Here is a 139,954-nt window from a genome sequence, read left to right as displayed (position 1 = left end):
ATGGAAAATGGGATGGATTTTTAGGTCCATTGGCAATGTAAGCTGCACTGCAGCTTTTCCAATAAGTTTCTTGATTGGGAAAGGTCCCAAGAACAGAGGTCCAAGCTTTTTGCTAGGGATCTTCAGTCTCAAGTTTTTTGTTGAGAGCCAAACGAGGTCCCCGATAGTATACTGTGGAGAAGGTCTTCTACGAAGATCAAGAACAGAGGTCCAAGCTTTTTGCTAGGGATCTTCAGTCTCAAGTTTTTTGTTGAGAGCCAAACGAGGTCCCCGATAGTATACTGTGGAGAAGGTCTTCTACGAAGATCATAGTACTTCTTTTGTTGACTGTGAGCGTGTGCAATGGTAGTATTTAGTAAACCCAGAGAATCCTTTATTTGGGTAAGATAGTCTGAGGCTACTGGGTTATTTGAAGGAAGGATGCGTGGAGGGAGAATAGAGGGATGGAACCCATAGTTCAAGTAGAACGGACTCTGCTTGGTTGTACTGTGAGTTGCGTTGTTGTAGGCAAATTCTGCCAGGGGGAGAAGATCCAACCAATCATCCTGTTGGTAAGAAGTGTAACAACGTAAATACTGCTCGATGCATTGGTTGACTCTTTCAGTCTGTCCGTTGGTCTGCGGATGGTAAGGAGAAGTGAGCTTCCGCTCAATCCGTAGTATGTGACATAGTTCTTGCCAGAATTTAGAAATAAATTGGGATCCACGGTCAGACAGAAGAGTTTTTGGGATACCATGTAATCTGAAGACATGTTTCATCAGGAGTTCTGCCGTTTGTTTGGACGAAGGTAGTCTGCGAATAGCAATGAAATGTGCCATCTTTGTCAGATGGTCCACTGACACCAAGATGGTATTAAATCCTTTGGAAGGAGGCAATTCTACGATGAAGTCCAATGACAAAACCTCCCATGGAGTTTGGGGTATTGGTAGACTGCATAGTAGACCGGATGGTCTCGTAGTGTCAATTTTGGACCTGGCACAGACATTGCATGTAGAGACAAATATTTGTATAGATGTTTTCATGTCAGGCCACCAGAATTGTCGAGAAATCAAATTGAAAGTCTTTGTCATACCCATATGTCCTGCCATAGGCACATCATGCGATAATTCCAAGATCTTGGTGCGTAGGGTAGGTGGTATGTAAAGTTTGTCGTTGTAGTAGAGGAAGCCTTCTGCATCAGTATTTAGTTGTGGTGGGGGTGAATCCAAACTTATACCATGCAGAACCTCTTCCTTTAAGGAACGGACAACTCCAATAATGCGTTTGTGAGGTATTATAGGAACGGAAGGGATTTCAAAGTAGTTTTCTTCAGTTAGTCGTGATAGTGCATCCGCCTTTTTGTTCTTATCTGCAGGTGTGTAGGTCACTAGGAAGTTAAACCTTAGAAAGAATAGTGACCATTGTACCTGTCGATGCGAGAGAGTTTTGCTAGTCTGAAGATATTGGAGGTTTTTATGGTCCGTGTATATAATTATTGGTAATTGGGTGCCTTGGAGTAAATGTCGCCAATTCTCCAGAGCCAATTTTATAGCAAGCAGTTCCTTTTCACCCACGGGGTAATTTATCTCGGGACTGCTCAGGCATTTAGAAAAAAAAGCGACTGGATGAAGTGGTGAAGTGTGGGTAGGTCGTTGGGAGAGTATTGCTCCTACTGCCATGTTTGACGCATCTACCTCCAGAATGTATTGGAGGGATGGGTCTGGATGGCGTAATATGGGAGCGGAAGTAAACCTTGTCTTTAACAAGTGGAAAGCCTTATTTGCTTCTTCTGACCATTTAAATGGTATTTTTATGCTAGTGAGCTGTGTGAGGGGTCTCACAATAGCAGAAAAGTTTTTTATGAACTTCCTGTAGAAATTTGAAAATCCCAGGAATCGCTGTAGCGCCTTGCGTGTAGTTGGTGTAGGCCAATCCTGAATGCAGGATATTTTACTCATGTCCATCTCGATTCCTGTTTTGGATATGATGTAGCCTAGAAAGAGTACCTCATCTTTATGGAACAAGCATTTCTTCAGCTTCACATAAAGATTATGTGCAAGCAATCTCGATAATACAAGTCTTACATGTCTTATGTGTTCAGACAGGGTCCGTGAATATATAAGTATATCGTCCAGATATACCACAACACAGACATCTAGTATGTCTTTAAAAATATCTTTTATAAATCGTTGGAAAACTGCAGGGGCATTGCATAGGCCGAATGGCATCACAAGATATTCGAACAATCCGTATCTAGTTCTGAATGCAGTCTTCCACTCGTGTCCATCACGGATTCGAATGAGATTGTATGCTCCTTTCAGGTCAAATTTTGAAAAATAGGTAGCTCCACGCACCTGCTCAATGAGCTCAGGGATAAGCGGTAGAGGATAGCGATCTTTTATTGTGATGGCATTCAATTTCCTGTAGTCGATGATAGGTCTGAGACTTGAATCTTTATTGCGAACAAAAAAGAGTCCTGCTGCTGTAGAAGAAGTGGAAGGTCTAATAAAACCTTTTTCCAAGTTCTCATCCAAATAGGTTTTGAGATGGGCAAGTTCATCCTGTGAAAGAGGATAAACATGACCGAACGGCAATTTGCTATTTGGGAGTAGATCAATGCTACAATCATAGTCTCGATGAGGAGGTAATGTTTGAGCATTTTTCTCAAGAAAAACCTCAGAAAGATCCTGATAACATAGTGGTGCAATCTCATCTGTCACCACAGACAGAATCTTCCCGGAAAACGGGAGGTTACACGTATCCTCGCAATAACAAGAGGGGAAGGTCAAGGACCGTTTCTTCCAATCTATGGTTGGTTGGTGTGTGTGTAACCAGGGAAGTCCCAACACAATGGGAAAGTGGGGTGAAGGTATTAAATCGAAGGTAGAAGTCTCCCTATGAGACTCGTTAATAGTGACTAGAAGTGCTTGTGTCTGATCGGTGATCGGACCAGAGGATAACGGAACACCGGTAATAAGACTTACTGAGACAGGTTTGAGTTTAGAAATAATAGGAATTTTATTTAAAGCAGCAAAACATATATCCATATAATTTCCACAAGATCCTGTGTCAATCATGGCCTTAGTAGTAATCCTGTTCTGGTCCCACTGTAATGTCAAAAAAACAGAAATGTAGGGGTTAGTGAATGAAGTTGTCAATCCTCCTAGGGAGACGTGAACACTCACCCTTCTTTTTGTTGACTAGGGGACAGACGTTTATCTTGTGATCCGGGGATGCACAGTACAAGCAGAGATTTTCATTTCGTCTTTTGGCTTTTTCCATAGTTGATAGCGGTGGGCGTATGGTTCCTATCTCCATAGGAACGGGGTCAACGGCCAGACTCCGAGAGGAAACGGATAATGGCATTCCCATCTTTTCAGCCTTTCTTTCTCGTAGTCTTCTATCTATGGTAATACTGAGTTGTATTAGTGCATCCAGGGTTTTTGGCAGATCCGCTCGGGCGAGCTCGTCCTTAACGGCTTCTGATAGGCCAAGCCTAAATTGGGTTTTCAGAGATGCATCATTCCATTCTGAATCAAGGGTCCATCTCTTGAACTCTGCGACAAAGTCTTCTACAGGCCTCCTTCCTTGTTTCAAGGATCTTAACTGAAGATCAGCAGTACTCTGCCTATTGGGGTCATCATATAGGCTAGTGAGCTCTGCCAGGAACAAGGCATAGGAGTTGAGAAGCTGGTCGTTTTTCTCAAAAAGAGAATCTGCCCAGGCTCGAGGATCGTTTGATAGGTAAGAAATAATAGTACAAACCTTAATGTGATCAGTAAGGTAGGTACGAGGTTTTAGCAAAAAAAGTAACTCACATGCGTTTTTAAATTCGCAAAATTTTTTGCGATCGCCTGTAAATACCAAAGGGGGATTTATCTTGGGTTCAGGGGACTGAGCAGAGGTAAGTTGTGTCAGTCTAATTACCTGCTGCGACAGAGCCTGATTGTCTTCTTTTAATTCAGCAAGTGCGTGTATTAACGCAGATACTTGCTGTTTTAATTGTGTCACCTGAGTGGTTATTTCTGCTGAATCCATTTTTTGGTTCATTCAATCTGTAACGCTTCTGCGTTTCTTATATGGTGTGGATTTTCAGCTGCAGAAATAGTTCCACGTCAGTAGTCATGTAAGAGATATGCTGAGATACCATTCCCAACCTCAATGACTCATCATGTGTGGAAGGTCTTATTTCAGCCAGTAAATACACACAATTAGCAAGCTGGTTCCTAGTGTGACTTTATGTATGTGGTAACACAATGATGAGGGTTTGAGGGATAGGTTGAGTGAAGGTGGTAGGTGATAGACACTTGAAGGTGAGACAGTAGCAGATGGATGCAGGAAGGTTTAGCAGTCATGTATGGTAGCAGATGACAGAGTAGCAGGTGGACATACAAGAGTGATCAACCCAGTGCAGGAAAGTAGCAGTAGCCTCAAGAGCTAGCAATCTAGTTATGTAGATGTGATAAACAGTCTTTACTATGCAGAGCTAGATAGTGTAAGCTTAGTATAAGTTTATAGAGAATTCCCCTGCGGGGTACTTAGCACTATTAGCGATACAGCCGAAGGGTGGTTCAGGAGAGGCGGATGATCCAGTAGCGGGATACAGGGATCAGCGCAGCGAGGTTCCGTCAGCGAGGTAAGCTTGCAAGCATGGAAGCTTCAAGCAAGGTTAGCATCCAGGTAAGGGTGTTTGAACGAACACATGTGAGTGAGAACCGGCGCTTTAAATAGCCATCTAGTCCGGCGCTGGGTGATGACAGCTCCAGTCTTAAAGGTGTATGCGCACCTTTCCAAAAGTAAATGGTGGGGCGCATACACTTGTGGAAAGTGTAATTTAGGGTACCAAAGGTACCGGAACATTACAAGTATTCAGTTTTCAGGCCCTGGTCACAGATGGTGCTCAAAGCTGTTCTAATTTTCACAAAATGGGACAAGAAACAGACACTGTCTGTTCAATAATTCTCAGAAAGAATCTGTTCAGTCCACTGCTGTCTGCGAGGAATGATTGGACAGATAGTGACTGTCAATGATCAGACTCCAGCTATTGATAATCAATGTATGTGATTGAGAGCTGCTGTTCCCACCACCAAAGTATACTGAGAGAGCGCTTGCTAAGGAAAGATGTCACACATTGACATTCCTGTCATAATCTGATCCAGAAGAACCCTGCAGACTCACCTAATATCTACTGGCACACGTAGGCCTACAGAACCATCAGTCAGGAGTATCTCCCATCCTCAGGGCCAAGAGACACAACTGACTTCTGCCTAGAGGAGAACTCGGCACAAATAACCATGGAACGCAACCCAATGTGTTTAGACTGAAAAAAAAAAAAAAACATTGAGGGCTTCAGGGCCAGATAACCCAAGTAGTGCCAAAACTATCTTACAGTGGCCAGTGATAACCAACACAGAAATGTGACCAATGTAGTATGACTATTCCCCAACACAATACTTACAACTCTCCATTCCATTCCCCAACACAATACCTACAACTCAGCATTCCATTCTCCAACAGCACACCCACAACTCTCTATTACATTTCTCAACATCATATCCACAACTCTCCATTTCCCAACCCCAACAACTCTCCATTCCATTCTCCAACACCCACAACCTTCTAGTCCCCAACCCCCCACAACTCTTCATTCCCCTACCCCCACAACTCTTCATTCCATTCTCCAACACTCACAACCTTCCATTTCATTCCCAAACACCCACAACTCTCCATTTCCCAACCCCCACAACTGTCTATTCCCCAACACCCACAACCTTCCATTACCCCACAACTCACCATTCTTCAACAACACACCCACAAATCTCAATTCCATTCCTCAACAGTACACCCACAACTCTCCATTTCCCAACATCCACAACCTTCTATTCCATTCCACAACACCCATAACCTTCCATTCCATCCCCCAACACCCACAACCTTCCATTCCATTCCCCAACACCCACAACTCTCCATTCCATAACCCCCACAACCTTCTATTACTTTACCAACACCCACAACTCTCCATTCCATTCCTCAACAACACACCCACAACTCCTCATTCCCCAACACCCACAACCTTCCATTCCATTCCCCAACAACACCCCCAACTCTCTATTCCCCAACAACACGCCCACAACTCTCCATTCCCCAACACCCACAACCTTCCATTTCATTCCCTAACCCCCACAACTCACCATTCCATAACAACACACCCACAACTCTTCATTCCCCAAAACACTTCATTCCATTCCCCAACACGCAAAACCTTCTATTCCATCCACCCTAACAACACACCCACAGCCCTCCATTTCATCCCCCAACAACTCTCTATTCTTCGCCTTCATTACCCCTCACTGTTAACATATTTACAAAGATAAATCTGAAATATTGTATTTTTTCAAACTTGTATCATTGTACATGTTCCACTACTTGTTATTGAAAATGAATAGGAAAGTGAATGGGAAAGATAACGGGATAAGAACATTGCTGTTATTTCACAAAGCTAGAGATGTTCATACCCCAGCCCTCCTGCTGTCAATAGATGCTGAGAAAGCTTTTGAGAGGGTGGACTGGGAGTTCATGATCAAAACAATAAAGGACTTGAATATCGGTCCAAGGATGACCCACTGGATAAAAGCATTGTATAGGAATCCAACAGCATTAGTAAAAGTAAACGATAACTTATCATCTCAAATCGAAATAAGTAATGGGATGAGACAGGTTGCCCTCTCTTGGCCCTGTTATTTGTTATGTAGTTAGAACCATTACTAGCGACTTTAACCACTTGCCGACCGCCGCCCGACTATATACGGCGGCGGTCAGCCCCTCCCAGGCAAAGTGACGTACCGGTATGTCACTAGCCTGGGAGCCAATAGGGGGCGAGCGCGCACCGCCGGAGGCGCGCTCCCACCCCCGCTCGTACCCTAAGAAGCCCGATGACCCGATGTCCGCCGGTCACTCGCGATCATCAGGTGGAGAGGGAGAAAGGCAGCCGGCTGATGTAAACAAAGCCGCCTGTCATTCTTCCCTGTGTAAAAGCACAGATCATACGGTCCTGCTATGTAGGACCGTTGATCTGTGCTGTTACACACACAGTCACATCCAATCACAGTAAGAGTCACGCCCCTAGAGACACACTTAACCCCTCCCTCTCCAATAAGGTTAACCCCCTTACAGTAACAGTGCATATGTATAGCACTGATTACTGTAGTAATGTCACTGGTACCCCCCAAAGTGTCAAAAATGTCAGTCAAGGGTCTGATCTGTCCGCCGCAATGTTGCAGTCCCGCAAAAAAAAACGCAGATCGCCGCCATTACTCGTGGGAGGAAACCGGAGTACCCGGAGGAAACCCACGCAGGCACAGGGAGAACATGCAAACTCCAGGCAGGTAGTACCGTGGTTAAGAGTGGTTAAAGAACAACATAGACATAAGGGTAGTGAAGGTCGGACAGGAGGAACATAAAGTTGCAGCATATGCAGATGAGGTTCTATTCTATATCACTAATCCCAGAATAACCCTCCCAAATGTTATCAAGGAGTTAAAGAAATATGGGGAACTATCAAATTTTAAGGTAAACCCAATAAAGTCAGAAATCTTGAACATCGGGTTAAATAAAAAAGAAGAGCAGGCATTACAGAGGGAATTCCCATTTACCTGGGCAAAGTCAAAATTAAAATATCTTGGGATAAATCTAACCCTATTAATAGAAAACTTATAATATGCCAATTATATACAGTATCTCACAAAAGTGAGTACACCCCTCACATTTTTGTAAATATTTTATTATATCTTTTCATGTGACAACACTGAAGAAATTACACTTTGTTACAATGTAAAGTAGTGAGTGTACAGCTTGTATGTCAGTGTAAATTTGCTGTTCCCTCAAAATAACTCAACACACATTCCTTAATGTCTAAACCGCTGGCAACAAAAGTAAGTACACCCCTACGTCAAAATGTTCAAATTGGGCCCAGTGTCAATATTTTGTGTCACCATTATTTTCCAGGTCTGCCCTAACCCTCTTGGGCATGGAGTTCACCAGTGCTTCACAGGTTGCCACTGGAGTCCTCTTCCACTCCTCCATGACATCACAGAGCTGGTGGACGTTAGAGACCTTGCGCTCCTCCACCTTCCGTTTGAGGATGCCCCACAGATGCTCAATAGGGTTTAGGTCTGGAGAGATGCTTGGCCAGTCCATCACCTTTACCCCCAGCTTCTTTAGCAAGGCAGTGGTCATCTTGGAGGTGTGTTTCGGGGTCGTTATCATTTTGAAATACTGCCCTGCGGACCAGTCTCCGAAGGGAGGGGATCATGCTCTGCTTCAGTATGTCACAATACATGTTGGAATTCATAGTTCCCTCAATTAACTGTAGCTCCCAGTGCCAGCAGCACTAATGCAGCCCCAGACCATGACACACCACCATGCTTGACTGTAGGCAAGACACACTTGTCTTTGTACTCCTCACCTGGTTGCCGCCACACACGCTTGACACCATCTGAACCAAATAAGTTTATCTTGGTCTCATCAGACCACAGGACATGGTTCCAGTGATCCATGTCTTTAGTCTTTAGCTTTTCCTCGGCAAACTGTTAGCAGGCTTTCTTGTGCATCATCTTTAGAAGAGCAGAGGCTTCCTTCTGGGATGACAGCCATGCAGACCAATTTGATGCAGTGTGTGGCGTATGGTCTAAGCACTGACAGGCTGACCCCCCCCACCCCTTCAACCTATGCAGCAATGTTGGCAGCACTCATACATCTATTTCCCAAAGACAACCTCTGAATATGACGCTGAGCATGTGCACTCAACTTCTTTGGTCGACCATGGCGAGGCCTGTTCTGAGTGGAACCTGTCCTGTTAAACCGCTGGATGGTCTTGACCTCCATGCTGCAGCTCAGTTTCAGGGTCTTGGCAAGCTTCTTATAGCCTAGGCCATCTTCATGTAGAGCAACAATTCTTTTTTTCAGATCTTCAGAGAGTTCTTTGCCATGAGGTGCCATTTTGATCTTCCAGTGACCAGTATGAGAGAGTGAGAGCGATAATACCAAATCTAACACACCTGAGACCTTGTAATACAAACAAGTCACATGACACCGGGGAGGGAAAATAGCTAATTGGGCCCAATTTGGACATTTTCACTTAGGAATGTACTCACTTTTGTTGCCAGTGGTTTATACATTAATGGCTGTGTGTTGAGTTATTTTGAGGGGACAGCAAATTTACACTGTTATACAAGCTGTACACTCACTACTTTACATTGTAGCAAAGTGTCATTTCTTCAGTGTTGTCACATGAAAAGATATAAAATATTTACAAAAATGTGAGGGGTGTACTCACTTTTGTGAGCTACTGTATGTAAAATAATTTCTAATACCATTCATAGATGGCTATGTGAGCTGTAGGCCCCATGCACAGAGTACAAGACAGGCAGCAAAATTCTGCATTAGGAAAAACTTGAGATACTGTACCTATGTTAAACGAGATAAAAACAGACATTAGAAAAATATTGAGCCGCCCACTCTAATGGTTGGGGAGAATAAACATATTCAAGATGATAATACTACACAAAATATTGTATAGATTTCAAATGCTACCAATTGCCATCCCACCGGCATATTTCAAAACAATAAAACTAATGATGTTGAATTTTTTTGGCAGGGGAAAAAGCCTAGAGTACAATGTGTGGTTCTCAGTAGGGATAAATCACAAGGGGGATTAGCAGAACCAGACATTAAAGGATATTACATGGCAGTTAGAATTTCACGTTTAATAGAGTGGACAAAAACAAATACAGATAAAAAATGGGTAAAGATTGAAACCCCACTAAGTAGAATTCAATTAAATAAGAATATATGTATTCCACGAAAATATAGGGAAATACACGAAGACATACACAAAATAACGAGAGTTTTATACAAGACCTGGGACATGATCCACAGACAAGTCAAATGGGAATATAACTCTTCTTTATTACCGTTACAAGGCACAAAATATTTTCTCTTACGTCCTCTGACAGTCGCCGCCCACTCATTCAGTCTTCACCAATGGGTATTGACCTCTTATCCATAGGAGCAAGCTAGGCATAAGACTTGTTAAAAACAAAGTAATTTACATAGACACACCTATGGGGGCTGTCCCACTGGTCCAATACCACCCTGCTATCAGCCATCCCAACTCAGTTTGTCTTCTGCCTAGTTAAGGAGTAAGATAGGCTTCCCTGTGCTGGGGCTACAGTCTCAGCCTTTCTTCTGTTTTATGATTTTATTTTCTCAAGTAAGTTTTCTTACACTACTAGCTGTTTATTTCTCAGCGTTTAGTTAGTCGATTCTTCGGATGACAACGGCGTTGCGGAGCTGGGAGTCGCACTGGTCGTCCAGGTGTTCCAGGACAGAGGGCCTTATGGAATCCCAGCCTGCCATTGAGCGTTTAGCAGGCTATGTGTATGCCCTGGCCTCGCAAACGACCTGTCCCTGTCCTCAGGGATGAAAGCCTGCGAGGTGGTCACCTCGCTTGGACGTCTCACCCAAGGTTCCATGCGTCGCTAGCGTCCTGCGTTTTTTGGCTGACGGCACCCCCACCACCTGGGGTGGGAGGCTTCCAGTCGATGAGAGGCACCCACGCCATCGGGTACGATAAGTACATTCTGTGTGGGGCCTCTGTCTGGGGCTGGCAGTCTGATGGTCTGTGGTATCCCCTCATGTCTGTGTGTCTTTTGGGGCTCCCTTACTCCCGGTCCCTGCGGGGGCACTATCGCACCCGGATCGCTATGTGGGGGGGTCCCTCTCCTGAGTGCCACTATGTATGTGGTTGGATGTGCAGGCATGTGTGGTGACCGCTACAGGTTGAAATACCGCAGGTCCGCCATTTTAGGTGTGGGCGTGATGCTGGCTTCACTGTGGGCACTTATGCAGCGCTGAATGTAGTGTGTTTTGGCGCCTTACGGCGCCATCTTGTGTGTGGCAATGTGTTCATCTGAGCACATGTCGGCGGCCATCTTCCTGGAGCCTCCCATTCACTTCTATGGGCAACCATTTTTCCTTGGTCTGTTTTTCCTAGTTCAGCCTCCTGCGATGACATCACTTCCTTTTTCTCTGCAGTGGAGATCGGCTGGCGTGTGGTAACTCTTGTGGGGTCTGTCTTGCTGTGTTTTGTGGGGAATATCTCTGGCTGTCTATCATTCCTACTTGCGGGGTCTGCTTGTATAGTCTTCATAAGCGGTGTACTGCGGTGGGATCGCTGTGCGCTTAAAGGGCCAGTACCATAACAAAAAAAGAAAAAAAAGGGGGGAAAGTTTTTTCCTGATGGAGTAAAAAAAAGGGGGAAAAGTTTTTTCCTGATGGAGTCCCAGGACAGCAAATTCCCCCCAGCTTTGGTGGATGATTCAGGTTCCTCTGGATCTTCTGCAATGCCTGCTCTGACTGCTGCACTTGCGACTTTAGCGTCCAAAGTGGATCTTTTGATGGCTGAAAGGGATACTAGGAAGAGGCCTAGGCCTTATCTATCTTCTGATTCCAATATGGTTGCCGTGGACAGTGTGCCCCTTGAGGGGTCTCGTTCTTCCCAGTCTGATGGGGAGGGGGAGGATGAGGAGGGGGATGATTCCCTCTCTGGGACAGCCGAAGAACGCGCGGCAATGGCTGCGCTGATTGCTGCTATTAAAGATACACTACATTTAGAGGATGAGCCCAATCCTCCGGGCAAGCGGTCCTCTTTTGGTACCCGCAGATCCCGTAAATCGGCGCAGGTGTTCCCTTGCCCCGCTGAGTTCCATGAAACTGTAAATGAACAATGGCGCAATTTAAAGCGCAATTTTGTGGTGCCAAAACTGTTTCAGGTCCGTTACCCTTTTGAGTCTACTACGGATTTGCGCTGGACTGTGGCTCCTAAAGTGGATCACACTGTGTCTAGGTTGAACAGGGCCACTCTGGTACCCACTGAGGATTCCCCGGTGTTCCAGGACCCTACGGATAGGACGCTGGAATCCCTTGCCCGCCATTCCTATATGGTGGCGGGGTCCATGCTAAAACCTATTTTCGCCTCCGTCATGGCGGCTCATGCTGTGGCAGATTGGGCTAAGGCGCTCAAACGCACCCTCGTGGCTGATTCTGCCCCTCCTTCTACTTTGGAGATGGTGGACCAGATTTACCATGGGGTCATGTATCTGTGTGATGCGGCCTTGGATGAGGCCCCTTTGGCGGCTCGCCTTTCGGGAGTCGCGGTGCTTAACTCGTCAATTGATTTGGTTAAAAAGCTGGTCAGCCGACCAGACTTCCAGGAAGAAGGTGTCTGACATCCCTTATGCGGTAAATCGTCTTTTTAGGGACTCACTGGATGAATTGGTTAAAGGTGTAACTGGGGGCAAGAGCACTCTGCTGCCCCAGAACCCTAAGGGTAAGTTTTTCCGCGGTAAGCGGGGCCCTTCCTTTAAGCCAAATCAGAGGTCCTTTCGTGCCTTCAAAGCGCAGGACAAGGGAAAACCCTTCAAGGGCAAGAGGAAGCCCTGGGCGGGCAAGCCAAAGGCTGCCCAGGCTGGTGCGGTGGCTCAGTCCGCCACTGCCTGAAGGGGCGCCCTCACCCGTTTCAGGGGTGGGGAGACGTCTGCGCGGTTTCCTCCAACCTTGGCTGCTCCGGATTCCGGACAGGTGGGTTCAGGAAATCATTTGATCGGGTTACAAGATCAAATTCCTTTTGCGGCCGGCGGACAGATTCTTTCCGTGAAATCTTCATTTGACCCCAGATCGGTTACTCGATCTTCATCGGGCGGTGCAGGATCTCCTCGCCGACGGGGTTGTCGTCCCGGGACAGATTTCGGGGGTTTTATTCAAACCTGTTCACTGTGCCCAGAAAGGAGGGCAAGTTGCGTTCGATTCTGGACTTAAAAGCTCTGAACCGCTTTGTGCGTGTTCAAAAATTCCGTATAGAATCCCTCCGTTCGGTGGTGGCCTCCTTGAGTCCGGGAGATTTCCTGGCTTCTATCGACCTAAAGGATGCGTATCTACACATTCCCATATTCGAGGGTCATCAGAGGTACCTCGGATTCGCTATCGCGGAGGAACACTATCAGTTCGTGGCGTTACCTTTTGGTCTCGCTTCGGCTCCAAGGGTGTTTACCAAAGTGCTGGCTCCTGTTCTGGGCCTGTTATGGGCACAGGGCATTGCAGTCTTGGGATATCTGGACGATCTCCTGTTAAGATCAAGTGTCAGCCAGAGCCTGCTGCGCAATCTGTCCACTACGGTTCAGACGCTCCGGGAGTGCGGATGGACCATCAACGTTCAGAAGTCGACTTTGTCTCCTTCGGTTCGTCTCCCGTATCTGGGGATGGTCGTGGACTCCGCCCAAGCGAAGGTGTTTCTGCCAGAGGACAAGCTCCGGACACTGCAGGACGAGGTCCGGTCCCTCAGGGACAACGAGTCCTCGTCACTCAGGACCTGTATGCGGTCCCTGGGGTTGATGGTGTCAGCCTTCGAGGCCATACCGTTTGCACAGTTTTACACGCGGTCTCTCCAGGTGGAGATACTGGCCAGGTAGGACAGGTTCCCCCAGTCCTTGGACCTGATGGTGTCTCTGAGTCGCCAAACCAGAGAGGATCTTCTGTGGTGGCTCCAGTCCCCGGCGATAGTGGAGGGAAAATCCTTTCCGGCCATTGCTGTGGACTGTGATTACCACGGATGCCAGCCTGTCGGGCTGGGGTGGCATCCTGTGCAACCTGTCTGCCCAGGACACTTGGTCGGTGGAGGAATCCTCCCTACCGATCAACATCTTGGAATTGAGAGCGATCAGGCTGTGCCTGCTCCATTGGTCGGATCGTCTTCAGGGCCGTCCTGTACGTGTGCAGACGGACAACGCCACTGCGGTGGCTTACATCAATCACCAAGGGGGCACCAGGAGTGCCCGCCCGGCCCAGGAGGTGACCAGTATTCTGTCTTGGGCCGAGACTCACGTCCTGGCGATTTCAGCAGTTCACATTCCGGGTGTGGAGAACTGGCAGGCCGATTATCTGAGCCGCCAGACCCTGGACCAGGGGGAATGGTCCCTGCACCCGGAGGTGTTTCAAATGCTGTGTGCGAGATGGGGATCCCCAGATGTGGATCTGTTTGCGTCCCGGCTAAACAGCAAGGTGGCAAGGTTCGTGGCAAGAATGCGCGATCCGCTGGCAGACGCCTCGGACGCGCTGGCAGTGCCTTGGCACTGGTATCGTCTGATGTATGCCTTTCCCCCCGATTCAGTTGTTGTCCAGGTTCCTGCACAGGTTGGTCTCGGAACCGAAGTTGGTGATTCTGGTGGCCCCGGATTGGCCACGCCGGTCCTGGTAAACGGACATCGTTCAACTGTCCGTCGAGCCTCCATGGTGGCTACCGTTACGAGACGATCTACTGTCTCAGGGGCCGATCTTCCATCCTGCTTTACAGTCGCTGGCTTTAACGGCGTGGCTGTTGAAAGCCAGGTCCTGAGAGACAGGGGTCTCTCGTCTGAGGTCATTCCTACTTTGCTCAAGGCTAGGAAAGCCTCGTCTGGTAAGATCTATTACCGTACTTGGAAAGCTTATTTTGCCTGGTATGAATCCAGAGGTTTCCCTCCTCGTGACTACTCAGTGGCAAGGGTGTTGGCCTTCCTACAAACTGGTGTGGATCAGCGCCTGGCGTTGACCACGATTAAGGGCCAGCTGTCAGCACTGGCTGTCCTTTTTCAGCGCCCTTTGGCGTCTAACTCTTTGATTCGCGCCTTTATTCAAGGTGTACGTCATTTGGCCCCTCCTCGGAGGGTGCCTCTACCTCCTTGGGACATGAACTTAGTTCTGTCTGTTTTGCAACGTCCTCCCTTTGAAAACATCAGGGAAATTTCTTTGCCTCTGCTGTCACAAAAGGTTGCCTTTCTAGTGGCGATTACTTCTGCCCGCAGAGTGTCAGAGTTGGCGGCCTTGTCCTGCCACTCCCCTTACCTGGTGGTTCATAGGGATAAGGTGGTCTTGCGACCTAATCAGTCCTTTCTTCCGAAGGTGGTTTCTGATTTTCACCTTAATGAGGACATTGTTTTGCCCTCACTTTGTGTGAATCCAAAACATCCTAAGGAGTTTGCCTTGCATTCCTTGGATGTGGTCCGGGCGATCAGGGTTTACCTGTCGTCCACTAAATCCTTTCGTAAGTCAGATTCTCTCTTTGTCCTTCCTGAGGGACCTCGGAACGGTATGGCTGCGTCTGCGGCGACCATTTCCAAATGGATCAGACAGACGATTGTACAGGCCTATTTGATTAAGGAGCGGGTTCCGCCCTTCCCTGTCAAGGCGCACTCTACCAGGGCGGTGAGAGCGTCCTGGGCCTTCCGACATCAGGATTCGGTGGCCCAGGTGTGCAATAACAATGTAATAAAATAAATATGAATAGAGAATAATATTATAATAAATTCATTGGTCCCTAGTTGGTCCAATAAGAATAGGAGGACCCAAATATGCATTCACAATTAAAAATGTGTTAAAATCATTCAATTGTAATATGATATGAACTCTATATTAAGAATAATAATAATCTAAAAACATAAGTAATAAAACCTCTCAATGTTAAAACCATGGTTGGAAGCTAAAAAGGTGTATAAACTCTAATGTATATAATATTAATAAATAGCTGAATAGACTTGTTATTGAATTTTATTGTGTGCCATACTGTTTAAATATATATATATTGTTGGATTCCCTTTATAATGTGAAATATGTACCCTTCTCACATATACACTCCTTTATTTACCAAGGAATAGGAGAAGTCCGGTTACTATTGATGGGACATAATAGAAGGGAGGCCCCTGTCATGGCTCCGATGTCCAATCCTGGAGGGTAGCTAGGCAGCGATGCTATTTCTGCTGGCGTTACTCCGGGGCGCATGGCTCTTTCGGGTTCGGCAGCTTGCGTTCAAATCCAAAACATCCTAAGGAGTTTGCCTTGCATTCCTTGGATGTGGTCCGGGCGATCAGGGTTTACCTGTCGTCCACTGAATCCTTTCGTAAGTCGGATTCTCTCTTTGTCCTTCCTGAGGGACCTCGGAAGGGTATGGCTACGTCTGCGGTGACCATTTCCAAATGGATCAGACAGACGATTGTACAGGCCTATTCGATTAAGGAGCGGGTTCCGCCGTTTCCTGTCAATGCGCACTCATCCAGGGCGGTGAGTGCGTCCTGGGCCTTCCAACATCAGGATTCGGTGGCCCAGGTGTGCAATAACAATGTAATAAAATAAATATGAATAGAGAATATTATAATAAATTCATTGGTCCCTAGTTGGTCCAATAAGGATAGGAGAACCCAAATATGCATTCACAATTAAAAATGTGTTAAAATCATTCAATTGTAATATGATATGAACTCTATATTAAGAATAATAATAATCTAAAAATATAAGTAATAAAACCTCTCAATGTTAAAACCATGGTTGGAAGCTAAAAAGGTGTATAAACTCTAATGTATATAATGTTAATAAATAGATGAATAGACTTGTTATTGAATTTTTTTGTGTGCCATACTGTTAATATATATATATAATGTTTTTTATTTATACATATATTTATATATATATATATATATATATATATATATATATATATATATATATATTGTTGGATTCCCTTTATAATGTGAAATATGTACCCTTCTCACATATGCACTCCTTTATTTACCAAGGGATAGGAGAAGTCCGGTTACTATTGATGGGACATAACAGAAGGGAGGCCCCTGTCATGGCTCCGATGTCCAATCCTGGAGGGCAGCTAGACAGCGATGCTATTTCCGCTGGCATCACTCCGGGGCGCATGGCTCTTCCGGGTTCGGCAGCTTGTGTTCCACCGCCCGGCTGACGATGCGGGCGGAAGCGACGTCATCGCAGTGGAATGCACGGCTGTCCCAGACCTAGACGGCGTGCGTTCCACCTTGTGTAATCATTGTAGTAGTGCCACAGGAAAAAGCAGCGCTGAGTAAAGCTTGAATGAGATCAGCAAAGGTAACAATTCACTTGCCACTGTGGCTGGAGTTATATCTAGCGCCCACCATTTGTCTCAATTGCTTCCATCCCTTTGGATACATTGATTCATTGCCCTTCACATGGATGTTGTGCATACATATTTGGCTCTTGGTGACCCTATGGAGGGTATCAACTAATTGCTACGAGTTATGTAGTAATTTCTGTCCCTTGGGATTATGGATTTCATATGTATGGATGGTCATATGGTTTGGTATGAACCTGCTAAGCATCACTATTGTTGCTACTTTACATGTAAGATATGGGCAAATAGTCATCAAGATGAGAGCACAGCAACCATGTATATAAAGATGTATAGTCTTGTGTGAATATATGTCTATGTTATGGTTTGGTCAATTGGTTGTGTAGCCACGCCCATAAGGGTGGTATCTCCTCCCCCAATCTCAAAGGTCATGTTGAGGTCTCCACTATATTTAAACCAAGGACTCTGTCATGGCCCTTAGGCTCTGAGGAAGAGGCATCGCCTCGAAACACGTCAACTTTTCGTCTTCACGAGACATTGGACTTATAATATGGACGTTGCTCTATGGAATTGATATGCTGGATTATATCGCATGTTTGTGAGTAGCTAATTTTTAACACTTCTTTAATAAAAGCCCACTGAGGATAATGCGCTAGGCTGGTGTGCCCTTTTCTTTGTTTATGTTTGCACTCCTCCTCAATCAGGCAGAGGCTGGGGAGTCTGCAGGCTGGAGAGGCATAGGAAGCAGCGGTGGCTTGGGACCCCAGAACAGCAGTCAGGCCCGCCATCAGGCAGCACAGTAGCAGTACATGTCCTCAAGCTGCCTCCTTGGAGAGGGCCAGACATGGTGGGAAAACTGGAGCGTGCGTGTCACCACACCGACCTGGCTAAACCATCACAGCAGCCAGCTGTTGCTCTCATCCACCATGGCGGTCTGTTCATGTTCACCTTAGAGAGACTCTATACAATGCTACAGAAGAAACGTGTCAAGAATAAAGTATGTCTTGTTTTGTATGAGGCAGGGGAGGGTCAAAGCCCCTGTCAGGGTTTATTTTATATGTGTGTGCCACTGGGGAGGTTTTGCTACACTTTCTGTCCTAGAGAAGAAACCAGACGTGAGAGTAAATTTCCTTAAAGACATGTGTCCCCAGATCCCTCATATGATGAGATGAACACAGCTGTCTACAGAGCCCACATGAGGCATTCCGCTCGTTTCCCCCCGGTGGTTGTCCTGAAAAGGTTTCCATCTACTAAACATATATAAAATAATGTTCCTACACTGCAGGTTCTCTATAGGAACACAAAAACACAAAAAAAATGTTTTATTTAAGTCACAATAGGGAATGCAGTTCATTGTGGACAGGGGGGCACCAAGGTGAATCTGTCCGTCACTCCCATCTGTAGATATTCACCTTCTTTTCGGTCAGGGTGGCCAGCAGGTTGGTCTGGTTCACCTTCACGGGGCAGATGTCCAACACCGGTTGGTCAGCTTGTAGTTTCTGAATGAGGCTGCCACTCTTGGCGTGCCAAAGCTGGAATGAAGAAGAGACAAATGCTGGGATTGGTAGACATTTAGAAGTTTTATGAATCTAGGGCTTGAACAATGACAAAAGCAGCTTCATATCACATAGAGAACCCCTGGTACAGATCACCTTTCCCCAAATGAACTACCTTATCAAATCCCAGCTCACAGCTCACCCGTCATTCAGAGCCCACAGTCTGCCTAATCCAACTTTACAGCATAGACCCCTGGTACCCACCCTATTGCCTTCACACTACAACAGTCAGATGCCCATGTGTTCTCTGCTAAAGGTTCTACTTACACTTGAGCATCATATCACCCGAACATTAGAAAAATAAATGCTTAAATCCAAAGCAAAAGAAGCTGCACAACTGTGTAATACTTCCTTTCATCAAAGTTTATTCCCTAGGGAACTGTGCATGGCAAACCACAAAACCTAGTTTCTTTAAACACGGAGGGGTTTAATTTCAGATCTTCAAGATTAAGCCTCTCCCTTGGTGAACACACTGGAGGAGCAGCAGGGTCTACTGAATGGTGTTATTTGTAATGCATGGTTTTCTATATGATAAATATTGGGACATCGACACAATTCTAATCTTTTTGGCTCTACACCACCACAATGGACTTGAAATTAAACAAACACCATATGCTTTAACTGCAGACTTTCGGCTTTAATTTGAGAGTATTTACATACAAATCAGGTGAACGGTGTTGGAATTACAACAGTTTGTATATGTGCCTCCCACTTTTTAAGGGACCAAAAGTAATGGGACAGATTAACAATCATAAATCAAACTTTCACTTTTTAATACTTGGTTGCAAATCCTTTGCAGTCAATTACAGCCTGAAGTCTGGAACGCATAGACATCATTAGAGGCTGGGTTTCATCCCTGGTGATGCTCTGCCAGGCCTCTACTGCAACTGTCTTCTGTTCCTGCTTGTTCTTGGGGCATTTTCCCTTCAGTTTTGTCTTCAGCAAGTGAAATGCATGCTCAATCGGATTCAGGTCAGGTGATTGACTTGGCCATTGCATAACATTCTTTCTTCTTTCCACTTCTTTCCCTTGAAAACTCTTTGGTTGCTTTCGCAGTATGCTTCGGGTCATTGTCCATCTGCACTGTGAAGTGCCGTCCAATGAGTTCTGAAGCATTTGGCTGAATATGAGCAGATAATATTGCCCAAAACACTTCAGAATTCATCCTGCTGCTTTTGTCAGCAGTCATATCATCAATGAATACAAGAGAACCAGTTCCATTGGCAGCCATACATGCCCACGCCATGACACTACCACCACCATGCTTCACTGATGAAAGGGTATGCTTTGGATCATGAGCAATTCCTTTCCTTCTCTATACTCTTCTCTTCTCATCACTCTGGTACAAGTTGATATTGGTCTCATCTGTCCATAGGATGTTGTTCCAGAACTGTGAAGGCTTTTCTAGATGTTGTTTGGCAAACTCTAATCTGGCCTTCCTGTTTTTGAGGCTCACCAATGGTTTACATCTTGTGGTGAACCCTCTGTATTCACTCTGGTGAAGTCTTCTCTTGATGGTTGACTTTGACACTCATACACCTACCTCCTGGAGAGTGTTCTTGATCTGGCCAGCTGTTGTGAAGGGTGTTTTCTTCACCAGGGAAAGAATTCTTGGGTCATCCACCCATTTTCCGTGGTCTTCCGGGTCTTTTGGTGTTGCTGAGCTCACCGGTGAGTTCTTTCTTTTTAATGATGTTCCAAACAGTTGATTTGGCCACACCTAATGTTTTTGCTATTTTTCTGATGGGTTTGTTTTGTTTTTTTTTTTTCAGCCTAATATGGCTTGCTTCACTGATAGTGACAGCTCTTTGGATCTCATATTGAGAGTTGACAGCAACAGATACCAAATGCAAATAGCACACTTGAAATGAACTCTGGACCTTTTATCTGCTCCTTGTAAATGGGATAATGAGGGAAGAACACACACCTGGCAATGGAAAAGCTGAGCAGCTAATTGTCCCATTACTTTTGGTCCCTTAAAAAGTGGGAGGCACATATACAAACTGTTGTAATTCCTACACCTTTCACCTGATTTGGATGTAAATACCCTCAAAATAAAGCTGAAAGTCTGCAGTTAAAGCACATCTTGTTTGTTTCATTTCAAATCCATTGTGGGGGTGTATAGAGCTAAAAAGATAAGAGTTGTGTCAATGTCCCAATATTTATGGACCTGACTGTATATTGAAAAAGAAAATAACGATTTGGCCTGTGGTGCAGCTTCTTTCAGTTTATGCATTTGGGACGAAGATGGGTCCCCTGTAGTCTTGGCACATGTAGGTGGAGGTGGAGTTTTGAGTTCACCCTAAGTAGTATCTCTTCCTATTGCATAAAGGAAGAGAAGGGTTCCTGACTATGGCTGTACATCATGTGACTTCATGAAAGCCTGGAACACCTCTCCTTTTTCTCTAATAAAGATGTCAGAGAAAATGCTCACTATTGCACTGTAAGTGAACTACAAGAAAAGCTACAGGTATTCCCATTGGGAGGCACAAATGTGGGGGCGCCGAGATACCTGCAATTTCTCCAACACAAATCAAAGCTAAAGCTGTATAAAAGCCTCCCAAAAGCTTCAGGTGCTTCAAACGAGCAGCGATACCACTACCATGCGGATGAATTCCATCCGAAACTTCTGTACCCACATGAAGCAGTTCAAGGCTTTGAGATTCAGGATTGGGCGCACCTTGCCCTCCTTTCTGGGTGAACAGGTTTGAATAACACCTCTGAAAATGTTCCTGAGCAGGAACCGGTACAATCCTTCTTGCGACAGTAAATCGTGTACCGCCCCTTGCAAGTTCCTTAACCAGTCTGGAGATAGGTGGAGATTGGACGGGAAGAACCTGTCCGACGGTCGAGATCGGAATTCGATCTTGTATCCTGAGTGGATCAATTCGTGAACCCATCTGTTCTGAATCAAAGAGGTCCAGGGTTCCGAAAAGAAACAAAGACGTCCCCCCACCTCAGAAGCAGGTGAGGGTGCCCCTTCATGCAGATGAGGACTTGTCTGCAGATCCAGACTGCCGGGCTTCGAGTTTCCCGACCATGGCTTCTTGGAATCCCCAGAAGACCTGAACGGTTTACCTTTTTTCTTGCGACCTGGAGGCACGAAAAAGACATTCATGAGCAGTAAAGGAACGCCCCCGCCTTGGACGTGGTGCCTTGCCCTTAGATGATTGGAGGAAGAAGAGTATGATTACCACCTGTGATACCTTTGATCAACTCATCCAGAGAGGATCCAAACAGCCTCTCCCCTGTGACGGGAAGATCAGTCAAGGCCTTTTCGGAGTTTTATAGCCACAGTTTTATAGCCACACCATGCGCCTAATAGCAATCCCCACTGTCTACCCCCTGGCCACCAACGGAGCTGCATCCAGGGATGTATCACACATGAACACCAATGATTGAGCCAACTGGTCCATTAGTTCCACGTCTGCGCCACCAGAACATTCACAAAGGTAGTCTTTAAAAATGGAACCCTTTATCACGTGGAGATGGAGGGACAAAGACTCCACCCATCTATCCACTGGGTCTGTAAAAGTTGGTGACTCTTCCACCGGTACCAGCGTCGCTTATTTACCCTGGACCTAGTGGACATTGCCTCCGCAAAGGGGTAACGGCGTGCAAACCGCTTAGGCAGCCCCAGCATATGCTTAATGTGCCGCAATTGTTCATCCACAATATTGTGAAACAATTCTGGACAAGGGAACACCTTGCCTGATTCATGGGATCTGCGGGAGCCAAAAAGACACCTGCGTACCCTGGCGCTGTGGAGTCATTAGCCAATTTTAAAGTTTCCCTCACTCAAACTATAAGGGCTTCCACCAATGGGTGTTCCCGCACAAAAGGGGCCTAGAACAGTAGGCATCGGAAGGTCCTTAAACAGGGACCCCTGCAGGACAAGCCACCCCCACCGATTAAGCGCCACACCGGTTGCAATATTACCACCCCCAAAGGTGAAAACCCGCTGGCCAGGGTGGGAGACCTTAAGGATCTAGATTATCCAGTGCAAAACCATAGCCGGCTGTTGCTTGTAGTTCCTCTGGATCTTGGTCCGTCTTGTGAAAAAAATAAAAAATACCAACTAACACAAATTTCCCTATTAAGAGTGAAGACCGAAGTCCCAGCAGGGAGCTAGGTCCTATTCCTAAAACTAGGCAGAAACAAACTGATTGCCGATAGCAGAGTGTGTGGGGTTATGCCTGCAGGGACAGCCCCCATAGGCGTGGTTAAACTTTCTTCCTGTCTAGTGCCTATTTCTTATTGGAGGAGTAAAACCCAATGGTCTCTGAAGAGATGGAGCTGCGTCTATCGATGAACGATAGAGAAATCCAATTTTCTTTTTGTTCATTGACGGACAAAGCTTCAGATCTTCATAACCGTTAGGACATCCCAAAGTAGTGTTAAACATGAGGGGTGGGAACAGCAAAAAAATTCACACATGAGCTCAACCAAAACAACTGGAGCCCATCTGAAAAAAAACAATACACCCTTGAAGAGGATCAGGTCCTCTCAACATCAGCCTGCAAAACCTTGTGGCCAAAAGAAGCATTCGCAGATGCAAACACATCCACTTTCTAAAACTTTGTGAAAGTGTGCACCGACGACCAAGTAGCTGCCTTGCAAACCTGCGTCACTGACGTCTGATGATGGAAAGCCCAGAAGGCACTAAGCGCCCGAGTACAGTGCACCTTAACAGGGAAAGGAGAAACCTGACCCTTGATGGAATAGGCCTGAAAAACGGTTTGCCTGATCCATCTGGAAATGGTAGCAGAGGAAGCGGACAATACTTTACGAGGTCCATCCATGAGCATAAAGAGAGAGACTGACTTCCTGAAAGATTCCGTAGCTGCCAGGTAACTCTAATTTCCCGGACCACATCCAAGGCATGCAAGGCAATTTCCTTTGGATGTTTAGGCCTGGGACACAGGGAAGGCAACACAATGTCTTCATTCAAATGAAAATCAGAGACAACCTTTGGAAGGAAAGACAGACAGGAGCGAAGAATCACCTTATCACTGTGAATCACCAGGTAAGGTGAACGACGCAATAAGGCCGCCAGTTCTTATACCCTGCACACAGAGGTGACAGCCACCAAAAAGGCCACCTTCTGGGACAGCGTAAGCAGGGGAATCTCCCGAAGATTCTCAAAGGAAGGCTTCTGGAGGAACCGAAAGCACCAAACTGAGGTCCCAAGGCAGCAACGGAGCCCGCACTGGAGGAACCAAAAACCCTGAAGAAAGGTGCGCATCAGGGAGTGAGTGGCCAAAGGTAGTTGGAAGAAGACCGCCAAAGCAGACACCTCCTGGCCCTTGATGGTACTCAAGGCCAATTTCTTTTCAACCCCCCGTTGAAGGAAGGTCAAGAGACTCACACAATGTACATTCCACGCACGATGTGAAGCCTCCTAGAAGTAGATTTCCTAGATTTTAACAGTGTAGGAATCACCGACTCAGATAAACCTCTATACTTCAGCACCTGGTGTTCAACAACCAAGCTGTCAAAGCCAGCGACTGTAAAGCAGGATGGAAGATCGGTACTTGGGACAGCAGATCCTCCCTGAGAGGAAGCTTCCAAGAAACATCGGTGACCAGCCGCATCGGTGTACCAAGTAGGGATCGACTGATTATCAGCAACACCGATATATCGAGGGCCGATATGCACTCTCCAAAATATATCGGAATTGGCCTCGGCGGTTACTGATATTGCCATGACGTCATCGCGTATGTTGCGCCAAGCGCATCTCCACGCACTGGGAGTCTGGGACAGCTTCTGCAGCCTTCTTAGGCCGCCTTCCTCAGCCTCATCTTGGAGTCTCACAGTGCGCACAGTGTGTTTTACAGCTGCCGTGGCCACATACTGGAGTCTCTGCACAGTCGGGACAGTGAGTGATTCTTTCTCAATCATACGGTACATTGACCAGTCACAGTGCAGTGCGTTTAACACAGCTGCCGCGGCCACCCACCCACAGCTGCCCGGTGACAGCCAGCCACTCGCACACACCCACAGGCTTGTACCAGCCAGCCAGCCACAGGCCCTGTACCAGCCAGCCAGCCACCCACCACACAGGGTGCCAGCCAGCCACCCACCAAAGGGTGCCAGCCAGGCAGCCACCACGCCACAACAGGGTGCCAGCCAGCCCCTCACCACAAGGTGCCAGCCAGCCACCCACACAGGGTGCCAGCCACCAAAGGGTGCCAGCCAGCCACCCACCACAGGGTGCAAGCCAGCCACCCACCACAGGGTGCCAGCCAGCCAGCCCCCAAAGGGTCCCAGCCAGCCACCCACCCACCACAGGGTGCCAGCCAGCCACCCATCCACCACAGGGTGCCAGTCAGCCAGCCACCCACCACAGGGTGCCAGCCAGCCAGCTACCAAAGAGTGCCAGCCACCCACCCACCAAAGGGTGCCCGCAAGTTAGCCACCACAGGGTGCCAGCCAGCCAGCCGACCGGCGACACAACTGATGAAACCCCTCCGAATGAAGGGACCACTCCCCTTGGTACAACGCCTGCCGACTGAGGTAATCCGCCTGCCAGTTTTCCACCCCGGGAATGTGAACGGCAGAGAGGGCTGGAACAAATCATTCTGCCCACCTTAGAATGCCGGCTACCTCCAGAGCCGACCAGGACACTTCTCGTGCCCCCTTGGTGATTGGCATTGTCCGATTGAATGCGCACTGACAACCCTGAAGACGATCCGTTCAATCGTCCAGACACAGTCTGATCGCTCAGAGTTCCAAGACATTGATTGGTAGTCTGGACTCTTCCAGTGTCCAGATCCCCTGAGCAGAATACTTACCGAGGGCGCCTACCCAGCGAGACAGGCTGGCATCCGTTGTGACCACTGGGGAGGAAGGATTTGCCCAGCCGACACGCCGGAGAATGAAGCCACCATATCAGGGACTTCTTCGTTCCCCAACTCAGCTCAATCTGATTGTCCAAAGACTGTGGAGTCTTGTCCCATTTGGTCGGAATCTTCCTTTGCAGGGACCTTGTATTGAACTGTGCAAACCGAACCACCTCGAAGGTAGACACCATCAGGCCCAACATCCGCATCCAAGTCCAGAGGGATGACCATCTGTTGGACAGCAGAAGACGAATTGTAGCCTGCCATTTCTGGAGTTTGTCCAGAGGAAGGAGCACTCTGGCTAAGGCTGAGTCCAGAGTCAGGCCCAGATAGTCCAGCTTTGTGGACGAAACCAGGGCAGACTTCTAAAAATTCTGAATCTAGCTGAACTCCCGCATAGTTCGTATTGTGATCTTTAGGTTTTCAAGCAGGGCAGGAGGAGACTCCGCTCACAGAAGGAGATCGTCCAAGTAGCCCAGTACCGCGATACCCCATTGGCATAGCAAAGCTAGTACCGGGTCTAACACTTTTGTAAAGACCCAAGGAGCAGAGGTGAGACCAAAGGGTAACGCCACAAACTGATAATGCTCCTCTCCCACGGCAAAGAGGAGGAAGCGCTGGTGACTGGCACATATTGGAATGTGAAGGTAAGCCTCCTTGATGTCGATAGAGGCGAGGAAATCCCCCTGATGCAGGGATGCCACCACCATGCGAATGGACTTCATTGTGAACTTCTGCATCCGCACAAAGCAGTTCAGCACATTAAGGTACAGGATTGGATGCACTTTGCCTTCTTTCCTGGGATCTGTAAACAGGTTTGAGTAAAAACCCTGAAAACGTTCTGAAGTTGGAACCGGGACAATCACCCCTTGATGTAACAGGTCTTGTACCACCCCAAACAGAAAACAGATCCAGTAAGCGGTCCGGGGACAGGCACAAGTCGGGAGGAAAAAACCTTGCCGGGGGACAAGATGGAAACTCGATCTTGTAGCCAAGCCAAATTACTTTGTGGACCCACTTGCCTTGCACCAGGGAAGTCCACGGGTCCGGAAACAAGCAAAAACGTCCCCCCACCCCTGATACGGGTGGGGGCGCACCTTCATGCTGAACGAGCCTTGTCTGCAGTTCTGGAGAAGCCCATTCTCAGCTTGCCAGACCAGGTTCAATTGGATCCTCCAGAGGAGGCCCTGAAAGGCTTCGGGTCCTTGTCAGTCGACCCTGAGGGATGACAAAAAACTTCTTATGAGCCGAAAAGGAAGGCCTTTTATGATGATATCCAGGGTAGCTCCAGACAGGCAATCTCCTTGAAAGGGAAGATCAGTCAAGGCCTTTTTAGAAGTCTGGTCCGCAGAGTAGCATTTGAGCCAAAAGACACGCTGAAGGACCACTGCCAAACAGAGAGCCGAACCACTAGTGGAGCCGCATCCAAAAAGGCATCACAGATAAACTGCAGCCCCTGGACCAGCCAGTCCGCCAGCTCAGCAAAGGCAGGGGGGAGCTGTTCTCCCTCCAGGTCACGGCATAAACAGCTTAGCCCACTTGGTCAGAGTTTGCAACACCAGGGCAATAGTAAATACCGGCCTCAGTGCCAAACCAGCCAGAGTGTACTTATTGCGAGCCACAGCCTCTGCCTTCCTGTCAGCCGGATCCTTAAAGGCCGGGGACTCTTCAACCGGAATCATGATTGCCTTGTTCAATCCCGAAAACGGAGGGTCCACCACTGGTGGAACAGTCCACTTCTTAAGAAGGGACTCCTCATAGTGGTAATGTCCAGTAAGGCGCTTAGGTACCCCATGGGGACGTTTTGGTCATCCCCACATTTTAGCGACAATTCTATCACAATAGGCAGGGAATGGAAACACCTTTGCCTCTCTGGATAGCTTGTGAGTGCCAAAAGGGGACCTGCGCCTCCGTCACAGCTGCATCCTCCCATCTTCAAGGTCTCACGCACCGATACAATCAGTGCTTCCAACAGCGCCTTGTTGTGCGCGGTTGCAGACGTGGAGGAATCATCCTCACTATCAGAGGATTCGGGGCGTGTGGTTGTAGACCCAGCAGGGTGACCCATGTTCATGGCGGCCGAATCAGATTCAGGATCTGATGAGACAGATGAGGCAGGGGGTTCTTTTTGCTAGCCCATCGCCAGAAGACCACCTCCACCCGGGACACAAAGGACTCTAGGACCGCCGTCAGTGCATCAATGGATGGTTGGGACTTGGAGAGCCCCACAGCCTCAGAGAAGGATCAGGTGGGAAGATGTGCTCCAAAGACTCCATGGGTCACCAGGGGGACCCCAGAAAAAGTGAAAAACACTACAAGGGACAATCTCCACCACGTTGGCAGCACCACTCGGTCGCCAGGCACAAAGCACCAAGCGATTCTCAGCAGAGAGAGGGAGAACCCCACCAGACTCACCACCCAGCATAAACAGGTACCTGCTGCTACCATGATAATCTGCGATGCATGCGCGGCGATCAGGAAGTGACAGGATCCAGGAGTCAGCACCAGAGGGTGAGGAGGGGCTCCCACCATCGAAATCGCCGCCCTCAGGGCTCCAACTGTCATGGCCACCACTATTTTCAATGACAAACCACCGCAAAATGGCCGCCGGACTACACAAACATGGCCGCCGTGTATAGAAACACACGGGCTACAACAAAATGGCGGCCCCACGAGGCTTACAGGGACCCAGGACTCAAGGACAGACCCAGGCAGGACAGGGGGCCTAGCATAGCACCCTGCCCCACTCCAGGAGGTGGATCAGACAACCCACACAGCCCCAACTTATGTGGCGGGGGGTAGGATGGGGAACAGAAGACAAGGGGGTGCCTAAATGGGAAGGAGGGGAAGCCGGAGGTCCGACCGTTCCAAGGAGGGGCCCACGTCCAGCCCACAACCCTTTAGGGGGAGAGGAGGGACAGCTACTCACCAAACCAGGCGGGCACCGCTCCAGACAGAACGCCTCTCTATCAAAATGGGGGGGCTGTTGGCCAGAAGCAATGCTGCAAGGCTTTTAACTCGTAGGCGAGCCCGCGTCCGGTGGGGCTATATCACAGCCGACCAAGTGCGGAGCTGAAGTCTGCGCGTGCTCGCTGGCCAGACTGGGGTGAGCACTGGATCTAGATTATCCAGCCCGTTGTCCAGTCCAGCTGTTGATTATAGGTCTCACAGGGAAAATCCAGGAGAAAAAAAATTCTATCTAAATAGAAAAAATTGCCAGGACCAAAGATCCCAGCAAGATACTAGGTCCTTACTCCTAACTAGGCAGAAAAAAAACTGGATGCCTATAGCAGAGAGAGGGAGTATATCCCCAGGGACTGCCCATGGGCATAGCCAGACTTTTTTCCTGCCTAGTGTCCTACTCCTGTAGGGGGCAGTATAACCCAGCGGTTAAGACGATCTGAAGCTGTGTCAGTCAATGACCGAAAGAGAAATTGGTATTGGTGCATCCCTACTAGCAGTCTCTTGTAACACATCCCCAACCTTTGCTTACACCTGCAAAACGTGCACAGCCTCTACCTACACCTGTAACACACTCACAATATTTGACAGTCTTTTCTTTTGTTACATATTCTGAATGTAGGTCTGAACTGTGGCACTTTGGTGATATCACAGGCCAACCATGAGGTCTTCTATATATAGTAACGCTGCATGTAAATAGAAGGGTTGCACATTTCTTACCATGGCAGAGTTGGAGGACTCGTCTCCGGCGCACACCAGCATACCGCAGCCAAGGTCTGGACTCTGGAATATGGCATTCTTGGTCAGCTGTTTACAGGTGGTCCCCCCATTGAAGGTCTGTACTGGGCTACAGGAACATTTGTACATATCTGCAGAATTTCCCAGGCGGTTTTTGGTGAGTTTCATCATCACGCAGCGCGTGTAGTCATGGGTCCGATCTGTCAATAGAGCATGTACAGGTCACCGATTAAAAAACAAAAACTCTCATTTTACCAATCATACTTCGTCAATTTACTCTCCTTTCCTAAAACTGGCCATACACTCTACAATTGTATTGTACAACCTTCTTTAGATCTACCAGCAAGAAGTACAAAGTCCTGTTTGTCTTGAAATGTAGTGCGTGGTTTTGGTAGGTCCACATATTAAATACATTTGGTAACTTTAAAGTTCAACCAAAGGCTATACTTTTTTTTCTCCTTCATTTTGGATCAAGAGGAGAGGGATTAGAACACGTCAGCTTTTATTGCTGTCTGTGCCCCCGTTAGGAGAGTCACTCTCCCCATTTGTCCTGCTTACCGTTTTTATCAAAAGTGAAAGTAAAAAAATATAACATTTTGGGTTGACACTGGAACAGTAATAGAAGTGAAATCTTCCAATGGGGACACTACTTCTGGTGACACCCCGATATCCCCTCTCTTTTGAGGGAATTCCTCTCACTTCCTGTTTGGCTATGGGACAGAAAGTGAAGAGGAATCTCACCAAAGTGACACAGCAAAACAAAAACCTGACAAAAAAAAAAAAAGTATCAGAACTTAGTAAATTTTGCAATTTATATTCAGTTATTGTTAGGACCTTATTTACCAAACACATGCAGTAGGTTGTTCTGATGGGTTTACATGCACTTTCACAAGCAGTACAGTAAAAAAAGAAGAAATTACACAATTCCAGGTCACAGAATGTAATTTGGAAATTCATCTGTCATATGCATTAGTTATGAGCTGCAAGTCCTTTGCATGAAGCCAATAGCGAATTTAGAAATTGGTAAAGTGCACTAGATTTAGCAAGATAGAAAGGTCTTCTTGGGGCTACATTTGAAATGGCCATGTATTTACCTGGCCGGTAGGTGATCAGGCATTGCCTCGTGCTGCTATCTGTCTGGATGTCAGTACATCCACCAGACTCCAGGGGCAGTAAATGTGGCTTGTACTGGGCATCCTTCATCTCCCAAAAACACGCTCCTTTTAGGGTCCCCACCATCACTCCTCCACAGGGAAAGGCCTCAGAGGCTGCACGAGGCATGTAGGAAAGAGAACCCACTGGGGATCTGGAGGAAGAAAGGACAGAGCAGAGATTACAGGTATGACAGAACAAGCAAGTTTGTACTCCAAGCATGAAAATTTTCATGTCATATTCTTTACCCTTCATGACAAAGGAAAAACAAATTCTAACACTTGGACACAGTTTGCCAACTTCGGCATGTGTTAGTAAATCTGCACATTTCATCACAGCTACTAAGGCCCCTTTCACGCATGCGGACCGTTAGTTTTCATCAGTTTTCATCTGTTTTTTAGATCCACCAGCTAGTCTATAACCACTTGAGTCCCAGAGCTATTTTTTCATGCTAAAATGGACCGTTTACATCCGTTTCTCATCTGATCCATTTTTTTAATCAAAGAAAAATAGGGCTTTCATCCATTCCAAAAAATGGATGTTGATGGAAGCGGAAGTAAATTATCCATTTACATCAGTTTTTCCATACATATGCTAGATGTCCTTTTTTCATCCGTCAAGAGATGGATGAATAACGGACAAGCGGTCTGCATGTGTGAAAGGGGCCTAAATGAAATCCCAGTTTGTCCTCAAAAAACACGGTATAATCCACCTGAATGCACTTAGGCCCCTTTTCATACGTAGTTAGTTTCATCAGTTCAGTCACGTTTAAAAAAAAAAAAAAAACAGATTAAGATTTTACCAAACAATTGGGTATTGTGTTTTTTTTTGCATTAAGATTCCAATTAAATAAAATTGTGTTTTAAAAAACGATGCATAAATATTATGTGACATAAAATATGCAACACCCACCATTTTATTCTCTAGGGCCTCTGCTTAAAAAAAACATAACTTTTGGGGGTTCTAAGTAGTTTTCTAGCAAAAAAATTAGATTTTAGACTTACCGTAAAATCCATTTCTCTGATGTTCATTGACAGACAAAGCTCCTGCTTCTTTTTTAACCATTGGGTTATACTGCCCTCTACAGGAATAGGACACTAGGCAGGAAAAAGCTTGACTACGCCTATGGGCAGTCCCAGGGGGTATACACCCACTCTCAGCTATAGGCACTCAGTTTTGTTACAAGCAGTGTCAGAAGAAAGCCAACTCCACAGAGGGGTGGGTGCTGTATCCATCAATGAACATCAGAGAAATGGATTTTACGGTAAGTCAGAAATCCCATTTCTTTTCATTCATCATGGGACACAGAGCCATGAGTCATAACATATGGGTTATATAGCGACCTTTAGGCAGAATTGATGCCTCCTATACCCCCCCAAACACAGGAAGTGCCTCAGTTTTTTAGCCAGTGTCTAAAGGTGATGGTCACTGTGGAGAGTCTCTCTATATTTCTCTGCAAAGAAGACAGAAAATATGCTACATACCCCGATCAATGATCACTGAATCTAAGGGGTTAGCCATCAGATCCATCCTAAACAGTCAATGGACTTAAAAGATGGTACCTGAGCCTCGGGAAGCAGATACGAGGTTTTGCCTGTAATTCTGTCTTTTTTAGGTGCTGGACCCAGGGATCCGGACCCTTGGAATACCAAACCCCAAAGGTGCTCTGTGCAGAGTGCTCTACAGATTCAAGGCCATGGCCCCTCTAAAACACAGGGGACCCAGTCCTTGAAGGTCACTAAGACAATGCTCGCCATGATGGGTGAAGAATGGATTCGTGTTTCTAAACAGAATCCTGTGGCCGGACTGGTGAGTCCAATATAAAATATTTACCGTCTCAGCAAACCTTGAAGGTAAAATCTTCTGGCATAAATGCAAAATTGTAAATATTTTATGCATTGTTCCTTTTAAAGATAATAGAGACCATGTGCCATATGCATCCCTCCATGAGTCTAAGGATTTTATGCTTACAAGTTATATCTTGTTAAGGCAGTTGTAGGATTGTTGATTTAAATCCTTATTTCCTTGCATATTGTGTGATTGCTCAAAAAGTATCAGCTGTGACAAACAAGATTCAGCCTAAGCTGCTCTTACCCCATTTGTTTGTTGTGGTCGCCCTAGCGTATAAGCGTCAGGATGTTCGCCTCTGCCTTGATCGCACAGGATTCTTTGCCTATAAGTACAGGCACACGCCGCATGGTGGGCGTGTTCTAATGGGAAGAGCCACCAATCTGCTCCAGCTGAAGGCGTCTTGAAACCGCGATGCGCGGCACACGCCGATCCTTCGGGGCACGCCGGAGAAGCAATCACTAACCGAGCCTCCTCCTCATCCACACCATCCGATGGTCAACAGGCGAGCTCTACCCCCAGGAAAGCATGTAAACGGTGAGCAATTGCTATACAGCATAAGGGGATGGAGAAAGGGCAGTGAACACCGGCTGTATTGAGCACCTTGTAAGCCCTGTCCAATGCAGTAAACGGCCATATGTGGGCTAACACTATCTTGCCAAGTATTAGATACAGCTTTATACTGGTGTGAGCCTGCGCAGTTATATTGCAATCCTGCGTCTCTCCCCAGCTCCCGCTCCTAAATTAGTATACTAAGGAGAGCCCATTGTTGCTGGATGACAATCTCGGTTTGATATTGCCTTAACATCATTGTGTGGCCTGCACTCCACCATACTCTGGGATGACTGTCCAATTGTCCATTTAAGGACTACCACCAATTCCAATACATTTCCCTCAGCTAACAGACATTCCTCCAGTTACACCCTCTAACACAGGGACTGTTTTGGAAGCTATTATCTATTTTTAATTCTTCAATAAGAGGGGATGCCATGACCTATCCCGAGTTTGAATGACGAATAACATCCATATCCACTTGAATTCCTGCTGTTCAGGTTTTACATAGAATGTGATTTATTAAGTTATGGGTGAATCAAGATAATACATGTCTGTTTGGAAAAAGTGGAGTCACATGATGTTCATACTCCATTCTGATAATTCATTGGTGAAGTAGTGGGACAAACACATGAGTTCACAATTCATTCTACATTGTGGCATGCCGACAAACGAACCCATGAGCAGGCAGCGTTAACAAGTCTCCATATTTGAGACATAGGCAGCCCGCTATGGTTTCTGTTTGTCTGGTCTTCTGGTGTGTATGTGTGGCCGTTTTTTTGTTTTTATGTCATATATGTTCATGGTTCATAACCTTTTGTATCCTGATATTATGCATTTGTGAATTGTTCCCCACATGTCGGGGTATTTTTAGACGAAGTGTCCTATGCTCTTCAATAAAGTTTTTTGTCAATTTTGAAAAAGAAGCAGGTGTGAGCATCCCTTATTGCAGCCGTTCTTAGGGGCTGGTCTATGGCCCCTCCCTTCCTCTTTATACTAGTATTTTTTAGGCTGCGGTGGCTCCCTACTCACTAATAGAGACCAATAGGCAATACTAATGGGTCTCCCGACGGTCTGTGCACAGCTACACTGCTGGTCACCTTAGTCTCTGACATAGGTGCTTCCCTTTTTGCGTGTTCTAATGCAATTGGCCTGCATGTGGACGCCACATATCACGCAGCACATGCATAAATTGGCGCGTCCTGCAAGGAACTGTCTCCAACACACTAGGTTGTTCAGGTAGTGAACAAGCACGTAGCAGCATCTACTGTCCTACCCTGCTGTACCTTGTACCACTTATGAGATTAAAGGAACTTTTCTTTATTGGATTCCGTGGTTGTTTGCGACCATTTTCTTTTATGCTTCTCCTGGTGGCAAGCCGAGGTTCAGCACCCACCTTGAATCGTGGACTTTGACTGGCCTGAGCGGTGTTATCGCTCTTCATTGTTCAGCTCTCACTTTTACACCTGCCCAGTGAGTCTTTTTCTGCTTTCAATTATACAATGATGGATAATCAAGGTACACAAGCCGGACCTTCAGGCAATTGAAAGATAACACTTTAGAGCCAATACACATGAAACTTTGAATGATAAAATGGAAAGTAAACTGTTGATCATCCGACACTTCAAAACGCACCTTGCGGGGCCAGGCCTGTCTGAGGGTGAGAAAGAGGTAGTGAACAAGCACGTAGCAGTCGTGTGAAACGTATCTAATGTCCTACCTTGCTGTACCTTGTACCACTTATGTGAATAAAGGAACTTTTCTTCATTGGATTCCGTGTTGGTGTGAGACCATTTTCTTCTTTTACACTAGCCTCTGTCACAGGCTGTTAGGGACACAGAGCAGCAGCAGCTGGGTTGCGTGAGTCATGGTGGGTTTATGTTACTGGCACAAACAGGTCCTGTATCTGGGAAATTTAGTGCTGTGTGCATTTAGGCTGTATAAGCTTAGCACTGGCCTCTGAGTACACTTTAACCTTTCTAGCGGTATTCCCGAGTGTGGCTCGGGGTTAAATTTCAGTGCCAAAAGCAGTAACCCCGAGCCACACTCGGGGTACCGCTAGGAAGATCGCTGGATCCTGGAAGAGAGGGTACTCACCCTTGTCCCCGGGATCCAGCGTTGTATCCCGGCGGTGTGCGGCGGCAGATCTTCCTCCCGATGCTCTGTGCCCCGGCTTCCGTCTCCTGCTACGTGACGCTCACAGGGGGGTGGAACCGGCGGCAAATTCAAAAAGTAAAACACACCAAACACACTGATACATTACAAAATAAAATAAATTCACATTAGTTTGCCCCCCAGTGCCCTTTCCTGCAGTTTTACTGTACTATATATATATATATATATATATATATATATATATATATATATATATATATATATATATATATATATATATATATATATATATATATATACACACACACACACACACATTTTATATAAATATATATATTGTATATACACACACACATATATACTTTATCTTATTTATATTTATTTATTATAATTTATGATTTTGTGTTTCAAACTTTATCATACCCGAGATGTTATAAAGAACGCACAGTAAAAAAAAAAAAAAAAAAAAATCATATGTAAATAGTTGGTTTGGGCTGCTCATTCTTAAGAATTACATGCAAAATAATGGTACCGCTTTCAGCACCTAAAATCAGAAAGAATCATACCGCCAGGGAGGTTAACATAGTACCTCAGGTTTGTCTTGCTTTAAAGCAATGTCTGCCCGAAAATGGGCCGGGGGGGCACAGCTGATGCCACCGTCATGTCTTCAGGGTCCTAGCCATGTTTCCACTGTGTCTACTCCTCCTGAAGAGCCAAAAGCATCTTGCCAAACTGAGGCATTGCAGTTGTCAGGCATAGCAACTACTCCTAGTACTTCTGACCTACGTCACTAAGGAAGGTGGCGGTGGCTTTGGCCAGCCTTGAGGGTAGGATTGCTGGTATCATTGCAGCATCTCAAGGGAATAAACATGATAGATCTCCCTCACCGGGGCCACCCCCTGAGTTAGTTAAGGATTGGGCAGAGGATGTGGAACAAGTAGCTGATGATGACCCTATGGAAGGTCAATCTGAGGTTTCCACTTCTGGGGAGTCAGGGTCAGAGGAGTCTCTATCTACCTCTCAGGCTCAGAGATTGTTCATTCGGTCTCTTACTGAAATGGTCTGGTCTAAATACAAATCCCCCCCCCCCCCCCCAGAGACATCTGAAGTGTTTTTCTCCTCTTTAGACTAATTACGTTCTCCTCAAAGTCCTCAGACGTTTCCCATACATCCACTCTTGGAGCAAGAAATGTATAAATAAAGATTGGGACCATCCTGATAGAATATTTGTTCCTCCCAAAAGGTTTTCATCACTGTATCCTATGGAGGAAAATTTTTCTAAGAAATGGAATACACCCGCGATGCTTCGATTTCTGCGGTTAACAAAAGTTTTACCTATCCTGTGGATTATGCCCAGGTTTTTAAAAATCCAGCGGATAAAAATTTGGAATCTTTATTGAAAGCATCCTTTGCGGTTGCAGGTTCTGCGACACAACCAGTAATAGCGGCCATAGGAGTGTGTCATCTTTTAAAATCGTATGAAGCGAGTGGCCAAGACAGTTCCTTCTCAAAGAGTCTGTGGAAGATTTGTCAGACCTGCCTCGCACTTTATGCTTTGCAGTGGATGCTCTTATGAACTCCATAAGGCAAATGTCAAGGTTTGCTCTGATATCAGTGCATAATCCTTTGGTTAAAGAGATCGTCTGCGGAATTGCCATGTAAAAAATGCCTTTTTGGTGATGATCTGGATAAGTATATCCAAAAGATCTGGGGGGGGGGTTGGAAAGAACATTGCTGCCTGTAAAAAGGCAAAGTCCCCAGCTCTCATAATACCAGTGCTTCTAATTCCAGACAGTGGCGACGGCCTCAACAATCTGGATCCGGAACCAAGCCTTCAGGGCAGGGTCAGAAACAGCCCTGGACACAGAAATCAGCCAAGTCTTCTTCCAAGCCCTCTCTGTGAAGAGGCTGCAGCAGTTCGGAAATGTTTGAGTGGTGCCAATCCAAGACAACTGGATTATCTCCACCATTTAATGGGGGTACAAACTGGAATTTCGGGTGTTCCTGTATCCCCGGTTTATAAGGTTGATGAGATGTGGAGCCACCACACAGGAACAGCAGAGTGGAAACCGCTACACTGTCAATGGTCACAGGCCCAACCGTTCACTACAACTAGTGTGTGGATTGCTTGAAATAGCAGTGATATGTTTCCAGAACTCCAATGTAGGAAGGGACAGTTTTGTTTGTGGTAATATAGTGCCAACAGAAGGAACATTGATGAGGAAAAGGGAAGCAGCCATTTTATTTATCAAACATTTATTTATGATTAAGCAGATATATTGGATGTATATGTTGTGAGAAGTCATATTGTATAACAGTTGTGTTAAAAAGCCATTTACACCTCCAGCTGTTAGATTGCTATTTAGGATTCTGAAGACCTGTTCCTCCAAGGAGCCAAACTACTTGGAAGTGACAAGTCTATGTTAATGACCATCCGCATAACAAAGAATGTCACCAAAAACTCAGATGTGACTTCAAAGAAACTTTAGATAGATAGGTGCCACCCACTTCAGAATGTATAAATTGTAATACAAGTCCTTAGGAAGACAGAGCAATGTTTATCAAATCAACAGAATGTATGTAACTGAATTGCTCTCCAAACATGTTTACCTAAAAAATATAATTTTCAAACTGGCTTCAACAGCCAAAATGTTAGAGAAACCCATGAGTTCTGGGGTTTACCCTACAAGGTCAAGTGTACTGATAGATGCCCTAAAAAGAAAATCTCTCTTTCTGGCATTAGATCAGCTGAAGGCTCAAAAAGTAATAATGAAGGTTCCGGAAGAGGAAAGGTTCAAGGGTTTTTTCTCAAACCTTTTCATAGTCCCCAAACCAAATGGGGATGTGAGACGATGTGAGGAATGGGAGACCTATTCTGGATCTCAAAGCTTTAAACCAGTTTTTAAAGGTTTTACCTTCCGGATGGAGTCAATTCGTTCAGTCGTAACCTCCCTGCAGGAAAGGAATTTCTGGCATCTATAGACATCAAGGATGCATATCTTCACGTGCCTATATTCCAGGCTCATCAAAGATTCCTACGCTTTGTAATAGAGAACCGTCATTTTCAATTTGTGGCCCTACCCTTCGGGTTGGCTACGGCTCCAAGAGTGTTCACAAAGATCCTAGCTCCGGTATTGGCTGTTCTAAGGTCCCGAGGGATATCTATAATAGGATAGCAGGACGATCTATTATGAATAGATTGATCGGCTTTGGCTCTAAACCAAGATGTCCATCAGACAGTACAGTTTTTAGAATGTCTGTGTTGGCTACTGAACTTGATAAAGTCAACATTACAGCTGGTCCAGCGTCTGGAATATCTGGGTCTTCTTGTGGACACGGTGCAGGCAAAGATATTCTTGCCAGCAAGGAAGGTCGCAGAAGGAGCAAGTTTGGTCCGTAGTAAGGCTAAAATACCATTCTATACGTCTTTGCGTGAAGTTACTGGGAAAAATAGAATCCACATTTGAGGAAATTCCCTATGCCCAGTTCCATGCCAGACCCTTACAGAACAACATTCTGTCTGCCTGGACCAGAAAGGTTCAGTTTCTGGACCGAACAATGTCTCTGGTACCAAGAGTACGTCAGAGTGTAAATTGGTGGTTGCTGACCATAAATTTGGAGAAAGGGAAGTCCTTTCTTCCAGTGACTTGGAAATTAGTCACTACAGATGCCAGTCTCTCTGGCTGGGGAGCAGTTCAGGAGGAAGCCACTGTCCGGGGGAAACGGTCTTGGGTAGAGAAAAGTCTCCCAATCAACATTTTGGAAAACCGAGCAGTTAGTCGGGCTTTGAAATTCTGGACGTTCAGGCTTCGGGGTCACCCTGTCAGGATACAATCCGAGAATGCCTCAGCTGTGGCTTATATCAACCATCAAGGAGGCACAAAGAATTGGTCAGCCCAGAAAGAGGTGGAGCTCATCCTGTTTTGGGCAGAGAAGTTTGTGCCATGCCTAACGGCAGTCTTTATTCCGGGAATAGAGAACTGGCAGGCGGATTTTTTGAGTCATCAACAGATGTTTCCGGGAGAGTGGTCCTTACACCCCAAGATATTTAAATGAATCTGTCTGCGCTAGGGAGTCCCAGACTTAGATCTGTTGGCATCCAGGTTCAACAGCAAGTTGAAGAAATTTGTGTTGGGGACCAGGGATGCACTCGCAATTGGAATGGATGCTTTGATGACTCCTTGGGAGGAGTATTCCCTGAACTATGCCTTTCCTCAGGTGCAGCTGATAACGCGTCTGTTGTGCAGAATCCAGCTAGAGGGGAAACCAGTAATTCTGGTAGCTCTGGCATGGCCGAGGAGGGTTTGGTTTGCACAAATCCAGAGATTGGCAGTGTCGAGGACTTGGGCCCTTCCACTGCGTCCGGACCTACTCTCTCAAGGTCCGATATTCCACCCTGCTGTACAGTCTCTAAATTTGACGGCTTGACTATTGAAGCCTTAATCCTGAAGGAGCGGGGTGTATCTGGCCCTGCAGTCCATACACTGATAAAAGCTAGAAAACCAGTCTCTAGAAATATTTATTACAGAGTCTGGAAATCCTACATTGCCTAGTGTGAACCCAGGAAATGGCATCCCCACAAATATATCATTGGGAGAATTCTAGCTTTCCTTCAAGCAGGAGTAGATGTAAAGTTAGCCTTGAGCACTATCAAAGGGCAGGTTTCAGCCTTATCGGTTTTCTTCCAGGAACTGATTGCTTCCCATTCATTGGTTCAGACCTTCGTCTGGGGAATGTTACGTTTTCTTCCTCCAGTGAAGCCACCATTATGTCCTTGGGACTTGAATTTGGTTATGGCAGTTTTGCAAAAAAATGGATTTTTGACTTACCGTAAAATCCTTTTCTCTTAAGCTCATTGACAGACGCAGATTCCATATCTTGATATCCATAGGGTATTACTGCCCCCTACAGGAGTAGGACACTAGGCAGAAAAAAAAGTTCTGGCCACACCTATGGGCAGCCCCAGGGGGTATACCCTCTCTCTCCCTGCTATAGGATGTCAGTTATGTAACAAAGCAGCGTCAGAGAAATCATACCAACCCAACTCAAAATAGAGGGGCGGGTACTGTGTCTGTCAATGAGCTTAAGAGAAAAGGATTTTACGGTAAGTCAAAAATCCAGTTCTCTCTGTCGCTCATTGACAGACGCAGGTTCCATATCTTGATATCCATAGGAACGTCCCAAAGCAGTGCCATAAATGAGGGGTGGGATAACAGGAAAAAACCCAATCCAGAAGGCCAAACAGAGCCAACCAGAAGAACAGAGGACTCATCGAAACAAGAAGATGAGGCCCATCTGAAAAAAAGAGAACCCCCGAGGTAGACCAAATGTCCCCTCAAACAGCAGCCAGCACACCCAGATTGCCCGAACCACATCCAAGGAGTGCAACGCAAACTCCCGAGGATGACTGGGCTTAGGACACAGGGAAGGCAACACAATATCCTCATTCAAGTGAAAACCGGAAACCACCTTAGGAAGGAAGGATGGATTCGGACGAAGAACCACCTTATCCCTATGAACCACCAGATAGGGGGAACGACAGGACAACGCAGCCAGTTCCGACACCCTGCGCGCAGAAGTGATAGCCACCAAAAAGGCCACCTTCTGGGATAAGGTAAGCAGGGGAATCTCCCTAATATTTTCAAAGGGAGGTTTCTGGAGAACCGACAACACCAAATTAAGGTCCCAGGGTGGCAAGGGCGAGCGCACCGGAGGAACCAGGTGCCGCACCCCCTGGATGAAATTCCGCACCAGGGAATGAGTGGCCAGCGGCCTCTGGAAGAAAATTGCCAAGGCTGAGACCTGACCCTTGATAGTGCTCAAGACCAGCTTCTGCTCAACCCCCCGTTGCAGGAAGGCCAAGATCCGAGCCACCGAGTAAGAGGAGGAACCCCGAGGGACTCACACTACGCGATATAAGACTTCCATGTGCGATGATAGATCTTTCTAGAAGTCGCTTTTCTCGCTTTAGAGTAGGAATAACTAAAGCAGACAAACCCCTGTCCTTCAGCAGCTGGTTCTCAACAGCCAAGCCGTCAAAGCCAGCGACCGTAAAGCAGGATGGACGATCGGCCCCCGAGACATCAGATCCTCCCTGAGAGGAAGTCGCCAAGGAGCGTCCGTGACCAGCCTGACCAAGTCGGCGTACCAGGCCCAACGAGGCCAGTCCGGAGCCACAAGAATGACCGGAATTCCTTCCGCCTCTATCCTGCGGAGAAGTTTCGGTAGCAACTTGAGAGGAGGAAAGGCATACAGCAGTTGATACTGCCCCCATGGGGCAACCAGCGTATCTGTGGCGTCCGCCAGAGGATCGCGGAAGCGAGCTACAAACCTCTGCACTTTCCTGTTGAGCTGAGACGCCAACAGATCCACATCCGGGGTTCCCCAACGAAGGCACAACTGGTGAAACACCTCTGGATGAAGAGACCATTCCCCTTGATCCAAGGTCTGACGGCTGAGAAAATCCGCCTGCCTGGAATGTGAACCACGGAGAGAGCCGGAACAAAACGTTCCGCCCAACGAAGGATGCCGGCCACTTCCACGGCCGCTAGAACACTCTTGGTGCCCCCCTGGTGATTGACATAAGCCACGGCCGTGGCATTGTCCGACTGAATCCGAACCGGGCAGCCCCGAAGACGCTCGGTCCAGTAAACCAGGCAAAGCCTGATCGCTCTCAGTTCCAACACATTTATTGGCAGCCTGGATTCTTCCAGGGACCAGAGCCCCTGAGCAGAAAGCCTGCCGAGAACCTCTCCCCACCCAGATAGACTGGCATCCGTGGTGACAATCGCCCAATAGATTGGAAGAAAAGACTTCCCCTGACTGACCATCGGAGACCGAAGCCACCAAACCAGGGACTCCCTGGTCCGCTCGCTCAGCCGGATCAGATTGTCCAGGGAATCGGGATTCCGGTTCCGTTTGAGAAGAATCTCCTTTTGGAGAGTCCTCGTATGAAACTGAGCAAAAGGTACTGCCTCAAAAGACGCCACCATCAGCCCCAGAACCCTCATGCAGGTCCGAAGGGACGGCCAGTTGGCGGACAGCAACAGCTGAGTCGCCGACTGTATCTTCTGGCATTTCTCCGTAGGGAGAAACACCTTGGCCAAGGACGCATCCAAAGTCAGGCCCAGATAGTCCAGCCTACCTGGGAACCAGGGAGGACTTCTGCAGGTTCACAAGCCACCCGAACTCTTCCAAAGAGGTCATGGTGATCTCCAAGTTTGACAACAGAGCCTGCGGAGAATCCGCACGGAGGAGGAGGTCGTGAAGGTAACCCAGAACCGATATGCCCCGCTGCCGCAACATCGCCAGAACTGGGGCCAAAATCTTTGTGAAGACCTGGGGAGCAAGGCGAGACCAAAGGGTAACGCCACAAACTGATAATGGTCCTTTCCCACAGCAAAGCGCAGAAAACGTTGGTGTCCTGCGTAAATGGGAACGTGAAGATAGGCATCCTTCATGTCTATGGAGGCCAGAAAGTCCCCCTGATGCAGGGAAGCCACCACTGTGCGAATGAATTCCATCTTGAATTTTTGCACCCAGACAAAACAATTGAGCGCCTTTAAGTCCAGAATTGGACGCACCTTGCCCTCTTTCCTGGGCACTGTGAACAGATTTGAGTAAAAGCCCCGAAAACGTTCCCCACAGGGAACCGGAACTACCACTCCCTGTTGTATCAAGTCTTGCACTGCCCCCAACAGAGCCCTTAGGCGATCCGGGGACAGTTGCACATTGGAAGGGAAGAACCTCACCGGTGGGACTGACCGAAACTCGATCTTGTATCCCGACCGAATGACCTTGTGAATCCATTTGTCTTGGATCCTGGAGATCCATGGGTCCGGGAACCGGCAAAGACGCCCCCCCACCCCTGACATGGGTGGGGGCGCACCTTCAGGCTGAGGCGGACTTGTCGTCAGGTCTGGAAGAACCGGATTTCTGCTTACCAGACCAGGGTCTCTTGAAACCCCCTGAGGGGGCCTTGGAGGGCTTCGCCTTGTCACCCGCCCCAGAGGAACGAAAAAAAACTTTTGTGGGCTGAAAAGGAGGGTCCCCGTCTGCGACGGGGTTCCTTACCCTTGGCAACCTGCGGGAGAAAGGTGCTCTTGCCCCCAGTGAGACCTTTGATAATATCATCCAAGGTTGCACCAAACAGGCGATCCCCCTGAAAAGGGAGATCAGTCAAGGCTTTTTTGGAAGCCTGATCCCCCGACCAGCACTTCAACCATAGCATGCGCCGGAGGACCACCGCCGACAACGACAAACGCCCCAGCAGTGGAGCAGTATCCAGCGCAGCGTCACAAACAAAATGCAGCCCCTGCACCATCTGGTCCAGCAACTCCGCCACAGCAGGGGGGAGACTTCTCCCCTCCAGGTCACGGCATAACAACGTGGCCCATTCCGTCAATGTTTGTGAAACCAGAGCAATGGTAAACACTGGCCTGAAGGCCGACCCCGCCAGGGAGAACATAGAGCGGGACACAGATTCCGCCCTACGATCAACCGGATCCCTAAAGGACGGGGAATCCTCCACCGGGATAACAGTAGCCTTATTTAGCCTGGAGACCGGTGGATCCACCGCAGGCGGCACCGTCCATTTCTTAAGGAGGGACTCTTCAAACGGGTAGCGCCTAGCAATCCGTTTGGGCATCCCAGGGGGTCGTTTCGGACGGACCCACTCCTTCTTAAATATATCGTCAAAGCATTTGGGAAAAGGAAAAACCTTCGTCACCCTGGAGGGCTTGCGAGTGCCAAAAGCAACATCCGTATCAGTCGCATCCGCAGCGGCATCCCCCTTAGCAGCCTGCTGAACAACCAGCCACCCCACACACACAAAAACACCCCCCCGAAGTGGGAGGGGGGGGTGGGGGGTGAGGAACACAACAGGAGGGGGGTGCACAGGGGAACAGAGGGGAACCCAGATAAATGGGGTTCCGACCGTCCCAGGGAGGGGCCCGGGTCCACCCCAGAGTCAGCCATGAGGAGAAGGGGGGAACCATTTACTCACCATACCGGAACAGAGCGGGCACCACTCCAGACAAAACCCCTCACCGCTCCATGGGGGGGGGGGGTGTCGGCCAAAAGGGACGCTGAGACTCGGTCGCCGACCGGTCATATGCGACTCTGCGGGACGTTTAACCCGCAATAATTGCTTGTAGATCTCACAGGAACAATTCGGAGAAAAAAAGCTAACTAAAAAAAGGAATTATCTAAAAAAAAAAACTTGCCAGGACCAGAGATCCCAGCAAGGAACTTAGGTCCTTACTCCTGACTAGGCAGAAAAAAACTGACATCCTATAGCAGGGAGAGAGAGGGTATACCCCCTGGGACTGCCCATTGGTGTGGCCAGAACTTTCTGCCTAGTGTCCTACTCCTGTAGGGGGCAGTAATACCCTATGGATATCAAGATATGGAATCTGCGTCTGTCAATGAGCGACAGAGAAACAGCCTTTTGAGCCCCTGGTGCAAGTTCCCCTGGGTCTTTTGACCAGAAAACTGTTTTTTTTTTTTTTTTTTTTTTTATTGCGATAACTTCAGCTAGAAGAGTATCAGAACTAGAAGCTCTTTCGTGTAAAGAGCCATACTTTATACTTCATCAAAATAGGGTGATGCTACGTCCACACCCAGTTTTTATGCCCAAGATGGTGTCCGCCTTTGTTTTTATGTTTTGTGGCACCCATTACATACAGACACAAGGTGTCGCAATGGGGACACGATGTGCACCCTCGTATGCAAATCTCTTTTTGGGGGGCTGGGAGAGAGACCTTTATGCTAGAGAGGATGTCAAACAATATATAGACCATATACTTACATGGCATCGATATATTGATGACGTCCTCTTCATCTGGGGTGGCAACCGAGCAGATTTGGAATCGTTCTTACAAAAAATGTCTATCAATGATTATATACTAAACAATCTGAAGCAGCGCTAACAGGTATATACAATAATGATAAAAAATAAAGTGAACCAGTGCTTAAATCTGTAATATAAATAATCAGTTCATATAATGCTAAATAGATGATTGATAATAAAAGCGCTTAATGGAATTAAAGTGCATTCATAAATAATCACGGTGCAAAAAATGCAAAAATGCTGGATAAAGTGCAGTCCAAAATAAGTAGTCCACTTAAAATAGAACTAAAGTGCTGAGAAAGGTGCTTGAAGTGTTCCACATAAGTGCCAAGTTGCTCTCAAAGAAGAAACCCCCTTTCGGGAATGCACTCACCAGACCTAGAATGTAATCAAGCCTCACAATACAGTGATTTTCACAGGGTGGCCAGTAAGGATAGATGAATCAAAAACAGCTTCCAAACACTTCCAGCTTCCTCTACGCTCTCCCCTCTCTATTATTCACAACTACTTTTTTCCAACCATATGTCTCCAATTTCTACCCTGTTTCTGTTCTTTTGTTTTCTTGGTATGTGTGTCATTAGTTTAGCGTCGGGGGGGGGGGGGGGGGGGGTCCCTGATGTCGGGGGTTGTCTTGGTAACCCTCTCTGCATCTGGGCGGGACTTCTGCCCTTACCACAGTGGCTTGCAGGGAGTAAAATGTGTTAATACCTACAACATCCGCAGGGCGTCATGCCGGGACGCAGCGGGTGATTTTGTTATAGTAACCAATTGTATATGGGGCGGAACCTCCTCCTCTGCTATGGTAACTAAGTGTTTATGGGGGCTAAACGTCCGCCTCGGTTATAGATGCCCTGCTGGGAGGTATCCACCAATCGGGTGGCTCCAATTAACAGGTGCCAGCTTACAAGTAGTCCCACTAGCAGACAGGGATTTCAGTGTCGGCGAGGGCGCCGCTGGACACAGACATCCATGCTGCAGTCCTCTTTTGAATCTTAAAAGATAAGAGTAGATATATCTAATGTAATGCAATTTTAATCTACTTAATTAAACTATGGAGGTCATCTTCCATTGCACTACCTTTTAAAAAAACCTTAAAGTCATACATTATTTGAACCCCCCCCCCCCTTTTTTTTTCCCTGTAGTTTTGCCTAAACATTTGGTGAATAAAGAGAACTTATATGCATGCCCAACTCCTCTGATCCAAAATTTGGACATTTCTGTCTCTGCATTTCTGGAAGAATGCTTTCCTAGGAGCTGCTTGAGCCATAATTAGGTATCTAATTGATACTAACTGAATGCATATTTTAATATGTGAAGGTTGGGATATACAAACACAAGGGCTTGTGATCTTTGGATTCTCCATTAGTTGGATGCATATGTGGGTTGCGCACATGTATGGTTTGTGGGCGTCACCTGCATACATGTGGATGTATGTGCACTTATGAATAAAAACCTTTTTTCTCTTACGTCCTCCGACAGTCGCCGCCCACTCATACAGTCTTCACTTATGGGTATTGACTTCCTCTCCTTAGGAGTAGCTATGCAAAAGACTTGTTAAAACAAAAGCATTTACATGGACACACCCATGGGGGCTGTCCCACTGGTCCAATACCCCTCCTGCAATAGCCATCCCAGCTCAGTTTGTCTTCTGCCTAGTTCAGGAGTAGTCAGGCTTCCCTGTGCTGAGGCTACAGTCTGGTAGAGTGGTAATGAGTATATGTGTAAAAATTTAAATTAAGTGTATGTTAAAGTACAGATGTATACGGGTAAAAAAGTATTATAGTTGGAAAGATGAAGTGTGCAGAAATTATAAGATAAGAATGTGACAATAAATAGTGGAACTGGGATAAGAGGGTGTATGGAGACAGGCAAAAAGCCATGAAGTGAATGGAAAACACCTGGTGGTATGAAGACAGGTAGTGGAAAAATACCCAAAGAAAGAGGGGAATGGGACGTAGAGTGGGTGAAAGTGGGATAAGAGGATGTGTGGAGACAAGCAATAAGCCATGAAGTGCATGGAAAACACCTGGTGGTGTGCAGACAGGTAGTGAAAAAATACCCAAAGGAAGAGGGGAATGGGAAGTAAAGTGTGATGAGTGAGGGTGAAAATAAATGAGAAACATGAGGCAGAAAATGACAAATGAATAAAGTGAATAGACAATCAAAAGTATAAAGTAAAGGGGAGTAAGCTAAGTATTACCGAAAGAAAAACCCTAGACAGATGACATGATGTTCAATATCCACCAAGGGGAAGTCCTGCTCTGTGTCTCCAACGCCATGACAGTGTATAAAATAGAAGTCCCACGGGAACAGTAAACGCCGAGGCATGACCGTCCCGTGGGCTGTCTAATATACACTGAGATGGGAATTCAAACGTCGGCGCAATGGCGCCAAAATGACGTCATGCGCCGACGGAGGCGTGGCGCAGAGGCGCAGCAGTGCCGCCCACCCGATCCCCCATGCCCAGAGGCGGAGGGAGAAGGGGAGAGCGCACAGTGCGCCTCGCAGCTCCCCGGATACACAAAGGGGCCACCCAGGGACAAGCCAAGGTGCCCCAGAAAATGGGAAATGCTGCAAGAAAAATGGTGTGACATCAGCAATGATGATGCGGCTATTGTATAAAAAAAGCTGGCAGTGACAATGGTTATAGGAGCAACACCCAACTAAAGGTGGGAGGGAATATCTGACCTAGCATAATGGGCTAAGGGGTGCAAGCCACCACACACGGTCAGATATAGAAAATAATACCTTCCTGTCGCCTCAAAACATGTCTCTCCATCCCTATTCATTTGGAAAAAGGGGGGAATGGTGGGACTTTAAATGAGGCGCACGGTGGGATTTGCCGTGCATCTCCATCCCTATTTGTTGCACAGAAAAGGAGGTTAGGACTTTAAATGAGAGATATTAAGGGGTCGGCAGGGAAGTTGTCAACAGCATTTATTGATACATGTAGGTAAACAATACATAGCAGATGAAAAATGATAACATCAAAATAATACAATAAAATAGGAATAATAGAAAATACAAAATAAAAATACAATAGCAGCATCATCATTGCTGATGTCGCATCATTTTTCTTGCAGCATTTCCCATTTTCTGGGGCACCTTGGCTTGTCCCTGGGTGGCCCCTTTATGTATCCCGGGAGCTGTGAGGCGCACCGTGCGCTCTCCCCTTCTTCCTCCGCATTTGGGCACGGGGGATGGGGTGGGCGGCACTGCTGCGCCTCGGCGCCACGCCTCCGTCGGTGCATGACGTCATTTTGGCGCCATTGCGCCGATGTTTGAATTCCCATCTCAGTGTATATTAGACAGCCCACGGGACGGTCATGCCTCGGCGTTTACCGTTCCCATGGGACTTCTATTTTATACACTGTCGTGGCATAGGACACACAGAGCAGGACTTCCCCACTGTGGTTATTGAGCACCATGTCATCTGTCTGGGTTTTTTCTTTCGGTAATACTTGGTTTACTCCCCTTTACGTTATACTATTGATTGTCTATCTACCTTATTCATTTATGTCCTTTTCTGCCTAATTTTTCTCATTTATTTTCACCCTCACTCATCACAATTTACTTCCCATTCCCCTCTTCCTTTGGGTATTTTTTCACTACCTGTCCCCACACCACCAGGTGTTTTCCATTCACTTCATGGCTTATTGCTTCTAAAACTTCTGAAACCGCACAAAGCGGTTCAGAGCCTTGTGACCCAGAATTGGACATACCTTGCCCTCTTTTCTGGGCATAGTACACAGGTTTGAATAAAACCCTTGAAAGCGTTCTGAGAGGGAATCGGCACAATCACCCTTTGTGCTTGCATATATTGTACAGCCTCTCGTAGATCCCTTAAAAGGTCTGGAGACAGATGTAGATTGGACGGCAAGAACCTGTCAGACGGTTGAGACCAGAATTCGATCTTGTACCCTGATTTGATCAGTTCGTGAACCCATTTGTCCTGAACCAGGGAAGTCCACGGTTCCGGAAAGAAGTGAAGACGTCCCCCCTACCCCAGAAGCGGGTGAGGGCGCCCCTTCATGCAGATGAGGATTTTTCTGCAGAACAAGACTGGCTGGTCTTGGATTTACCTGACCATGGCTTCTTTGAACCCCCAGAGGGCCTGAACGGTTTTCCTTTTTCTTGCGACCCGGAGTTACGAAAAAGCCGCCCATGAGCAGTGAAGGAAGGTCCCCGCCGCACCTTCCCTTGGAGGATTGAGGGAGAAGAGTACTGATCCCACCTGTAAGCCCTTTGATCAGTTCATCCACAGAAGATCCAAACAACCTCTCTACCATAAAGGGAAGGTCCATCAAGGCCTTCTTCGATGCCTGGTCCGCTGACCAGCTTTTTAACCACACCATGCGTCTAATGGCAATCCCCACTGCAGACACCCTAGCCTCTAGGGGGGGCTGCACCCAGGACGTATCAAACATGAACACAAGGGCTTGAGCCATCTGGTCCAGGAGCTCAATCAGCGCCAGAGGAATTTGTTCAGATTCTAAGTTCCCCTTAACCACTTTAAGACTGGAAGATTTTCCTGCATAATGACCAGGCCCGATTTTGCGATCCGGCACTTCGTTACTTTAACGAACAATTGAGCGGTCGTACGACACTGTATAAAACGAAATTGACGTCCTTTTTTTCACATAAATAGAGCTTTCTTTTGGTGGTATTTGATCACCTGTGCGTTTTTTATTTTTTGCGCTATAAAAAAAAAAAAAGAGCGACAATTTTGAAAAAAAAATACATATATTTTTCACATTCTGCTACATAACATTCCCATAAAAAAAAATATGTAAAAATCAACATTTTAGGCCAATTTGTTTTCTGCTACATATTTTTGATAAAAACAAAAACAAAAAAAAAAAAAATCGCAATAAGCGTATTTTGATTGGTTTGCGCAAAAGTTGTTGCTAACTACGGGAAAGATTTAGGTCATTTTTATTGCTTTTTTTTTTACTAGTAATGGCGGCGATCTGCGATTTTTTGCTGGACTGCGACATTGCGGCGGACAGATCGGACCCCTAACTGACATTTTTGACACTTTTGGGGGTACCAGTGACATTACTACAATAATCAGTGCTAAAAATATGCACTGTTACTGTAATAATACCATTGGCAGGGAAGGGGTTAATACTATTGGTGATCAAGGGGTTAAATGTAAGCCTAGGGGAGTGATTCTAACTGTGGGGGGGGGGGGGTTGGGCTTTTGAAATGATCATAGAGACATGCGATCCTATGTAGCATGATCACATGCTCTCTGTGATCATTGCAGGGAGAAGAACGGACAACTGTATTTACATCAGCCGTCCGTTCGTCTCTGTCAGCGAGGGAGATCACACTGGCTTCCCCACTGACGATTGGGGGCAGGAGCGTGCCGGCCCGCATTCGCCCCCTAGTGGCCTCCCAGGTAGACGACGCCTATTAACGTGATTTTGCCTGGGAGAGCCACACTGCCGACGTAAATAGGCAATGCAGCGACGGCAAGTGGTTAAGTAACTTCACCCATTTAGTCTGTCTGAAACACCAGAACATTCACAAAAATTGTTTTTAATATGGAACCTGCCAGCACATGTAGATGGCGGGACAGAGACTCCACCCATCTATCCACGGGGTCTGTAAAAGCCGGGGATTCCTCCACCGAAACTACATTGGACTTATTCAATCTGGAAACCGGGTGATCCACCTTTGGTGGCACGGTCCATCAAATGGAAACTGCCTCCGCAAAGGGATAACGGCGTTTAAAGCGATTTGGCACCTCTAGCATGTGCTTGATGCACCGCCATTGTTCATTTACCAAATCATCAAAAAGCTTCGGACAAGGAAACCCCTTGCCTGAATTCTTGGCTTTGCGGGAACCAAAAGACACCTGCATACCTGACGCTGTTGATTCATCTGCCATTTTTAAAGTTTCCCGCACAAAAACTATGAGTGCTTCCACCAATGCGCGTCCGCGTGTGGCGGCTGAAGAGAACAGGTCCTCTTCACCATCAGAATGGGAGGACACTGATCCATCAGGATGGGGGGCGTCCCTGCCGGCCATATCTGCCTCAGAATCTGAGGATACCACTGAAGGAGGTGAAGGCAGCAGACGTTTGTGGCTATCAATACTTTTAAACACAAAATCTACTTTTGACACCAGGCTTTCCAGGACTGCTGTAAAAGCAGTCAGAAACTGCAACCCAGAGGGTCCCGCAGCCGCACTGGGGGGGGTCTGTAGGTGAAAAATTTTCCTGGGACTAAATTTTTCACTGATTAACCACTTTCAGACCGGAGGATTTGTCTGCTCAATGACCAGGCCCCTTTTTTCAACTTAACACTGCGTGACTAACTGACAATTGCGCGGTCATGCAATGCTGTACCCAAACTAAATTTATGTCCTTTTTTTTCCCACAAACAGAGCTTTCTTTTGGTGGTATTTGATCACCTCTGCGCTTTTTATTTTTTGCGATATTAATAAAAAAAGCGCAAAGATTTTGAGAAAAAAAATTACATTTTCAACTTTGTCTTTTAAAAAAATATCAATATACTCATATATTTTGGCCAAAATGTATTAAGCTACATCTCTTTGACAAAAAAATCTCAATAAACTTATTTTTATTGGTTTGCGCAAAAGTTATAGAATCTACAAACTATGGTGTAAATACTGAAATTTATGCAACTTTTACTTTCTGACTGCCTATCTCATTTCATGAAGCGATAAAATGGCATGGCAGTACAACCCCCCCCCCCCCCCCCAAATTACCACTTTTTAGAAAGTAGACATCCTAAGGAATGTCCTGAGGTGTTTAAAAAATAACTAAAAAAAAAAAAAAAATTTTTTTTTTTTTTACACAAAGTTGTCATTGAAATGATATATTGTCACACATGCCATGGGTATATGTGTAATTACACCCCAAAATATATTCTGCTGCTTCTCCTGAGTACAAGGATACCACATGTGTGACACTTTTTGGGAGCCTAGCTGTTTACGGGACCCCGAAACCAATCACCACCTTCAGAATTTCAAAGGGCGTAATTTTCTCATTACATTTTCTCACTACCTATCACGGTTTAGGAGGCCCTGAAATGTCAAGATACCACAACCCCCCCCCCCCCCCAAATGACCCAATTTTGGAAAGTAGACACCCCAAGCTGTTTGCTGAGAGGCATGGTGAGCAGAATCCAAACAGGGAAGACCGCTCTAGGTGAGGCTGGAATCAGGTGCCGGTCGGATCCGCAATCCAGGATAGCTTCATACAACAAAAGGAATGACCGCACTTCCGATGAGTTTCAAAAAGGAGTGTCTTTATTCCACATCAATCGGCAAACACAGATACACACTGTGAGTGCAGGACAATCGGTGGACGCGTTTCACGACTGGATGTGTCGCTTATTCATCACCAATGAATGGTGATGAATAAGCGACACATCCAGTCGTGAAACGTGTCCACCGATTGTCCTGCACTCACAGTGTGTATCTGTATTTGCCGATTGATGTGGAATAAAGACACTCCTTTTTGAAACTCATCGGAAGTGCGGTCATTCCTTTTGTTGTGAGAGGCATGGTGAGTCCATGGAATATTTTATATTTTGCCACAAGTTTTGGGAATATTAAATTTTTTGTTGTCACTAAAAAATAAATTGCTCACACATGCCATGGGTATATGTGAAATGACAACCCAAAATACATTCTGTTGCTTCTCCTGAGTACAGGGATACCACATGTGTGAGACTTTTTGGGAGTCTAGCTGTGTACGGGACCCCGAAAACCAATCCTTCAGGTTTTCTAATGCCGTAAATTGTGTATTTTACTTCCGCACTACCTGTCACAGTTTCAGAGGCCCTGAAATTTCAAGATAGCACAACCCCCCCCAAAATGACCCCAATTTGCAAAGTAGACACTCCAAGCTATTTGCTGAGAGGCATGGTGAGTCCATGGAATATATTTTATATATATATTTTTTTTTATTTATTTTTTTCCAGGTCGTCACGTCCCAGCGAGACGGTCCACTCGCAGGCTCGTCCCCATCCATCGGGGCCCTGTCGTGGCAAGGCGTAGTGCTGGACTATAACCTGCACAGGCTCGCTGGCAAGGCTGGAAAACCTTAAACCGGTTTTCCAGCCTCCCCCTCCAAAAATTAAGTCAGCAGCTACACATCCTGTAGCTGCTGACTTTTAATATTCAGACACTTACCTGTCCTAGAGTCCATTGGCTATCGGGTGCTGCCGCCGACATTCCCGGTAAGGGAAAGGGAACCAGGCAGTGAAGCCTTGCGGCTTCACGAGCGGGTCCCCACCGCGCATGCGCAAAGCGCGCTGCGCATTCAGATAGGCTCAGCGGCGGGGAAGGAGGCCAAACTTCCGTGGGACAGCGCCGCGGCGCTGTTTCCCAGAAGTGAGGAAGGGTACCTGTCAAAAACAGGTACCCGTTCCCCCCTCCCCCCTGAAAGGTGCCAAATGTGGCACCGTATGGGGGGGGGGGGGGGAGGAAGCAAATGAGCGGAAGTTCCACTTTTGGGTGGAACTCTGCTTTAAGGATCTAGATTATCCAGTCCGAAACCTCAGCCGACTGTTGCTTGTAGTTCTTCAGGAACTCGAACTAATAAATAAAAATTACAAATAACAAAATTTTCCCTTTTATATAGGTAAGACCGAAGTCCCAGCAGGGAACTAGGTCCTACTCCTAAATTAAAGCTTTTTCCTACCTAGTGTTCTATTCCTGATTGGAGGAGCATAACCCAATGGTCTAAGACGATATGGAGCTGTGTCTGTCAATGGACGATAGAGAAAGGGGTAATTTTGTACCCTGAAATATTGGATCAAAAGATGTCATTACACAGCTGACTGCTATACTTTGGGTCACCTTTTATGTTATTTACAGATGAATATACTGTAATGCTTTGTGCTCAAACTGAACAACTGTTCTACTGATTACTGACAAACATCTACAATGTATACATTCTTGACCTAGATACACATGACATTAATGAAATTTGGGTGTTCTTCGTTCTTAGTATTGTTGTGTTCTAAGAGACGGTGCATCCCCATTTCGTACCTTAGCCCCACATCCTGCCAATGGCAGCCTATCCTGTGCTGGATAGAGCCCTCGGCTGTGTCAGGTACCAGCTGTCCTGAAAATTAGTCTTCATTATATTTACTAAACTGTAGTCCAGAGTCAGTCTTCTAGTTGTCAACACATCTATGTATGTAGAAACAGACTGTTCTGAAAATAGCTACATGACCAATAGATTATGTATTAGAATTTTTATTATTGTCATATTTGATAAGTGACAGGTTCTCTGTAATGTTGACATCTCTCTCTTGTATAAGGCTCCTCCAGTAATGAAAGTTCCTGGTCTACCTTTGCGTTATATTTATTGCTGCAAAACAGGATTTTCTTTTTTCTTTAAGCACTCACCGAGAGCCCGGTGAGCTCAGTTTCTGCACGCATTGGCTTGTGTTCCTCAGGTCGTACACCAGCACCAAGCCGTTAATTAGACCGGCATAAACATAGTTGAAGTCATCGGAGCACCAGCAGCAGCTCCATACCGGCTGCCCGGCTTTGCAGGTCTGCACCACGGAGTTTGTCAGCAGGCTGCAAGAGGGACAGACAATGTCAGGGGGGTTTTGGCTCCCACAGTGCTCTTCTCAAACAATGCATTCCCCAACAGCTACCACTAAGTAACCGGTAAAGTGATGTCCAGCCCAAACCCTTTACTATTTATTGTTAATGGCAAACTTGTCCACCATGTCCAGCATACTAAAACTACTCAGTTACAGATCGAGACTAAAAAATAAATGCATGTCAGTGAGACAAATCTGCTAGGCTCTCTCTGGAATGAAGACTGAAGAGACTCCAAACTGCTAAGGCTGCCTGTCCACTTCTATGCAGGAACATGCTGCACTTACCTGGTCAGTTTCAAGGTGCAATCCATAGAAGCGGAGAGGAGGAGGCCGTCAGAGCGCGAGCTGAAGGCCAGACCATGGATCTGTTTGGAATGGATGGGAATGTATTGCCTGCTATCCATAGTGGCCAAATTTAGCTTCTTCACACCACACCCTGGAAAGAATGAACCAGAAGACTTATAAGGGAGAAATATTGGAGGGAACTGGGGGGATTTACAGGGGAGAAATGAGACAGAGAGAGTCGGGAGATTTACAGAAGAACAATGAGAAAAGTCCAGAAGGAGCAATAAGAAATAGAAAGAGAGAGAGTGAACACGAGAGACAACGCATGCCCTGAGAGATTTACAGGGGAGCAATGAAAAAGAGAGACAGGAGATTTACAGGGGAGGAATGAGAGAGAGAGACCAGGGAGATTTACAGGGGAGGAATAAGAGAGAGCAAGGCCAAGGAGATTTACAGGTGAGGAATAAGAGAGAGAGAGAGAGAGAGAGAGAGAGAGAGAGAGAGAGAGAGAGACACACACCAATTAGATTTACAGGGGAGGAATGAGAGAGAGAGAGAGAGAGAGAGAGAGAGAGAGAGACCAATTAGATTTACAGGGGAGGAATGTGAAAGAGGGCAAGCAGATTTACAGGGGAGGAATAAGAGAGAGAGAGAGAGAGAGAGAGAGAGAGACCAAGGAGATTTACAGGGGAGGAATGAGAGCGAGAGAGAGAGAGGGAGAAAGTCGGGAGATTTACAGAGGAACAATGAGAAAAATCAAGAATATTTACAGGGGAGCAATGAGAGAGAGAGAGAGAGAGAGAGAGAGAGAGAGAGAGAGAGAGAGAGAGAGAGAGAGAGAGAGAGAATGCAAGAATGAGCGCGTGCCCTGGAAGATTTACAGGGGCACAATGAAAAAGAGAGAAAGGAGATTTACAGGGGAGGAATGAGAGAGGGAGGAATGAGATGAGAGAGAGAAGAGAGAGCCCAGGGGGATTTACAAGGGAGGAATGAGAAGGTGCGTGCCCGGGGAAGATTTACAGAAGAAAAATGAAAAAAAGAGAGAGATGGGAGATTTATAGGGGAGCAATGAGAGACAGAGAGATCCCAGGGAGATTGACAGGGGGAGCAATGAAAAGGAGAGAGATGAAAGATTTACAGGGCAGCAATGACAGCACCATGGACCCAAAGTGTATTTTATATGTTTATCTGCATTTCATTATTATCTATTATTATTTGGCTGTTGTACTTATAAAGAAAATCTGTATCATATTCATATAGGGGAGCCCGCTTCTTATTATAGTTTATTAGGGAGAGAACAAATACCAAGTGAGATAAAACCAGTTAGTGGTCCAGAATATCTTTACAGATGGATGACCACAGGTGAGCAGTACTTAGCAGAAAGCAGAGGCTGCGTAAGGAATACATCAATATGGCCGCCCCATGTCTATATGTATTTCCAAATAGAAACAGTAAGCCTTTTCATAGCCCTATATACTTTGCATTGCTGGCTACGTGGCTTGGATGAGAGCCCTCAACCCAGTGCTTCCGGGTGTGGGGGGAGAAAGCATGTGACCTCCCAAAATGTAGTAGAGTTGTAGAATGACAGATGACATGCACAACTGCAAATTTTTAAATGACTTACCAGGGAGGATGATGGGGCGGGGGGGCTGTTGTGACACCATGATGCAGCCCAGCCACTCAGAGCAAGCCATGACACGGCAGATCTCCATCTGACAGATAGCCTTCTGAAAATTGTACTTGTGTGGAATTTGGCTGGAGGACAGTTGGGAGGAGCTGGTGCCATGCTGGGCAATCAACATCTTTAGTTCCTTATGAAAAAAAAAAAAAAAAAAAAACTCAGGATTGAGTGACATGGGCACCAGACAATAGTGGGGGGAACGATACGGACACCAGAGATAAAGCGGGGGAAGTGACATATGCACCAGAGACAGAGCAGGGAGAGTGACAAGATATGAGCGGGGGGAGCGACACAGACACCTGACATGAGTTGGATAATGGCAAGTTACACCCACCAAAAAAGAACTGGTGCACTGTAGAGTATACACAGCACTACAAAGAAGTAGGCAGCCCTAAATATGTAATAAACCTATCACTTCCCCCCCACGTGTACATATTATTGCAACCTATAAATGGAAACAAAAGTTATGCCCCAACATTCATCAACGAACGTGCGACAGTCTGACTATTTAGCTTCCTAGAAGACTAACAGCTGCTAGCTAATAAAATGAACAGATTTCTGCAAGTGACTGGTCTGTGAACTGTCATAAGCAAGCCTCTCAATGAGTTTTACTTTGAGGGGAGATTAAAACTGGTGCAGTCATAATCCGATGCAGCTGTGCGTGGTAGCAATCAGCTTCTAACTTCAAATTGTTCAATTAAGCTTTGACAATAAAACCTGGAAACTGATTGGTTTCTATGCAGAGCTGCATCAGATTTTGCACCATGCAGTTTTACTAATGCCCCGTACACACGTGCAGATTATCTGAAGACTTTTGTCTGCAGACTTACCTTTTCTATGTAGTGCAAGGGCCTGCCGGATTGCATACAAATTGAAAGTGTTTGGGTTTGACCTCATATTATATGGTTTTGGTAAGTCTGCAGACAAAAGTCTGCAGATAATCTGCACGTGTGTATGGGGCATAAATAACCCCCCCTTAGAGTCTAAAACATTTATTTCCACCAGAAATAATGAAATAATGTGGGGCATTTTAGATACGCAGCAAGTGCAGGTGCAATTCCAATGCAATGCAGGTTCCAATGGTACAGCTAATATAATAAGTCTTCTTTGAATCTTCACATAGTTTAAAGATGAAGTTAAATCTGCCTATATTTATTTTTCCTTCCCTGGTTCCCCCCTCCGCCCTCCCCAACATGCTAATGCCATTTTTAAATAAGACCTTTTTATTTTATAAAATATTTGTTTTATACCCAGTGGTGTTATCACTAGGCCTCTGTGTTTCTCAATGCAATGCTAGAAGATCATGGCTGGTGGGAGGGACAGGCAGGGTGCCGTACATAGCTTCTTGAAAACATCACAGCACTCTGCCTCATTACTCCTCTCATAGGCCCTGATGCAAGCAAAGGGCTGGCCTTTGGGAGAAGTTATGCAAATATTAAAATACCTTGATGGGTGTGTGTCAGTCTGGAGAAGTGGGCGTTTCTGTGTAAGGTTCTATTGGCATGCAACCTGCCCTAGTTAGTCAACCTGCCCTAGATCAAATAAATGAAAGATGTGGGCCATGGATAGTCAGGCTGGGGGAGGAAGGAGCTAATGATGCTGTGTGTTATAATGTGGCTGCAGATTAAGCTGAAGAACTAGCAGGGACGTTTCATTTCCAGCAGCAAGTAGAAGGAAACCCAGAGGACAAATATAGCCCCACAATGAGTAGGGACACTTGTTTGCACTGATCATTGCACTTAAAGGATACGTTAACATTTGGAACATGTACATGGTTCCAGCTCTTGCCTACACCCCCGATCCCCCTTCCTGTGACAGCGGGCCAGGGATCCTCTTCTCACACCCTCTGTCCCAATTTAAAAAAAAATGTTGACTTGTGTATGAATGTACCATCTGCCATTGCGGCTGGTGGCTTGTACAGTAGTTCTCAATAGACTTCAAGGGCATCAGTGAGTGCTCAAAGTCCATTGATTCTTCCTGCCATTCAGTAACTGTCAGGTACAAGGTACGAGCAGACAGCTTACTGAGTGTCTGCAAGATCCAAGTATCCGCCAATCGCGGGTGAAGTGCCCTACAGACTGCAGTGTAAAAAATAATAAATGTACATTTTTTTTTCAACCTGTATTATTTTTTGTAAACAGTGAAATTATCCTTTAAAGCCAAAGAGAAGACCGAGATTGAGGCCCCGTTCACATTGCCACGATCCGACTTCCAGGGGCAATCTCCGAGGTCGCGGTGCGAGCAGCGCGCCGCGACCTCGGAGCGGCCGCCACGGACTTCATAACATTGAAGTCTATGGCGGTCGCCTCCGGGTCGCCCCAAAGAAGCTCCGGACCCTTTTTCTAAGTCGGAGCGACTTGTGTCGCTCCTATTAGAACGGGTCCACAGCTTCCGTATGGAAGGCGACCTACGGCGACCTGTGAGGCGACCAGGTCGCCTCACAGGTCGCCTTAGTGTGAACGGGGACTTACAGGCTTTATTTGTAAAAGGTAAAAAAACAAAGCCTCATGGCAGCTCACATTTCCTGCATTCTACTGTGAAAAATAAAAACAATTGGCTAATATCAACAAATGTAATATCCCCCTCCCCCTCTCTCCTCCTACAATTGTCACTCCTTTAGCTCTTATTTAGATTTGAAGCTAAAATCTGGGCACAAAAATTTTCATCTAAATATATTCCTGGGTATTAGAAAGGATACACCTTAACTAATGCCACTAAAAACCCATATATTACCCTATAAATGTAGCAGTGACCTCATCACTGTATTGCACATAGCCTATGCAAAGCTGTGGGAGAGAGTCAACAAGCTCCTCCCACTAAGGCTGTCTGTAGAAAACGACAGGAGGGGTCAGAGACAAGACCAGCCCCATTGCACAAGGAGAGAGAGCAGCAGTGACCAGTCTTTATTATAGGAAGTCTCACACTGAATTATTGCAATTACTGCACAAATTTGGAAGAAATACACAAAGAACCCCACGATTCAAGAAGAATCCACATGACCAATTGATTTATTATCCTGGAGTTCAGCTTTAATGTCCCAGGAATCTTTCTATTGGTCAGCTCTTGATGCTCGGATGCGCCTCTTTCCTATCCTAGAGAAGTACAATGTGAATAGGACCTTGTTAAAGCTCCTCTCAGAGGTTTTAGACTCACTATAGACTGTCAGTCACCTGTTGGGCTAGGGGTTCCGATGATGAGGAGGAGGTCACTGGGGCTGCTGTAACGGCTCCTGGATCTACAAAATCAAAAACAAAACAGGATTCATCAATATGACAACCTGCAAAGACAGCTTGAGGTAGGTAACCCAGCAGAGGTCTACAACTGAGTGAGTCTGGGCCTTCTGAGGGATGGGAGAGACACCTTGGCAACATTTTCCAAGAGACCACACTATGTTCCCAATGGGACACCGGATCATAAACAGGCTTTCCTTTACATACAGTATTCTGTAATGGCACCGCTGTGGAATGCCCACTGCATTTCTACACTTGCTTGGCCCCCCTATAAGCTTCCTTACTGTCTAGGTCATTTTCCAGTGCTGTGATAGTTTGACTGACAATTACTTTGCCATGCAACACTGTACCCAAACAAATTTGATAGCAAAGGGGTGAAGGGTTAAACTGTATTTGTTGCTGCTGCCATGATCGGTACAGTGCTCAGGAACTAATGAATTTTTCATCCATTGTCATGTCCTACAATTAAGGCAGACAGGATTACAGATGTTAACGCTACATGGTTTACATCTGTGATGACTATGATTGGTCACTCTTTGGCGAAGTACAGAGCCGCTCAGGTCGGAGAACAGGTCATTTCTATGGGAATTAATGGCTGCCCAATGGTGCGTTATCCAGAGCCATTTGTAAATGACAAAGGTTAAATAACCATCTACCACTTCGCTGTTTACAGACATACCGCTGTAGCAAAGAGTTTAAATTAAATGTAAACCCAATCACCAAAATCTCAAACAAACTTTAGAGATTCCATCTCTAAAATTGGTTTTAATCTATTTCATTCTGCAGCTGTCATTTACAATAATCCGTGGGGATCCTGCCATGAAGGCCCTTGCTCTAGAACTTCCTGTAATAGGACAATGCTCAGTACCCATCTCCCAATTTTGCTCCTGCGTTGTCATATGTATTTGTGTGATAGACTCTGCCTTGCCGGAACACACTGTGCAGGCGTGGGCCACCATTGTCCACACCAAGAAGCTGAAATGATGTGCAGGTGACCCTTGAGTGAGCTGATGTGGACAGAAGTGGCTGAAAATGAACGCAGGATATCAGCAGTACTGGGATGGGATGAAAACTGGATTTTATGGGAAGAAATACAACAACAGGGCTTCTCAGATGCAGCATTATCAAGGGAGTACAGTCTATGGATACTAAACGGAAACTGGAACCATTGTGAATAAGGGCACATTCACACCAGATGCAATTAGTTACAGATGGAAGCATTGTTGACTGCAATGATAGTTTAAAATCCTGGTTACCTGGTTATTCTATGGGCATAGTTCGCACCAGTGAGGTCCAGTAAAAGAAAAAAACTTCTGCATGCTGCATTTCTTTGCACTGCAAACACACAAAAATGCGCAAACACATGTACATGCATGCAAATGCACTGCAATCCATTGCAGTGCACATAAAAAGGCCAAAAGGCAGAAGAAAGTGATCTCACAGAAAAAACATGCAGATGGAAAAACACGTCAACTGCATGTAAACACACATAAAAATATGCATCAAGTGCATGCAAATGCACAAGGAAAATAGTAGATGTGCAGTTTCTGGTGTGAATGGTCCCTAAACCAGAGGCTGGGGTCCATGACAGCTGCCCCCACTAAGATTGGTTATTGCATGAGCATACTAGGGGGTGAAAAGAAAATATAGGCCTATAATGATTTTACTTTTATGAAAACCATTAACCACTTGTCGACTGCGGTATAGCCGAATGAAGGCTTTAGTGTGGTCGCCTAGTTCTGGGAAGCGGTCATAAGACCACACCCGCTGCTGGGACGGCGGACACTGCTGATCTCAGACTGAGGTAAAGAGCCAATCAGCGGCTCTTTACCACATGATCAGCAAATGTTCCTTTCTGTTTGAATAAATTAGATCTATATTTATTAGCATCGCTTATTTGTTTTATTATTCTCATCATAAGAGATCCAGAAAGGCTTGATTAAGGCATAGACAAAAGGTGATATTCACCTACTAGGTTTATCATCAAGATAATAAGTGAGGTTGTATTTCAGCCAAAACATTGGGTACCCCTTGTGTGATGAAATCTGACCGGTCGGGTGAATTTTAAGTCGGGCATTTACTGTTTGAATCTGGGGCTGGTTCAGCGGGGACCGGCCAAGTTTTGAACCATTTAGGGGCAAGTCAATCCATCGTTAGCCATTAGCAATAATCACTGTATTCTCCTGGCAGCGACAGCTCCCCGTGCCCCCCGCCGAGTAAACACAATAGCTCAGCAGAAGGAATTGAGTGATTACGGGTCGCAGTAAAGAAAATCATATTATCTATGGCCAGCTTTACGTGTGAAAGACAGCGCTGAACTAAACAATCCTAACGCCAAAAAAACTAAGCATTACTTGGAAGTGTTACGCCAAAACAGTATGAGCGGGGAGCCATCATTCACGGCACAGGTATCTGAAGGAACGGCCACCAAAGCTGCATATAATGTAAAAAAAATGTCCGAATTGGTGTACTTTTAGGAGATATTTAGAGGACCTCTAGGTAGCCTTATTATAGGCTTACCTATAGGTTTAAATTATGCACAAGAGTTTTTTTTTCCTCTTTAAGGAGAAATCACTCCAAACAACACTCCAGTGGTTCTCAACTCCGGTCCTCAGGACCCACTAACAGGCCAGGTTTGCAAGATAACTGAAATATATCACAGGTGATACAAGTTGCTGCTCAGTGATTGCAGTGCTCTAGTCTGCATCTCCCCAAGGTAATACTTAAAATCTGGCCTGTTAGTGGGTCCTGAGGACTGGAGTTGAGAACCCCAGACTTAAGCCTCGTACACACGCGTCGAAAATCGGCAGGGAATTTTCGTCCGACGACCGATCTGCCGATTTTCGGCTTGTTAGTATGATGACTCCGACTTTTCGGCCGAAAAAAAATCTGGTGTGCAGACTATAAAATTTTTGTCTGCCGTCAAAACACGGCCGATTTTCGTGCAGTCAGTACAGATTTCGACAGGGAAAAAATCTAATGAGCAAGTCTGGGCATGCTCAGTGAAGAAAGAACACAAAGAAAGCAAACCAACACATGACATCACTTCTGAAGTAGAATTTTGTTGGGCGAGAAAATTCGTGTGCAGTCTAGGCACATTCCAACCAACAAAACACCACTCTGGACAAAAGACGGACGATCGGTCGGCCGATAATCGTTGCGTGTGTACGGGGCTTTAGACGTAGAGACAAGTGGGAACAGCCACAAGAGTCAAAACCCCACAGAAGTCACAGGGGGATGATGAAGAATTTAAAAGGAAGTGATATCTGCGCTTAGGTGTAAAAACAAACACATAAATGAATAAGACAATAAAAAGGCAATCAATATCAATGCATAAATAAAATAAAAAGCAGCGCCAATATTGAAAACAATATAAGTCCCAACATGCAATAATGGTAAAGTCCAAAAAATAGGAAGGTGGGTGAAGATTGAAGGAATGAGCTCAATCACCGGTGACACTATGAGAGTAGGATGAGCACCCAGATGTGACAGCCAAAGGGAACTCTTACCGGATGAATTTGATACTCAAGCAGAGAAATCAAATCCGGCAAAGCAGACACAAGATCACAAAACCACAGGGAAACTCCTGGAGAGGTCACAAGGATCCAATATTCTTTCAGGCTGCATATAGGGCACTATACATCCTCCGCTTATCTCAGTCACAATTACCTCAGAATAAATGAACAATCCATAGTGCAGATGGTATAGGACTTTGGTTTAATCATAAATAAAAAGTTGCACTTACAAAATCAGCAAACAGAACAGCAGTAAAGAATTGAAAAGCCGCGGCATTGAGCGTGCTTTAGGCGTCCAGTATCCACTTCCGCCTTACGCGTGTCGTCACAGGAAATGACATCATCAGAGATGTGGTACAAGGGGCACAAGCACGCATATAAGAACACTGAAACCGGACATGACACATGCGGAAGTGATCCGCAAATGCGTTCCACAAAGCCACAGCTAGAAGCCGGAAATCAACAGAGGTAGCCGAACATTGCGTGGGAAGCCAAGCGGAAGCTGGACACCCGAACGGCTTAACCAAAAAGATGCCGACACTAGCAAATAGCCATACAGAAATAATATTACAATAAAAATTACCCCAAGATAAAAATCAAGAGGCAACCCAATGCTAAATATGCATCTCCATAACAAAATCATAATAAATAAATACACTGCACTATAAGTAATAAATGCTATAAATAAATATTTAAATAGCCAGCCTCCATAGGGATTAATTATGATAAACAACCACAAAAAATCCCACAATAATGCATCATATTCATAAGCAAATAATCATCAGAAAAAAAATATTCATAAAAAAGCTCTTCAATAATGGAATAAAATGAACAACTGACCAACCTGTTCAACTGTTGTTTAGGAAGCAATTGACATCCCACTGGGCGGTACCTAAAATGTTTTAGGTCCTCGTTTACCGGACGTTCCCCCAGTTGTCTTTAGGGGTGTGGAGCCGTTACGTTTATATATTACCCCTAATGTCCTTGATAAGCCCAATCCGGTTCCTTTTTTCCATAATCTCACTAATCTTACAGGTTTTTTTCAGTGTAGGAGATGTGCGGTTTGTCGCATTAATTCCTTGGTAGGCAGGAGGTTCTGCGAGGTTCGCTCTACAGCTACCTCTAAGGAACACATGATCAAACCTTTCATTAGTTGTTCCTCTATGAATGTTGTATACCTCCTTCAGTGTCCGTACGGCCTACAATATATAGGCCGCACTGTTAGAACACTGACGGTGAGGGTTAGGGAACATCTTAAAAACATTAGGAAGGGTTTTCCTAACCATAGTGTGTCAAAACACTATGCGGTATGCCATAACAAAAACCCTGCAGGCACTAAGGTCTGGGGCATTGACAAGTTCATACCCCACTGGAGAGGTAGTCATGTCCGCCGGGAGATCTCCAGGTTGGAGACCCGGTGCATTTTTGATATGAAGACCTACTCTCCGTGGGGTATGAACATTGAGTGGGATGTCAATTGCTTCCTAAACAAAAGGTTTTTTTTTGGGTACAGTCCCAAACCACAGCTTTCCTAAACATTATGCTCCACCCTATTGTTGTCCTGATTTGTGTAACCCTGTTGCTCTGATGCAATAATGTGCATTACTATAAGCAGATTGAAAGTAGAACTATAGGCAAAACGTTAAATTTTGGACAGAGTAAGAACGGGTTATACACCTGTAAGGTTAATTTTTGCAATTTTTGTCTCATTGCGGAAATTTCTCTTCACTTCTCTCCCATAGCCAAAACAGGAAGAGAGAGGAAATTCCTGCAAATTAGGGGAAACTCTTGGGAACCGAACAAGTCACCAGAACTAGTGTGCCCATTGAAAGATTTTGCCTCTATTGCTTTCTGGGGACAACACAAAATTCACTTTTAATGATAATGGTAAACAGGACAAACCGAGAAGGTGAATCCTTTAAACGGGGGCACACACAGCAATAAAACCTGACAGGTGTTCTAATCCCTCTCTCTCTCCTCTATCCAAAACTAAAAAAAAATGTTTTGCCTTTATACTTAAATGCCCAAAAAATGAACAAACCAGTGTAAGGCTGGGTTCACACTGAATTCAGAGTAGCTCTTAGCAGGGGGTCCGGTGTGCCCCCGTGTACTGTTTTAGATCCGAATTCGGACCTGAAATGGACCAGAAGACACACAGGACTTTTCTGCAAGTCGCACTGCACCCAACGCGGGACTGTGTAAAGCAGCCCCATTGAGAGCCAGGCACAGTCTTCTGTCATGTGAATTGGATGCGGAGAACCCGGCATCCAATTCCCAATAGTGTGAACCCAGCCTAAAGCAATCAGCAAATTTAAAAAAAAGGAGGATCCAAAATGAAATAAAGTAAGAGGAAAAAGAAGTTCTATTTTTGATTCAGGTTTTTTGTTTGGGAGAAACCTCTAAATTGGAGTAGTAAAGTGCAGGCAGGTTTACCTAAATTCTAAAAGTTTTGAAGTAACAGTTTTTATACTCTCTCCTTTTAATATTTGTGTACCCGACCCGAAAATGTACACTGAACGTGATTCAAGTCTCCTGTCCATCTCTAGAGTAGGCGAGGATATGCCCTTTTGCTAAGTTACTGCTGCAATGTTTTTTTTTTTTTCTAAAGAACCAAAAAGTTGCCCAGTTTTCAGGGCAACTAAGTATTGTTTTTTTTAAACTGAAGACTTCAATGCTCTTTTACAATTTAGAGTGAAATGTGCAAGACAAAAAAGGTATATTGAAGCAGCATTAAATCTGTACTTTTTTTATTCTGGCTTGTTTTTCTTTTAATGTTCCTACCTTTAACTACTGTACCTGCTTGCCATCTTCCCACAGTAGTTTTACTGCGGGCGAGCGGCGCAGGCAGGCCAGACAATGTATCTAAACCGCTGGCTTGCTTCCGGGTCCAAGCTGTGGGTTTCTCTGTGTAAAGTAAACAGCGGTCTGGCTGTTTCTTCTCCCTGAAATGCAGGGAGATAAAACAGCCAGATAATAAAGGAAAAGCAGCACACATTACTAGGCAGTTACCACTTGATTACCCTTAGATATTAACCCCTTGCCAGTGTCATTAGTACAGTGTCAGTGTACAGTATTATCTGTGATCACTGTATTAGTGTCAGTAGCGGTGTCAGTTATTGCCAGATTGTCCGCCACCATATCACAGTTCCACTATAAATCACTCATCACTGCCATTGCCAGCATAACGTCATAGCTGCGTAAATTCCAGTATATATACCATAGTTAGTAGATGCTATAACTTTCGCACAAACCAATTATATACTTATTGGCATTTTTTTTTTTTTTTTTAACCAAAGACATGTAGCAGAATACAGTTTGGCCTAAATTAATGAAGAAATTAGATTGCTTTATTTTTTATTGGATAGGATTTATAAGAAAAGAAAAAAAAATATTTTTTCAAAATGTTCAGTCTTTTTTTATTTATATAATAAAAACCCCAGTTGTGATCAAATACCACCAAACGACAGCTCTATTTGTGCAAAAAAAGTATACATTTCATTTGCATACAGTATTGCATGACAACACAATTGCCAGTTAAAGTAGCACAGTGCTGAATAGCAAAGAATGCTCTGGTCATGAAGGGGGTAAAACTTTCCAGAGCTCAAGTGGTTAAGTAGCACAATGCCTATTTGTGTAACCTCTCTTCAGTCAGCCTACTGCTTCAATAATAGCCCCATGAGCAGTAGGGTGCAGCTTCTTGCCAGGTAAAAATTTGCCTTTTTTCTTACGGAGTTCCACCCATTTTTAATAGGTTGGATTACATAGATGTATGTAATCCCCTTTAAAACGGCCTTTACCAATGGAAACTTTTTTTTTTTGCTAGTAAATACCTTCTGTATTTCTGCTTTATTCCTCCTCTCCTCACTTCGGGGTCCGATCGGCGATGACGTCATTCGGCGATTTGCAGTGTGTGCTGGGATGTATTCCATTCCAGAAATCTCGCAGGAGCTGAGCTGTACTGAGCCGTGCCTGCCCCGCCTCCTCTCAGTGAGTTTTACTGTATGCATTGTATTCAGGCCGTTCTCTGCCTCGCCTCCTCTCAGTGAGCGAGGACTGAAAGCATTATATCCTTACTGAGCTCACTGAGAGGAGGCGGGGCGGAGCACGTCCTGAACAATGCATACAGTACAACTCACTGAGAGGAGGCGGGGCAGGTCACGGCCTGAATACACACAGTACAGATCAGCTCCTGGGTAATACTGCGAGATTTCTGAAATGGAATACATCCCAGCACACACTGCAAATCGTCAAATGACGTCATCGCCGATCGGACTAGGAAGTGAGGAGAGGAGGAATAAAGCAGAAATTAAGGTATTTACTAGCAAAAAAAAAAAAGTTTCCATTGGTAAAAGTCGTTTTAAAGGGGATTACATAGATCTAAAGTTACGAAAACGGGTGGAACTCCACTTTAAGTCTGGTGTGCAGCCATGTTAACTGTGGGCAAATGAAGCCCTGGCTGCTTTATTCCAGGATATTCCCCTAGCTGCTCCACCCGCCGACAATATGTTTTTTTTTTAGCCCTTTTGTGTACAGTTACGATAATTTTTTTTCCAACGATAATTTTTTTTCCAATGTAAAAGTGTTTATGTGAATTATAACTCAGATTACATTTTAAAATATTTATTTAAAAAAAAAAAAATGTATATGTATGGTTATTATTATAAATGTAAAGATTACATATATACAGAGAGAGAATTATTGTGATATAGATATTTAATATAAAAATTATACTAACAGTGTGAGACTTTTATATTGGCTTGCGCACATATTTTCTACTGCTTTGCAAACAGGGCGGCAGATTCGGGAGTGTGTAACACACAGAGTGTAATGTTCAGTACAGCTTAACGCACATACTGCAGGGCTTAGTATAGCTTTATGCACATACTGCAGGGTTCAGGATAGACTGCAGGGTTCGGTATTGCTATATGCACAGAGTGCAGAGTTCAGTACAGCTTTATGCACACGCTGCAGGGTTCAATAAAGCTTTACGGACTTGCAGGGTACAGTATAGCTTTACGTAAAGACTGCAGGGTTCACTAATGCTATATGCACAGAGTGCAAGGTTCAGTATACCTTTACACAGTGCAGGGTTTAGTATTGTTTTACGAACACAGTGCAGGGTGCAGTATAGCTTTACACATTGAGGTTGATGCATTAAAGGCAAATCGGCAGTTGCACTCACTTTCACAACCATGTGCATGCAAGTTTTTTTTTCTTAATTTGTCCTGTACTTGATAGGGTACCTTTAAAAAGAAAAATTTTACAGCTTTTACACTCATTCGTGAAAAGTGCAACTGCACTTGCAAAGTGTGCAGTATTTGCCTTTAGTAAATCCACACTATAGGGTGGTGCTTATGATGGAATCTGTTCATGTACTTCTGAAGAACTGGGTGAACAGATATCTTTCATGTCCCTGCTAAATAAGTAAACATCTTTATTGATATAGTCATACCCATTTTGACAAAAATCCTATTGTAAATAGTAGATAAATAGATATATATAAAAAAAAAAAAAAACACAATATTTTGTTGAACCAATAACCTTTATTTGTATGTTAATTTTTATAATGTTTATTGTAATAGTTTAAATAAAATAGCCATTCACAAAAAATAAGCATTTCAGGTAATTACCTATAATGAGATAGGGAGAGGTAGAAAGAGAGAGAAGAATGTTGAGAGATGAAGAGATATATAGAGCGCGAGAAACAAGAAGGAGAGGGCTGCGCTGACTTAGGAAACACAGTGGACAAACACGAGCAGATGGCAATGACATTGCTCCTCAAATCTTTACCGACAGCAGAAAAATTTGCATTTAATTTGGAAATCAAGGTCCCAGAGTCTGAAGGAAGAGTGGAGAGGCACAGAATCTAAGTTGCATGAGGTCCAGTGTGAAGTTTGCACAGTCAGTGATGATTTGGGAAGCCATGTCATCTGCTGGTGTTAGTCCACAGTCAGCGCAGCCCTCTACCAGGAAATTCTAGAGCACTTCTTGCTTTCCTTTGCTCACCAGCTTTATGGAGATGCTGATTTTTATTTTCCAGCAGGACTTGGCACCTGCCCACACTGCCAAAAGTACCAATACCTGGTTTAATGATCATAGTATCACTGTGCTTGATTGGCCTGCAAACTTGCCTGGCCTAAACTCCATAGAGAATCTGTGGGGTATTGTCAAGAGGAAGATGAGAGACACCAGACCCAACAATGCAAATGAGCTGAAGGCCGCTATCAAAGAAACCTGGACTTTCATAACACCTCAGCAGTGTCACAGGCTGATCGCCTCCATGCCAAGCCGCATTGATGCATTTGATGATATTCTAATTTTATGAGATGCATCTTTATATATTAACATGCAGTACTGTGCAGAAGGTATAGTTAGTTGTGCAAAAATAGTTGTGTAATTAAAAAAAATAGAAATGCTTTCAGAAATAGAAGTTTTAGTCCCCATTCACACTGATGCAGTCTGGGATTCACAGCAGATTCAGTGCGTTTCCCGCACCGCATCACAATTGCACTGCATTCATGCAAACCGGTGTCAACGTTAGGTTAACGACACCCCAAAGACGGTTTTCAAAAACGCAATGCGATTGGCTGAATCGGATCACATGCAATCTGATTCCAGTGTAAAAGAAAAAAAATAGAGTTACTCTTACTGATAACGTCTTTACCAGTAGTCTTTCAGGACAGCCACCTTTGCGAGATCCTGGCTCCTCCCTTCTCAGGAAACACTGCCCCATCCATACAGATGTAAGCCGACTCCCTTCGGTTCTTCAAGAGTACCTCCGGCCAGCTGGAGAGACACAAAGACATATATCAATCTCCATCTTCTGACCGTCTTATGTCCAGACCCTCTTCGGGTGGGTAACAGTGCTGTCCTGAAAGGACTACTGGAAAAGACGTTACTGGTAAGAGTAACTATTTTTCCCCCCCCCATCATCTTTTAGGACAGCCACCTTTGAGACGATAAGCGAGTACTTACCCTTAGGGTGGGACTACCGCCCAAAAGCTTGATCTTTAGCAGACAACAGATCCAGCCTGTAGTGATTGGAAAAAGTTGCATAACTGGACCAGGTTGCTGCCCGACAGATCTGCTCTGGGGTAGCACCAGCTCTTGCCACCTGGGAAGATGGCATAGCCCTGGTGGAATGTGCCTTGATGCCTACCAAGACCTCCTTCCCGCTAGAAGCATAGGCCTGGTAAATGGCTAATCTTAGCCATCTGGCTAAAGAACTTTTAGAGACTTTAGTACCTCTACTAGTGCCAGAAAACAGAAGAGGGAATCGGACTTTCTAAATTCCTTCGTACAATTTATGTACTGAAGAACACCCCTTCTAACATCTAACTTATGAAAATTACAGGATTTGAACAGAAAGTTGGTAAAACGATTTATTGATCTCTTTGAAACTTCAAGACCACTTTAAGTAAAAAAAATACGGATCGGTTTTAAAAATAATGCGATCCGAAAAAACCCGTAGAAACAAAGCTCTAACAGAAAGAGCTTCTAGTTCACCAACCCTACTGGCGGTAGCGATTGCCACCAAAAAAAAAAAAAAAAAAAACAGTCTTGAGTGTTAAAAATGTCACCGCACAAGTAGGAATAGGTTCAAACGTGTCTCCTAAGAGAGCCTGTAGAACCACGGATAGATCCCACATAGGAAAAGGGAGATTATTCACTGGTTTCTGCCTGTTTAAGGCCTTAAAGAGACTAATCTCCCAAGGGTTTTCGGCTAAGGATGCTTCTAAAAAAAGACACTTCTTGTCCAAACTTGGCTCTTTAGGGTGCTAACAGCTAACCCTTTATCTGTCCCACTCTGTTGAAATTCCAGTACTGTCACTGGGCTACCTACATCCAAGGAGCTTCCTGCGCACCAGTTATTAAAACGCTTCCAGTTCTTAAGGTAAATGGCCCACGTTTCCTTTTTTCCTTGCCACCAGGTGATCCGAAATCCCCTTGCTTTTCAACAACTCTTCCTCAGAAGCCAGGCTGCGAGATTCCTACGCTCCACCTGAGGACTGAAAACTGGGCCTTGACAGAGAAGGTCCTCCCAAACTGGTAGAATCCAGGGTGGTTCCACTGTCAGACCTTTCAGGACTGAAAACCACAGTCTCCTGGGTGAATGTGGTGCTATGAGGATCAGGATTGTGTCCGCCTCCTGAAACGTCCTTAAAACTGCCGGTATTAGCACCGGCAGTGGAAAGGCATAGCATTTGGGAAAATGCCAACTTTAAGCAAGGGCATCCACTCCAAGAGCCCTGTCCCACCTGTTCAGGGAGAAGAATCCCACAAAGTTTAGCCCTGCCAAGTCTTGAGTCAAAGAGCCCTTCTTGCTGAATTGGCTAGGGCTGAACATCTAGTGAACCATGCGTACCGATTTGGCCGAAGCGTCCGCAATATAAGCCACTCCCCGAAGGAGCGGGGGGAAGGAAGACCAGATTGTCTCCTTCGAGGTGCCAGCCTCAATGTGCCCTTTAATCCAGGTTAGCCAATACTCCAGATTGCAGGCAACAACCGTCATGACCATGGCGGGTTTAAGATTCCCTAAGGAGGAATCCCAAGCTTTTTTGAGGAGAGAATCCATCCTTTTATCCATGGGATCAGGAAGAGAGCCCATATCCTCAAAGGCTAGGTCTATTTGTCTCGAGACCTGAGAGAAGGCCGCGTTTAGTTTTGGTGGCTTGTTCCAAACTGACGCGTCCTCTTCGGAAAAGGGAAACCTCCTTTTCAGGGCTCTGGAAAAGAAAGGCTTTCTTTCAGGATCTTGCCATTCCTTTTTAACTGCTTCCACCAGGACTTCATGTACCGGGAAGACCATTCTTCTTTGCGCGCATAAACCTAGGTACATTTTGTCATGAAGAGACAAAGTCCTCTTCTCCTCTTGAATTCCTAAGGTGGTGTGGATAGCTCCCAAAAGATCTTCCACCTCTTAAAGAGTTAATTTGTATCTAGAAGTTCTAGTGGACTCACCATCCACCCCTTCTGCTTCTAACTCCCCTTGGGAGCCTGAAGGTGTACTATCACATACCTCACTCTGTTTTTAAGTACCCTGTGGTGTTTCCCCACTTTTATAGGGAACCACCAGTGGGAGTGGAGCATTCTCTTGCTGTGCTAGCTGAGGAGAGCTCTGGATCTGAGGAAACTGTAAATTAGAAAATAAATCCTAAAAATAACTGAAAGGTGGTAGAAAGCTCCTTGACAGACGCAGCTAGATCCGTACTTTGTTCCGCCACAAGTTCCCTGACTAGGCTGTCCACACAATCTTTACAAAGCGCCTTGGTCCAGTATTCCCCCATAACAGCCTTGAATGATGGGCATTTTCTTTTAGAGCTATGTGGTAATTTGGCTTTCTCTGACTATGTGGTAATTTGGCTTTCTCTGAAGACTTAGCACAGCATGCCCCATAGGGCGTATTATTTGGGACCGACCACCACCAGGATCCCCTAGTTACCCCACAAATCCTCCCGCAGACCATTAAGAGGGAATCGCCATGTAGCTAGTGGGAGAAGTAAGGGAACACTACCACAGGGTTTTCTTACTTTAAGATGGTAGTGCTGGCTTCACTAAGAGCAGTCCCTGAGGCCTTTGCCTCCGACATATCCTAGAAATGGAATTGTCTGAGTGTCTGTAGCTGTCCCCTAGCTTGCTGACATGCACCAGCCGAACGTCCGGCCCGCTTTCCATACCGCGGCCGGAACCAGAAGCCGCGGATGCCGGCGGAAGTGCCCGCCTCTAACCGAAACGTCTTCATCCGGCTCAGCAGCTCCAAGCTGGCCACAAGTGCAGGAGGCCGGCTGCACCTCCGTCTCGCTCTCCCCAAGCGTGGAAGCGGGCCCCCCACAGCCTTAATCTCCACTGACAGGAGCTGGGGTGATGATAGGCGGCCATGGTAAGCAGGTCCCTACCCAGCTTCGGCCGCCTTTGAGAGCCTTAGCTCTCCCTCCAGAAAACACAGCCCCAGCCCCCTGGCCGTTCAGCTCCTGGTTCCTGGCGGTGTCTCCCCAATGGAGGAAACGCCAGAACTGAAGGGAGCCGGCTAACAGGGGGCTAAAATCTGTATGGATGGGGGTGGTGTTTCCTGAGAAGGGAGGAGTCAGGGTCTCTCAAAGGCGGCTGTCCTGAAAGAGGATAGGGGAAAAAGTGCCTGCACCTTTTCTATGGGTGTGGTATGCTTTGCAGTGCGATTTGAGCCAAACAAAAAGGCCCAAATTGCACTGCAAAGAATTGAATGTTTGGTTGAACAGGAATGTGGTGCGGTTCATGTCTGAATCACATGTGGTTTCCTGCACCACAACAGTGTGAACCCGTACTTAAAGTGACTTTTTAAAATAACAAAATGTTAAACTTAGTCCCGATCCTCCTCTTCTTGGGTTCCCCATTGGCACTCCTGGCTCCTCCCCCTTAACCAGTGCCCCCAGTTGCAAGCCGTTTGCTATGGGGGCACTGGTGCGTGCTCGCTCCCGAGCTCGACTCTATGCATCCAAAAGACAGAGAGCTGCAGCTCGGCCCCGCCCCCCATTCTCTCCTCATTGGCTCACTGGCTGTGATTGACAGCAGTAGGAGGCAATGGCGCCCGCTGCTGTCTCAGGCAATGAGTGCAGGGAGTCCCGGGACAGCACATTGCTAGTTCGAGAGGGGACTATGAGTATTAGGGAGGCTGTGGGAGGAGCAGCACACAACGGGTTTTTTACCTTCTTGCAGAGAATGCATGAAAGTAAAAAAACCTTCAGCCTTTACAAGCACTTTAATAATTTTTATCAACTGACAACATAAAAAGTAATAAAAACAGAAGGGAAATTCAAATCAAGGAATCAATCTGTCTACATATTCCGCAATGTCGGCACTCCAGCCGATTTTTCAGTCGGCTCATAGGTGCTGCCGCCGCCATTGCTTATAAGGGGAACCTTGCAGCTTCACAGCCAGTTCCCTACTGTGCATGTGCGAAGCATGCTGCGCTTTGTGAATGGCCTAGTGGCAGGGGGCCGAACTTCCGGGGACCCGCTTCCCCCCAAAATGTGCCAAATGTGGCAGCGGAGGGAGGGAAGGAAGCAAAACAAGTGGAGCTTTCCCTTTTGGGTGGAGCTCTGCTCTCAACTTTTGACATAGGGCTATGTGGTTCAGTCCTAAGAAAACCTGGTTGGACAATGCAATGTCTAATGCCAGCTATACATAGGTTGAATTTTATTTCAAATTTCTCACCATTAGTGGGCCACAGCAAAGTTCAATTTATTTATTTTCTTTTTATTAAAGATTCTTTTTATTCAAATTTAAAGGGTTTAAAACATATTATACAGAACCTAATGGGCATACCCGGGCTCACAAAACATAACAATAAAGAACAGTGAGTAAACAAAACAACAAGTACGCTCAGACCACAAAAGTGAAATCACAATACTCATAGATCAAAACTCAGGGTGGCAATATTATAAAGGGAAGCATGTGGCACTCCCCTAAAAATCAGCACCAAGATAAGGTATGCACAAAAAGCAAATAGGCATGTCACCACCACAGCAACTTCACAGGAAATTGACTAACTTTAGTCGGGCATCGCAGAGTCACTATTCGTAGATGGGGAATCTATCCATATATCCCAAACTTTCTGAAACTTTCTAGTAAAGCCACAAGCTAAATAGGTTGCTTTGTACAATGGTAAGGCTGTATTAACCAGGTGCTTCCAAAAAAACAAGGGAGGGGGCTGAGGAAGATTTCCATTAAAGAACAATTGCTTTACGTGCATCAAAGAGTAAAAGACCCAAGAGAGACCTAGGGGCCATAAGAGGAGCTGGGGCAGTGATGGCGAACCTTGGCACCCTAGATGTTTTGGAACTACTTTTCCCATGATGCTCATGCACTCTGTAGTGTACTTGAGGATCATGGAAAATGTTGTTTCAAAACATCTGGGGTGCTGAGGTTCGCCATCACTGAGCTAGGGAGTCTACCAGACCCAACAGATGTGCAGTCATCGAATTTGAGTGATGGGGCATGTTGGAACTTTTTTGAAAAAATGTTTCTGACAAATAAAAGGTACGTGGCATAATGTACTTTTTTGCTGTCCACGGTACCACCCTGTGGGAACAGTGTTAAGTGTATGTTAATTGGGGTTGTGTTTCAGCTAAAACAGGGGCGATCTGCTCAGATATACCTGGCTCTGCGGCATATTCGACATCCTCCTCGTCTGTGGAGCTGTCGTCTTCATCATCTCCTAGGAACACCACCAGTTTATTTGAACGGTTGTAGAAGTCCATGAGTCCACTCTGAAAGCTGAAAAAACAGAACACGAAGAATCTTACACTGACAGCCAGAGTGGAGAACTATGGACGACATTCAGCAGCTGCCCCCTAGGGTTCCTCCTCTGGGTACGATTCGATGATGAGTTCAGCTCAGTGGCTTGCCGCAATTGCTTCAGCACCCATTACATCCTCTGTAGTACTTTAGAGTTATGTGACTCGACTGGTGGAGGCTTGTGCATTAACAGGTTTTCACCCCAGTCCAGCACAAGCCCAGAGTTGGTGCCAGCATAAGCATGTGTGGGCAATAAAATACACCTTCCCCTGTGTAGACAGATCCTGGCGCTCCATGTCCGAGACTCTGTGCACCATTTGTCCCTTCCATCCACCCATTCCCAGTTCTGCTCACATTCCTCCGGTACCTCTTCCTCTCCCCGCTCATCCCCAGTGTTTTGCCCTCTCTCCTCCCCTTATACTAAATATTTGGCCTCAGGGAGGTTCTCTAATTCTGGAAGGGCATCCCTGGACCTCCTACCATGTGCACTCCCCCTGGGGCACACATCAGGAACTCTCTGATCGCTGAGTGCATCACAGATCGCAGAAAAGGGCCAATCACAGCGGCCCTTTAACACATGATCGCTGTGTCTAATCACAAGCGATCACAGGTCAGCAGGTCTTTGCCTATTAATCGCTTTCCTTCCCTTACACAGAGACCGCATGTGAGGGAAGGAGAGCCAGGTCTGTCATAAAAGAAACGAGTGTTGACTTCACAGTGCCACACATCATTGCCCAGATCAATGATAACTTACGCCCCTAGAATTCCTGAAGTTGCTCCTTTGACCTTGGGCCTCTGTATGTGGCTAGGCTATGATGAAGTCTCACATGTGGTATCACCTTACACAGTAGTGATAATTGCGGGGGAAAAAAAAATTACAACTTCAAAAAGATCACCATGCATCTTACTATATCCCTCAGCAGGCACGTGCAGAGGTGGGGGGCGGGGTACCCAAAATGCCCCTTGATGCCCTTTTGTCAAGGCAGATATCCTAAGTCTCGAGGTACAGGAGTCTCCAGCATTTGGGCTGTGGCTACCCGACACCCGCAAGTGCTGTGCTGCACCGGCTGTCAGCGTATCCCCGAGTCAGAACGGAGACGATGCTTCCTGTATAGTTCCGGCTCTATCCTGTCACAGGCGGAGTGATATCAAATGCACTCTGCCTGTAAGAGCAGAGATGCAGGGAGCATCGGCTCTGCATGCTTCCTCCAGCGCCGCTCCTCATACTCAGGCGATGATGTGTCTCAGAGAAGCCAGCATTTCCCGCCAGCAGTAACCACCAGCAGTACCAGCCAGCAGTAGCCACCAGCAGGTAAACCGCAGTGCATCCGTTTGAAAGCAGTCTTAGGCCCCTTTCACACCATCGGTCTGTGCATTAGCATGTGTAAATTGTTGCAATATGTTTAATACCTAGTTGTGTTTTGTCATATTAAAATGTCAATGGGGCGCCTTTCAAAAATATATAGATGTGTTATAAACTTAACATAAATGGTCAATCGTGATATAAAAACCTCTTTGTGACATAAAAATGGTGATATAAAAAACAATAGGATGAAACAAATCAAGATTGAATCAAAATATATATCACAATGTGTAATAAATAATCCACAGTCCTTATGTGCAGAAAGTTCACAAATAAAAAGAAATACAATTCTTCTTAAGGCCCGTACACACGTACCGATCGTCGGCCGAAAAGCGTCGGCCGACGACCGATCTGCCGATTGTAGGCTTGTTAGTATGATGCTTCCGACAGCCGACAGCGCACTTTCGGCCAAAAAGAATCTGTCGTGCAAGCATTAAAATTTTTGTATGCCGACACCAGAGCGGCCGATTGTTCGCCAGTCAATACAGAATTCAGCCGACAGACAGCAGATTTGCAAGACTGGGCATGCTCGGAAAAGAAAAAACACAGGGAAAGTTAACCATCACATGACATCACTTCTGCAGTCGGCGGACAAAATTCTTGTGCAGTCTTTTGCACTTTTCAACAGACACGACAGCCCGGGGACAAAAGACGGCCGATCGTTCGGCCGACGATCTGCACGTGTGTACGGGGCATTACCAGACGAAGGAAAAAAGACAGCTTTCTAACCAACGGCTGAAACTGGTAAAGAATTCTCCTGTCTCTCTCAATAAGGGCAGGTGGTTATCGGCTCACACGATGAATCGGCTTTAATTAACTGTTCCTGTTGATGTTCTATTTTTCATTTTTTCCTATGTATTGTACATCTATATAGAAATTAAGGTATAGCAGGTGTGTGTGTGCTGCTGGAAGAGAGTCAGCAGCAGATCTCCAATGGAATTCAACACATGATGTCCTTCTCTACAGACTCTTCAACACAACTTGATCCAAATGCTCTGCTAACCTTCACCCTCCCTGATTACAGTCACCTGGGTCTGATCAGTGAACCCTGTCAAGGGCTTTCTAGTAATGGCAGGTAACTATAGAGATAGACAGAGGCTCAGCAGGGGAATATTCCAGACAGAAGTCTAAAGCCCCGTACACACGTACCGATCGTCGGCCGAACGATTGGCCGTCTTTTGTCCAGGGCTGTCGGTGTCTGTTGAAAAGTGCAAAAGACTGCACAAGAATTTTGTCCGCCGACTACAGCCGACTGCAGAAGTGATGTCATGTAATGGTTAACTTTCCCTGTGTTTTTTCTTTTCTGAGCATGCCCAGTCTTGCAAATCTGCTGTCTGTCGGCTGAATTCTGTACTGACTGGCGAACAATCGGCCGCTCTGGTGTCGGCATACAAAAATTTTCATGCTTGCAAGACAGATTATTTTCGGCTGAAAGTGGGCTGTCGGCTGTCGGAAGCATCATACTAACAAGCCTACAATCGGCAGATCGGTCGTCGGCCGAAGCTTTTCGGCCGACGATCGGTACGTGTGTACGGGCCTTAAGAAGAATTGTATTTCTTTTTATTTGTGAACTTTCTGCACATAAGGACTGTGGATTATTTATTACACATTGTGATATATATTTTGATTCAATCTTGATTTGTTTCATCCTATTGTTTTTTATATCACCATTTTTATGTCACAAAGAGGTTTTTATATCACGATTGACCATTTATGTTAAGTTTATAACACATCTATATATTTTTGAAAGGCGCCCCATTCACTTTACACACAATATCTATCACTACTCTGGGAGCAGCCTTTTACACATCAGCGCACCCTTTTCCTTTTTTACATATTAAAATGTCATGTCCTTGTCAATACATGTATGAACAAGGACATTACATTTTCTGGCTTCCTAAGTCACATGTACTAGGGGTGAAACTAGCCCCCAGCACATAGTTGTAAATATCCCAGCATGTGCAGTGTTTCTGACTCCTACATTTTTCTGCCCTATCAATACAGGTATCAATACAGATGATTCTGTATCAGGAAGGAATGCGTCACAATACATTGCTGTATTGATATTTTGAGCACAGCCCTATTTAAAGCCCTGTTCCATGTGCCCCTTTTATACTTTGAACACCTGCGCCTCCAAAGGCCTCTGCACGGCCCTGTCCCTCGGGTCGACTACTTTCCAAAAAGGGGTAATTTGGGGGGTATTCGTATTGTCCTAACACTGACGACATGCTACAGAAGACAGTCAGAGAGGTGATCTGGTTTTGTATCTACAATCTGAATATATTTATTACATGTGGTCCCATGCACAATGTTAGCTTTCCTACATCCCATTCAGTAATAAAAAATCGAATAGGTGCCCAGGTGACTTTGCTAAGAATCGTCAAACAATAGTAGATAAAAGAATACATACATTTTATTACAAAGACATGAAAGCCCAGTTAAAAGCATATATGAAATCACAGGTATTCATAGGTCAATGTTCACAGTAACATATCAAATAATCACAGACTGTAAAGTGGCTGAGCTATATCATTGGTACAGTGCCTTGCAAAAGTATTCGCCCCCTTGAACTTTTCAACCTTTTGCCACATTTCAGGCTTCAAACATAAAGATATAAAACTGTAATTTTTTGTGAAGAATCAACAAGTGGGACACAATCATGAAGTGGAACGAAATTTATTGGATATGTCAAACTTTTTTAACAAATAAAACTGAAAAATTGGGCGTGCAAAATTATTTAGCCCCCTTAAGTTAATACTTTGTATCGCCACCTTTTGCTGCAATTACAGCTGTAAGTTGCTTGGGGTATGTCTCTATCAGTTTTGCACATCGAGAGACTGAAATTTTTGCCCATTCCTCCTTGTAAAACAGCTCGAGCTCAGTGAGGTTGGATGGAGAGCGTTTGCGAACAGCAGTTTTCAGTTCTTTCCACGGATTCTCGATTGGATTCAGGTCTGGACTTTGACTTGGCCATTCTAACACCTGGATATGTTTATTTGTGAACCATTCCATTGTAGATTTTGCTTTATGTTTTGGATCATTGTCTTGTTGGAAGACAAATCTCTGTCCCAGTCTCAGGTCTTTTGCAGACTCCATCAGGTTTTCTTCCAGAATGGTCCTGTATTTGGCTCCATCCATCTTCCCATCAATTTTAACCATCTTCCCTGTCCCTGCTGAAGAAAAGCAGGGCCAAACCATGATGCTGCCACCACCATGTTTGACAGTGGGGATGGTGTGTTCAGGGTGATGAGCTGTGTTGCTTTTACGCCAAACATAACGTTTTGCATTGTTGCCAAAAAGTTTGATTTTGGTTTCATCTGACCAGAGCACCTTCTTCCACATGTTTGGTGTGTCTCCCAGGTGGCTTGTGGCAAACTTTAAACGACACTTTTTATGGATATCTTTAAGAAATGTCTTTCTTCTTGCCACTCTTCCATAAAGGCCAGATTTGTGCAGTATACGACTGATTGTTATCCTAAGGACAGAGTCTCCCACCTCAGCTGTAGATCTCTGCAGTTCATCCAGAGTGATCATGGGCCTCTTGGCTGCATATCTGATCAGTCTTCTCCTTGTATGAGCTGAAAGTTTAGAGGGACGGCCAGGTCTTCGTAGATTTGCAGTGGTCTGATACTCCTTCCATTTCAATATTATCGCTTGCACAGTGCTCCTTGGGATGTTTAAATCTTGGGAAATCTTTTTGTATTCAAATCCGGATTTAAACTTCTCCACAACAGTATCTCAGACCTGCCTGGTGTTTTCATTGTTCTTCATGATGCTCTCTGCCCTTTAAACGGACCTCTGAGACTATCACAGTGCAGGTGCATTTATACGGAGACTTGATTACACACAGGTGGATTCTATTTATCATCATTAGTCATTTAGGTCAACATTGGATCATTCAGAGATCCTCGCTGAACTTCTGGAGAGAGTTTTCTGCACTGAAAGTAAAGGGGCTGAATAATTTTGCACGCCCAATTTTTCAGTTTTTTTATTTGTTAAAAAAGTTTGAAATATCCAATAAATTTTGTTCCACTTCATGATTGTGTCCCACTTGTTATTGATTCTTCACAAAAAATTACAGGCAAAAGGTTGAAAAGTTCAAGGGGGCCGAATACTTTCGCAAGGCACTGTATGTTCCTAGAAAACTTTTTCAACACGTTTCGTGAACCTCCGTTCACTTCTTCAGGAGAAATGGTATAAGTGTACAAACTGTAAAAAGAATTAGACATAATTGAGGACAACAAAAGAACATACACATCCTTATCAAGGGATGCGCAAATCATATCGCCCGACGCCTGGGACATGCAGTTATGGGCGCTGTGCAGTTTTTTTTGGGGTATTTTTTACATTTAGCCCTGCTGTGGGCAAGCAGCAGGGTTTACTTTAGGTCTTGCGATTTTCATATCCGTTTTCAGCACGATTGTCGAAGGGTAGTTGTTCATAAGTTCAGGGAAGCAATTGTGAATACCCTTTTGTTCAACGCAAATATAATATTGCTACGATTTACAATCTGCCTTCATGCTAGAAATGCTGTCCATCCTCTTTTCTACAAAACAGCCTTCCAGCCACCTCTATGTCAATCTGCCTTCCAGCCCCCTCTATGCCAATCTGCCTTCCAGCCACCTCTATGCCAATCTGCCTTCCAGCAGCCTTTATGCAAATTTGCCTTCCAGCAGCCTTTATGCAAATTTGCCTTCCAGTCATTTCTATGCAAATCTGCCTTCCAGCCACTTTTATGCAAATCTGCAATGAATCGCAACCTACGTGAAGTTATCTCAGAATCCCACTATACTCTATGCTGTGTGAAATTTTTTTTTTAAAGGATGAAAATTGGGTCGCAAAGTTGGGTTGGGACGTGAACTACCACCCCTCTCCCTTGGGTTGGTGAGTGTCAATATATTTTATAATTCTTATTATACAATGGACCACCGGGATGATTATCATGTATATTTCCTTTTGGTGTACTTATGTCTAATCTTTTAACAGTCTGAACACTCCCCAGCGCCCATAACTGCATGTTCCAGGTTATGATTTGCGCATCTCTGGAGAAGGATGTGTATGTTCTTTTGTGGTACTTATTTATGTTTAATTCTATTTACAGTTTGAACACTTATACCATTTCTTCTGAAGTGAATGGAGGTTCATGAAACGCGTTGACAAAGTTTTAAAAGGCACATACCACCGATATAGCTCAGCCACTTTACAGTCTATAATTATTTGATATGTTACTGTGAACATTGACCTATGAATGCCTGATTTCATATAGGCTTTTCTGCCTTTGTAATAAAATATATTGTTGTATTTTATGATATCTAGTATTGTTTGGCGTTTCCTTGGGCACTATTCATTTGTATCTACAACCCCCTACATCCATAATTGGGATAATCACAAACGGTATGGTGGTTGGGGGGGGGGGGGGAATGCCCGGTATAGGGGTTGAGGGGGGGGTATGATGATGTGAACGGTATGGTGGTTGGGGGGGTAATGGCCGGTATGGTGGTTGAGGGGGGGGTGATGATGGCCGGTATGGTGGTTGGGGGGTGAGGATGATTGCCGGTATGGTGGTTGGAGGGGGGTGATGATAACCGGTATGGTAGTTGGGGGGGGGGCATGATGATCGGAATGCTAGTTAGGGGGTGCGTGATGACTGGTATGGTAGTTGGGGGAGGAGGTGCGTGATGACCGGTATGGTAGTTGGGGGGGGCGTGATGACCAGTATGGTAGTTGGGGGAGGGGGCGTGATGACCGGTATGGTAGTTGGGGGGGGGGGGTGTGATGACCGGTACGGTGTAGGGGGGGGTGTGATGACCTGTACGGTGTAGGGGGGGGGTGTGATGACCGGTATGGTGTAGGGGAGGGGTGCGATGACCGGTACGGTGTAGGGGGGGTGTGCGATGACCGGTACGGTGTAGGGGGGGGTGATGACCGGTACGGTGTAGGGGGGGGTGATGACCGGTACGGTGTAGGGGGGGGTGATGACCGGTACGGTGTAGTGGGGGGGGGTGATGACCGGTACGGTGTAGGGGGGGGTGATGACCGGTACGGTGTGGGGGGGGGGTGATGACCGGTACGGTGTAGGGGGGGGGTGATGACCGGTACGGTGTGGGGGGGGGGGTGATGACCGGTACGGTGTAGGGGGGGTGATGACCGGTACGGTGTAGGGGGGGTGATGACCGGTACGGTGTAGGGGGGGGGTGATGACCGGTACGGTGTAGGGGGGGGGGTGATGACCGGTACGGTGTAGGGGGGGGGTGATGACCGGTACGGTGTCGGGGGGGGGTTGATGACCGGTACGGTGTCGGGGGGGGGTTGATGACCGGTACGGTGTAGGGGGGGGGTTGATGACCGGTACGGTGTAGGGGGGGGGTGATGACCGGTACGGTGTAGGGGGGGGTGATGACCGGTACGGTGTAGGGGGGGGGTGTGATAATCCGTTTAGTGCAGTGTCAGGTATAGGGTTGCCACCTCATCCCTTTAAAACAGAACACATATTAATTACACAGTTTCTGTGGCTGATTAAGGTGGTAATTAAACTCACTTGGAGCCTTCTCTGCATTAAATTAGACTCAGAACCTGTGTAATTAATTTGTGCTCTGTTTTAAAGGGATGAGGTGGCAATGCTGGGTGTTGTAGTTTCCAACAGCAAAAGGGAAGCCATTTGTTCCTATATAAGAAGAGCAGCCGGTCCCCGGGACGATAACACCGACTTACTCCAGGTTGCGGTCCTCACCTAAAGGGTTTGGCCATCTTAAACTGTGTCCGGGAAGCAGGAACAGGCTGCACTCTATAGTCCAGTCCGGAAGGTCAGTCGGCAGGTGCCCGGCACAGCTCCAGCGGACACACGAGCACCGACTTCCAACTAGTCCCAGCACACTTCACACCTAGGCGGGGGCCAGAGGAGTAGAAGTTGGAACTTGCCAATAGTTGAGGTTTCTATCTGCTTCGGAATTGTGCATGGGCAGTTTCAAAGCGGACCTTAGTTATTCCAAAAGTAGCATGAAATTTGGCTTTCGATTAAATTCGGTACCCTTGCGACAATTGCGCATGCGCAGCTTCCAAAGCCCTCCAGATCACGGTGAAGTTCTCAGGGAAACAAGCCGAGCACCGAGCTCCAGCGGAAGACTTCTTTGAAAGCACTTAACTCCATACGTGCCGGACAACAACACAGGGTAGGGGATTTCATGGGAGGTATTCAGATCAAGCAATGGGCACTGTGACACGCTATTACCAGTGCCGATCACTGGGTAGGTAGACAGGGCTTCAAGGCAATTCTCTATGAGCACAGCTCAGCGGGCTACTGATTTCCTCCTGTTACACTGAAGTCAAGCCATCAGACAGTAGTGGTCATGCTATCAGACAAGGTTTTTTTTGTGTTGGAAATTGTAGACGGAAACATTATTTGACACAATACACAGCAGATTGTAACCTACGAAATAATTATTACACAAATGTGTGATAAACACTCCCCTCTACCATATCTTACAATACGGTGGGATTTTACTCTGGAGATTTAAAGATACAGAGCCCCAAATATCAATCCATTGGATCCAAATGTCAGTTTGTAGCCTAAGGGGTGATATTTGGGGCTCTGTATCTTTAAATCTCCACAGTAAAATCCCACCGTATTGTAAGATATGGTAGAGGGGAGTGTTTATGACACATTTGTGTAATAATTATTTCGTAGGTTACAATCTGCTGTGTATTGTGTCAAATAATGTTTCCGTCTACAATTTCCAACACAAAAAAAACTTGTCTGATAGCATGACCACTAATTTGGAACTGTCTGATGGCTTGACTTCAGTTCCTGAACTGCCACTTGTAACTACTTGGGCAGGATTGAGGTCTGCTGGTTATGGAAGGAGGTGTAATGTGGGGGGGTTCTGTAATTGGCAGCGGGGTCTGTCAGTTGGGGGAGGGGGCGATGGTTGAGGAAGGAGGTGGCAATGGGGGGTGAGGGTCTGTCTAGGGGGAGGGGGTGGTAGTTGGGGGGTGGGGGTCTGTTATCTTGGGGAGGGATGGTAGTTGGGGAGGTGGGGGCCTGTCAGTGAGGTGAGCAGGTGGTAGTTTGGGGGCAGGAGTCTGTCAGTTGGGGGATGGGGGTCTGTTAGCTAGGGAGGGGTGGTAGTTGAGGGGGGTCTGTCAGTGAGGGTAGCAGGCAGTAGTCGGGGGGTGGGGTCTGTTAGCTGGGGAGGGATGGTAGTTGGGGAGACGGGGGCCTGTCAGTGGGGGGAGGGGTTGGTAGTAGAGGGCTGGGGTCTGTCAGTGAGGGGAGCAGCCAGTAGTTGGGAGGCAGGGGTCTGTCAGTGGGGGGGGGGGCTGGGGTCTGTCAGGGGGAGGAGCAGGCAGTAGTTGGGAGGCAGGGGTCTGTCAGTGGGGGGGGCTGGGGTCTGTCAGGGGGAGGAGCAGGTAGTAGTTGGGAGGCAGGGGTCTGTCAGTGGGGGGGTTGGTAGTAGGGGGCTGGGGTATGTCAGGGGGGGGGAGTCGGCAGTAGTTAGGAGGCAGGGGTCTGTCAGTGGGGGGGAGGGGTTGGGAGTAGGGGGCTGGGGTCTGTCAGGGGGGAGCAGGCAGTAGTTGGGAGGCAGGGGTCTGTCAGTGGGGGGGAGGGGTTGGGAGTAGGGGGCTGGGGTCTGTCAGGGGGGAGCAGGCAGTAGTTGGGAGGCAGGGGTCTGTCAGTGGGGGGATTGGTAGTAGGGGGCTGGGGTATGTCAGGGGGGGGGGAGTCGGCAGTAGTTGGGAGGCAGGGGTCTGTCAGTGGGGGGGGAGGGGTTGGGAGTAGGGGGCTGGGGTCTGTCAGGGGGGGAGAAGGCAGTAGTTGGGAGGCAGGGGTCTGTCAGTGGGGGGAGAGGGTGATAGTGGGGGGGGGCTGGGGTATGTCAGGGGGGAGCCGGCAGTAGTTGGGAGGCAGGGGTCTGTCAGTGGGGGGGTTGGTAGTAGGGGGCTGGGGTATGTCAGGGGGGGGGAGTCGGCAGTAGTTAGGAGGCAGGGGTCTGTCAGTGGGGGGGAGGGGTTGGGAGTAGGGGTCTGGGGTCTGTCAGGGGGGAGCAGGCAGTAGTTGGGAGGCAGGGGTATGTCAGTGGGGGGATTGGTAGTAGGGGGCTGGGGTATGTCAGGGGGGGGGGAGTCGGCAGTAGTTGGGAGGCAGGGGTCTGTCAGTGGGGGGGGAGGGGTTGGGAGTAGGGGGCTGGGGTCTGTCAGGGGGGGAGAAGGCAGTAGTTGGGAGGCAGGGGTCTGTCAGTGGGGGGGAGAGGGTGATAGTGGGGGGGGGGCTGGGGTATGTCAGGGGGGAGCCGGCAGTAGTTGGGAGGCAGGGGTCTGTCAGTGGGGGGAGAGGGTGATAGTGGGGGGGGGGGCTGGGGTCTGTCAGGGGGGGGAGCAGGCAGTAGTTGGGAGGCAGGGGTCTGTCAGTGGGGGGATGGGTTGGTAGTAGGGGGCTGGGGTCTGTCAGTGAGGGGAGCAGGAAATAGTTTGGGGGCAGGCGCCTGTCATTGGGGGGGAGGGTGATAGTGGGGGGGGGGCTGGGGTCTGTCAGTGGGGGGAGCAGGCAATAGTTTGGGGGCAGGCGCCTGTCATTGGGGGGGAGGGTGATAGTGGGGGGGGCTGGGGTCTGTCAGTGGGGGTGCATATAGAGGGGGTACAGAATACACAGGGCGTGATATTTGCCCCCCACCCCCGCTCTATATCTCCTTTGATAATGCAGCCATGATATCCTGCACCCCTCTATCTCCTCTTTTAGTAATGCAGGCATGTTAGTAAGTCTGAACTGAGAAGCCCAAGCTGGGTTGTAGTACATAAATGGAAGAAATCATTTCCAGAACACAGGCATTCAACACAAAGCCAGAGCACCCTTCAGTCCCACGTATAAAATACTCCGCACCATAGTACAGAAGATATACAGAAAGCACTGGTAGTGCAGGATAAAGGAACCTCCTGTCCTGAGAACATGGAAACTCCTGCCCTGTCAAACAGGCTGGAAATTGGGAGTTCTTTCTGACTCCCCTAAAAAGACAGGAATTCTTGTCCTAGCTGACACCTATGCCAGAAAAATTCTAATAATGGCATTGCACAAGAGTTTACAGACATTTGCTTTTATAAGCATTTTTTTCCTTAAACATTCCCCTCTCCTTCTTTTTTTGATACAATCAATGTCAATTTTAAACCACCAAATGTTCCTAATCACCCTGTTTATGTGCATCGATAATTTTTTCTCCCTGAATGCTTCTTTCAAAGATGCAATTCTGATGGTTTTTATATATATATATATATATATATATATATATATAGACAGGATTTTTCATTTCCAGGTAGGGGGGAGCGCACGTGCGTCCGGCCACCCGTCTGTGATGTCACTGGCTCCAGGACTTGCCGATTCCCAGCCGGGACCCACCAATCAGCAGAGCAAGTGACAGAAGAGAGCTCTGTTTACATAAACAACTCTACTGAGTTCTCTACTGACAGCAGGGATTTGCCGGTTTTTGTTTCCCTGCCAAGCAGGGATAAAATAACCCGCATGTTCCTTAGAGAAAGCACCACACTGTAAACACTACACATTGTTAGACATACAGTTAACCCTTTGATTGCCCCCAGATGTTAACGCCTTCCCAGCCAGTGTCAGTGTATAGTATTAGCACTGATCATTATTAGTGTCACTGGAGATGTCAGTGGCAGTTAGCCAGTTCCCACAAAGTGTCAGTTAGCATCAGATTGACCGCTGTACTATCACAGTCCCACTATAAGTCGCTGATCACCACCATTACTAGTATAAAAAAGAAATAAAAACTCCAGTATATATCCCATAGTTTGTATATGCTATAACTTCCATGCAAACCAAACAATATACACTTATTGTGATGGGTTTTTTTAACCAAAATTATGTAGCAGAATACATTTTGAACTAAATTTGATTTTTTTTTTAATTTCATTGAATATGTTTGTGATAGTGATTGAAATAGGGGGATGAGGTTGTAGATGAGGCTACCACTGAGAGCATTTTTTGGGGGTTTGGATAAAAATGGGCATAGTCAGTAGAGTTTATCTGGACAATTTTATATATTGCAAGGATTTTAGCAAATTTTGTTTTGCATATGTAGCGCCCTGTAGTGTAGTGTGCTAGAAGTGTACATAGGTTTTTTTGTAGTGTAGGTAAATTGTTTGGCTTGGCTGGCAACCAAGCCTGTGTTTTAAATCTGGGTCAGGGTGAGTGATTCAGGGAGGCTGGATAACTCATCAGGTAGCACCTCTGGTACCTCCCCCTACTTGCTGGAACTTTTGAGAAACGTCTAGAAGAATGAGAGGTAGGTTAAGAGGAGCTGCCTGGAGTATTACCGAGCCCCCCCCAGCCCCGGCCCATTCCCAACCAAATGAATGGCAGGGGGTGGGCACCTCCTAAACATTCTGGGTCAGCCCAGCATGGGCAGTGTGTTGTCAGGTGGAAGACTGGAGATGGAGTGCTAAGGAGGCTGTCGGTGGCCCTGGGGGGGGGGGGGTCTGGGGGGTTAGGTGCTGGAGGCATCCTCTACTACTGATCTGGATGCACGGGAGCAAGTGGGAGGACAGCGGAAGAGGGTCAGCACATCTGGGAGATCTCCGGAGAGAAGTCAACCATAAGGGGCTGGTGAGTGAGCATCCCAGACACATAAAAACATTTCTTGATTGTATCTCCAGCAGGTGTTCGGGACAGTCGGGCAAAATTTATGTAATCGATCTGGCGTTTGATACCATCTGGTAAGGATTTTGTATCCATTCTCCTATATCGCAACACTCGTCGAGGCACCCTGAATGGTGCGGCAAACAGAGGACCACTCCACCTCAGTGAGGGAGAGATCCAAGTCCCTTGACCAGGCCTGAACAAAGGATGAGGAAGAGAGAAGAGGGGGGGATAATAAGATACGATACATATCAGAAATTATGTGTCTCTGAGGACCGCCCTTTTCACACAAAGCTTCAATCCCAGTCGGAGGCCTCGTCCAGTCAGAAATGAGTCTCCGGTTGGTCAAGAAATGGCGGATCTGAAAGAATATCCATAACGGGATAGAATGGGGTTGTAGATTTTGATTAAGTGCCTCCCAGGACAGAGGGGAACCTTTGTGAAAAAAAGTGTTTGGCTAACACATTATCATGCGGCCAAATGTCTTGAAGGAATGAACTAGACATGCCCGGTTCAAAAGCAGGATTCAAGCGAATAGAAGTCATAGGATCAGACGCTTGGTTTATTTTTCTAGCTTTGCGCCAAGCACAATGAAACTTCCACGGGGGCATATCAGGGGATGACTCCTCAGATCTTCCCTAATCGCGGAGTATGGGAGCCAGGATAGAACCTGTAGCGGGATGTCCGAGAAAGCATTTTCTAGTCCAGTGACGGCTTTGAGCGACGAGAGAATGTTCCAGTCCACAAGTCTACTTAATATGCATGCTTTATAATAGGTGTGTAGGTCAGGGAGACCCAGACCCCCGCTCTCCTTAGGAGCCGTGAGCTGGAGGTATCTGATCCGGGGCCTCTTATCACACTGGGAGCACGATTTGAAGGATGTGAAAAATGAGTCAGAATTCGCTACCACGTGGCAGGATTGGACCAGTTTTAAACACTCTGTGACATTTACCTCAATCATGGCCTCCACCTAAAGGCTCTTCACTAAGTAGATCTTTTGTCATGAATGACCTGACCCGGGGTTTCACCCCCGAGAGAGTGGAAGATACTGTCAACAATCTTTCTTCCTTCCCTTCCTTATTTTGGCCTTACCTACCTACCTCTTCTTCTCTCTCATACTACCTTCTCTTTCTTTCTCCTCACGTTCTTCTTCTTTCTTTTCCCTCGCATCTAAGCACTCCCCTGAGTCACACTCGAGACATACTACTCACCTAGGCCGGTGGCGTTTAGCCCCCCACTGGAGCATGTTCCTCCAAAAAGTCTTACATCATGGTATAGGCTCCTCGAAGAGATAATTTTCGTTACACCTCAACCTGGCCAAACCTCACTACCTTCACGAATTACTTAAAAATTTGAGCAACTTTTCTATGCTATTTTGCCTTTTGTTGCACAATGTCTTTATGCTCTATTAGTAACTTCATAACTAATGACTTGCCATGAATACTCATACCCAAGGTCAGTTTCCTTTTTTAGATTGTATATCCAAGAGTTGAGCCCCCCGATACGGTCTTTGAGGATTGTCTATATATGTTTTTGAGTGTGTCTCTCGTCAAAACCAGTTTTTATGCTGTTCTTACAATTGAAAAAAAATTTCTTTGTCTTTGTTTGTACTAAAAGTTTTTGTATCACTTTGTATACCTTTTTGCTCTACTTTTCTAAATAAAAATTTTTTTATGGAAAAAAAAAACAAAAAACATTTCTTGATTTAATTATTATGTAGCACCAGGAGCCGCTGGTGAATGGGATCCCCCACCCTGCACAGCCAGGCACCCCGAATTCCATAGGCACGCTAGAGTCAGGAAACAGTCCAGCAGCTTTCTTTTTGTATGTTATTAACTACTTGCCGACTGCGCACAGTATATTTACTGCGGCTGTCAGCCCCGGCCAGGCAGAGTGACGTAGGTCTACGTCGCTCGCCTGTCACTGGGTTTTGAGCCAATAGCGGGCGAGCACGCGCCCGCTGAGGCGCGCGCCCGCTGAGGCGCTCGCCCGCCTCGGCTCGTTCACAGAGGAGTGCGGGCGTGTGACCAGCGGACCCGATGTCCGCCGGTCACACTAATATCGTCGGTACAGCGGGAGAAAGGAGGGCGGCTTATGTAAACAAGCTGCCTGTCATTCTCCCCTGTGTAAAAATGGAGATCAGACGGTTCTACTATGTAGAACTGTTGATCTCTGTTTTTACAATAGTAGACCTGTCCCACTACAGTTAGAAACACGCCCCTAGGACACACTTAACCCCTCCCTCTCCAATACAGTTAACCCCTTCCCTGCCAGTGTAATTTTTGCAGTAACAGTGCATATGTATAGCACTGATTACTGCAGTAATGTCACTGGTACCCCCAAAAGTGTCAAAAATGTCAGTCAAGGGTCCGATCTGTCCGCCGCAATGTCGCAGTACCGCAAAAAAAATCGCAGATCGCCGCCATTACTCGTTAAAAAAAAAAACACCAAAAATGACAAAAATCTTTCCCTTTGTTAGTAAACGCGATAACTTTTGCGCAAACCAATCAAAATACGCTTTTTGCGATTTTTTTTTTTACCAAACATATGTAGCATAAAACAAATTGGCCGAAAATGTTAAAAAATTTAGATTTTTACATTTTTTTGGGGGAATTTCATATAAAAAAAAGTGAAAAATATTGTTATTTTTGCAAAATTGACGCTCTTTTTTTGTTTATAGCGCATGATCAAAAAATCGCACAGGTGATTAAATACTACCAAAAGAAAGCTCTGTTTGTGGGAAAAGAAGGACGTGAAATTCGTTTAGGTACAGTGTCGCACGACCGCGCAATTGTCCGTTAAAGTCACGCACACATATACAGGTGCACCTCAAAAAATTTAAATATCACCAAAAAGGTTATTTATTTCAGTAATTCAATTCAGAAAGTGAGACTTGTATATTATATATAGATGCATTACACACAGAGTGATATATTGCAAGCATTTCTTTCTTTTAATTTTGATCATTATGGTTTACAACTAGTGAACGCACGCTGGTCTCTGCATTGATTGGGGGACAATGCTGACTGTGGCACTCTGCAATCATTGGGGTACAATGCTGTGGGCACTCTGCAATCATTGGGGTACAATGCTGAATGTGGCACTCTGCAATCATTGGGGACAATGCTGACTGTGGCACTCTGTAATCATTGGGGTACAATGCTGTGGGCACTCTGCAATCATTGGGGTACAATTCTGTGGCACTCTGCAATCATTGGGGTACAATGCTGTGGCACTCTGCAATCATTGGGGTACAATGCTGTGGCACTCTGCAATCATTGGGGTACAATGCTGTGGCACGTTGCAATCATTGGGGTACAATGCTGTGGCACTCTGCAATCATTGGGGTACAATTCTGTGGCACTCTGCAATCATTGGGGTACAATGCTGTGGCACTCTGCAATCATTGGGGTACAATGCTGTGGCACTCTGCAATCATTGGGGTACAATGCTGTGGCACGTTGCAATCATTGGGGTACAATGCTGTGGCACTCTGCAATCATTGGGGTACAATTCTGTGGCACTCTGCAATCATTGGGGTACAATGCTGTGGCACTCTGCAATCATTGGGGTACAATTCTGTGGCACTCTGCAATCATTGGGGTACAATGCTGTGGCACTCTGCAATCATTGGGGGACAATGCTGTGGGCACTCTGCAATCATTGGGGTACAATACTGTGGGCACTCTGCAATCATTGGGGTACAATTCTGTGGCACTCTGCAATCATTGGGGTACAATGCTGTGGGCACTCTGCAATCATTGGGGACAATGCTGTGGCACTCTGCAGTGATTGGGGACAATGCTGTGGCGCTCTGCATTGAAAGGGGCACGCACGCTGAACTCTGCATTGATGGGGGCACAGCACAGTGTTCATTGCATTGAAGGGGGCACAGCACAGTTGCATTGAAGGGGGCACAGCACAGTTGCATTGAAGGGGGCACGCACGCTGAACTCTGCATTGTGGGGGCACAGCACAGTGTTCATTGCATTGAAGGGGGCACAGCACAGTGTTCATTGCATTGAAGGGGGCACAGCACAGTGTTTATTGCATTGAAGGGGTCACAGTACATTGTTCATTGCATTGAAGGGGTCACAGCACATTGTTCATTGCATTGAAGGGGTCACAGCACAGTGTTTATTGCATTGAAGGGGGGCACATCACAGTGTTTATTGCATTGAAGGGGTCACAGCACACTGTTCATTGCATTGAAGGGGTCACAGCACAGTGTTTATTGCATTGAAGGGGGGCACAGCACAGTGTTTATTGCATTGAAGGGGGCACAGCACAGTGTTTATTGCATTGAAGGGGGCACAGCACAGTGTTTATTGCATTGAAGGGGGCACAGCACATTGTTCATTGCATTGAAGGGGTCACAGCACAGTGTTTGTTGCATTGAAGGGGGCACAGCACAGTGTTTATTGCATTGAAGGGGGCACAGCACAGTGTTTATTGCATTGAAGGGGGCACAGCACAGTGTTTATTGCATTGAAGGGGTCACAGCACAGTGCTCATTGCATTGAAGGGGTCACAGCACAGTGTTTATTGCATTGAAGGGGTCACAGCACAGTGCTCATTGCATTGAAGGGGTCACAGCACAGTGTTTATTGCATTGAAGGGGTCACAGCACAGTGTTTATTGCATTGAAGGGGTCACAGCACAGTGTTTATTGCATTGAAGGGGCACATCACAGTGTTTATTGCATTGAAGGGGTCACAGCACAGTGTTCATTGCATTGAAGGGGTCACAGCACAGTGTTCATTGCATTGAAGGGGTCACAGCACAGTGTTCATTGCATTGAAGGGGGTACGCACGCTGGTCTCGGCATTGAAAGGGGGCACAGCACAGTGTTCATTGCATTGAAGGGGGCACAGCACAGTGTTCATTGCATTGAAGGGGGCACACACGCTGATCTCTGCATTAAAGGGGGCATATACCATCTCCTGTACCATGACCTGTGACATGCCTATACCATATCTGTGCCATGCCTATACCATCTCCTGTACCATCACCTATGCCATGCCTGTACCATCACCTGTGCCATGCCTATACCATCACCTGTGCCATGCCTGTACCATGACTTCAAAGTCACGCAATTTTTTACTGCGTTTTTTGACGCGAAGCAATACCTATTACATTTTTCTTTTTGCGCCCCCCCAAAAATTTTGAGCACCAGCCGCCACTGCTCTTGACAATACCCCACAGATTCTCTATGGGGTTTAGGTCAGGCAATTTTGCTGGCCAATTAAGCACAGTGATACCATGATAATTAAGCCAGGTATTGGTAATTGTGGCAGTGTGGGCAGGTGCCAAGTCCTGCTGGAAAATAAAATCAGCATCTCCATAAAGCTGATCAGCAGAGGGGAGCATGAAGTGCTCTAGAATTTTCTGGTAGAGATCTGCGCTGACTTTGGACTTGATAAAACACAGTGGACCAACACCAGCAGATGACATGGCTCCCCAAATCATCACGGACGGTCAAGTGTTTAACACAGCTTTCTGTTTTCCATTCATGCTATTTACAGCACCCTGCAGGCCCCTCCCACCAGCCATGATTTGCCAGTACTTCATAGAAAACCATAGAGACCTAGTGATGATGTCACTGAGTCTAAAGTAGGCTTCGCAATGAAAAGAAGGGTTTTATTTAACCACTTCTGGACCGGAAGGCTTTACCCCCTTAATGACCAGACCATTTTTTGCGATACGGCACTGCGTTAATTTACCTGACAATTGCACGGTCGCTAGGGTTGTCACCTCATCCCTGTAAGCCAGGACACATTACTTACACAGGTTCTGTGGCTGATATGCATTATATGAGCCTCAGAATCTGTGTAATTGATATGTGTCCTGGTTTAAAGGGATGAGGTGGCAACCCTAGCGGTCGTGCGACACTGTACCCAAATAAAATCGATGTCCTTTTTTTCCCACAAATAGAGCTTTCTTTTGGTGGTATTTGATCACCTCTGTGATTTTTAGAGCCGGTTCACACTGGGGCGACTTGTCAGGCGACTTAGTCGCCTGACAAGTTGTCGTGGGTCGCCTGCCATAGATTAGCACAGGACCCGTTCTAATAGGAGCGACACAAGTCGCTCCCACTTAGAAAAAGGGTCCTGTACTACTTTGGGATGACCTGGAGCGACCTGCATTGATTTCAATGATATGAAGTCCGTGCATGTCGCTCCAAGGTCGCAGTGCGCGCTGTGCACCGCGACTTCACAGGTCGCCCTGGCAAGTCGGGTCGCCTGTATGTGAACCGGCTCTTATTGAAACAAAAAAAGAGCGACATTTCTGAAAAAAAACAAAACAAAACAATATTTTTTACTTTCTGCTAGAAAACATTCCCAATAAAAAAAAAAAATGTAAAAATCAACTTTTTTCATAATTTTAGGCCAATATGTATTCTACTACATGTTAAAAAAAAAATCCCAATAAGTGTATATTGATTGGATTGCCCAAAAGTTATCGCGTCTACAAACTGAGAGAATGATTTATGTAATTTTTATTTATTTATTTATTTTTTACTAGTAATGGCGACTATCAGTGATTTTTAGCAGGACTGCGACATTGCAGCGGACAAATCTGACACCTAACTGACATTTTTGGGGGGGACCAGGGACATTACTACAGTAATCAGTGCTTAACCACTTCTGGACCAGAAGGATTTGCCCCCTTGACCAGGCCATTTTTGCGATTCGGGAATGCGTTATTTTAACGGACAATTGCGCGGTCGTGCAACGGTGTACCCAAATAAAAAATTGATGTCCTTTTTTTCCCCACAAATAGAGCTTTCTTTTGGTGGTATTTGATCACCTCTGTGATTTTTATTTTTTGCGCTATAAACAATAAAATGAGCGAAAATTCTGAAAAAAACAATAATATTTTTCACTTTCTACTATATAACATTCCCAAAAATAAATAAAAAAATCTACATTTTTTATCATTTTAGGCCAATTTGTATCCTGCTACATATTTTTGATAAAAAAAAAAATCGCAATAAGCGTATTTTGATTGGTTTGTGCAAAATTTATCGCGTCTACTAAAGATATATGTCATTTTTTTTTTTTTACTACTAATGGCGGCGATCTACGATTTTTAGCGGGACTGCGACAGTGCGGCAGACAGATCGGACACCTAACTGACATTTTTGACACTTTTGGGGGGACCAGGGACATTACTACAGTAATCAGTGCTAAAAATATGCACTGTTACTGTAATAATGACACTGGCAGGCAAGGGGTTAACACAGTGGGTGATCAAGGGGCTAAATGTGAACCTAGGGGAGTGATTCTAACTGTATGGGGGCAGAGCTTGTGAAATGATCACAGAGACCTCTGATCCTATATTGCAGGATCACAGGCGCTCTGTGATCATTCCAGGGAGAAGAACGGTCGGCTGTGTTTACAATAGCTGACCGTTCTTCTCTCTCAGCGGGGAACGATCGCGAGTGGCAGGCGGCAATCGGAGCCGCCAGCCCCCGTGCATCAGAGTTCCCGCTGCCTAGCTGCAGGCGCGCGACCAACGTACAGCTATGTCGGTTCGCGCAGGAGGGGCTGCCTGCCGCAGTAAAACTGCGGTGGGCGATGCGGAAGCTGTTAAAATATGCACTGTTACTGTATTAATGACACTGGCAGGGAAGGGGTTAATACCAGGGGCGATCAAAGGGTTAAATGTGTCCCTAGGGGGTGCTTTCTAACTGTGTGGGGGATGGGCTTGCTGAATGAACACAGAGACCTGTGTTCCTAAATAGGAGGAACACAGGATCCCTGTGTTCATTACTGACAGAACAGCGGTCTGCCGTGTTTACATCAGAAGACCGCCATTCTATCTCCACGGGGAGCGATTGCGGGTGACCGGTGGACATCACAGGTGGCCAGCTGACATTGCAGCCGCCGGACCAACTGATTGGCTCCCCCTGTGGTGCGCGTGCGCGCGCCCCCACTAGCTGTCCCGCGAAACTACGTACATGTACGTTGTTTTGCGGGACAGAGCCGACTTGCCGCAGTATAAGTACGGCCGCTGGTCGGCAAGTGGATAATAATGTTGTTCACATGTCGATAAAGGAAATGGGAAGGGAGGAACAGGGAAAGCAAAATATAGGCCGAGAAAATGTCAGCATTAAGAAAACTGTATACAGCTAGGTATGACATCAGATATACTGAAAAATTGATTATGGATTTACAGTACATAAACTTCAAATATTTTCACACTGCATATAAGACCTATTTAATAGCATTGTATTATCAATGAGGCGGTTTTACCGCAACTGCACTCCGCTAATTTATATCAAGTTGGTTTTCAAGGACGTCACTGAAGTCCTTTGTGAACAACACATTATGGTATAAGGCAGCATTTTTCAACCAGGGTGCCTTGAAGTTTCTTCAGGGGTGCCTTGGCAAAATGCCTAAAAATTGCCCCCACAATTGTATACAAGCCAGTGAGTGGATGGAACCTGCCTTTTATTTACAGAAAGTCACAGGTTTTCATTGTACGCCATTACAACCTTCTAGCTGCCAACTTCCTAACGGCCAATGACATCATCAGTTGATAAGGAGGATGTCAGTTGCCTGAATATGATTCTTGTTTGATCCTCCCTTGCCCCTCTCCATCAGCTTTGGGGTCTCATTAGCTAAGTGATGGAGAAAGACTGAAGAGAAACATTGGAATACTAGTCAGTACCAGTTTGAAAAAGTGTATTTGCTTGGGACAAAATAATTACCTCTAACGTTGGGTTTCCTACATGTATTGATATTGCTGCATTATGTAAACCTATTAGAATAGTTTTTACATGGGCATGAAGTTAGATTACATGTGCTACTGGCCATAATATCAATGTTTTATGAGTTTGCTATCCTCTGTTATTATTATGATTTCCTTTCCCTGTTTGTTACTATTTGAAATAATCTTAATAAAAACTATTTAACAAGAATAGTTTTTACATTTTAGAATAGGGCACCTCATTACTGTCCTTAATTTTGGAGGGTGCCTCGAGATTGTTTTAATTTTAAAGGGTGCCTGGACTGAAAAAAGGTTGATAAACACTGGATTAACCGCTTGCCGACCGCCGCAAGTACATATACTGCGGCGGTCAGCCCCGTGCAGGCAAAGTGACGTACCGGTACGTCACTCGCCTGTGAGCCAATAGGGGGCGAGCGCGCGCCGCCGGGGGCACGCTTCCGCCCCCGCTCGTTCACGGACACCTCCGCGCGAGTGACCGGCGGACCCGATGTCCGCCGGCCACTCGCAATCGTCAGTTACAGAGGGAGAAAGGCAGGTGGCTAATGTAAACAAAGCCATCTGTCATTCTCCCCTGTGTAACAGCAGAGATCATACGGTCTTGCTATGTAGGATCGTAGATCTCTGCTGTTACATGAAAAGCCACATCCCTGCACAGTAAGAAGCACACCCCTAGGGACACATTTAACCCCTCCTTCTCCAATAAAGTTAATCCCTTCCCTGCCAGTGTCATTTTTACAGTAACAGTGCATATGTATAGCACTGATTACTGCAGTGATGTCACTGGTACCCCCAAAAGTGTCAAAAATGTCAGTCAAGGGTCTGATCTGTCCGCCGCAATGTCGCAGTCCCGAAAAAAAAAAAAACGCAGATCGCCGCCATTGCTCGTTAAAAAAAAAAACAACAAAAATTACAAAAATCTTTCCCTTAAGCCCCGTACACACGTACCGATGGTCGGCATACAAATGTTCCTCTTTTCTCCCCGGGATGTCGGTGTCTGCTGAAAAGTGCAAAGACAGCACAAGGACAGCACAAGAATTTTGTCCGCCGACTGCAGAAGTGATGTCATGTAATGGTTAACTTTCCCTGTGTTTTCTATTTTCTGAGCATGCCCAGTCTTGCAAATCTGCGGTCTGTCGGCCGAATTGTGTACTGACAGGCGAACAATCGTCCGTTCTGGTGTCGGCATACAAAAATTTTCATGTTTGCAAGAAAGACTTTTGTCCGCGGATTGTGCGCAGACATCTGTCGGAGGCACCATACTAACACGCGTACAATCGGCAGATCCTTCGTCCACCGACGTTTGTATGCCGACGATCGGTACGTGTGTACGGGCCTTAAGTTAGTAAACGCAATAACGTTTGCGCAAACCAATCAAAATACGCTTATTGCGATTTTTTTTTTTGCCAAACATATGTAGCAGAAAACAAATTGGCCTAACATGTTAAAAAATTTAGATTTTTAAATTTTTTTTGGGGAATTTCATATAAAAAAATGTGAAAAATATTGTTATTTTTGCAAAATTGACGATCTTTTTTTGTTTATAGCGCATGATCAAAAAATCGCACAGGTGATCAAATACCACCAAAAGAAAGCTCTGTTTGTGGGGAAAAAAAGGACGTCAAATTCATTTAGGTACAGCGTCACACGACCGCGCAATTGTCCGTTAAAGTTGCGCGGTGCCGAATCGCAAAATAGGGCCTGGTCAGGAAGGGGGTAAAATCTTCCGGGGCTTAAGTGGTTAAAGGGTGCCTTGATTGAAAAAAGGTTGAGAAACACTGGATTAAGGAGTCCTTTGTTGCATCGAGTGCCCTACTGAAACCCACCCACATCAAAGCATTACTAGAAATGTACATATACAGTATATTACACGTTAGGAAAACAATATTCTAATTTTCATTGCACAAAGGCTGGTCATTGTATAGATCTCACATATGATTCAAAACTGATTATTGAAAACGGTACGGTACGGTTAATAATAAGACCGCTTCTTTTTAGACCATCTAATTTTAGGAGGCTCGCCTGGAGCTCTAATTACCTCCAAGTGCTGGGTGGACTATTTTATGTAATAATACATTCTCACATCAGCTAATTATTTGCTAATTGGAAGAACATCCTCAGAGACATTGTGCATTATTATGCCTCTTCAGGATTAATTGAATTTGATGAATTATAGCCAGAATCCACACAAAGGCCTGAAACGGCACTGTACAATGCAGGCACAAAGTGGCTTTATATCTAAACTTCAGGCAGATCCAAAGCAAACACCATTTAATGAAGTCGTGCATTCCTTTTAAAAATAATTAAATATATTTTTACATTTGACAAGCATAAGTTCCTAAGGATTCATTCATATGGGTACCGTGAGTTGTACACTGTAAAAAAAAAAGAACATATTATTGAGCCGGGGAGTCACAGGTGTTTATATATAGCCACCTGTGAAAATCAATGACAGGCTGCGGCTGTGTGCTTGTAACCAGACATCCGAGCATTAACATGCAAACGGGGATAAATGTGCACCCCTGGATGCACACAGTTTGGGGTTGATTTAATAAAACTGGAGCATGCAAATCTGGTGCAGCTCTGCAAAGAAACCAATCAGCTTCCAGGTTTTAGCCCTCATTCACACTGAATACGGCCTTAAAATACGATTTCAAAGCTGCATTTCAGTCCGACTTTGGGGGCAACTTCAAAGACATCTGTGCAGCTTCATACACAGATGTCTATTTAAATCAACCCCGAAGTTGCCAAAAGTGGTGCAGGAACTACTTTTAGAAATCGGTGCAGCGCCGCAAAGTCAGCGTCGCACTGATTGAGACTCTACCAGTGTCGGAAATAGGCTGCGATTTGAAATGCGATTTGACCTGTCAAATCACATGTCAAATCACACCAATGTGAACGGGGGCTTATTGTCAAAGCTTGAATGAACATTGCTGAAGTTAGAAGCTGATTGGCTATCATGCACAGGTGTACCAGATTTTGCAAGCTCCAGTTTTAGTAAATCAACCCCTTTGTGTCCAGGGCTGTTCATCTGTCCTTATACTGATGTAAATTTTGGGATGGGCAGTTACTAGCATACAGCTACAGGCTGTCATTTCATTTTACAGGTAGCTGTAGGCAAACACCTGTAAATCCGCAGAGCAGAAATACACATTTTTTTTTTTTTAATGTTGTACGGCCCTCTGTTACTGTGTGTATGAACCCTAAATCTATTTATCAGCATCTTATAATCCCTTGCTTAGAGGCACTTGGACTGCCCAAGAGAGGGGCAGTGTTAGGAGCCAATCAGGCTCTGTTGCATGCGCATGTGAGAGGGCAGAGTTGATGGCCTACTGGTGTGTTGCTACTCCATCAATTAGCTGCCTGTGGGCAGGGAGGTGACATCACCAAGTTCCTTATGCTTGGTTCACACCTATTCGGTTTTTAGTGTGTTTTGCAGTTTACAGAAACGCTATACAGTCCATTTAACATGGTTTCCTAGGGTTCAAGTTCACATCTATGTGTTTTTCAGCTGGGCGTTTTTGGAAAGAATCAGGGACTTTTTTTCCTGCAGCAGATTACATTTTGCATGTAAAAGACTTCAATGGACTTGCACCAAAAATTCAAGTGTTGCGTTTTTTGATGCGTTTTTACATGTGTTTTGCATTTTGCAGTTTTTTTTCTCCATGACACACTGGTTGTTAACCACTTAAAGCGGAGTTCCACCTAAAAAAAAAAAAATGACATAAAAATACCCCCGGGACAGTCAGGGCTAGTGCATTCCACAATGGATAGCCTCTGTACTGTCCCGGGTTGCACTTACCTGCAAGAAGAAATACTTACCTTGAAAATGTATTGTCCAGCGCTGCCATCTCAGGTGTGGGCAGCTTGAAGCCAGCGCGATCCTCTTCTGCGTCCTCTTTGGTCCCACGATGCACTGCACCGGCCCCGCTGTCACTTCCGGTGTGTGCGCGTCATCCCTCCACAGCTTCTGGGCATGCCCAGAAGCTGTTTAGAAGGTAATGAGGCGCGCGCACCGGTACTGACGTCGGGGCCGGTGCAGGCGCATTGATTCCTGGGAGCGATGACGTTCAGCTCCCAGGAATCATTGCAAAGCCAGGAAGTGACGACGGGCCGTGGCCGCCGAGGGGAGGAAGAGGAAGTAAGGTAAGTATATTTTCTTCTAATCCAAGGTAAGTAAAAATAAAAAAAAAATGCGATTATCCATTTCTTTTTAAGGTGACCCGGACCAAGAAGATGGACAGAAGTGTAATTTTAGGGTGGAACTCCACTTTAACGTCTAGCCACGTAGACCTACGTCGGCTAACTTTGCGTGGTTGTACCGGGGTGATGCCTCTAGGTACTGTTCTTTAGAGGCGGCAGTCAGCTTTCCGGTGGCAACGACCGATGTGACTCGGGAGCTGCTCGATCGTTACCCCAGCGAGCGGGAGGGGACGACCCCCCCCTCCCGCCGCAGACGACCTCCCCCCCCCCTCCCGCCGCCTTCCGCGGCTTTGCCCGGGTCTCCCGTCCCACCGGGAGACCCGAGCACCCAGCCGACACATCCACCGGCTGGATGGAGTCCGGATCTAAGCCGGATGCGGCTTCGATTAGGTCTCTGAATATGTAACCCGGAGGTGGCGTCCATGACGTCACGTCCGGGTTACTCTGCTGCTGAAGGGGGCAGATTCAAAAAGTGACAGTATTCAAAAATGCAGTTTTCGGCGTTTTGAATACATGGAAGTATAATGGAGGGGTCTAGGGTCTTTTTGACCCTTGATTCCCACAATAAAGAGTACCTGTCACTGCATATTGCTGTCACAAGGGATGTTTACATTGCTTGTGACAGCAATAAAAGTGACCAGATTTAAAAAAAAAAAACTGTGTTAAAATTAAAAAAAAAATTAAAAAAATAGGAAAAAAAAAATTTAGCTCACACACGGAAAAAAACGTATATGGAAGTCGCACCGCAAATTAAATCGCTGTTCAAACCACACATGTCATGTGAGGTATTGCCACGATCGCCAGAGCGTGAGCAATAATTAAAAAAAAAGAGCTACACTCTAACTCTAAACTGGTAACCGTTAAAACATTTTAAAGCGTCGCCTATGGAGATTTTTATTGACCATAGTTTGTCGCCATTCCGCGGATGTGCGCAATTTTAAACCGTAACATGTTGGGTATCTATTTACTTGGCGTGACATCATCTTTCGCAATATACAAAAAAAATGGGCTAACTTCACAATGACCGCCATTTTATTCTCCAGAGTCTTTGCTAAAAAAAATATATATAATATTTGGGGGTTTTAAGTAATTTTCTAGCAAAAAAATACTGATTTAAACTTGTAAACAAAAAGTGTCAAAAATAGGCTCAGTAGTAAAGTGGTTAAGGAGCGGGCTGGGAAGTGGGGAAGCTTCGCCACTGACAGCTGAATGAAGAATTAGGAAAAAACCAGCATGGGGTCCCATGCAAAATACAAAAAAAAAAAAAAATGGTGTTTGGTTCTCCCCCCCTTTCTGAACCATACCAGGCTACATGCCCTCAACATGTGGGATGAGTTGGGGCAGGGGGGCTCTGCCCCCCAAAAGCACCTCGTCCCAATGTTGATGGGGACAAGGGCCTCTTCCCCACAACTCTGGTCGGTGGTTGTGAGAGTCTGTGGGCAAGGGGCTTATTCAGGATCTGGTAGCCCCGTTTGACAAGGGGACCCCTCGACTTTTAATTCGCACAAGTGTGAAAGGGGCCTTAATCAGTCTCCGTGTAATTTGTGGGCAAGGTATTGGGCTGTTACTTGGTTGTATGAGCATATGCTTCTGAGCAGTCATGCTAATGTGCTAGTATCCCTTTAATTCTGTTTCAATAGCAATTTTCAAAATCAGCATATCATATCAAACCATATATAACATAAAAAACACAAAACAAACAATGCATCAGTCCATAAACTGCATGAATTTGCTTGCATATGCTCAATCTTTCATAAAAAACAGGCTTGTGTTCACATATCCAAACGACTGATTCCAAATTAAGGCCCGACGACCGATCTGCCGATTTTTGGATTGTTAGTATGGTGCTTTGGACAGCCAACTCCGACTTTTTCGGCTGACAAAATCCTGATGTGCAGGCTATAAAAGTTTTGTTGTCCGTAATACAACGTCCGATTTTCGTCTCATTAGTACATATTTAGACGGAAAAAATCTTAAGAGCAAGACTAGGTATGCTCAGAGAGAAAGAACACATACAAAGCAATCCAACACATGACATCACTTCTGAAGTAGAATTCTGTCGTATGGGAAAATTCGTATGAAAATAACCTCTTCACTTTCCACGTCAGACTAGCATGCCACAAAAAACGGACCACAGATTGTTCGATAATCTTATCGTGTGTACGGGGCTTTAGTGTTAACCACTATGTGCTCCAATCATCCACATACATTATTGATAATCCCCTTATCTGATGTGCCCTCACCTTAAGGGATAAGACCAACAAAAGGTCTATATGCACTTTTTGTCCCTCTCTGGGGATCTGTTTTATACTGTTTCACTCCTTTGGTGGTAATCTTGAGATTAGAATCCTCCTTCTCTTACACTTAGCATGAATTGGCCTTGCTGTAAAAAATTGAAATTTGATGCCCCTGTCAAACAGTTGCGAAACAATTGGTCTTTGGGTGTTGGTGGTGTCTTCACCCCGTAACCTTCTGGAGGTACTCTTGATGAATGCAAGAATTGACCTTGCTGTAAAAAAGTGAAATTTGATGCCCTGTCAAACAGTTGTGGAAAAATTGGTCTTTGGGGGTTGGTGGTACTTTCAACTGTAACCTTCTAGAGGTACTCTCGATGAAAGCAAGAATTGGCCTTGCTGTCAAAAAAATTAAATTGGATGCACCTGTCAAACAGGTTGGTCCTTGGTTGTTTATTGTGCCCATGAAACCTTTACCAAAAAGTTACTTCAGGATAAAATCAACACCCACAAAGCTAGGCAGCCTAGACAGTCTTCAAGAGATTTGAGATCCCAATAACATTTAATCAACGACATCGGCATCAGCTTGATAGCTGCTGCTAATCCAGGGCAGCCCAGCAGCTGAACTGCATACTGGGCAAGTTCTGGCCAGTGGTCTATTCTCATGACCCAGTAACCCAGTGGATCATCTACTGGAATGCTCTCCATGTCTGTTTTCACCCCTAGATAATCTACCACCAGACACTGCCCATGGGCTCTTGAAGCTAACAGCCCTGGGCGCTGAGGACTAAAAAAATTTTGAAATGCATTACTGAGGCAACCCCCTTCTCCACCGCTCCTCCTTTGACCAACAGAAGCCTTAAAATTAGCTTTCCATGAGACTGTAGCCTACCAGAGTCTGGAAAGGTGTTACATAAACTCCTCTTTAAGGTGTCCTCAAGACAGGGGCGTACCATGGGGTTGGCGAGAACGGCGCCCGCCAGGAGCGCAGGCCGAGGGGGGGCGCAAAATCAATGTGTTAACAGTGTTAACAGTTGGCAGTTCATTTTTGCTCCCCACCCCGCGCTCAGCCTGCGCCCCCAGGCAGCCTGCCGTTCCTTGATAGAGCAGTACCAGCGTCACTTACCCTGCCTGTTCGCGGCGGCCCAGGTGTGCTGTGCTGCGGTGTCCTATTGGCTCCCCCTCCTATAAGGTCCGCCCCTCCGCAGCAGCCTATTGTTCCTTCCATTTGATTAATGAAGGCCACTTTCATACTTTTGTGACCTCAAAGTCGCGCAATTGTTTACAGCGTTTTTTGCCGCAAAACAATGCCTATTACATTTTTCTGTTTGCGCGAAGTGCATTGTACTGGGGAAGGGAGGGGGGACTGTTGTGTGTGAGGTCTGTTTGTATAGTAGTCAGTGTAGTGGGTGGTTAGTGGTCACTATAGTGGTCACTGTAGTGGTCAGTGTAGTGGTTAGGGTGGTCAGTGTAGTGGTTAGGGTGGTCACTGTAGTGGTCAGGGTAGTGGTTAGGGTGGTCAGGGTAGTGGTTAGGGTGGTCACTGTAGTGGTTAGGTAGGTTAGTGTAGTGGTCAGTGTAGTGGTTAGAAAGGTTAGTGGTTAGGGTGGTCAGTGTAGTGGCTAGGTAGGTTAGTGTAGTGGTCAGTGTAGTGGTTAGATAGGTTAGTGGTCAGTGTAGTGGTTAGGTAGGTTAGTGTAGTGGTTAGATAGGTCAGTGTAGAGGTTAAGTAGGTTAGTGTAGTGGTTAGGTAGGTTAGTGTAGTGGTCAGTGTAGTGGTTAGGTAGGTTAGTGTAGTGGTTAGATAGGTTAGTGTAGTGGTCAGTGTAGTGGTTAGGGAGGTTAGTGTAGTGGTTAGATAGGTTAGTGTAGTGGTCAGTGTAGTGGTTAGATATGTTAGTGTAGTGGTCAGTGTAGTGGTTAGGTAGGTTAGTGTAGTGGTTAGATAGGTTAGTGTAGTGGTTAGATAGGTTAGTGTAGTGGTCAGTGTAGTGGTTAGATAGGTTAGTGTAGTGGTTAGGTAGGTTAGTGTAGTGGTCAGTGTAGTGGTTAGGTAGGTTAGTGTAGTGGTTAGATAGGTTAGTGTAGTGGTTAGATAGGTTAGTGTAGTGGTCAGGTAGGTTAGTGTAGTGGTTAGGTAGGTTAGTGTAGTGGTTAGATAGGTTAGTGTAGTGGTCAGTGTAGTGGTCAGGTAGGTCAGTGAAGTGGTTAGGTAGGTTAGTGGTCAGTGTAGTGGTTAGATAGGTCAGTGTAGTGGTTAGGTAGGTGAAAGTGGGAACCAGGTGGGTCTGTGTAGTCTCCACTGTATACATGGGCAGGGCAAAGGTAGTGGAGTCAGGGGCGAGGCCAATTGGGGGGAAGGGGGTGGCAAAATGAGGTTTGGCCTAGGGTGTCAAAAATCCGTACACCAGCCCTGCACAGTACACAGGGGGAGCACCGGGTGTCACGTGAATACCCGGCACTCAGCATGACACAGACAGCACGCCAGACTTCGGACGCCCGCCTCTGGGGGGGGGGCGCCGATGCAGCTCCTCGCCAAGGGCGCTAGAGACCCTAGGTATGCCTCTGCCTCAAGATATTTTATCCTGTGCTCCCTCTGCGAGGGCAGAATGAGTTCTGAGAATTTCCCCTTATAACAGTGGTCAAGGAGGGTTGCCAACCAGTAACGATCCTTATCCTTGATGCCACAAATTCTCCTTTCGCAGGCTTTGAAGAATAAGGGTACCAATGCACAGCAAGTTTGCGGAGGCATGAGAAGCAGAGTCCTCGGGGGCACTGAGGATTAGAGTATGTAAAACTACCGCCTCCCAGCTACGTACCACTCCAAAGTTTTCCTGGGACTGAAAACCATCTATTAAGCTTTGACTGTATGTCCCTCTGCTTCGATGCCTCTAAAACTGCCAGAATCCTTCTCCTTTTGTGTGTTCTGTAGCATTGCAAGAATGGTGTCTGCTCTTAAGAGGAAAGGAAGTCCTCCTCTTCCTCCCCCTGCTCTGTCTTGAGTCCCCTGTCCATAATGCCACGCAGAGTATGCTCCAGGAGGAACACAAGAGGGATTGTTTCACTGATGCATGGATTGTCATGGCTCACCATCCTTGTCGCCTTCTCAAATGGTGACAGTACAGTGCATGCATCCTTTATCAATAGCCATTGGCGTGGGAAAAAAAAGCCGTGCTGACCTGAGGCTGTCCTTGTGCCATATTCACACAGGTACTCCTTGACGGCCCTATGCTGCATGTGCTGCCACTACAGCATTTCCAAAGCTGAGTTTCACCTGGTGGGCATATCACAAATCAGACGGCTTATGGGCAGGTGGAATTCCAGATGAATTTCAGCCAACGAACACTGGCTAAATGTCCGGCTGAAATGGCTACAGATTCTTCTGGTCTACCTTAGAAGATCTTGCAAACCTGGGTACCTGTTTAACCACTTTAGCCCCGGAGGATTTGGCTGCTCAAAGACCAGGGCCTTTAACGGACAATTGCGCGGTCGTGCGACGCTGTACCTAAAAAAATTGACGTCCTTTTTTTTCCCCACACACAGAGCTTTCTTTTGGTGGTATTTGATCACCTGTGCAATTTATTTTTTTTGCGCTATAAGCAAAAAAAGAGCTACAATTTTGAAAAAAATAACAATATTTTTTATATGAAATTCTCAAAAAAAATGTAAAAATCAATTTTTTTTTAACATTTTAGGCCAATTTGTTTTCTCCCACATATTTTTGGGTAAAAAAATCGCAATAAGCATATTTTGATTGGTTATTGCGTTTAATAACTACGGGAAAGATTTATGTCATTTTTTTTGTTTTTTTTTTGTAACGAGTAATGGCGGCGATCTGCAATTTTTTTTTTTGCGGGACTGCGACATTGCGGCGGACAGATGGGACCCCTGACTGACATTTTTGACACTTTTGGGAGTACCAGTGACAGTACTACAGTAATCAGTGCTATATATATATGCACTGTTACTGTAAAAATGACACTGGCAGGGAAGGGGTTAACTTTATTGGTGATCAGTGGTTTAAATGTATCCCTAGGGGCTTGTTTCTAACTGTGGGGGGGGGCGTGGCTTGTGATGTAACCACAGAGACATACGATCCTACATAGCAGGATCGTATAGTTTCTGCAGCTACATCAGGGAGAATGACAGATGGCTTTGTTTACATCAGCCTTTCTCCCTCTCCAGCGGGAGATCACGAGTGGCCGGTGAACATCGGAGCCACCGGTCACTCGCGCGGGGATGTCAGGGAACGAGCAGGGGCAGGAGCGCGCCTCCGGCGGCGCGCGCTCGACCCCTACAGGCTCCTGGGCGAGCGACAGAGTACTACATCGGTTTTCCCAGGAGCGCCAGACTGCCGCAGTAAATGTAATTGCGGCGGTCGGCAAGTGGATAAGAAACGCTGCACCACCAAATAAGGACATGTGCCAGGCATGGCACATGTATTACCTTTTCCTGTCGAAGGGCGGACAGAAGGTTAGTGCCATTATCACACTCCACCATTCCTGGCCCAAACTTTTGTGGCGTAAACCACCTATGGCCTGCCCCTGGAGAGCTGAAAGGATCTCTGCTCTGGTGTGGCTCCTGTCCCCTAGACAGACCAGCTGAAGCACAGCATGGCATCTTTTAGCCTGACTCGTTGAATGGCCCCTTGAACGTGGACCTTGCAGCTGACTGCCTTGCCCAACTATGCCAAAACATTGCCTTCCACGTGATGGTATCGAGCTGGAATGGCCTTACGTGCAAGGAAATAGTGACTGGGAACCTGTTATTATGGTACAGCACATTCTGAAATTTAACGAAAGGGGGCAGAATCCACCAGATAGCAAGGCAGGAGTTGTAAAGCTAGAAATCTGGACAAGCTTGAATTTAAACGCTGGGCATTTGGAGGGCAGGGGGTGGGTTTTTTTTTTTTTCACTGCAGCAGCTGTGGCAGAGCAATTTGCCTGGTCTACTCTACAGCTGGTGGTGTGCTGCTGCTGCAGACGTGTTACAAGGACCTGCGACAACCTTTGCGATACCATCATCCCTGTCAGTAGAGGTTGCTGAGAGGTCATGAAATATAGCGGAAATAGACATGAAAGGTGAGAAGTGAGGAGGAAGACAAGAATTTTGTCCCTTGTGTGCGGCTTTCAGGTGCTCTTGCCAATGGGCTGAGTGGTGGGAGGTTAAATGCCTTGTCAAGAATGTGGTATCCAAATGGCCGGTGTTTTTACCACGCTTGATCTGCTTGCGACAGAGATTACAAATTGCAACAGTGCGGTCGGCTGCACATGTCCTAAAAAAAAGCCCACACAGCTGAGCTATAGGAAGTGGGCCGGGAGATAACAGCTCCACAATCTGATGGAATAGGGTGGCTGTTCTCTACTCTTCCATGATGACTGCCTCTGGAGGACATTCTGCCTTGTTGGAGTTGTTTCTCCCCTCACTTTCCTCCTCTGCTCTGTCCCACCCAAATTACATCAGTGACCTCATCATCATCACCCCCCATCCTCATCATCACTGGAGCCAACTTGGCAATATGCTGCTGCTGAGGGAACATGACTGCCAATTAGTTGTTTATCAATGTTCTCCCCTCTATGTAGACTCATGTTCCTCCCTTCCTCAGAACCAACATCAAAATCAAGTAATGTCTGTGTATCCTCAAGAAGCAAATGACTGATGCTGTGTTCAAATAATTCAGCTGTATAGCAGGAGAAGCTGTGGACAAGGAGGCAGAATAAGCCGCTCTGGCAGCTGTGGTGGACTGCGCACTAGGGTCAGCTTGGGTCATAGAGGATGAGGATGGTTTAGAAGGCTAGTCCACCACCTCCTCTGCATTCTATGGCTGGATAGCACAGGCATCATCACTAAACAGAGACAAATGTGCCCTACTTGAGGACGGACCACATCCACCTTTGCCCGTGGACACAGATGCTGCTGGCCCCATCATAGTGGCATGGGAACGTCTGCCCCTCCTTGTCGGCCTCCCATGTATGATGGGGGGGGGGGGTTTGCCCAAATTGAATAGAGACTGGGAAATGTGTGATTGGATGCAATTTAAAGAAAGATAAGTGGAGTTTTGTGCACTTTAAATTGAGGACTGACGCTAATAAAAATATAGAAACTATATAAAAAAAAAAATCAAAAATGGGGACACCAATGTCACAGTCAGAAAAACTGCAGCTGACAATTTTTATAAAAGTGGGGAAGGCAGGGGACAAAAAAAAAAACACGCAGCAACCAAGGAAAAAAAAAAAGGGCATACAGCACTGTATACAGCACTAAATGTAATGTACTGCTGTGTAGGGATGGGCTGTGTGTTCGAGTTCATCGTAAGTTTGACTCGTACATCAGCTGTTCATGTGTAGTGATCTGCTGCTCTGCAGTCTCCTTTCATACATCGTCTGGAGCTTGCTGTCCTTTCCAGGCTCTTGCAGCTAGCTCTGTTGTGATGTGCCCCTGGGTCCATCCTCCTTTAGATGCTGCATGAAAGCTGATGCCTCCAGGGAAATGTGACATGGATAAACCCCAGAGGCATCAGTAGCCTATGTAAAAGATGCCCAGTGTGTTTGAACCAGAAGGCCATTACATGCTTATTCTTGTAGTTCTGAGAAAAGAATATAGAATGAGCATTAGCGTGCACGCGTAAACATAGTTACATAGTTAGTCAGGTTGAAAAAAGACACAGGCCCATCTGGCTCAACCAATAAAAAACAAAAAAAAACAGTAATGAAAGCCCAACCATACAATCCCATATACACAATCCTATACCCGCAGTTGATCCAGAGTTTTAGCACGTGCACAAGACAGAATATAGGCATGCGTGCGGGCACGTGCACACATGCGTGCACACATACGCACACTGGCCTATTTAAGCTGGACTATGGCATGAACAGACTGCTGAAAGGTCTTCAGCTAGTTCCTGTTTACCTGTGCCTTGACCTGCTATATGTGCCTACCTGTGCACGACCTAGCTTGCCCTTGACCAATCTCTGAATTTCTGCCTGCCTATTGTGACCTTGGCTTATACTCTAAACCTGTTCCTATCTTGTGCTTCTGTACTGTACCTCGCTGCCTGTCTCTGTACTGACCCTGGCCTTTATCTTGACTCTGCTTCCGTCTGATATTCCTGTACCTTCGCTACCTGGCTGTTGATGACCTTTTCGCTTTTATCCTGGCTACACTCCTGCCTGTTGTTCAAGCTTCACCATGTTCCAGTTCCTGGTTCCTTCCTGGTGATCCTTAGTCATCTGCTTCCTGCATACCTCAGCTGGTGATGCCTGTTATACCGGTGTTGTAAAATTTTGTCGGACCCGTGAAAAAATCGGACCTCGTCACTTCCGGTGATAGAGCAACACAAAACAGCAGATGGGAGTCGTCTGTGCGCATGCGCAGAAGACATTTTTTCGAGGTTTGGCAAAATTATAACAGAGAGCGGACAGCTGATTGAGAGGAGGCGGGGCTGAGGTGCGACGGAGGACGGAGGACACATATGCAGAGCTGGTGGAGGAGGCGGGACGGAGGTGCGGCCGTGTAATATATGCAGGACTTTAGCGACTCCTTATGTTTTATTATCTTTAGCAATTATCGTATTATTTATCCCTAGGATTTCATTACATTTAGTATTTCTTATTTTGTATTATATAAATGTAATGAAATCCTAAGGATAAATAATACGATAATTGCTAAAGATAATAAAACAAGGAGTCGCTAAAGTCCTGCATTTATTACACGGCCGCACCTCCGTCCCGCCTCCTCTATTCAGCTCTGCAGATGACGCGGCGGTGTCTTCCGTCCCACCTCAGCCCCGCCTTCTCTCATTCAGCTGCCCGCTATGTGTTATAAGTTTACCAAACCAAGATAATGTCTTATGCGCATGCGCACTTGAGACTCCTAGAACCGGAAGTGACGAGGTCCGATTTTTTCACGGGTCCGAGAACATTTTAGAACACCGGCCCTTGTGCCATTCTGTGTCCTCATACCTCCTGTCATCACTACCAGGAGTGTTGGACAAGAGGTGAAAGAGAAGCCCCCTCTATAGCTCGATCTCCACCAGGTACGAAATAGCCTTTGTCATTTTCACCTAGGGACACATAGGGACACTTTTGTATACAAATTATTAATGGAAACCATCAACTTTATATACAATTGTGTGGGCAAAAAAATAAAGTGATAAAAAAAACTTAAAAAGAAGAAAAAGAGGTTAATATGTATTAAATTGAAATTTAAATTGAAAAGACAGATTTGGCCTTTAATTATACATATAAAGTATTTTCCTAAAGTGTTTTGGCAGTCTATGACATGTCTCATGTATTTTCAGATTTTTGCATTTGTTTTTATTTGGGAACTGCCTGCAAGATAAATGTACCCAAGAATTGTGTGTGTATACCAAATATTCCCATTGGGCGAATGGAAAAATTGCAGTCAACAATCTTCAGTTAATTTTTTTTTGGGAGAATGTTTTTCTTGATTTATCATGAACATTAGAATTTCTTGCATCCCATCAGCATCATTTATTTTAAAACACAACATGAAAGGATGTAATTGAAAATCCAGGGTGGTCAATAAACACAGTTTTATTATGATAGGAAGTTGGTGCCAGCAGGGCAGAGGAAATCACATTCTACTTGTTAAGCAACTTAAATCTAAATGTTGATTTCATGAGAAAAGGGTAATGTAAGTTCATATATATTTTTGTCTGAGTGTCTGTTTCAATACAGGGTTTAACACTTTTTCCTTCTTTTTTTTTTCTGTTTTCTATGGCTAACTTGCTTTTATATTTATTATAACCCCTTCACGCCTAAGGATAAAACAAATCTAAATGCCTCAAGACAATTTTGCAACTTTGATATGTGCTAGTATCATCACAGCTACTTTGAGCATCCAGTTGGACAAACTGGGCTTTCATTTGGTAGTAAATGGATATTTCCTGTTTATATATACCTTATATATATATATATATATATATATATATATATATATATATATATATATATATATATATATATATAATCAAAGAAAAACCGGGTAAAAATAGTAAAAAAAAAATATATATTTTTTTTGTTTAACTACTTCAGCTCTGGAAGGTTTTACCCCCTAATGACCAGGCCATTTTTTATGATTCGGCACAGCGTTACTTTAACTAACATTTGCGCGGTCGTGCGAAGCTGTACCCAAATACAATTGATATCCTTTTTCCCCACCAATAGAGCTTTCTTTTGGTGATATTTGATCACCTCTGCGGTTTTTAGATTTTGCGCTATAAACAAAAAAAGCGACAATTTTGAAAAAAGCACCATATTTTTTACTTTCTGCTACAGTATATAACATTCCCAAAAAAAAATTAATAAAAATCTAATTTTTTTTATCAGTTTAGCCCAATTTGTATTCTGCTACATATGTTTGGTAAAATAAATCTCAAAAAGCGTATTTTAATTGGCTTGCGCAAAAGTTATAGCGTTTACAAACTACGGGATACATTTTTGGACTTTTTATTTATTTATTTTTTTATTAGTAATGGTGGCGACATTGCGGCGGACAGATCAGACCCCTAACTGACACTTTTGACATATTTTGGGGACCAGTGACATTAATACAGTAATCAGTGCTAAATAATATGCACTGTTACTGTATAAATGACACTGGCAGGGAAGGGGTTAATACAGGGGCTAATCAAGGGGTTAACTGTATGCCTAATTGTGCTTGCTAACTGTGGTGGGGGGGGGGGGGGCTCTGTGACAGGCAAAGAGAGATCGGTGTACAAAATCTCTCTCTGTCTGTCTGACAGAAGAGCCGCCTGCTTTGTTTACATAGGCAGGTGGCTCTTCTGTCAGTGTCTCTGAAGATCGCGGGAGGCTGGTGGTGATCGAGCCCGCTCCTCTAGCGGTCTGACTCCCACTGTGTCTAATCAGAACCACATGCACATAATCACGTAGATCTACGTGAATATGCGCAGCCGAGCCACCCTGCCGCAGTAAAATCTGCGTGGGGCGGTCAGCAAGTGGTTAATCTAGCTGTATATTGCTTGTTACTACCATAACCTACCACCAAAGAACAACCCAAAATTGATTCTCCTGCTTCTGACAATGGCAGCAATAACACATATGTGTATGTTTGTACCCATAGTACAGCCTAGAAGCAATTGTGCGCAATTTGCTTTTTTTTTTTTTTTTTTTGTCCTACCTAAAACCCTGATGCTGGCACTAAATTAAAGAGAAAAAAAGAAAAAAAATCCTGCCCAAAAAATACTGACCCTGACCTTTGTCCCTGATCTTGACCTTTGTCCCCTACTTGGCCAAATACTAACCCTGGCACACTAACCTAGATCAAACCTTGGACTAGGTATTTGTCCTTTATTTTTGGTTTTATTTTTTTTTTTTATTTATTATTTGTTTATTATTTTTTTTATACACACACTTTTTTTTCTCTCTGCAAGGAAAGAGAAAGATACATTCACAGCAAGAGAAACACAGGGGTGGGCTTCACAGTGACTGATCACTGTAAAAGCCAATCAGAGGCTATCACAGCAATCAGGTGACCTGGAATCGGGAGTTCTGGTTCCTGATTGTTAGTATGGGGCCCATGGGTGTTGGTGAGACCCTGGTGTCTGTGCTAGCGGTTGCGCTGGTTCTGTTGCTGCAATATTAGTTCTCCCCCTTCTTCTTTGTCGCATGTGCTAGTGCTTCCTTCTGCACCTGTCTGACAAGTACAGGTGATTTCAATTTTGTATAGAATTTTTACCAGCAGGGCCCCTTCCTGAGCCCAGCAAGAGTAACTGCGAGGGGTTGCGGTGTTCAGGCACCACCAACACCCAATGCCCAATTTTTCTGCATCTGTATGACAAGTACATGCGATTTCAATGTTTTTTTCTCATTTTTAACAGCAGGGCCCATTCCTGCGCCCAGCAAGAGTAACTGCAAGGGGTTGCGGTATTCAGGCACCACCAACACCCAAGGCCCATTTTATCTGCACTTGTATGACAAGTACATGCGATTTCAAAATTTGTATGGAATTTTTACCAGCAGGGCCCGTTCCTGCGCCCAGCAAGAGTAACTGCGAGGGGTTAGGGTGTTCAGGCACCACCAAACCCAAGGCCCAATTTTTCTGCACCTGTATGACAAGTAAATGCGATTTCAATCTTGTATGGAATTTTTAACAGCAGGGCCCATTCCTGCGCCCAGCAAGAGTAACTGCAAGGGATTGTGTTGTTCAAGCACCACCAACACCCAAGGCCCAATTTTTCTGCACCTGTATGGCAAGTACATGCGATTTCAAGTTTGTATTGCATTTTTAACAGCAGGGCTCGTTCCTGCACCTGCATGTTTTTTTTTTTTTTATAATTTTGGCATACCAGATCCAAATCCATACCAGACCAGAAGGGACTGGGGGGCACCCTATGCCATTTTTTTTCATTTTTTTTAACTGTATTGCCGGGAGCCGACAATATATTACAGCCGCGAGCAAGTTTAAATAACATTTTTTCATTTAGAAATGTCAGTATTGCTGCAGCAGGCTCCATACATTGTACAAATGCGCCACTTTACAGGCACATTAGGGGACCCCCAGGCACGATATTTAAAGGAATTTTTAATTTTTATTGTTTCACTGCGGCGAGGTCCGACAGAAGTGGGAACAGGGTACCTTTCAAAAATAGGTACCGGCTCCCCCTTCCCCCCTGAAAGGGGCCAAATGTGCCACCAGAGGGGGGGGGGGGAGGAGACAGATAAGTGGAAGTTCCACTTTTGAGTGGAACTCCACTTTTATGCCCCCTCAATTTCAACAGCACATTTTAGTTAATGAGATCAGATGTTAGGCTAAAACTAGATGAAGCAAACAGACATGTTTTAGTGACATAGCTAACAGGTGTCAGAAAATCTTATCTGAATAGAGCCCATCTAGTACAGCTTTATACATCTCTTAGCAAGCGTATAGGCTTCCCCTTTCATGCACCATTACCCATTCAGGTTTTCTTGCTTCAGGCCTTTAAACCTAAAGTAAGATAATTCCCCTGAATTCGATCAATGTGGAAAACACAGACTGCTATACATAATTTTACAGGTTGCACTAGCATGCATACCTTATTCTCTTGTAATCGCGCTCAAATGCCATCACTAATTAGCTTAACGAGCTTGCACTTTATTGGCTAAATATCCTGTGTATAGAAAAGAATGCCCCTTTTTAAAATAGTCAATTTTTTTTGCTTTGCCGCCTGAACTGAAGACAGGCACAGTTTTTGTATTATCCAGCTGTAATTACTAGTGCAACCTATAACAGACAAGTGAAATATATAACCCTGCTATGTCCGAAAAATAGAAAAAAATAAAAAAACAGAATCACTGAATTGGAAAAAGGATCACCCTCTTATGTCAGTAATTTGTTTTAATTACAGCCCTTAGTCTGTTGGCGATATGTCTCTACTAGAGCTGCACGATTCTGGATAAAATGAGAATCACAATTTTTTTGCTTAGAATAAAGATCACGATTCTCGGCGTAACATCATCTTTCACATTATACAAAAAATTGGGCTAACTTTACTGTTTAGTTTTTTTTTAAATTCATTGAAATTAATTTTTTTCCCAAAAACTTGCTTTTGAAAGACTGCTGCGCAAATACAGTATGACATAAAATATTGAAACGACCGACATTTTATTCTTTAGGGTCTCTGCTAAAAAAATATATATAATGTTTCGGGGTTTCTAAGTAATTTCTAGCAAAAATGTATCCACCCCTCTCAGCTCACCTTTGCATCCTAAATCCCCCCTGCTAATCTCTGCACCCAAAATCCCCTCCTGCTCACTTCTGCACCTCAAACTCCCCTCTTTTCTCCTTACTTTTTAATGCCAATGGAATATTTTTGCATTAACACAGAGTAGGGCTGTGGAAGCAAGTATCAGTAGCAAAGTCACACATCCTATATAAGTCTTGATAGAATGCTTTAGGAACCATGGACTTTATAGACACTAAAAAACATCAGTTCTTTAAAAATTTATATTTTTATTACAAACTCTCTAATGAAAATAGATTTAACATTTCACAGTATCTGTTATCTGAATTGAGCTATTCACACCGACAAAAAAAAAAAAAAAAACCCATCCCAATGTGTAGTAGAAGGGACAACAAGTGGACATGGGGATACGTGCAAATACAGCAACCCGCCACCATGGTGTATTAAAGCATGCCAACCATGTATATATATGAGTTTAAACATAGTATCTGAACTTGCCTTCATCATAATACTTTTAAATGCCCTCCTTCCACTCCCCCCCCACCACTTACCTTTGCACACCTCTTCTTGCTGATCTTTGTATCTCAACCTCCCTGCTCAACTTTGAACTTGCACCCCACTTTTTTGCTCACATTTGAAATCTAAATGGTAACCCTCCTCTTGGCATACCTCTGCACCCCCACTCCTTTTTTTGTTCACCTTTGTAGTCCATATAGTAACTTTCTTTCCCTCTGTACACCATAATGGCAGTGTTGCAGCACCCTAGTTCTGTACCTGGTGGCATTCAGTGGCAGGTAGCACTCCCAAGCCTGCTTCTGATTGCTCACATTCCCCCACCTGTGAACTGCAGCATTCTGTAAAGGTAATGGAGGGTGAGACCTCCTGGGGGGGGGGTTGGTATTTGCATACTAATTAGTAGGGTTGCACCGATACCGTTTTTTTTTCGGCGGGTAGTACCGATACTTTCGGTCAAGTACTGATACCGAGTACCTATTGGCTAGTTACTGCATGTGCCCGAAGAATGAGGTCAGCTGACTACCTGGATATACTGAATGACCAGGTTATTCCAACAGTGGATTTTTTCTTCCCTGATGGCACGGGCATATTCCAAGATGACAGTGCCAGAATTCATCGGGCTCAAATTGTGAAAGAGTGGTTCAGGGAGCATGAGACATAATTTTCACACATGGATTGGCCACCACAGAGTCCAGAACTTAACCCTATTGAGAATCTTTGGGATGTGCCGGAGAAGGTATTGCGCAGTGGTCTGACTCTCCCATCATCATTACAAGATCTTGGTGAAAAATTAATGCAACACTGGACGGAAATAAATCTTGTGACATTGCAAAAACGTATCGAAACATTGCCACAGCGAATGCATGCCGTAATCAAAGCCAGCAAAATATTAGAGTGTGTGACCTTTTTTTTGGTGGCGACTTTTATTTTGGCCAGACAGTGTATGTCATTACAGGACCCAGAAGACAATGACACCCACTGTGTCGTAGTCATTACTACTACAGTGATTCTCTATTTCCACAGTGGTCGCACAGGTATGGCATATGCATACCTACATTGGTAAGGAAAATAAAATAATACAATAAAATAAAAATTTGATATTGACAGTTTCATTTTTTTTTTTTTTTGTAGGACTGTGACTTGATTTTCTATGAATGTAGTCCTCTAGTGGACACAATGAAGAAGACAATAAAAATCTGTTCTACATTTGTCAAGGTACTGTAAGTCATGTACTCAGTATCAGACCCTAACAGGTATGGTATATGCATACCTACATGGGTAAGAAAAATAAAATAATACAATAAAATAAATATTTGATATTGACAGTTTCATTTTTTTTTGTATCTTGTGGGACTGTGACTTGATTTTCTATGAATGTAGTGCCTCTAGTGGACACAATGAAGAAGACAATAAAAAATCTGTTCTACAACTACATTTGTCAAGGTACTGTAAGTCATGTACTCAGTATCAGACCCTAACAATATTACCAATGTGTTTATAACTGTTTTCAACAAATAAGTCTTCGGGCTATTTTCTGTTTGTAGCAGACCAATAAAAATAACTGCTGTTTGGTTTTGTAGTTCTAGTGAAAACTTTACACCTAAGGTGACACTAAACTCTGATGTAAAAAAGAAAATGATATTCAAGTATATATTCCTAACCAGAAAAGTACCTTCTGCTACTCTCAGCCTCCTACAAATTTCCAAATTCCTTTTTCTCTTACGTCCTCCGACAGTCGCCGCCTCTTCATATTCGTCACATATGGGGTATTAGACTTTGCTCCGAAGGAGTAGCTAGGCAACAGAATATGTTAACAATAAAGCTTTAACATATCCCACCCTCAAGGGGTGGTCCCCTCAGTCAATACCCTCCTACTTCCTGCAACCATATCTCAGTTTTAATGTCTAGCTTGTCAGGAGTGGCTGGCTCTCTCTGTGCTGGGACTTTTTGTCCCAGACTCTTTCTTCTTTTTGATATTTTGTTTGAGTTTTCTCTCTACCTTTACTTAGCTGTTATTTTTGTCAGCATTAGTTAGTTCTTCGGACGAAGAGGATCATGCGGACTGGGTCTCGGGCTGATCCCCCTGGTCGCAGGTCGTGGGTCAGTGGCTTCCCAGTCTGCCATCGAGCGTTCAGCCAGGTAACGCTCCTGGCACGGTGAACGACCCATCCCTGTTCGGTGCAGGGATGATTGGTGAGGTGGCTACCTCACCGGACGCTGTGCGGTTTCTGAACCGCCATTGTGTGCGTCTTGAATTGCGACTCTCCCTGCCTCATGTGCAGCGGCTTGTTCGCCTGTGCGGGTTCCCCACGCCATGTGAGGTAAGTGTATCTATGTGGGGACCTGTCTGTCTGGGGGGGGTCTCAGTCTGGGACTGTGTAACCTGCCTTTAATCACACTGCTTGTCTCCCTATATCTCGGCTGCATGCTGTGGGCTGCAAGGGGGGGGGGAGCTGTATGACACTGAGTATGTCAGGCTGGGCAGTGTGAGGAGCTGTGTGCTGTGGGGCATGTTTTTAATGGCATGTTGGGGCATATACAGCGATCGCTGCGGCGATCTAACATGTATCCATATTATGGGATAATATTGTGTGTGATTTTATGCACTGTGGAGCGGCGATTTCGGCGCCAAACGGCGCCATTTTACCGGCGCCCGCTCCGGCCGCATGGTTTACATGCACGGCGGCCATTTTCTTGTAGCCTCCATAGGCTTACATAGAGCGCCCTGGCAGCATCACTTCCTCTCTCCTGGAAGCACCGATCGAGGCAGCAGCAGCAGCGGAGTCTCCTCAGGTTTTATCCTTCTATTCCTGTGTTCCATTGCCTGTATTCAGTCTGTATATTCCCTGTGGGGGTCTCATTGTGCCTGAGTGTGGTGCGGTGGGCTGCGCTTGCCGCGCTTGCTGTAAGGGGGCAGTTAACCCTTGGTTGTCTGGCATACAGGGGCAATGGATTCTCAGGAGGGCAAGTTTCCCACAGTATTGGTGGAAAGCCAGGGGACCGCTGTTTCCCCCCCAGGGGGGGATTTGGCCACTATTGTGGCTGGCCTTGCTGCACAGGTGCAAATGCTGGTGGCTGCTCAATCTACTAAACGGCCCAGAGTTGCTCTGTCCTCTGATTCTGAGGGTGAAGGTGATGGGGCTGTTCTGGCGGGGACCCCCCTATCGGGGTCCCGCTCCTCTCTTGATCTAGTGGGGTCTGAGGTAGAGGCTGAAGTTGAGGGGGTTGATAATTCTCCCCCTGGCTCGCCTGAAGAGCTTGCAATCATGGATGAGTTGATTGCTTCCATTAAGCAGACGCTACGTTTGCAGGACGAGGTGTGTCCCCCAGCTGCCTTGGCGGCTTATGGGACGCAGAGAAAACGCAGGACGCCGCAGGTTTTTCCCTGCAATGCTGATTTTCAGCGCGCTGTTAAGGACCAATGGCGCGATTTGCGCAAGCCTTTTGCGGTACCAAGTAAATTTAAGCTGCGTTATCCTTTCTCGCCTGCCACTGATGAACGGTGGTGTGTGCCTCCGCCAGTGGATCATGCTATTGCGGTTTTGAACAAAGCCACTGCGATCCCTGCAGAGGGATCCCCTGTTTTCCGTGATGCCACGGATAGGAGACTGGAGTCTCTTGCCCGTCATACTTATTCTGTTACGGGTTCTATGCTTAAGGCTCTGTTTGCTTCTCTCATGGCGGCCCAGGCGATCGCAAGTTGGACGCAGATGCTTAGGCGCGTCCTAGTGGCCGATTCGGCCTCGGCGGCGACCCTGGATATGGTGGATCAGATCCACCAGGGTGTCATGTATCTGTGTGATGCGGACCTGGACCTGATTCCGTTGGCCGCGCGTGTGCACAGCGTGGCGGTGTTGTCTCGCCGCCTGGTTTGGTTGAAATGTTGGTCGGTGGACCAATCTTCACGTAAAACCTTAGCCAATCTGCCTTATGATGGGTCTCGCCTTTTTGGGGAGTCCCTGGATGTGTTGATTAAGGGGATTACCGGGGGTAAGAGCACTCTCTTGCCCCATTTCCCCAAGGCTAAGGGGGCTTCTGGGAAGAAGCATGCTCATTTTCGGCCCCCTCAGGGGTCCTTTCGTGCCTTTCGGCCGCACTACAAGGGCAAACCGTTCAAGGGCCAGGGCTCTCAGAAGAAACCCTGGTCTGGGAAACAGAAGTCCGGCCAATCCGGACCTGCGGCCCATAACAGTTCGGCCTGAAGGGGCGCCCTCACCCAGTTTTGGGGTGGGGGGACGCTTGCTCGGTTTTCTTCAGCCCTGGTTGGCCCGTGTGCGGGACAGATGGGTTCTGGAAATCGTTCGATCTGGTTACAAGATCGAGTTTCTCTCTCGGCCAGAGAGCAGATTTTTTCCCTCAAATCTACAACTGTCTCCAGAGCGCCTGCGGGATCTGCACCTGGCGGTGCGGGACCTGAGGGCTCAGGGAGTGGTGGTTCCGGTGCCTCATCGGGACAGATTTCGGGGGTTTTATTCCAATCTGTTCACCGTGCCCAGAAAGGAGGGCAAGGTTCGTCCAATTCTGGACTTGAAAGCTCTGAACCGCTCTGTGCGGGTTCGCAAGTTCCGCATGGAATCCCTGCGCTCGGTGGTGGCTGCCCTGGTTCCGGGGGAGTTCATGGCCTCCATCGATTTGAAGGATGCGTATCTTCACATCCCCATATTCGAGGGTCATCAGAGATACCTTCGATTTGCCATTGCGGAGGATCACTACCAGTTCGTGGCGTTGCCCTTTGGGCTCGCCTCGGCTCCGCGGGTCTTCACCAAGGTGCTTGCACCGGTTCTGGCATTATTGAGAGCCCAGGGCATTTCTGTCCTGGGGTATCTGGACGACATTCTGATTCGGTCTGCGACCAGTCAGGGTCTGGAGAAGGACCTGTCTGTCACGATGCAAACTCTGCAGGAGTTCGGTTGGACGATAAATGTTCCAAAGTCGACACTGAGTCCGTCGGTTCGTCTTCCCTATCTGGGAATGATACTGGACTCGGTGCAGGCGAAGGTCTTCCTGCCGGAAGACAAACTCAGGACTCTTCAGGAGGAAGTCAGGTCCCTCAGGGACGTTCCGAACTCGTCTCTGCGGACGTGTATGAGATGTCTGGGATTGATGGTCTCGGCTTTCGAGGCGATTCCTTTCGCGCAGTTTCACACGCGGGGTCTCCAGGCGGAGATCTTGTCCAAGTGGGACGGGCGACCTCAATCTCTGGATCTTCAGATCTCGTTGAGTCATCGCACCAGGGAAAACCTTCTGTGGTGGCTCCAGTCCCCGTTGGTGTCCGGGGGCAAGTCGTTTCGTCCGATCTCGTGGACGATAATCACCACGGATGCCAGCCTGTCGGGCTGGGGTGGTGTTCTGGGCGTTCTGTCCGCCCAGGGGACCTGGTCGGAGGGGGAGTCTTCCCTCCCGATCAACATTCTGGAATTGCGTGCGATAAGGCTCTGTCTTCATCGCTGGACGGACCGGCTGCAGGGCTGCCCGGTTCGGGTGCAGACGGACAATGCCACGGCGGTGGCCTACATCAACCACCAAGGGGGCACCAGGAGTGCCCGAGCGGCTCGAGAAGTGGCCGACATTCTGTCTTGGGCCGAGACTCATGTCCCGGCGATAACGGCGGTTCACATTCCGGGAGTGGAGAACTGGCAGGCGGACTATCTGAGTCGCCAGACCCTGGATCAGGGGGAATGGTCTCTCCACCCGGCTGTCTTCCAGATGTTGTGCGCGAAGTGGGGTCTTCCAGATGTGGACCTGTTCGCGTCTCGCCTCAACTACAAGGTGAAGAGGTTCGTGGCAAGGACGCGCGACCCTCGGGCAGACGCGTCGGACGCGTTAGTGGCCCCGTGGCATCAGTACAGGCTGATGTACGCGTTTCCACCGATTCAGTTGCTGTCCCGGTTCCTTCGCAGGTTACACTCGGAACGCAGCACGGTGATTCTTGTGGCACCGGACTGGCCTCGCCGGTCCTGGTACGCAGACCTCGTGAATCTGGCGGTCGACGCCCCCTGGCGTCTGCCTCTTCGGGACGATCTACTGTCTCAAGGACCGATTTACCATCCTGCTTTACAGTCGCTGGCTTTGACGGCCTGGCTGTTGAGACCGAGGTCCTGAAGGAGAAGGGTCTCTCTCCAGAGGTTGTTCATACCTTGATCAACGCGAGGAAGTCTTCCTCGGGAAAGGTTTATTACCGTACTTGGAAGGCCTATTTTGCCTGGTGTGAGTCCAGGGGGTTTTCACCCCGCACGTACTCGGTTTCCCGTGTGCTGTCTTTCCTTCAGACGGGTGTCGATCAGCGTTTGGCGCTGGCTACGATAAAGGGTCAGGTGTCTGCGCTGGCCGTTCTGTTTCAACGTCCCGTGGCTTCCAACTCCTTGGTTGGCACTTTTATTCAGGGTGTGCGGCATCTGGTTCCTCCTAGGAGGGATCCTTTGCCCCCTTGGGACTTGAATCTAGTCCTGTCTGTGTTACAACGTGCTCCTTTTGAACAGATCAGGGAGATCTCGTTGTCTATGTTGTCCAAAAAGGTCGCCTTTTTGGTGGCGATCACTTCGGCTCGCAGAGTGTCGGAACTGGCGGCTTTGTCCTGCAAGTCTCCGTACCTGGTTGTTCATTTGGATAAGGTGGTCTTGCGACCTAATCCTTCTTTTCTGCCGAAACGAGTTTCGGAATTCCATCTTAACGAGGATATTGTTTTGCCTTCGTTGTGCACGAAGCCTAAACATCCAAAGGAGGTGAGATTGCATTCTCTGGATGTTGTTCGGGCGATTAGGGTTTACCTTAAATCGACTGAGTCTTTTCGAAAGACGGACTCCTTGTTTGTTCTTCCAGAGGGTCCTCGGAAGGGCATGGCGGCTTCCGCCTCTACCATTGCCAAATGGATCAGGCAGACCATTGAACAGGCCTATGCCTTGCAGGGGAAGGTTCCCCCTGTGCCTGTGAAGGCGCACTCTACTAGATCTCTGAGTACGTCTTGGGCCTGTCGTCATGGGGCTTCTGTAGCCCAGGTGTGTAAGGCGGCGACTTGGTCGACCGTACACACTTTCACAAAATTCTACAAAGTAGATGTTCAGGCATCGGCGGATGCTTCCTTTGGCCGCAAGGTTCTTAGTGCGGCTGTTCCCTAGGGTCCCTTGTTGGGGACTCCTGGCTGTTGGGATAAGTTTTGTATCCCCTGGTTTTTTGTCTTTTCCTGGGTTGTTGCTCCTGTTGAGCACTTATTTTTGCTGTTGCCCAGCTGGTTTCCTTCCTTTGGTAAGGTTCCTTTCTTTGATGTGGAGACTGCGTTGCCTTTCGGCGCGGATGCGTTTCCCACCCCTCATGTTTGCACTGCTTTGGGACGTCCCCATATGTGACGAATATGAAGAGGCGGCGACTGTCGGAGGACGTAAGAGAAAACGGAATTTTTGTAAAATCTTACCTGTAAAATTCCTTTCTCTGAGTCCTCCGACAGTCGCCGCCCCCGCCCCTCTTTTGGGGTTTGAATGTATACTCTACTGCTATTCCACTAAAACTGAGATATGGTTGCAGGAAGTAGGAGGGTATTGACTGAGGGGACCACCCCTTGAGGGTGGGATATGTTAAAGCTTTATTGTTAACATATTCTGTTGCCTAGCTACTCCTTCGGAGCAAAGTCTAATACCCCATATGTGACGAATATGAAGAGGCGGCGACTGTCGGAGGACTCAGAGAAAGGAATTTTACAGGTAAGATTTTACAAAAATTCCGTTTTTTTCTGCTGTGATCAGACTTTCTAGTAGAGGGTCCCTACATTCATTCCCCGTGGTCCCACTGTATGTAGGAACCTGCTTGCTCCTGAGATAGACTATTAACTATAGATTATGGGATTTGTGCACTAATATGCACTGCTCGTTCCAAGCAAAGGGAAGAGAAGAGGGAAAAGAAGAGGTTCAAAAGCTCACTTAGAACATTACAAGAAGGTGGAAGAACACTGTAATGGATGAGCCTAGTATCTGGCTGCAATGTCAAAGGCTATCTGCATTCGGGGATGCGCATCCACATCGCTGTCAAATTAGGACTTTTGGCTTTGTCTATTTAGATACTGCGTCCCAATAGACATGATTGGCACTGCCTGCATGTGGATGCAGAGAACACCTGTGCATTCTGTCTGGGTGAAGATGATCCTTTGCAGGGGTGTATAGATCACTACACCCATGTGAGGTGTTTTTTTCATTATGGGGAGCTGGATCAGGTCTATTGTTTCATAAGGGTCCTTTCACACGAATGATCCGATCAGATCTGCCTGTCAGTTTTTTTAGACGGACCTGATCGGATCCTCCATGCATCCCTATGGGGCAGCGGATGTCATGGGAGACATCCGCTGCCCCGATCAGATCTGCCTGTCAGTTTTTTTAGACGGACCTGATCGGATCCTCCATGCATCCCTATGGGGCAGCGGATGTCATGGGAGACATCTCCGCTGACACCCGCTGCTATCCAATTCCGATCCTGTCCATGAAATCGGGACGGATGGAAACCCTATTTTCCATCCGTCCAGCGGATGGGATCGGATGGGATCGGATGAGAATGGACAGGCAGGCCGTTCTCATCCGATTCCCCCATAGAGGACAGCGGGGATCTGACTGCTCTGTCTCCGCACACAGAGCGGAGATGGAGCTGTCACCTGCCTGCTCAGCGGGGATCGGCAGATCGATCCCCACTGAGCAAAGAATGGACCGCGCCGGACGGCGCATCATGTGAAAGGACCCTTAATCAGGTCAGGGAGGACCTGAGCCACCCTTCCTTCCCCCCCGATAAACTTCTACAGCAACAGATTACTTGTAATTGTAATCAAGAGGCAATAGATCACTATTGTTTTAAGTGGTTGCTGTGGATTAAGCTATTGCAGTTTAACTACCAGTTTTGCCACCAGAGCCATTTTTAATTTTTTTTTTTGTTTTTAGGCTAAAGATCAGCTAATCTCTAGAGCCCCGTAAAAATTTTGCATGTGGCATGCTTAATTGACCCCCAGTGCTGCTCCTTAAGCCTAGTACACACTATATTTTTTTTGGTTCAACCCAGCAGGCTGAACGAAATAAAAACGGAGGAGCTCGTGAGGAGTTTGCTGTACTAACTATCTGATGTTAGTACAGTGATCTCCCTGCTGAGCTATTGTGACTGCCCCTCCACCAGAACACACCGGTCAGTGTTCACAGCTATTGGCTGCTAGCACTGATCGGATGCTGGTTCTCCAGCATGCCTGGTGTATACACGGGCCAAATGTCTGTTGAACCTGCTGATACCTGGCGATATTTGGCCTGTGTGTACCAGGCTTTACACTCAGTCTTAAGTGGGGTACGCAGTATAAGAAGATCGTCCGATTTTTCTCATTGTTTCACAGCAACGCGTAACCGATGAATGAAAATTCGTAAGAAAATTCTCATATGACAAAGGGTTTTTTTGTTGTTTATTGTTTCTGATCATGCTCAGAAAAAAACGGTACACATTAAATGAAAATTGTTTGTTCTGTTCCCGCACGAGAAAACTTTTGGAGTTTATCCCTTCGGGAATTTTCGTACGAAAAGTCGGAATTGGCTGTCGAAAGTTGTGTACACACTATAAAAAAATTGTGCGAAAGTTCCTCGGACAAAAATGTTTGCCCAATTTTCTTATAGCATGTACGAGCCTTTAGGCTGATGTCATACCAGTGATTCAACCAAAAGTCAAAATTACCAGTGATAGGATCACTAAGGAGCTACCTGTCTGGCAATCTATGACTAGTGGCAGAATGGCCCTTCTGACATCAGCCTTGGTGCTGCTGTACAATGGATTAAGAGAGGTGGAGAAGTTTATTTCAGGTACTTTAATGAATTTTATTAAAAAATTAAATATAAATGATTTATTATTGGATACAGACCTGCCTTACTTTTTTTTATATCTGCCCTGAGTTCAGCTTTAAAGTTTGCATAATGTAATAAAGGATTTTGGAACACACTTACCTGGATAGTCAGTATTTTTTTCCATATTTCCTTACGGATTACCCTTGATGCTTTGTCACTCTTGTATTGACATAGATGTAGGCAGTGTTTTTAATGACTGATGGAAATTATGGAGAGAACTAACCATAAGTGCTGAAAAAGACCCTGGCAGCATTTGCTGGATAATGTACATTATACATATAATAGCGATGTAAAAATGGGAACTGTGATAGCAGAGAAATGATCTGTAGATAGCTACATAATGATAGCGCAGATTAAAACGCCAGTCAAAACTTTTTGTTTTGATAAGAAACTTAAAGAGACCCATTTTTCAAAAATCCTAGGTAAAAGCACAGAAGATCAAATAATTGATATAGGCTTATTTGCAGTGTTTTGACTTTACATAAATTATTTTTATGCATTAGCAATGTGCCTTTAACTTGCAAGAAAATTCAAATTCTCCAGGAAGAGTCTGTAGGCAGGTTGCCTACTGTGTATCTAGTTAGCACCCGGCTGTCCAGGTCAAGGGGAAAGGGTTAATGTTTTGACACCTTTCCCTGGTGTGTTCGCAGGCTTTTGCTGGTGTCCAGCCTTTCTTCATGTTCTATAAAAGAGAAAAGATCAGGATCCTAGGGAGAACTCCGGGTAACACTTGAAGAAAAGCATGGGGAACATACATTAAGGACTCGCTGGGATCTGTGGTCCCCTCTGGAATGCCGGAAGAACCCTGGAACCTGGACTTCTCTGTTAGAACACTGCTAAGCATGAACTTTCCTCAGAAACTTCACCTGTGCAGCACAGCTAGGTACAGTTAGGAAAGGAACGTTATTGCATGTTATACAAAGCACATGTTTTTGCATGTTATACATTGATTTAACTGATGAGAGCCTGGTCTGAAGTTATTCAAGGGCTACATGTGAGGATTTGGAATATCATCGGAACTTGAGTGCATAACCACAATATGGGGTATGTGTAACATCACTACAGCAGAGGTTCAGGAATAATCATAAGGGGAAACAGCAACCTGTCGTTGGCGTGGTACCAGTGGGTGATAGCGAGGGGTCGGGTACTTTGACTTCCTCCCTAGCGTTGCGGAGATCTGTGACTTGGCCACTTGGTACGAGAAGAGAAGAGTTAAGTGAAAACATGCATTAGGTCCACGCTATGTGCTCTGTGGAACCCCATTCTGTTAGGGGGAATGAGGTAACAGAGGTACACTAACTGGTGGAGTGGGCAGAGGCTCAGCATGTCCCTGGGAATGCAACACATACATCAATACAAGTGTGTAGGACATGACAATAAGCAGTTTATGGAGGAACTCCGTACTTTGGGTACTGCACACATGTGGCTCAACCCTGAGTTGGGAGGCAGCCTTAATGTTTGACTTTTCACATGACCACAGCTCCCGCCTGCTCCTGCGCATTGGTGCACACACCTTTGGGGCAAGTGTTACCCCTGCATGCAAAGGTTAGTGACTTTGTTCAATGCCAAAAGAACACACCTTGGGGTAGGCCTCTTGTGTGACCCTCTCTTGGCACCCAACGAGAGAAGGAAAACATGGAGGATGTTACAACCAAGCACCCACCTACCCTTACAAGGCAATTGCCTATCATAGCCCTCTCCTCCTCTGGGAATGTCTAATTAGTGTGTAATAGCCAGGAGAGGTGTATTGGATCTTAATGTACGCTTGATGTGCAAATAACTCTGTTGCGCTAATAAGTGCACTTTTGGATATTAATATACGCCAAGCGCAATTAATCCCGTTGTGCTAAAAAGCACAGTTCTGAGCTCTTTTGTATAAGGTAATGGAGTACCCAGTAATACAGACACACAGACTGTTATCACATTGGATGCTCGATAGAATGTCCTGCCTAAAGCATTGAGACAGAAGTTGCTGTAAGTTTACAATATAAATCAAAAACCAGCTTCCAGAAGGTCCAGATGGGGAGGGGGGGGGGGGGGGCCACAAGCAGATATAGAGAATGGTGCCTTTTGACAATGCCAGCAGGTATCATAAAACAGGTGATTAAAGTGATGAAGAACCAAGGGGCACCTGTACCAACGTGTGACAAGTTTAAACCATTTTTCCTGGGTTTTTGTTGCCAAAGATAGTTTATGGGTCAGAATAAAACACTTTTTCCAATCAATTTCTGATGGAGAAATTGTTGAATAAAGTTCATTCTCCCAGGTCCGTGTGTACGATGGAAGGTCTGGATGAGCAGCGACCAACATAATAGAGTATAACTGGGAGACTACTTGTTTCAGAGAATCTGTCTGCAGAGCTAGTCAGTAGTTGGTGTAACACATGCAGTATATCCAGTAGTGAGGGAATAGATCTGATGTAAGATAAGGCCTGTTGCCTCTGAAGCTACTGCATAGGGGTGTTAAGGGGAACAGTAGACAAGGTAACTGTGTTCAATGATGGGTGACGGGTCTGACTGTAGAACTCTCAGGAACCGTTTGTGATCCTGCTTGCACCAGAGTCCAAACCCTGTAGACTGAAGCGCTGGAAGAAAAGCTGTCATACCAAAAAATTGGGTCATGGGACCCAAATACTTAGATACAGGGGAGGGCTGGCAGCCTTAGGCCTTGGGGGCAAGTCCAGTCAAATGGCCCATTGAACCAACCAATTGAAACAACTAGTGAAGGACTTCAAGTCCAAGAATTACTGCCTGAGATCTAAGGATGTGACCCCCCCAACTAGTGAAGGACTACAAGTCCCAGCATGAACCCCTGAGATCTAAGGATGTTACCCCCTTAAATCTCACAAGTTCATGCTGTGACCCGTAGTTCTTCACTAGTTTGGGGGGGGGGGGGGGTTGTGTGACACATCCTGAGCTCTGAGGGTTTCATGCTGGGACCTGTAGTTCTTCACTTTTAGGGGGTCACATCCTAATAAAGTGAAGCTCTACAAGACCCAGCATGAACCCTGAGATCTAAGGCTGTGACCCCTTAGATCTCATGGGTTCATGCTGTGACCTGCAGTCCTAGTTAGGGGGCGGGGGGTGTGACACTTCCTAAGCTCTAAAGGGGTTCATGCTGGGACCTGTAGTCTTTAACTATTTGAGGGTCACAGCCCCAAAAGTAAAGGACTACAAGTACCAGCATGAACCCTGGCTGGGATCTAAAGATGTGACCTCTTCTGCTGTGTGTCATGCTTCCATGACACACATGCTCCACATATGTTGTAATTTATCCACTGCTCTCGACCTCACCTCAGGCAGGTTGACTCTTGAGAGGTGCTCTATTTGATCCTGGCACAGACAGGTCCCTTCGCTCAGGCAGGCTCTGAGGCAAACAGAAGAAGATGGAGGGAGGAGGTGGGCGGAGCCAAATAGGCAAGGAGGCAGAGGAAGTTTAATCCTCCTCCGTTCTGAATGCTTGGGCCTCTGCCTCGCTTTTCTCCTCCTGACAATACTGGCTGCTAGACACCAGGCGGCAGGTGATCCTAGCAACCAGTGCAGACAATAGCGGCCAGCAACGGAACAGACAGATCTCGGCTGGCTGGTGATTGTGTGACTGTGAGTGCAGCTGAGCTGCTGCTGTGGCTGCCTTTTCTGGGGGGAATTCGATCGGCCCAGGTGAAAATTTCCGCCCTGCCCCCCTGGCCCAGTCCGCCCCTGCATAAATAAATTAGGGGCCCAGGATGTGATCCTATATTTGGAGGGTCTATCGAGTAAAGTCAGCGGGAAGCATGGGGCCTCTTCCGAGCGCGGGTGGGGTCCAGGGAAGGGGCAAGGGTCCACAGGGTTCATGAATTAATGCTGTTTTGAAGGATGGTCACACCATATACTGATTTGGATTTCTCTTCTGTTCATTTACTTTCCATTTTGTTAATTGATAAAAATAAACTTTTAACTATACTGTATACATACACACAAACATTTTTGTACAGGGCCAAAGATTTCCAGAGTACTATGGGTTATAAGCAGACACTTACTGTCATGAGGCTGGATTTGTCTGATTGAGAGGAATAAAGGAGTTACTCATCTGACTGTAAATTCACATGTGTGTGTAAATTCCAGCTTGAGCTATTGAGCTCTTTGAGCAACAGGCTTATTTACAACAGGTGGTAAGGAGACCCTAAACATTTGACAGGATCATAAATCTCCATCTTGTGGAAACAATAAGAATACAAAACATTCATGTTTACCTTATTTATAAGTGTAAGGTATATAGAGACCCCTGTTGGGTTTCTTCGGCATGTTTGTTGCCTAGAGTCATCCATATTCAAGGGTTAGTTGGGGAGGTGCGGATCAAGAAGAGATGTCCCTTTAATGTCTATTTCAATTTAGACATTGCGATATGAAAGGTAAATTTTACATATTTTTTAATTTGCTGGTATATCATTTAACTTGCCATTTTAAACATAAGAGGTTCTTGCGTTCCTAGGAATTTAAATAGAGGCTTGGTTTAGCTTGCTTCCTTTTTTGGATGGAGTCTCGTGACCGCCGGAGGCTCAGATCCAGGCTTGGCTATGCTTGTAGTGTATAAGAAGCGGTGCGCGCCACCCGTACCCCGGGAGACGTAAATGTATGACGAAACGCATAGGAAGGAGCGACATGCTGATGTCAACGCAAACGTGCGATCTTGGAAGGATGTGTTTTACATGCTGGCCGGCGTGGCGATATTAGGTTGTAAACCATATAAGTGCAATCTTTAAAGATCTTTAATAAAAAGTGTTAACGTTTTTACACTATGTGGAGCTCTTTTTATTTTGGGGTGTCTTTATGTTGTTACCACTTGAGACGTTGTGTGTAGCTATGAGAGGACCCTGGACTACCAAAAGGCCCCGGCTGGGTATTAGGCCAATAGAGCCATTGACCTCCCGATATGAGGTCAATAAGATCTGGTAAGCGGGTATTTCAGCCTTTGGTGGAGGTGGTGTTACCTGAGCTCACTTTAAGGTGACGGACAGCCGTGTTTTTCCATATTAAGGACTCCTTTTCATCACTTGTGGTGTGGATTGATTTGATATTATTTGATTCATTATGGACATTCACTATTAGTGCAACTTATATATTGTAATTTGTATTGTGCATATCTCACAAAATAGTTGCAGCTCACTTTTGTATATTTTTTTATTTATATACTAGAGCAGTTAATCTGTTTTATTATTCATGTTTGCCTAACCGAAAAAAAAACAAAATAAACTTTTTTTTTTTTTAAAAGCATTTACTTTTTTAGCCCTGACTGTAACAAATAATGAAAACCCACTATAACTTCCCTTTTAAATGTGGAGCTATTGTTGTCTTATTGAAGAGGATGGATCAGACGAGGACCTGCTAAATAGTGTATCAAAGAGAAGAAGGGCAATCTGAGGAAGAGTCGATCACATTTTGAATGCAGTTTACTGTATTACCTGCGGTTATGTTCCTGTATGTGCCAGCAATCCCATTACAGTCCCATAAGAGCAAGGCAACTAGATTTCTTTTCTTTCAGAAGGCCAGCAATGCCAGCCCCATACTTTTCTTGTGACAGTTGTACTTGAAATGTGGATATTTTCGATCTGTATTACAAAGAATAGGAGTATATGAGGACATGAGCTGTTTTCGAGACAAGAAATATAAGACAAGAAGACAAGTATGAATTTGGCAGAGCTGCATTGGAAGGATGTTTAGCTGAAACCGTTTCCTATGCCAAACAAAAGAGATCAATAACTGTGTAAGTTAAAAAAATATGGTAGTTAAGAATGATGAAGAATGTGCATTGCCTTAGACAAGGGTGTTTTAGTTATATTAATTCATTCAGTTACAGTGAGAGGTAATTGTGACCAAATACATGTCCCGCAACCAGGAAAGAAACTTAACCTTGAATTTGTAGGGAACACCTGGGAATCTGAAAGCAATGCAGATGAAAAGTCTGCTTTCCCGATAGACCCCTGCTTTCCAAAATAATAAAAAAAGAACAAACAAAAAAAAAAACCTTTAAAAATAAAAATGTTACAAAAAAAGATGAAAAAACTCACCTTGGTCCTGGATTCTGACACTTCTCAGATGGACGTCACTATGCCTCATTGCTGCCTCCTGGATTTTCATAATCCTATGAGAATGGAATGGGCTGGGGCACATTTTAGTAGGATTTTCACTAGCCCAGGAAAAAGTGGCGAGGCACAGTGGCATTGTCCGCATCTTCCAGAAGCGTTGGAATCTCTAACCAAGATTAATTTTTTAAAATTATTTTTTACTAAGTTCTGAAGCAACTGCTCTTGCAGTGTGCAAGTGCACTTTGCAAAGTGCACAGTCTTTTTGGCTTTAGTATGTAGCACTGCCTGCTTGAGGAGGAGTGCTGAATTCCACACCTCTGGGTCCCCCTGGGTTACCATTGGCAGATTTAGCATGCACATATTAACACTTTACTTCTTGGCTCAGTCAATGATTAGTCCAGGGGTATGTCGTTTTTGGTGTTTTATTTAAATTAGGGATGGAAGAAGGGAATAGTGGGATACTTCAAATTAACTATTCACAATGCAGAGGACTCCTACTTCTAACGATGCAGGCAGGCTGCTGTGTGACCCTGCCACTGGGTGAATTTGGATTAAGTCTCTATCCAGATGACTTGATGAACTAGATTATCTTCAAGATACTCTCCTAGTATCCCCTTTCACTTGAAACACTGATACCCATCCTCTGACTATCCTACACCGGGGTAACCCCCCTCAGGTCAGGCCCCTAGACACAATCCCCTGTACTCACAATACTGTTTTTCGAGGGTCTCCAGTGTCTCTCCCCCTTTAGTCAGCTCTCCTTGGCCTCTGGGTTCAGTTCTGTTCCTCTGGTCCCCAGGCCGACTGCCTGCGACCATGTGCCACCACAACAGAGGAGGAGGCAGCCGCCATCCTTCCTCCGGGACTCTGCTCACTAGCCAAAGACTCTGCAGCACATGTGCTCCTGGCTTTTATACAGTATCCCAGAATGCACCGAGACAGCCTGTCTCTTCCAATCACCAGGACTGTATCAAAGCCTGTGTATCCATTGGCCAGGTTTCCTCCCACTGTCCAACATGTCTCCCTCTTGGACCAGTGTGAAACACTCTCTAGACTCAATGAATCACATACTGAGCACACTGAACAGACCTCACTAACAGATCCTGTTCTCTGCTAGACAGAAAGCAATATAGATTTGCCTGCTGCTCCTCTGATAGGCAGACAGAGCCAAAAACTATACTCTCTCACTAGTCACTAGCACCTACCTCGGAGGGTGCTACAAGTAAATCAACCCCACTGACTTGCAGTAAAATGTAGGGAAAATAGATGTACATTTTCAACTATTTTTGTGTGTTTTAACTTGCATTGGTGCATGTTTCCCGTGACATCACATCCTATCCCTGCTTGTGGGTAAGCAGAGATGTATAGTAACTAAGTAGAACTACTTCACTACTGTACTTAAGTACCGAAAGGCAGTATCTGTACTTTCCTAGAGTAGAATTTTTTTCTCCTACTTCCACTTTTACTTCACTACATTTTTTCGATGATTTCAATACTTCTACTCCGATATTTTTTTTTTTGTGCTGCATAGTTACTCGTTACTATTATAAAAATGACCACTGCCAGAACAGTAGATGGCAGGTTTCATGAAGCTCAAAACATGTGTATTATCAGCGCATACGAAAATAAATGCTACTGTATGCATAAATAAAAGCTGCATTTGAAATAATAAAAGACAATATGATGTTCAAACTTTTGACTTCTTTAATAACTACATAACACAGTACTTTTACTTTCAGTACTTGAGTAGCATTTTTTTTTTCCAAAACTACTGGTACTTTTACTTTCAGTACTTGAGTAGCAAAATTTTTTAAAAAAACTACTTGCAATACTTAAGTACAAAAAATGTTGAATACTTTAGTAATTCTACTCAAATCACTTTTTGATCGAGCACTTCCACTTCTACTCAAGTCACTTTTTGATCGAGCACTTGTACTTTTACTCAAGTATGGGTTTCGAGTACTTTATACAACTCTGTGGGTAAGGGACCAAATTAATTAAATTAGGTCTAAGGGGTTGATTTACTAAAGACAAATAGGCTGTGCACTTTGCTCCAGAGCTAATTAAATGAGGTAAAGATTCACTTTGCAAAAGTACCCAATCACATGCAAGGAAAATAAAATAAAATGTATGTTTGCTTGCACATGATTGGATGATGGAAGTCAGCAGAGCTTTTGCGCATTTACTAAGCTCCGGAGCAACTGCTCTTGCAGAGTGCAACTGCACTTTGCAAAGTGCAGAGTATATTTGCCTTTAGTAAATCAACCCCATAGTGTTAACATGTGATCACAGCCCTCAAACACCTACACCTCAAACTTGAAGTCAGCCTGTTGTATTCCCTTGTACTGCAGCTCTCAGACTGGAAGAGGGTAGGACAGTTCTTGTAGCCAGTTAGGTTCCTGCAGTGTAAATGTGCTGGCAAGGAAAGCAATGACAGAAGAAAGCAAAGGGATGACCCAATCAGGCTGTTGCTTCTATTTTACTGTCCAATCACAGGCAGGGGGGTGACCTGCCTGTGCTGTGTGGCAGGGCTGTGTAAATGTCAGGACTGGTTTTTCAAAATTACAAATTCTGTGGCTGGTAAATTAGTTCCTCTCTATGTATTTTACTTATATATTTAGCTGTTTTCTCCAGCTTTACCAGTTTGTCATTCTCCTTTTATTTCACTTGTATTTTTATGGATATCAAAAGAACAAGAAGATAAAGTGAAGGAGAAGACGGTGCGGCTGCTGGACTCTCCCAAGAAGAAGAGTTCCAGGCAGTAACCAATGATGTTTGATGTCTCATTTTGTGTATACACTACTGTTCTATGACTGGATGTCCTTAGTTGTACATTTTTGTAGTATAATACTACTAATCAATGTATTTATTCTTAATTTGCTGTAAAACGTTTTTCTTTCCTGTTTTTCCTGATATGTAATTCAGTAAATTGTTCCATACATTGCTATTCAGAATACTGAAAGTAAAATTCGAAGATTTGTTTTTTAAAGTAAACCGAGTAGATCAAACCAAGCATATAATGACATTTTTCAAAGTGGAGATTACTTTTAGAGAAAAAGGCAGATCAAAATGATCTCTGGATCCAGAATTCACCAGATATTGTATGTCACCAGCAGGGGGCAGCAGGCTCTCATCAAGCACAAGCACTAGTCTCCAGAGCCACTAGACTAGAGGAAAAGAGATGAGGTTCAGACAGGCTGAAGGTCAGGGCTAACTGAAAGCCAGGGCTGGCAGCAGACAAATGTAATCCAGAAACAAGCATAGGATCAGGACAGCTGGCAGGCAGAGGATGGAAACCAAAATCAGTCTTAAACAGAGGCAACTAGGAGTAACAGAGGACGAGCCAAGGGCAAACACACTCAGCTACTAAGAGCAAGCAAGGTCGTAGTAAACCAGTACATTTAAATATACAAAGGCAGCCAGCCAGTTGGAATATAGAAAACATTAATCAGGAACTGACTCTCAAATAAGCACTACTAATTGGGACCAGGTGTGCAGCTGCAGCAAAACCAGGGCACAGTGCTGAATATCATCCACCAGATGGCAGGGGTGAGCATCTAAACACAGCAGATTTTTGCACCTCGGGAGACTCCAAGAGATACAAAGCTGTAGGTTGACTGTTAGGCCTCATGCACACTGGACATTATAAAAACGCTGTAGAAAGCTGTAGCTGTAGAATGAGTTTTGCAGCGTTTTTGCAGTAGCATTTTTCAGTGTTTTTTGCCCCTACCAAAAAAAGCAGATAACAGCCTATGTGTGCATGAACACTTAGGATAACATGCTGGGGAGTTTACTGGCTGCAGAAAAAAACACCTGAAGCCAAAAAAACTTCCAGTGTGCATGGCCTTAAATACAGGAAGCCGCATGGCGCATGCAGTGTCTAAGAGGACTTCTTAAGCCGGGAGCTCCACACTGTCCCGGCAGTCCAGCGCACCCCATAGGCGATCGCAACCCACAGGAATAGCACCCCAACCATCATCAGCTAGGTAAAGCTATCCTCTACCAGAACATGTCAGGAGATTTAGCCTCCGGACACACTTATCAGCTAACGCCGCTCCGGACTATACCAAGATGGCGGCCGTGGCCCAGCCACGCGTTCCTAGGGAGGAAGGATATACAGAGTAGGGACACTCACCGACTCAGGACTCCACTCATCTATCCCTGCTCAGGCATTTTATGAAAGCATATTATGTCCTCAAACCCAATAAAGACCTAGGAGTCTTAGGGAATTATAGACCTATTTCCTTGATAAATAATGATATGAAGATTTTGACCGAAATCCTAGCGAACCTTATAGCCTCCTTCATTGGTCAGTATATCCACAAGGACCAAGTGGGTTTTATCCCCGGTAGACAGGGCCCTGATCAAATCAGAAGGGTGATTGTTATTTTTTCCCTTCTCCAATCAGGCTGGGATGGGGGTAGACACCAAGAAATACTTTTATCAATTGATCTCCAGTAGGCCTTTGATTCGGTCTCCTGGCCTTACCTTTTCTCGATCTTGCGACACTGGGGCTTTGGTCAAAATTTCATAGGGATGCTACAAGCACTTTACTCCACAACAGAAGCGCGAGTCCATCTCCAAGGATTTTCCTTGGAACCTATTAAGATTGCTAGGGGCACCCGATAGGGTTGTCGCTTTTACCCCTAATATTTGCAATAGCAATAGAAACTGGCAATAGCTATTCGTACACATCCAAATATTAAGGAAGTACAATGTGGCCCGCAGATGCATAAATGTGCCCTATTTGCAGATGATCTACTCCTTTTTGTCACTTCAACGGTTACCTCTCTTCCTAACATCTGCAAACTGTTGGAAAACTTCAGGAAAGACTCAGGTTTACACATCAACTTTTCCAAATCCCAGGTGCTGAATGTTTCTGTTCCACCCTCTGTGGTGAAGCAACTGAAAAACTCGTTTAACTTTGAATGGAGTGATTTGACAATCCGATATCTGGGGATTAAGCTCACCTCTAAGATAGAACATTTATACACTGCCGCCGATCCCGGGATGTTCCAGAAACTGGAATCAGACCTCAGAGAGTGGGAGCAACACAAGATTTCATGGTTAGGCAGCATCAACTCAGTTAAAGTGGAGTTCCACCCATTTTTAATAACTTGGATTACATAGATCTATGTAATCCCCTTTAAAACTACTTTTACCAATGGAAACTTTTTTTTTTTTTGCTAGTAAATACCTTATTTTCTTCTTTATTCATCCTCTCCTCACTTCCGGGTCCGGCCGCCGATCGGCGATTATGTCATTCAGCGATTCACAGGGGGTGCTGGGATGTATCTCATGGTAAGAAATCTCGAATTATTACACAGGAGTCCTAAGGTGTAGTGTTTGTATTGAGGCCGTGCTCTGCTCCGCCTCCGCCCCCGCCTCCTCTCAGTGAGCTGTACTGTATGTATTGGATTAAGGCCGTGCTCTGCCCCGCCTCCACCCCGCCTCCTCTCAGTGAGCTCAGTGAGGATATAATGCTTTTAGTCCTCGCTCACTGAGCGGAGGCGGGGCAGAGCACGGCCTCAATACAAACACTACACCTTAGGACTCCTTTGTAATAATGCGAGATTTCATGCCATTAGATACATCCCAGCACCCCCTGTGAATCGCCAAATGACATAATCGCCGATCGGCGGCCGGACCCGGAAGTGAGGAGAGGATGAATAAAGAAGAAAATAAGGTATTTACTAGCAAAAAAAAAAAAAAAAAAACTTTCCATTGGTAAAAGTAGTTTTAAAGGGGATTACATAGATCTAAAGTTACTAAAATGGGTGGAACTCCACTTTAAGATGACCTTACTCCCTAGACTCCTTTATCTCTTCCGCTCCCTCACGATTCCTATTAAGAGAGACCAGCTTAGGAAATTTCAAGGAAAAGTTATTCAATTTATTTGGGGTCCAGCTGGGCACTGCCTCTCACAACAAGTTCTCTTTCGTTGGAGATCTCAGGGAGGTTTGGGTTTACCCAACCCAAGGTGTTATTACCAAGCTAGCACAATTATCGACTGTTTACTCGCGCTTTGAAAAACCTGATTGGGTGCAACTAGAGCGTCAAGCTGTCCCTACTTCTGCCCTCTATAACCTCTGCGGTCTAACCTGTATCCTTTAACCTTTATGGTTAAAGTGGAAGTAAACTTCCATGGATTGTTTGTACCTATAATAAGCCTTTCCTGTAGTGTAAATATCTCCTAACCGTGCACCGTTTAGAAGATATTTATTGTATATGCAGCCGATGATGTCATTGGCGCATGCGCTCTAAAGGAACGGCCACCCGTGCCATTTCTACAGATCCCTGTGCTGCGACCCACGGCTCCAGCTCGCATGCATGGGAGTGACGTCACGCGGCTCCGGCCAGTCACATAGCCGGAGGCCACGGACCCGGAAGCAAGCCGATAAAGATGGATCCGGCCTCCAGCGGTAACAACGAGGGCTTAGTTTGCAGGTAAGTTACTAACACATTATGCCTTTATTTTGCAAATAAAAGGCAGCAGTTTACTTCCTCTTTAAAAATCCCAATACCTAATGTTATTATTTAGGAAAGTGTCCAAAGAAAGATTTATTGTTTTCTGTAATAACTGGTCAAATAGTTTTTCTTTCACCCTGCTGTATTGGCAGAATGAACAAAAAAAGTCTTATAGGTTGCTACAGGTACCAGGAACAGATTTCCTGCAGGTACTTTCATAAATACGTCTCTTTCAGAGTTAACCTGTCTATAGGCTGGGGAGGGCCAAGTGGTGGGCAGAAGAGGCAGCTGCTTTGGATACTACAGCAGGAGGGGGGGCACAAAGTGCCGGTCCTGCAACCTATGCTGCTGAAGTAGCTTATAGTATATTGGGGAAGAGAGCGCACTTTGGTCTTTTTTCTTTGAGAGCTAAAGGACTTTGCCTTGGCACTGCCAATAGGCATGACATGAGTCACCCAATTCTATTATTTTAGTGGAAGCCCCTGCAGCTGTTTATATAATTTCCTTCCCTTTGTTTACCCTGGTACTTCCAGGTATTGGTGAGTATATGATTGACTTCTTCCCTATTCCCACCTGGAAACCATGTGCAACTCTCTGATTTACTGTAGAGAGAAGTCACAGAAATTGAGGTCATTCTTTTTTTGCACATTAGCTCTAACTGGACTGAAAAAAATTAAGTTAAATCTGGTTGTTATGGACAACATACCTTCTCCATGTACTGTATATACTCTTACTTTTCTCACAGTGTGGAATTTGTCCTGTCATAAATTTTTTGTTGCTAAGGCCAGATTGGGACAGATTACTTACTGTTGCGAGATCCATATGGATGAAAGTTGTTGGTTAATAAGCATTAAGTTATCTGTTTTAAATACAATCCCAAATAATTCCCAAAAAGTTGAGACGCTGTGCAAAATCTACATCAAAACAAAATTCAGTGATTTGCAAATCTCAAATACCTATATTTTATTCACAATAGAAAGCAGAAAACACATCAAATGTTTAAACTGAGAAAATAATTTTAAG

General features: G+C 45.7%; 1 protein-coding gene across 1 annotated transcript; it reads right to left on the bottom strand.

The window, feature by feature from the left end:
- Positions 1-18,345: 18,345 nt before the first annotated feature.
- Positions 18,346-115,419, bottom strand: LOC309554631 (E3 ubiquitin-protein ligase rfwd3.S-like; the record flags this gene model as incomplete). Its single annotated transcript, XM_082256349.1, has 9 exons — positions 18,346-18,489; positions 29,037-29,254; positions 30,149-30,360; positions 53,966-54,142; positions 54,457-54,607; positions 56,081-56,267; positions 59,308-59,372; positions 75,016-75,134; positions 115,388-115,419. 9 exons carry the CDS (start codon positions 115,417-115,419, stop codon positions 18,346-18,348), a joined length of 1,305 nt encoding a protein of 434 aa, XP_082112475.1.
- Between the last annotated feature and the right edge of the window lie 24,535 nt (positions 115,420-139,954).

The sequence above is a fragment of the Pelophylax lessonae genome, assembly GCF_965119305.1.
Source record: "Pelophylax lessonae genome assembly, chromosome: 4".
NCBI lineage: Eukaryota > Metazoa > Chordata > Amphibia > Anura > Ranidae > Pelophylax > Pelophylax lessonae.
The sequence above is the reverse complement of the archived record's forward strand: the minus strand, read 5'-3'. Positions and strand labels throughout refer to the sequence as shown.